Source organism: Delphinapterus leucas, chromosome 1, assembly GCF_059928025.1.
Source record: "Delphinapterus leucas isolate spDelLeu-1000000601 "Yukka" chromosome 1, BTC_Dleu_Yukka2, whole genome shotgun sequence".
Lineage (NCBI taxonomy): Eukaryota > Metazoa > Chordata > Mammalia > Artiodactyla > Monodontidae > Delphinapterus > Delphinapterus leucas.
Window position 1 is genome coordinate 164,331,304 of NC_143129.1, and position 120,589 is coordinate 164,451,892.

Here is a 120,589-nt window from a genome sequence, read left to right on the forward strand (position 1 = left end):
CACAATGCAAGCCGAACTCTTCTCCTCTATGACCAAACCGCACCTCCCCCAGCCGTCGCTGCAGTCCCTCAGGTAGAACACCTGGGAGCCGCCACCCCACCCCTCCTCTGGCCAGCGCATCTCACAGGTTGCCAGGCGCTGACCTTTTCTGCCTCTCTCTCACTGGTCCCTCCTGCCTACAAGTCTTTCCCCACTGCCCTGGGGTGGGTCCTCATTAGCTCTCCCCCTCCTCACTGGTCTCTCCTGCAGTCTGTCTCCACACAGCCAGCCCACGGGGCATCTTCCTTAGACACAGAACGGATCAAACATGGGGCAGGCTTGGGAAGAAGCAAACCCAGCCGTGACAGCAGGAGGCAGTGATTCCCTTTGTTCAGCCAGAGAGTGAATGGGCCCGGCGTGGGGGTGGGGGGAGTGGGGGGAGTGGGCTGGGTGGGCTGGGCTGTAATCTCCCAGCACCTATGCGTGCCAGACTACAACATTCCTCTGTTCACTGTTCCTTCACCACACCCTGGGAAGGTGGGTATCACTGGACCCATTTTACAGATGAGGAAACCGAGGTAGGGAGGTCGCAAAGTCTGCACCCAACCTACAGCTGGGAGGTGACAGAGATGGATTTGGAACTCCAGTCTTTACAGCCTGATTCTCTTCAGTGTTCACAGCTGTCTCCAGAGACTGAGGGGAAATAATCTGTGTTGGGGGGCCCTTAAGAGTCAGTGGACCAAGAAGCTCTCTGGAAGGGTCTTCGTGGTGTGTGAGAGCGTGTGTGTGTGTGTGTGTGTGTGTGTGTCCGGACTGGAAGTGAATCTTGCCCACTGCTGCCCTCCGCTGACCAGAGGCAGAATTGCTCCAGTCTCTTGGGAATCTGACTGCAGGGGACCATGTTGCCCAACTCTAGGGACCCTGAAAAACCAGGTGGTCTGAGGTTAAATCCCTAATATATAAAGAGCTCTTAAAAAACAATAAGAGACAAACCCAACAGAAAAATGGATAAAGGACATAAACAGGCCATTTCACAAAAGAAACCATCCAACTGGTTAATAAGCAGATGACCAACTTCACTAATAACCCAAGGCATGAAAATAAAAACAATGAAGTGACATGTTCACCTATTAGATTAGAAATGGATAATGCCTTCTGTTAAAAAAGGTTTTTGACCAAGGCAAGCCTCGTGTGTAAGTTCCATTGCTTACGAAAACTGTCACCTACCAAAAAAAGATGGGTGTTGAGAAATGGGCACTCATATTGTTGGGAGAAGAGAGAACTGGTACTAATTTTTGGAGGATAGATGAGCAATATACGTAAAAAACTTTAATGTTCACATTTTGGACCCAACAATTCCACATCTGAATATTTCTCCTAAAAATGCAAAAGGACATATGTTTAAAGATGTTCATTGTAGTAGCGTTCATGGTCCATTCGTTGACAGAGAAAAATAGGGAGCCACAAAAACTAAAGAGGTGACTAGGGTTTGCCCATATTCGGGCTGATCCCATTTATGCATTTGCATAAATATAATGGTATATTTGTATGTGAGTATGTAATCAACATTTTTAAAAACTTTAATAACAATATTTTTACATAGATTCCAAGACATATTATTAAATGAAAAAAATTAGATTTTTTAGATTAGATTGCAGCATAGTTAAAATATCAATACTATGATCTCATTTACACATAGTTATGTGTGTGGGTATTTAAAGTGTGTGTGTGTGTGTGTGTATGTGTGTGTGTGAACAGAGGGAATTGTCTGGAAGATTGCTGTCAAAATCTTAATGGTGACTACCTTTGTGTAATAGAATTGCACTTGAATTTTACTTTCTCCTTTATACTTCTCTTATGGCTTAAATTTTTAACAATGAACCCATGTCATTGTTATAATGAAAAGAGTAATGCTATTTTCATTTTAGGAAAGGAAGAAATCAGAGGGTCTTCCTTCTCCAAGAGGTAGAGCCCAGTTGTGGGATTGGGTATGACCCTACTAGGAGGGCATGCTACTGGGTTGGGACATTAAGGAGAGACAGAACCGGGGCCAGATCTGCTGGCCCATTGTGAAGGTCAAAGGATGGCCTGCTGGTCTAACACCCTCACTTTGAGGCAGGAGTTGATCGATTAGGTGGTGTTCAGAGAGGGCAAGGGACTTGGCCAAGGTTAGACAGTGAGCCAGTGCTGACTCAGACACCAGAATGCAGGCCTTCAGACTCAAGGCCAGGACTCTTTGCTGGCTGTGCTCACTTCATAAGGCAGATCTGGAGGTCAGAAGTTAGGTCACTTTTTTTCTGGCCACACCACATGGCTTGTGAGATCTTAGTTCCCTGACAAGGGATTGAACCCAGGCCACAGCAGTGAAAGCACTGAGTCCTAACCACTGGACCGCCAGAGAATTCCCAGAAGTTAGGTCACTTTTAAACAGCATGTTTCCACAGATATGGTGCTGCCACTGATTTGCTGGGAGAACAATCCTCTTCACCTTAGTCTCATCTGTGAGCCTGGAATTCACAGCTCCCTGGAAACATCTTTGTACCGAAAGGCCTGTCACTGATGGTGACCAGGAAGCTGAGTTGTAGGGGAATGAGAAATGACCTCTTCCCTCTGTCCCCATGGCCTCCCCTCAACCGTCCTCACCACCCTCCCTGCCTCCACTACTGCCGCGATAGTTCATTTTCTATACCACCCTCAAGGGATGCATCAAAAACACCCCTCCAACCAGAGTCACCTCTGATTGGAAAATCTTTCTGTGGTCCCTCACTGCCCTTATTCAAGGGCCTCAGTGAGTGGCCCCAAACCATGTTTGCAGCCTCCTGCCCATCCCCTCCAGCCCTCCCCCGGGGTCACAGCCTATGTGCTGACTCTAGAATTTTTTTTTTTTTTTTAGTCCCTGTAGCATGTCTTTTTACCTCCCTGTGCATTTGCTATGCAACCCCCTCTATGTATTATAATATTTCTGCTCATTCTTTAAAACACCATCTTAAATAAATGTCTCCCTTTCCAGGAAGCCTTCCTGGACTCCCACAAGAATTTTTAAGGAAGTGCATTAAACTATTCCTACCTCCTTTCCTGTGACTTCAGTCACTTCCTGCTTTTTCTTTACTTCATTTTTCTTATTTCACATCTTCTTTTGAATTGATTTTTCAAAAATCCCCTTTCTTTGTTCTCTCAGCTAGCATGGAAGTGAAGCATACATAATGCACACTTAAAATTGAGAGTTGAGTAAAAATCCTTTGCCTTACTTCTACCAACCAATACAAAATCAGATGTTTTCAATCCATTTTATAATTATTATCATTATTGCTCATTTAGATTCACTAACACGTTTGCCAGTTTCTTTGTTCATCCTCACCTCTTGCTTCCCACACTTTTCTTCTGGGATTCTTTTTAACAGCTTTATCGAAGTATAAGTGGCATGTAATAAACGCTCATATTTAAAGTGAGCAATTTTGGGCTTCCCTGGTGACGCAGTGGTTAAGAATCCGCCTGCTGATGCAGGGGACATGGGTTCGAGCCCTGGTCCCGGAAGATCCTACGTGCTGCGGAGCAACTAAGCCCGTGCGCCACAACTTCTGAGGCTGTGCTCTAGATCCCACGTGCCACAACTACTGAAGTCCGCACGCCTAGAGCCCAAGCTCCGCAACAAGAGAAGCCACCACAATGAGAAGCCCACGCACCACAACGAAGAGTAGCTCCCGCTTGTCGCAACTAGAGAAAGCCCGCACTCAGCAACGAAGACCCAATACAGCCAAAAATAAATAAATTTATACAAAAAAAATTAAAGTGAGCAACTTTGATAAGTTTTAACATATATATACACCTGTGAAATCATCACCACTGTCCAGATAATGAACATCACCCCAAAAGTTTCCCTGTGCCTCTTTGTAATTTCTCCCTCCTTCCCTCCACTCCCTGCCCCACCCCATCCTCAGGAAAGCACTGACCTGCTTTCTGTCACTATAGATTAGTTTCATTTTCTCGAATTTTATTTGAGTGGAATCATAACAGTAAGTACTCTTTGTCTATCTTCTTTCACTCAGCATAATTATTCTGAGATTCAGCTGTGTTGCTGCATATATAAATAGCTTCTTCTTTTTATTGCTGAGTAGTATTCCATTGTAGAGATCTACTACATTTTGTTTATCCATTTACCTGTTGATTTGGGACCTTTGAGTTATTTCCAATTTGGGATATTATAAATAAAGCAGCAATGAACATGTGTGTACAAATCTTTATGCAACGATGGTTTTATTTCTCTTAAGTACCTTGGAGTGGAATGGCTGAGTTATGTCGCAGGTGTATGTTTAACTTTTTAAGAAACTGCTAAACTGTTTTCCAGAATAGTTGTACATTTGACAATTTCCCCAGCAGCATAAGAAAGGTTTACTTGCTCCACATCCTCACCAGCACTCTGAATGGCCTTAGATGTTACAATAGGTGCACTATAGTATCTTACTGTGGTTTTAATTTGCATTTTAATGACAACTAACGATGTCGAATATCTTCTTACATGCTTGTTGGCCATCCACATGTATTCTTTGGTGAAGAGTCTGTGCAAATCTTTTACCCATTTGGTGGGGAGCTATTTTTTTTATTATTATTGAGTTTTCAGAGTTCTTTATATTCTGGATAAAAGTCTTTTATTAGGGGCTTCCCTGGTGGCGCAGTGGTTGAGAGTCTGCCTGCCAATGCAGGGAACGCGGGTTCGTGTCCCGGTCCGGGAAAATCCCACATGTCGCGGAGCGGCTGGGCGCATGAGCCGTGGCCGCTGAGCCTGCGCGTCCATAGCCTGTGCTCCACAACGGGAAAAGTCCTTTATTAGAGATGTGATTTGCAGAAACTTTCTCCCAGTCTGTGGCTTGTCTTTTCATTATTGTAACAGTGTCTTTCAAAGAATAGATTTTTCTTAATTTTGATGAAATCCAATTATCAATTTTTTCTTGTGTGTTATATCCAATCTTTAAAAATTTCAGTATTGTATACAGGAAATCATTGCCTAATCCAAGACACACAAAATATTTCTTCTATGTTTTCTTCTAGAAGTTTTATAGTTTTATGTCTTACATTTAAGTCTGTGATTCATTTTGAGTCTTATTTTTGTTCTTGTTTTTTGCCTATGGACATCCAGTTGTTCTAGTACTATTTCTTGAAAAGATAATCCTTTCTCAACTGAATTGCCTTCATATCTTTTCAAAAACAAATTGTCTAAGTGTGGCTCTATTTCTGGAATCTCTACTCTGTCCCACTGATCTGTTTGTCTCTCTTGAAACCAATACCACACTGTCTAGTTTACTGTAGCTTTAGAGTAAATCCTCCAACATTCCTCTTCTTTTTCAAAGTTGTTTTTGCTATTTTATGTCCTCTGTATTTTTATATAAACTTCAGAATTAGCTTGTCAATTTCTACACACACACACACACAACCTGCTAGGGTTTTCATTAAGATTGTGTTGAGTCTATAGATGAATTTTGGGTGAATTGACATTTAACAATATTGAGTCCTGTAATCTAAGACCATGACATAGCTTCCCATTTATTTAGGTCTTCTTTAATTCCTCTTAGCAATGCATTGCAGCATTCAGTGTATAGGTCTTACGCATCTTTTGTCAGATTCATCTCCAAGTATTTCATATATTTTATTATATTGTAAATAATGTTTTAAGTTTTAATTTCTGATTATTTGTTGCAAATAAACAGAAATAAAATGGATTCTTTCATATTAACCTTGTGTCAAACCTTACTAAACTCAGTTGTTTTTTCCAGTAGCACTGGCAAGAATCTCTAGTATAATGTTCAATAAAAGTGATGCGTGCTAACATCTCTACTTTGATTCTGATCTTAAGGGAAAGCATTCAATCTTTTACCATGAAGTATGATAGAAATTGTAGGTTTTTCATAAATGCCCTTTATCAAGTTGAGGAACTACTATTTCTAGAGCATTGAGAGTTTTAATCAAGAATGGATGTTGGGGGAAGAGGCGGCGAGGGGGCGGGCTCGTGCCCGGGAGTCCATGTGGGCGCCGGCGCAGCACGGAGCAGCGCCGTGTCGCCAAGGCGGAGCTGCAGCAGCTCCGGGTGCAGGAGGCGGTGGACTCTATGGTGAAGAGTCTGGAGAGAGAGAATATCCGGAAGATGCAGGGTCTCATGTTCCGGTGCAGCGCAGGCTGTTGTGAGGACAGCCAGGCGTCCATGCAGCAAGTGCACCAGTGCATTGAGCGCTGCCATGCACCCCTGGCTCAAGCCCAGGCCCTGGTGACCAGCGAGTTGGAGAAGTTCCAGGACCGCTTGGCCCGGTGCACTATGCATTGCAACGACAAAGCCAAAGATTCAATAGATGCGGGGAGTAAAGAGCTTCAGGTGAAGCGGCAGCTGGAGAGTTGCGTGACCACGTGTGTAGATGACCACATGAACCTCATCCCAACCATGACCAAGAAGATGAAGGAGTCTCTTTCATCCATTGGGAAATAGATGTCTGCTATTGGCCATCGGGTCTGAAGGCAGGAGTCTACTTAAAAAGAGAAATGGGGATTTGGGTTTTCTAAGGAAAGTTTATGAATGAGGAAATTAAGGATGGCAGCAAGTTTAAGGCCTATATCACTTGCCTCTGGGCACTGGTTCCTTTGTGTTTGAATCCTAGAAAGTGAAAAAAACTGATGCTAAACTTTGGGTCAGAGATAGCACAGGAGAGTTTTTATGAGCCTGAACTTCACGTGACAAGTGCTTTTCCTGGCAACAGGGAGCCTCCCTTGTACCAAACCAGAGCCCTCCAAGGTACCAGATTCTCTTAGTACACAGATACCAACAGGCTGGCAGGTTCATCTGACCTGCTTATGAGCTGGTGGAGTGTGAGGAGAGGTGTTTCTGTTTGTTGCCAACCTCCTGTTTACCAGAAGGATCACTACAACGTTTCCCACAAACTGGAAATAAAACAAAATCCATGAGGTCACTAATTTAGAAGGGGAAAGGGGGCCTCTGGGGATTTGTTTTGCGTGGTTTTGTTTTATATACAAGGACATGAAGTCACTTTAAGATGTAGAGTTGGGAGAGGTAGTTTGGATAAAAACTTTGAAAGGGCCCTTGTGGATATCCATTTCTGGCCGTCAGGATGTGGATGAGCATTTCTTAAAATTCTCACACATGACGTCTTTCAGCCTGGAGACCCTGCAAAAATATAAGAAGCGCTATCACACTGGTAGGGGAAGCAAACCTTCCCTCTGACTGGCAGCCATGACGAGCCCTGAGGCTGTCAGCAGCAGAGTCAGCGAGTGACAAGACAATCTTGCAGTGACACTCACCCTTGAAGGGAAAGGGGATTTTGATTGTGCTATATGCCAGTATTCAAGAATGAACAGTGAAAGAGGAATTGTTAGCTGCTTAATTAAGAGAGCTATGAAGTACTGGCTTTGGAAAAATCTGGTTTTCATAAAACAAAATAGAATGAAAGCCTAAACCCAGTATTGCTTACTTTGCCCCCTGTGATAACAGAGCTCTGTTGAAACAATCCCTTGGCAGCACGAAGGTCAAAGGAGAAAAAGTCAGCAACTCAGGGGCAAGCTGTGACTCCTTTAGAGCAAAAAACGGGACAGCCCTCCGTTACCAAATACCACTTTTGGGACATGCGTTGTTCTGCCCCAATTCTGGCACCTTATCGTTTTATTAAGGACCTTGTGTTTTTACCAACTTATTACTTGAAATGATAATATAGCCTGTCTGTTTGCTGTTTCAAGACTGTGATATATTTTCCTAGTGGTCTGGTTTTAAAAATACATAAGACTTAATTTTTCTTCAAAAAAAAAAAAAAAGAATGGATGTTGGCTTTTGTAAAATGTTTTTTTTCCTCCATATTAAGATGATCACACGGCTTTTCTTTCTCAGTCTGTTAACATGATGAATTATGTTGATTACACTGCTGGGGTGTATTATTCTTTTGACCATCATGTAGTATCCTGTTTATATATTGTTGAATTCAATTTGCTGGCCTCATAAAATGAATCGGGAAGTATTCCCTCCTCTTCAATATTATGGAAGATTTTGTGTAGAATTTGTATTATTTCTTCTTTATGTGTTTGGAAGAATCCCTCAGTGAAGCCATTTGGATCTGGAGTTTTCTTTGTGGAAAGGTTTTTAACTACAAATTCCATTTATTTAAAACTTGTAGAGTTGTTCAGGTTATCTATTACTTCTTGAGTGGACTTTGGTAGTTTATATCTTTCAAAGAATTTGTCCATTTTATCTAAGTTATCAAACTTAGATTGGCAAAGTTTCCTTTCAGTACCTTACATGTCTTTGAAGATCCGTTGCCTTTTAGCTTGCATTGTTTCCAAATACAAAACTGGCTGTCATTATTCTTCTTCCTCTGCATGCAGTGCGTCTTCTTACTCTGGCGGCTATTAAGATTTTCTCTTTATCGCTTGTCTTAAGCAGTTTGATATGATGTGTCTTGGTGTATTTTTCTTTACGGTTCTTATGTTTGTGTTTTATTGAATTTCTTGGATCTGTGAGTTTATAGTGTTCATCAGATTTGGAAAATTTTCAGACATTTCTTCAAATTGTTTTCTGTCCCTCCTCCTCTCTTTTCCCTCCTAATGTACATATCTTAGGCTGCTTTAAAGTTATCCCACAGCTTATTTACGCTCATTTCATTTGTTACAGTCCTTTTTTTTTTTTTCTTTCTATGTTTTATTTTGGTTAGTTTCTATAGCTATGTCTTTAAGTTCACAAATCTTTTCTTCTGCAACATCAAAACTGTCATTAATCCCGTTCAGTGTATTTTTCAACCCAAACATAGTAATTTTCATCTCTAGAAACGTTTTTTTCTTCCAGTTTTATCGAGATATAATTGACATGTAGTACTCATCTCTTGAAATTCGATTTGGGTCTTTTTTATAACTTCCATGACTCTACTTAACAGGCTTAATCTTTCTCCTAGCTTCTTGAACATAGGGGATTCAGTTATAGTAGGTGTTTTAATGTCTTTGTCTCTTATTTCTATCATGTGTCGTTTCTGGGTGGTTTTGTTTTTGTTTTTGTTGGCCTCACCGCATGGCTTGTGGGATCTTAGCTCCCCAACCAGAGATCAAACCTGCAACCCCTGCACTGAAAGTGTGGAGTCTTAACCACTGGACCACCAGGGAAGTCCTTCTGGGTGGTTTTGCTTGATTTTTCTCTTCCTTATAAGTAGTATTTCCCTGCTATTTACATGCCTGGTACTTTCTTATTGGATGTCAGACATTGTGAATTTTACCTTGTTGGATGCTGAATAATTTTTGTATTCCTATAAATATTCTTTAGCTTTGTTCTGGATATGGTTAAGTTACTTGGGACTAATTTGACTCTTTCAAAAGTCTTGCTTTTAAACTTTTTTGGCAGGACCAGAGTAGCATTTAGTCTAGAGATAATTTTCCCCACTACTGAGGCAAAACCCTTTTGACTACTCAGTGATATTTTCCACTCTAGCTGGTGGGAATGGCACAATTCCTGGCTATATGTGAACTCTGAGAATTTTTTCCTCTAATCCTTCTGGGAGGTTCTTTCCCCAGCCTTGGGTCATTTCCTCATATGCAGTACTGTGCATCTCTTCCCCACCTGGTAATTTGTCCTGCGAACTCTAACTTCTTTGGCCTCCTTGGACTCCCAGCTCTGTCTCCTTATCTCAGGAAGACCTCCAGGGTCTGTCTGAGTTCCCTCTCCCTGCACTGTGACCTGGAAACTTTCTCTAGGCAGTAAGCTAGAGCAATTGTAAGGCTCACTTTGTTTGTTTCCCATCTCTCAGAGATCACTGCCCTTTGTTGTCTGATGTCCAATGCCTTGAGAACCACTGTTTCGTATATTTTGTCCTTTTTCTTTTCTTTTCTTTTCAAGTTGTTCCAGGTAGGAACGTAAGTCTGGTTCTTGTTATTCCATCTTGACTGGTAGAGGAGTCTTTTCCTCTGAGTTTAATTTTCTTCTTGCTGAAGTTCATCCTTCATACATTTTTGGAGCAAAAGTCTGAGATAAGATTCCCTTATCTCTCAGTCTGTGTATATCTGAATATTTCTTTATTTTACACTCATGCCTACATGCTGGTTAGCTGGATGTAGGATTCGAATTGTTTTTCTGATCACTCTGAGGCTATTATTCCGTTGGCATCTATTGTTGCTGACGAGAAATTGGCTTCAGGCAAATGTCATTCATTCGTGGATAATCTGTTTCCTCTATAGCAGCTTTTCAGATTTATTTCTTTATCTCTATGATTTTTAAATTTCCCTACAACATCTCTAGGGATGACATTTTAAAAACCTACTCAGAACTTAGTGTTTTTCATTTTAGGGGCTCATTTTTCTTCATGTATAGAAAATTCTCCACCATCATTTGTTCAAATGCTGCTTCTTCCCTACTGTCTCCTTCTGGGACTGATTAGATAAGTGTTGGAACTTCTCGTTTTCTCCACCATGACTTTTAATTTATCTTTCATATTTTCCATTCCTCTATAATATTAGATAATGTTTACTGAGTACTTACTATGTGCTATAAGAACTATAACTTGTTGATAGGAACTATAAACTCATTTAATCCTAATGGCAATACCATGAGGTAGGTACTAGTATATCTTCATTTTACCTTTGGAAAAACTGAGACCCAAAGAGGTTTAAAAACACACCTAACGGGCTTCCCTGGTGGTGCAGAGGTTGAGAGTCCGCCTGCCGATGCAGGGGACACGGGTTCGTGCCCCGGTCCGGGAAGATCCCACATGCCGCAGAGCGGCTGGGCCCGTGAGCCATGGCCGCTGAGCCTGTGCGTCTGGAGCCTGTGCTCCGCAATGGGAGAGGCCACAGCAGTGAGGGGCCCGCGTACCACAAAAAAAAAAAAAAAAAAAAAAAAACCACCTAAGGTCTTATAACTAGTAAGTAATAGAGTTGAAGTTTAATCCTAGGTGTGTGGCTTCAGAGCCCATGCACTCCGCTAATATTCTATACTAGCTGTCATAATTTCATCTTTTTGTGTTGCTTTATGTGCTGCAATCTGGGTGATGTCTTCAGACCAATTTGAGTTTATTAATTCTCACTCCAGCCTATGTCTAGTCTACTTTTCAAAACATCAAATGAGATTTTGATAGTTTATTTCTACTATCTAGTCTACTTCTCAAAACATCAAATGAGTTTTTGATAGTTTATTTCTACTATGTCTATTTGCTTCTTTTCTTCATGAGCCATATGCCTTCTATTCCTAATTCTATCTCTTTAAACATACTTATATTAAAGTCTTTAAGATTATTCTGTTACCCTAATTTTTGGCTTGTGCACCATTCAGGTCTCCCTTCATTAAAAAACTTGCCATTCAGCCACAAGGGGTGCAGTTCGCTGACAACCCAGGGATGTTAGTACCTTCAGGATCTGCCTTGGCTTTTGAGTTGAGGCCATGCTCTTCCTTGACAGTCTCCAAGCAATGACTGGTTACGAACGGGGTACTAGAGTCTCGCCATTTTTGCCCAACATGGGACTTCTCTAGTGGGCAATATTTGCTCTGTAATTCCCCTTTGGGTTAGCTAAGACTTTGTCAGATCTGCATCACGTCCAAGACTCTCATTGCCCAAACTTGCTTCCTCCTCTCTTATCCTTCACAAGCATTACCCCTCAATAAACCCCTTGCACTCCTAACTCCATCCCTGCATTTATTTTCTGGAGGACCCAACTAACACAACATGTGAATTATCCAAGTTGTTTCATCCTCTGACTTTATCTCCTAGAAGTCTTTCTCTTCTCATTCTTTGTAATATTTTACTAGTGAGAGTTGTTTCTAAAGAAGCCCCATGGGCCCTAAATTGCAGAGGAGTGCCATGCGTTGTTTCACAAGAAGCTCCATTTGCTTAACCTGTTCCATGACAAATTTTCTTTCAATTTCTTGGCTAAGGTTTCCCCCAAACACCACCACCACCACCACTGCATTTTTATTACAAACTTAACCCTCATACCCACACTATTACAAACTGTGATTGCAATTATGCTCAGGTGACTCTTTTCTACCTACAGCTTTTGATCTCAGCTATATATTTAAAAAGACATTTGTTATATTTTATCCACCATATCTATTTATTTACAGTGGGATACGAAAGGGGCTTCTTCTCCACCGTAGTATCCCATACTTACTGAAAGGAAACCCCAAAACACACATTAAGTATATGATGTAGTCCGTTAATTGAATATAACTGGTTTTCCATATAACTGGTTTCTCTGGTCATCCTATCTATCTTTTTAACTTTTAATTTTGAAATAATTATAGATTCTCAGGAAGTTGCAGAGAAGTCACGTATGCTCTTCATAGTTTCCCCCAATCAGGAATCTGCATTTTAAACAAGTAATCAGATGGCTCAGATGTAGGTGCTGTCAGTTCCACACCTAAACAATGATGCTCAGAGTTGGTATAGAAACACCCCAGCTCCCTCACCCCTCACATGGGTTATTTCTGAAGCATGTGTTTGGTACCATTTCCTAGAGATTCCCTGAAGGATGAAGCTTTGATTACCAACTGTGGTAGCTGGGGGTTTTTTTGTTGTTTTTTTTTTGGTTTTGTTTTTTGGCTGCATTGGGTCTTTGTTGCTGCGCGTGGACTTTCTCTAGTTGTGGCTAGCAGGGGCTACTCTTCGCTGCGGCGGGCAGGCTTCTCACTGCAGTGGCTTCTCTTGTTGCGGAACACAGGCTCTAGGCGCTTGGGCTTCAGTAGTTGCAGCGCATGGGCTCAGTAGTTGTGGTGCACGGGCTTAGTTGCTCCGCGGCATGTGGATCTTCCCGGACCAGGGCTCGAACCCATGTCCCCTGCATTGGCAGGCGGATTCTTAACCACTGCGCCACCAGGGAAGCCCCGGTAGCTGGCTTAATAGTGCACTCTCCTTGGTTGTCTTCCTTTCCTTCATCACCTCCCGCTTCTCTCCCAAAGTAACTGACACTCCTCAAATAAACGAAGTGAACTCAAATCCTTGTCAAATCTGGACAGCTTGTACCAGAAGTGGTGTTAGGAAGCAGGTCCTTACGATGGAATTCTAGAGTTGGGTCACTTGCCAGTCAATGGCAGAAAGACCCCATTGTTGACAGTCCTTGACATGTCATAGAAGCTCTGTTATAAGGACACTTGTGGTGAATGGGGGTTAGGATACAAGTGTAAGGGGATGTGATGGGTTATATAGCCTCTCTAACATCTGAGAGATACGGAGGCAATGGTACTTAAAAGAACTTGTGGAGTTTATTTGTTGTTGTTAAGTACCATTAATGTGGTGAATGAAGAAAATGATACACTGTAACTAACTAGCCAACTACCAATCTAGGTCATGGCATGAAAAGCAGAAGACTTCTATGACAGCATTTAAAAATCTCCTGATCTCCTGCAGCTGGAGGGAAGAAAGGACTGACAACCAGGTCCAGGACCCAACGATTAGAGTGGCAGAAGTGTCCCACTCACCTTTGTTGGAGGGTAAGAGGCTCCCCCTCCTTGCCTGGAGAACAGGCAGAGGCCTCACCTAAGGCAGATACCTTGTGAGAGGACACTTGCTCTCTTCAAGGCCTGCTACTACGTTCTCTTGTGACTTCTAGACTAATCCCTAAGGTCAAGTCCCAGCATGGCACCCCTGAGGAGGTATTATCTCTGCTTAGAGAAATTGGATTTTAGAAAAAAAAAGCAAGACCAGGGTTCAGTCAGGAGACAGAATCCACAATACTAATTTAAATAGAATCTAATGTAAAGTATTAAGTAGGTATAACGATATTAACTAGGTAACTGAAAAGGTAAAAAGAGTGATCGCTAAGTTATCACAAAGGCAGCAACTACAGGAGCAGATGCCATACCCAGGGCTGGTGAAATAAGGTAAGAGGGTGGAATTACCAAAATTGAAAAGCTTAGAGGAGGGATTCCAAGAAACTAAAACTCCGATCTCTGAGGAGGGGCACCAAAGTGTTGGAAACTGGTGCTGCAGAGTACTGGGAAAACTGCAAAACGGATTCAGCTGCCGTGAAGGGAAGTCGCTGCTGTGGCAGGGTGAAGAAGCTTCACTAGGGTGATGCTCGTGGGAACAGGAAGCCGACAGGAAGCCGATAGGAAGAAGCAAGTCCCTCCTTCGTGCTTTAGCCTTATCAACTCCCTTCTGCACTCCTTATTGGCAGGACATAACGGGGAGCAACTGGAGATGCTGAAATATGATTTTCTGAGTCCTGGCTCCAGCACTAAACAGCAGGGTGTAGCGCTTAGGCAACAGCTTAACAACTGACAGAAAGAATAGCTACAAATAATGATGTAGCAACACATGAACTGCCAGGACTGGAGGAAGCAGTCAAAAGGTTCAGAGAAGTCGACTCTCTAGAAGAAAAGTATTACCTAAAACCAGAGGACCCTCCAGCTGAGATGTTCTCAGCAAGCTCCTTTCACTGGAGCAATAAGAAATGAGTGTGTGAAGGCATCATGGACCAGCCCAGTGGTGGCTGTCCTTTCTAAGCTAAGAGGATAGTAGGGGAGGCTGCTATGCGCATGGACCCCCTCGTGTCTGTTAATGGTGTGACAGTGGGATTCCAGAACTGCAGAGGCCAGGCGGCAGCACTTAACCATCAGAGGCAAGGTGGATGGAAAGTCTACCAAAGGACCTTTACCCACGGATCCGAAGCTTCGCTAATAAACCTTGGAGTTCTGATCTTGGTTCAAAAAGAGAAGTGGCCCGAGTAAAGGACACTTCTGGGCAGTGGTGGTGGTTTGGTTGATTAATCAGGAACCTGCAAAGGGCAAGACTGAGAACTTGGAGTTAAGGAAATCTGGAGAAGAAGCTTGTGGATTGACCTCTGAGGGTAGGTACAAAGTGTGTGGATCTCGGTCTCATTTCAATGTCTACCAGACAGTGCTCACTGCAGAGGAGGCACCGAACAGCCAGTTAGATAGCATGATTCATCCCGTGGAAATGAGCCGTCCTCTCATCTCAGAGCATGCACAATGGGCCAGTGGGCCAAGCAGCCATGGCGGCAAGGATGGAAGCCATGCATGGCCCAACCGCATAGGCTCCCCTCACTAAAGGTGATCTAGGTATTACTACTACTCAGAGTCCAGTCTGTAAGAGCAAAGACTGATGCCAAGCTCTTGATATGGTACCACCCATGAAGGAAAGCACCGAACCACAGGGTGACAGGTTGATTACAAAGAACCCAACCATTCCAGAGGGGCCATGATTCTTCTATGACTTCATGGGATTGATACAGGTTTGTCTTGTCAATTCATAATGTCTTGGCTAGCACTACTATCTGAAGGCTTTCAGAGTGTCTAATTTCTCATCATGGGATTCCCCCAATAATACGACCATGGAGGAAGTGGGCATGACCATATTATCCCCCGGTCCTCCTATACGCCATAGCAACCAGAAGCTGCCATCCTGAGGAAATCTTGGAATAATCACTTGAAGGTATAACTAAGGCATCAGCTAGAAGGTAAGGTCGAGGTGCTGTCCTTAAGATATATTTATATACCTTCAGCCAATAGCCATTATATACATACAGGCTGTATTCCTGATCAGTAGACCATACAGCACTGGGAACCGTGGAAGTGGCCCTTCTCACCATTAATCCCAGTGTCCCAGTTGGTAAATTTATGCTTCCTCTCCCCAAATCCTTAGGCTCTGTTAGACTAGAGATACTAGTTCCCAGAGGGTAAGGGGAGAACACTGCTACCAGAGGACACAGTAATGGTTTTACTAAATCTAAAATTATATGTGCCTCCTGGCAACTTCGAGCTTCTCGTGCCAGGAGACCAGCAGGCATAAAAAGGGGTTACAGAACTGGCAAGGGTAAGTGATCCCGGCTGGCCCAGGTGAGGGTCATCTAGAATGGGTGGTAGAGAAGGAAGATGGTGCACATCACTTAGTCTCAGGACCAACTACAGCAGTGGCATTTTGGCTTGTTCCACTAACCCTACTATTGTCTTCCTTTTTAAAATATAGTGACAGGCCACCACCTTGAAGAAGCAGTGGAAGGACATGAAACTCAATGTGGGGTGCAAGTTGATCAGAGCAGGTACAAGGGAGGACTGAAACAGGTACTGTCATTGCCCTGCCCTTGTCCTTCAAACCCATCAGTGTGCCCCCACGACTTCCAGCTGCCAGCATCTGCATCATGGCTGAGGGATCTTCCCCCAGGACTGCAGGAAGCTGACTGCCTACATCACAGGTCACAAGTGCCGGGGAGCAGCCTCAACACTCAGAGGTGATGTATAAATGCCCAGTTCCCTTGTCCTTTGGCTGGGATCCTTCTGAGGCATGTGTTTTATCCCACTTCCTAGGGCTTCCCTATGGGAGAAACCTTCACTTGTCCTCTGTGCTAGCTGGCTTAATAGTGCAGCCTCAGGGGGCTGCCTCCCCCTTCCCTGTATCACTTTCCCACTTCTCTGCAGTGTTGCTTATACCTCCCAAATACGCTATTTTCTCCAGGTCATCTCCTGGAAGGACCTATGCTAAAGACACATGTGGTTCAAAAGGAGCAATGATTTAGAGAGTGAACTCATTTCTATTTTTTTTTTTTTTTTTTTTTTTTTTGCAGTACGTGGGCCTCTCACTGTTGTGGCCTCTCCCGTTGCGGAGCACAGGCTCTGGACGCACAGGCTCAGCGGCCATGGCTCACGGGCCCAGCCGCTCTGCGGCATGTGGGATCTTCCCGGACCGGGGCACGAACCCGTGTCCCCTGCATCGGCAGGCGGACTCTCAACCACTGTGCCACCAGGGAAGCCCTCATTTCTATTTTTAAAAAATCTCTCTCCCTCTCCCTCTGCGTGTTCCTCTCCTCCCCCTCCCTCCTCCCCCTCCCTCCTCCCCCTCCCTTCTCCCCCTCCCCACCCCGTCCCTCCTCCCCCTCCCCACCCCATCCCTCCTCCCCCTCCCTTCTCCCCTCCTCCCCTGTGTGTGTGACACGCGCGCACAAGCATGGATAATACGTGAAAAGGGCCTATAAGGATATAAACCAAGTATAAACACTAGTTCTTTCTGGGTGGTGCAACCATGAATATTTCAAAGTTCCTTTTAATTTGTCTCTGTGTTTCGTTTTTCTGCAGCGACCACTATGTATTAGCCGCTATATTTAATTGGCAATTAGGAGATTACTAATGAGTTCAGTGGAGTGGTGGGGAACAGGGCCAGGCTGCTGTGGCTGATGAATGGCAGGGGAGGGTGTGTAGATGATTCTTTCAAGAGGCTGGGCTAGAGAAAGGCAATGAGGTGGCCGCTGAAGTGGGGGGAAGTGGGGGGAGGGCTGTTTTAGGAGAAACTCGAGCCTGTTTATAGGCTGAGGGCAAGTAGCCAATGCCAAGGAAGGAAACAAAAATACAGATGGAGAGGGGGAGAACTCGAGAAGTCAGGTCCCAGAGGAGGCCTGAGAGGATTAGACCCAGACCCAGGTGGAGGAATTCGTTTTGAACAGAAGTCAAACCAGAGGAAAGGAGGTGAGGAGGAATAAAGTTATAAATGCACTGACTTCATCCATTTGTTTATTTTACACTCAGCGTCATTTCACAAAGGATTGACAGGTTGAAGGGGAGTGGCCATTTAGAAGTCCCCTTGGAGGGACTTTCTTCCTGGTGTGGGACACAAGGTCCCCCACTGAGAAAGAAGCAGGGGTGTGTCTGTGGGGCTTGAGGAGACAGGCAAAGGTTTGGCATGATGGGGAAGGGACAGAGGAAGGGGGGCTATGGATGGTTTATAAAGACCATTGGATGGAGCCAAGGGCCCAGATTTGGCCCAGCTCCAAGGTCCACAACTGTGGAATCTTCTCCAGCAGCTGGGGGTGGAGAAGCCCGTGCCTCTTACTTGCTTTGGCTTTAGGCAAGTCACGTCACTCCTCTGAGCTGCGGTTTCCTCATCTGCAAAGGGGGAGAAAAATGACAAGTCTGGAGGGCTGCTGTGAGGATTAAATAAAGCCACGGACGCCAAGCACCTAGTGCAGTATCTGGCGCACAGGAGTGGCTCAATCCATGTTCGTTCTCTTGCCCCTCCCCCCTGGATGGGACTGAATCAATGTTACCTGGACAGAAGGAGGCATGGGGGTTGGTACCTCATATTGATGGCTGCTGTTAGACACAACTTTAAATACAGGTGACTCTCGACATTCATGTAGTTATGTTTTACTAAGTTGCTGCAGAGACTGAAATAGGGAATATTGAATCATTGCCCCTTGAGGAAATACAGCGTTAGGTCCCTGCGAGCCTCTGGCCACATTTTCGTCAACCGATCAATACATAACCTTGTTTTATGTGTGTTTCTGTTTAAAGACGCCTTATTTAATATATGTTGTTGATTCATTAACGTTGAACTCATGGCCAACAGCACTATAACTCACGCCTGAATGAAGCTTATCAAACACACATATTTTCTCCGCAATGCCCATCACAGCCTTCGTGCACTTGGGAACACTAGACAGCCCTTCAGTGCCACGCTTGGGACTTTTTTTTTTTTTTTTTTGGCGGTACGCGGGCCTCTCACTGTTGTGGCCTCTCCCGTTGCAGAGCACAGGCTCCGGACACGCAGGCTCAGCGGCCATGGCCCCTGGGCCCAGCCGCTCCGCGGCATGTGGGATCCTCCCTGACCGGGGCACGAACCCGTGTCCCCTGCATCGGCAGGCAGACTCTCAACCACTGCGCCACCAGGGAAGCCCTTGGGACTTATTTTAAGACAGCAAAATCACTAACAAAAAGCCCCAAAGTGAGAAAAACGTGGCATGGAATAGACCACAAAAAGTTGACAATGAGAGCTGAAAGAAGAAGGCAGAACGTCCCCTGGTTCCACCTCTCCTGGGAACATGCGTGTTGGGCAATCTAAATTTTTGCCACCCTGGGCCTGTGTATGTCCACAGATGACAGTAAAAACACCTCAAGTATTGATTGGGGGTTCCAAGTAAATGTGAGGGGTAGGCAAACTTGCAAATACAGAGTCCATGAATAATGAGAATCAAGTGTGTCTTTCTTTTTTCTTTTTTTTTAATTGAAGTATAGTTGATTTACAGTGTTGTACCAGTCTCTGCTGTGCAGCAAATATTTTTTCTGATTATAAAATTAAATAATAAACAAACAGAGCTATACAGTGCATAATTAAAGTCCTCCCCCTACCCTAGCCCACAGATAAACACGGTTAGGATTGCTGTAGTGTTCTACAGATTTTTGCTATACACAATAATGCCTGTGAGCATGGGTAGGACTGCGTGTGTCCATGTCTGTGTATCTGGGTGTATTTGGGTCTCCCTTTTTCTTTTCACTCAACAACATCTCTTGGATAGCTGTGAAAAGAACTTTTTTTTAACTCCTGAGGTTTTTTTTAGAGATGAATAGAAGTGGGTGGCATACACTGCAGTCAGGATCAGGAAGTCTTGGTTCAGACCCCTCAACCACATCAGGTTGGGGAAACAGATCCAGAAAGGGCAATGACTTGCCAAACTGAAGTATAACCAGTAGTCTGCGGGAGTGTAGTGTTCAGCATCTTAATGGAGATGGGGTAAGTTTAGAAGAACAACAGCTAGAAGGGTGAAAAGACTAAAAGCTGGAAAGTATTGTGAAGGGCCCAAGAGACTGTGACTTTCAGCCAGAGAAAACCGTGCTGTTGGGCTTCCCTGGTGGCGCAGTGGTTGAGAGTCTGCCTGCCGATGCACAGGACATGGGTTCGTGCCCCGGTCCGGGAAGATCCCACATGCCGCGGAGCGGCTGGGCCCGTGAGCCATGGCCACTGAGCCTGCGCGTCCGGGGCCTGTGCTCCGCAACGAGAGAGGCCACAGCAGTGAGAGGCCCGTGTACTGCAAAAACAAAAAAAACAAACAAAAAAAAAACCATGCTCTTTACACTTCAGAAGATATTGGTGCTGGATATTAAGAGGAACTTAGCTACTGAAAGGATTTAGACAATAGAATAAAATAGTACCAAAGTCTCTTCTAAAAACAGCTGTAGAGTAGCATGGGGTAGACTAAGCTGCTGCAACAGAGCCCGAAAATACAATGGCTTCTAGAAAATGGAAGTTTATTTCTCATTCTCTAGTCCACGTTGGTGGGTGGCTTCACTCCATGCAGTCATTCAGGAACCCAGGTTCCTTCCTTATCTTTGCTCTGTCAGCCTCTTCGAAGCATTACTGAAGCTGGGTTCCTTACACATCTGTGTTTCAGCTCGAGGCAAAAGGAAATGGAGCACGGAAGAGCAAAAGCCTTAAGGACTATTTCTATTTACTTTTTATTGGAAAGGATTTAGTCACAAAGCCACACTGAACTGCAAGAGCAGCTGGAAAACGCAGTGTCTCGTGGACTAGCCAGTTCTCCAGGTACTATATTGCTATAGAAGAGGAGGGTGGATCACATGTTGAATTAAATGAAACCCACTGTTTCATCCATCATCAAGCCTTTTTTCATTTCATTTCAAAGGCTTCAATAATTTAGACCCTGCCTTCTTTACAAAAAAAAAATTGGACGTGCATATCAGTGCATCATTTGGGATTCTTATGTTTGCCAAGAGACAGCACACTGCTATTAAACCTGCTTAAGCAATAAGATGGACCCTCTCATATATCCAAAAGTCTAGGCTCTGCATCAGTGCACTAGCTCCTCTTTCCCAGGACTCTCCCCACCTCTGTCACGTGTTGGCTGGATCCTCAGACTGGGAGCAATTCCAAGTATCACCACCAAACACATCCACATCCAGCCAAGGGGGCAGACTGTTTTTGAAAGGGAAGAGACCCTTTGCAAAAGCCACCTCCCTGCCACAGGCTTCCCCCCTGGTTTTTCAGGCCAGACTTGCATCACAGGTCTAAACGCAAATCATCACTGGTTCTATTTGTAGTTTTTTGAGGAAACTCCATACTGTTCTCCATAGTGGCTGTATCAATTTACATTCCCACCAACAGTGCAGGAGAGTTCCCTTTTCTCCACACCCTCTCCAGCATTTATTGTTTCTAGATTTTTTGATGATGGCCATTCTGACTGGTGTGAGATGATATCTCATTGTAGTTTTGATTTGCATTTCTCTAATGATTGATGATGTTGAGCATTCTTTCATGTGTTTGTTGGCAGTCTGTATATCTTCTTTGGAGAAATGTCTATTTAGGTCTTCTGCCCATTTTTGGATTGGGTTGTTTGTTTTTTTGTTATTGAGCTGCATGAGCTGCTTGTAAATTTACTACCATATGACCCAGCAATCCCACTACTGGGCATATACCCTGAGAAAACCGTAATTCAAAAAGAGTCATGTACCAAAATGTTCATTGCAGCTCTATTTACAATAGCCCGGAGATGGAAACAACCTAAGTGCCCATCATCGGACGAATGGATAAAGAAGATGTGGCACATATATACAATGGAATATTACTCAGCCATAAAAAGAAACGAAATTGAGCTATTTGTAATGAGGTGGATAGACCTAGAGTCTGTCATACAGAGTGAAGTAAGTCAGAAAGAGAAAGACAAATACCGTATGCTAACACATATATATGGAATTTAAGAAAAAAAATGTCATGAAGAACCTAGGGGTAAGACAGGAATAAAGACACAGACCTACTGGAGAACGGACTTGAGGATATGGGGAGGGGGAAGGGTGAGCTGTGACAAAGCGAGAGAGAGGCATGGACATATATACACTACCAAACGTAAGGTAGATAGCTAGTGGGAAGCAGCCGCATAGCACACGGAGATCAGCTCGGTGCTTTGTGACCGCCTGGAGGGGTAGGATAGGGAGGGTGGGAGGGAGGGAGACGCAAGAGGGAAGAGATATGGGAACATATGTATATGTATAACTGATTCACTTTGTTATAAAGCAGAAACTAACACACCATTGTAAAGCAATTATACCCCAATAAAGATGTTAAAAAAAAAGATTTAAAGAAAAATGATTAACTCATGCTAATTAATGGTCTCTTAGGATACAAATCTATTACAATTTACCCAATTTCAAAAAAAAAAACATCATCACTGGTAAGAGGAATGCAACCACCATGACGGACTTGGACCAAACGGGATTTACCGCTAGAGCTGGGCTGAGGTCAGCCATTCCTTCGTCACGTGGGGAAGGGGGCCACCTGAACAAAATCAAGGCTCTGACTGCAAGGAAAAGTCAATGAATGGTTGCTGCATGAGCTACCAACTTGTTTCTGGCAATGATGGAGACATGGAACCAGACAATGATGTGATGGAGGACACATAAACAGCAGAGGCATAAACCTCAAGCTTTTTCTTAAATGTGCCTTGATAAAGTTTAACTCCAGTGAAGATATTGCTGGAGGAGCCAGAAACTTGGAGGAGCCACCCTCATGCCTCCTTCCTTCTCACCCCGTATTCAATCCATTACAAAATTTCGTAGTGTCTATATTTTCAGTGCCCTGGTTTTCTCTCCTTATGCACTCTCATGGCCCCAGTTCAGGTCTCATCTCCCGCAGGCACTATGACAATGGTAATCTACTGGTGCCCAGTCTCTCTTCCTGAAATCCACATCTTTGCTACTGTTATTCAGTGACATACCTTCACTGTTCAAAGAGCGCTGCACATATGCAGACACATCAGAAAGCGTCCCCGCCTTCATCTTGCTGGTGGGATAATGAGCATCTCCTTGCTTCCTGAAACCCACATCAGACCAGTTCATTCCCCTGCTTGAAAGCCCAATGCTTTCAAGAAGTCCATCACCATGACCCTCAATGTCCTCCACCTCACCCTAGCCCCTTTCCCACCCCACCCCCAACAGTAGAGAACCACTTGCACTTCCCCAAATGTGCCTTCCCCTTTCACGCCTCCATGCTCTTGCACATGCTGCCCCCTCTGCCTAGAAATCCCTTATCCCCTCTCCATCTGGCATACAAGTCAAGGTCTCCTATTACTCTTCCTCCCTCTCTCCTTCTCCCTCCTCCCCCTTCCACCTCCACCCCCACGCACACAATATAGCACTCCAGAAATGTCTGCTGAGTGAAGACAACTCCTTGGGTCAGATATTAGTCAGGGCCAGGGCTCTCCAACTTCTCCAGCTAGCACTCCTTAAGAAAGTGAAGAGGAAATGGGACCCCAGGGCTTCGGAGTGTGAGGGACTTGAAATTGCTCTAAGCAAGCAAGGTATTTCTCGAGTTTTATCTTTATATCTTATGCAAAAGTTGTATTCTATGCAGATTAAACAACATATCCGTGTTTGTTTTAATACAAAATATTTTTCCCAAATCTTCACATTGATGATCCAACAAGATATGCCTCCTTTATTCGTTATCCTCTCAAATTAGCTGTTCCCCAGCCCCCATCCGCCGCAGGGACCCCAAGCGAGACCTGGATGTTGTTCCAAGTGCACACCCTGAAGGAACAGCTGGGTTTCGCACCCCCGGGATTTGGAGAATGGTGGGGGCGGGGAGGGGGTCAGCGGGCTGCAGGCCGGGCCACGCCCCTCCTCTCCCCCGCCCGCTGCGGGGGTGGAGTCGCTGAGGCCCCGCCCTCGGGGGCGGGGAGGGAGCCACCTCCGCCGGCTACTCAGGCTCGGCTGGTTCCGGGTTGAGAGGCTGCACTCGGACCGGAGCAGTGGCCGCTGAGCCGGCGGGGGTAAGGGGCCGCGCGGGGCCGGGACTTGGGGCCGGGATCGGGCAGCTGAGCGTGCTCACAGCCCTCCTCTCCTCTGCCAGGCACAGCCGAGGTGAGGCTCTGCCGGGCTTCCCCTCCCCCTAAATTCCCCATCCCCAGCTTCTCCCCCTCCCCCCACCGCACCCATACCGGTATTACAGCCCCCCAAGGCCTCCGCCCCCCTCCTAGAGCCCCTTATCCCAGCACACATCCCTTCTGACTGCCCCTTTCCCTAGAAGCTTCTTGCTAGGTGCACCTTCCCTCAGACACCTACGGCTCCCTCCCTCCAGCACCCATCGCTCCGGGTCACCCTCTGCCTCGAGACCACCTTCCTGGGCTCGCTTCCCGGGTAGTCTCTACCCCACACCTCTTACTCGCGTTACCCCACTCCCAGACAGCACCCATTCCTTCTCCTGTAGCTCCTGCTTCTCCGGGCCTGCTCCCCGCACCCATCCCTAGGTGCTGTCCCCGACAGCGTCGCGCTCTCCAGCCGGCCCCCTGCATCTCGGGGGACCCTCTCCGCCGTCCCCGGCGCCATGGCGTGCAGCCTCAAGGACGAGCTGCTCTGCTCTATCTGTCTGAGCATCTACCAGGACCCGGTGAGCCTGGGCTGCGAGCACTACTTCTGCCGCCGCTGCATCACCGAGCACTGGGTGAGGCAGGAGGCTCAGGGCGCCCGCGACTGCCCCGAGTGCCGGCGCACGTTTGCCGAGCCCGCGCTCGCGCCCAGCCTCAAGCTGGCCAACATCGTGGAGCGCTACAGCGCCTTCCCGCTGGACGCCATCCTCAGTGCACGCCGTGCCGCGCGACCCTGCCAGGCACACGACAAGGTCAAGCTCTTCTGCCTCACGGACCGCGCGCTGCTCTGCTTTTTCTGCGATGAACCCGCGCTGCATGAGCAGCACCAAGTCACGGGCATCGATGACGCCTTCGAGGAGTTGCAGGTGAGCCGCTTGGCGGGCCTGGGGCGGGGGCGGGGCCGGCCCGGGGGCGGGGTCAGGGTTGGACCGCAGGCAGGGCCCAGTCAGAACTGCCATGGGGCGGGGCCGCCGGCAGGGTCAGGGCCCTATCAGAATTAGGACGGGGCGGGGCCGCGGCGAGGAGGCGGTGTTGAGGGTGGGGCCTTGGGCAATGCTCACCAGGCGGGGTCTCAGAGAGACCTGAAGTGGGGGGTGGGTGGGTCCATAGTTGGGGAGAGATCACCAATGGAGTAGAACGGCAGGGACAGATGAAATCAGAGCTGAACCAGGCACTGCCTGGACAAGGTTAGGGACGGAGCCGAATCAGAGCTGGGCAAGGGCAGGGCCACTGTGAGGGGTCATGGGGCTGGACCTGGAGACAGGACCCACGTAAGAAGGGTTCAGGACTGAGTTGGAGACAAAGACACAGATGGGGAATGGGACAAAGTCGGGGCTAGACAGGAGGTGGGGCCGCCATCCGAGGATGAGTCTGGACTATACGGAGTAGCTGAGCTGCAGGCTTTGGGTCATGATGACCCGGGGTTCAATCAGGTATGCATCAGGGCCTGGGGAGCAGTACGTGGGCTAGATCGCTCTGGGCAGGTCAGGGTTAAATCTAAGAGAGGGTCTAAATGAGTGTCAGCAAACTGCTGAGAGAGCAGGTTTTGGTGCCAGGGGCTAGGCCAAGGTGTATGAGGGGCTAAGGCTGGGATCAAGTTCAGATACTGTAAAGACCATTCTGGGTTTAAATCACAGTAGAGGCCAAGTTGAGAGTGAGGACAGGACTTAAAGACTCAAGATTTGGAGAATAAGGCCCCGAGGTGAGGTGATTCAAGAAAAGCGAGGGAGGTGGACCTCTAGAAGTCTCCAGGGACTTTTGGTGACCTCCTTAGCTCTGTCACCAGCATCAGGACCTTGAGGACTAAATGAAACAGTACATGCAGGGTAACCTGAACATAGTCAGCCTAGGACTGTAATTGGTCTCCCTTAAGCCTTCCTGTCCTCACAGACTAACTCCTACTCAACTCTTAAAGCCCTGCTCAAATGCCCTCTCTGTGTAAGCCTTCTCTAAGCTCCACTGGCCAAAACAATAGCATTAGAGCTGCATCTTCCCAATCTTTGTTAATAAGTATAATGTTTTTTAAAAAAAACAGTGTTCCAAGATTAGCTACATTTGGGATATATAGTATATTCTCTATACCCTCCTTGGAGGATTCTCAGTGTACATTTGCATATTAAAGGCCTGGAGAAATCTTGTAGCAAAGAAACCCATTTTGCTGTGTTTAATAAAATGATTCCCAAGGTTATTTGAGCCTGGAATCTTTTTCTCAAGCTAAACCATTTAAATCTAGTAGCCCCGTGTGTTTGGCCTTGGGATACCAGGCTAGCACACAGTCCCCAAGAGAAGTCTCTTAGTCATCATATCTATGGCCCCAAAGCCTGCCACAAGGCCTGGCCCACAGTGAACATCAGTAAAGGCTGAATGAATGACTAGTCCTGACCTGAGCTGGCCCAGGCTGTGGAGCCTTCGGAAGAAGAAGGTTTTTGACTCCTTAAGCAGGAGCGAAATAACTATTTTCCCTGTTGTAGGGGGCCACCCCTCCCCCCCTTATACATGAGTCTCTGCGAGCCAGCCTGCACCAGCAGATGCCCTGGCCCTATTAGGAGAAATGACTCCATGTTCACCTTACCCGCTCCTTGTCCCTTTACTCCCCAACCACCACCGACTCCCTTCCAGTTTGGCTGTTTGAGGATGGAGAGCAAGATTTGGGGGCTCTGGGAGCTTGCACAAGATTGGCATTGACTGTCCACCCCCAGAGCCCCTTGTAAACCAAGGTCAGGCACTGGTATCCCCGTCTCCCCATCTATGAAATCACATAAACAGGGAAGAGGAGAGAAGCTTGGGCAGGACTAGGTGCAGGTTGTGAGTTTGAAGGGACTCTGTCTGAAACCATCTGCCCAGCCTCTTCATGATGTAGATGTGCGGACTGAGGTCCAGAGAGGCGATGTGACTTACCCAAAGCCACACTGCCAGACAGTGAGAGCACCGGCCGGGGAAGCTCAGCCTGACCCCGGCTGGGTCTCGCCCCTCCTTCCCACCCCCTCCTCTCCCTGTCTGACTTGCTAGCTGGGGAGAACTCTGTGTTCCAAGGCTTGGTTCCCCTGTCCTCAAACCAGGAAATCCAAATTATTGTGTTGTGGTTTTTTTCAGTCCATTCCATGACCTGGGGCAGGCAGGAGAAAATGAACATATATTTTCCCCAAACGTGATTGAAACACTGTCATTCTTGGGTGAAAAGAAAAAAAAGGACTGCCACTCACTTACCCTCTAGTGTACTGTCCTGGGGTCAGTCACACTTGGGTTCCAGACCTTCCTTTAGCACTGTCTGTGTGATCAGCACGTGGAAGCCTTGATTCTCTCACCTATAAACCGGGGTCAGGGTGATTCTTTCCTACCAGGATTTTCATGAGGCTGACCTGAGATGAACCTGTGTTGAGATGCCTGGCACTTGGTAGGGGCTGGATCGGCAAGTGCTCCCATTCTTTCTCCTTCTACCTCTGAGAGCTCATGTGCCCAGCTGGGCAAATGCCCAGAGCTGCCTCTCACTTGAGCAGGAGGCCTTGCTTTGGTGCCTCCTTTGGGCTTGGCAAGAAAGTAGCAGAGAAACATGCCTCCCCCTGGAGAATTAAGCTCCTGGGTGAGGTTCAAGCCACTCCCCACCCTCCCCACCCCAACTTCTCTCTTCATGGGGAAGTGGGGCTCATTAGCAGTTATGCACTGGAAATGAGGCTGAGCCTGCCCATCACACCCCTTCCTCTCCCAGCAGCTGGTGGTTTGTCCCCAGGGCTCCTGGAGCCTTGGACCCCTCTCCTGGAGAATAACAGACTCAGAGCTGGCAGGGCCTTGGAGATCGCCTGATGCAAACTTCATTTGACAGATGGGGAAATGCCCCGGGGCAGGGGGGGAACCTTTCCCAAGGCCTTGAGGCCAGAGGAGGCTACTCCTCCTCACACCCGGCTGCTTAGCAGTTGGCCTGGAGCTTTTTTCATTTATTATAAATCCTGGAGGCAGCAGAGCGGAAAGGTTAAAGGCTCTGGCTTTGTATTCAGGCAACTCGAATCTTGCACTCCTATTTTCTGGCTGTGTGACCTTTGGGAAGTTCCTTATCATCTCTGAGCCTCAGGTCCCTCGTTCACAGCATGGGAATAATGGGGTTGAATTAAGTAAGACGGCATTTGCAAGAACTTGGTACAGAACTTGACACATAGTAAGCACTCGATAAATGACAGCTCTAGTATGTTACATCATATTTGGCACTATTGACATTTGGGGCCAGATAAGTCTCTGTTATGCAAGGCAATCCTATGCACCGTAGGATGTTTAGCAGCATCCCTGGCCTCCACCCACTGGATGCCAGTAGCACCACCCACCCCAAGCTCTGGCAACCGAGAATGTCTCCAGGCTTCATCAAATGTCCTCCAGGGTCAAAATCACCCCTGGCTGAGAACCCAGGCCTACAGAAGTCCTACTCAGCTTTCCAGGCTCAGCGCAGATATCACCTCCTTCATGAAGCTTCCCCTGACCTGCCAGGCAGAATCACTTTGTACCCCAGATTCCAATACTGGGGTCAGATCCTGGCATCGTCACTGGTAATCTGTGTGTCCTTGGTCAGATCACTTCACTTCTCTAAGCCTCCACCGGCTCATCTAGAACGTGGGGATAACATGACCTTCCTGGGAAGGATGCTGTAGGGGTTAGGGAGGCTGTATCAAAAGTGCCTGATGCTGTGCCTGGCACACAGTAGCACACGACAATTTTTAAATATCTTTATTTTTTCTGATTATAAAATTAACATAATAAACAGAGCTATATAATGTAAAAGTTAAAATCCCCCATAATTCTACCCCTTGGAAAAACATGGTCTTTTTCTTAAAGATTTGCTTTATAGTTCTACAGAATTTTTGTTGTGTAAATGGCATGTGAGCATGTTTTGTGAGTGTGTGTGTGTGTGTGTGTGTGTGCAGGTGCATGTACCTTCCCTTTTTTTTTCACTGCTGAGCACTGGACCATAGAGCAAAGAGGATGGAAGGAGCCCCATCTCAGAAGGCTTTGGGGGCTTCTCGGCCAATACTTACTGAGCCCTAGCCCACTGCCTGGGACTATACTAAGCGCTTTTCTGATATAGCCTCATTTAATCTTCATAACACCCTGTCGAGTGGGTACTGTAATTTATTCTTTTTACAGATAAGAAAACAGAGGCTCAGAGGAATTCAGTGACTTGTTTGGTCACCCAGATGGTAAATGGCAGGGACAGGATTTGAAGCTTAGCTAACTGGCCACACATGGCCTCGGAGCTGCCTCTGAGGGCTGGGTAGTTGTCTCCCCCGCACCCTGTCTGTCTTTGTATTTTAAGTGTGCTCAGCACAGGGTCAGGCTAAGGACACAGTCTGCCCGTGCCAGCTGATGCACCGAGGGCAGGTGCTGGCTGTCATCTTGCTCAGGCATGGCATCCGGCTCTCTGGCCTTCTCAGCTTCCTAACCTCCAGAGGAGGGATTGGATGCAGTCCCAGCCACCCTCTCCAGGTCTCATGTGACCACTGGAGCCCTTCCCAAGGCCTCCTTCATGCCAAGGGAGACAGCAGTGGATCAGCCTGGGATGGGAGCCCTGAGGAGTTGGGCATAGGGATTCAGAGACACTGAGGCAGCCACACGGGGAAAGAACAGAGCTGGGGGACTGGATTCAAATCCTGGTGCTGGCTTCTTCCAGCTGAGTGGAAAGTGCTGCCTTCTCTGCACCCTTTCCCAACTTGGGAAGTGGAAATAAGAACAAAACTGTCCACTTAATGTATAAAGAGGGAGAGAGAGTTGCTGCCTATCCAGAGACAACTGATGTGAAGGCGCTTTATTTTGTACTGTGGACAGGGAGGCAGCCAGGTTGTCTGTGTCCTGGGGAAGTGGCCTCTGATGTTACTTCTCCCAAGAGAGGGCAGGATTTGTGTGCAAAGAGCAGCCTCCATGGGGGCGAGGCTGGCGATGAGTCAGACCCTGGGCTGCTGTTAGCATCTCTACTTCCCTCTTCACAGGTGTCTGTCAGTCAGCAGCCAGGAAAGCCTGTTCATCCAGGACACCTTGGCTAAGCACAGGCCACGGTGTCAAAACTCAGAATTGAAGTTGGGGCCCCAGGATGATTATTTTCTAGAGAGAAAAGGATCTGGTAGGAAGTGACAACAGAAACAGTAACAACCCTAAAAAAAACTCTAGTCAGAGGGTATTGGACCCTTGTTATGTGCCAGGTGCTGTTACGGGCGTTGAATCCTCACAGCAGCTGTTTTCCCTTTCCCTACTCCCCCAGTGGGGCTAGGATCAGCCCCATTTCACAGAAGAAAACGTTGAGGCTCAGAGGCTCAGTAACTTGCCGAAGGCCACACCACGAGCAGGAGGCAGAGCTGGGATTCAGACTCAGGTCTGTCTGGCTCAGAACTCAACCTCCTTACCAAAACCCTAACTGCCTCAGGGAGCATCCAAATGGGGAGGGACCTCAGAAACCATCCACTTCCATCCTCTCCCCACTTTACAGATGGGGAAACTGACTTGCCCGAGGTTGGTCCAGAGTCCAGCTCCCTGAAATCTCAGTCCATCATTTACCTTGCAGACCTTGCAGACCTTGAATTCTGCTTGAACACTGGGGCAGGTGTGGAGGATTTGGAGATGGTTCTATCTTGGATTCAGGGATTCATTCAATAATTTCTTCAGTCGACACTCCTGCTGTAGCTAACTGAGGGCCAGGTCCTGGGCCCAGAAGAGAGCAGAACAAGCTTGACCCTGCAGTGGTTCTTGGGGGATAGGCCCAGAAGCCGCAAGGTCATGTCCTAGGCTCCTCTGGCCATACGTCAGGGTTGCCCAGGTCCCCCTGGAGCTGACAACTGAGCTCTATCCTGAGAGCAGAGAAAGGAGACGTTACAGACAGAGGGAGTAACAACATCCACAGCCCCACTGCCTGGGTGCAGAGAGTGCCGGGGGCAGGCACCCTTTCTCGTTTAATCCTCACAGCAGCCCTAGGAGGTGGGTCTCATTGCCCCCTTTTTTTTTTTTTTTTTTTTTTACGGTACGCGGGCCTCTCTCTGTTGTGGCCCCTCGCGTTGCAGAGCACAGGCTCCGGATGCGCAGGCTCAGCGGCCATGGCTCACGGGCCCAGCCGCTCCGCGGCGTGTGGGATCTTTCCAGACCGGGGCACGAACCCGCGTCCCCTGCATCGGCAGGCGGACTCTCAACCACTGCGCCACCAGGGAAGCCCCTCATTGCCCCTTTTTATGCATAAGGAAACTGAGGCTCAGAAACTGTGCCTAAGACCACATACCCAATAAGTGTCGCTGAAGCTAGAACTCAGACTCAGATGATCTGAGTCAGCCAGGGGCAGGCATGGAGGGGAGCCAGTGATTCGTTGTAGCTGCAGGGGAAGGGGTGGGAAAGTGAGGCTTGACCAGCTCATAAAGGGCCTCGAAGGTGCCACCCCTACCCAAGGAGCTTGGACTTGATCCTGGAGATTCGGGGGAGCCAGGAACATGTTGGAGCAGGTGAGGCTGGCCTGGTCGGTGTGCACTGAGGGGCAGCGTGCATGTGGGACAGGTGGGGGGCAGCCTGGAGGAAGGGGAGCAGCCATGAGGTGCTGCCTGCCAGAGACCGCGAGGCTCAGAGTGGACAGGGTTGGGGCTCAGAGGCAGAGAAGATGTATGAGAGTTCAGGTCTGTCGGGAGGACCAGGACATCAGAGGGCTGTGAGTAGAAGAGAGATTGTGGGAAAGGAGAAAAGGGGCAAGTTCAGTTTGCCATGTGAAGATTTGGCGTCCCCTTGGGGCAGAGAGGGGAAGAGAAGGCAGTAACTGGGCACGGAGAAGGGGAGGGGGCCTTGAGCACCTACTGTGCGCCACGTCATGCTGGGCCCTTCAAGGGTGTCATCTCATTTAATCCTCATCGCACCCCTGCGAGTGACTCCGGTCCTCATTTTATAGATAAGGCTCTGAGAGGTGGACACTGAGAGGGGAGGAAATGATCTACCCAAGGGCACACAGGCAGGATTCAAACCCAGGTTTTTCTGACACCCAAGTTTATGCTATTTCCACTGGGCAGCACTGCTTAGTGACCAGGGGTCGGGGGGGAGAGGGTGTCGGTCCCTGAAGCCAGGGGAGATGGCTTCCGGCAATAGCTTTTTCCGCTGGGCCGGGAGAGGGATGGCCTTGTAGGAGGGGAGGTCTGGCCTTTGGGGCATGTGAGCCCTGGCTGTCTGTTCTCCCCCTCAGTGGCTGCCCGAGCCCCAGAGCCTCTCAGCTGACATATTTGCATAATTGTGTGCTTAGGTCTGCACCAGCCCTGACTCTGACCTCTCTCCAGAGGGAGGGGTACAGAGCTATGGTTCTGCCCTCAGAAGGGCCCTCCTCCCATCCCTGATTCCTGCCCTGCCCCAGAGTTGATGGGGCCTGCTGCGTCCAGCTTCCCCAGGCTGACTTCCAAGGCATCCTCCACCCCACCCACACTGCCCTCACCCCTGCTAGCCCCACTGGCCTTTCCAGCTTGTGACTCCACCCACATACCTGGCTCCCGCCATCCCCAACTGCCCCCGGCCCCCCCCCCCAGCTTCCTGTTCTCTCCACCTGGAATGCTCTGGCCCTGCCCTGGAGACTTGAAGTGACCCTGCCCATCCATCCATCCATCCATCCATCCATCCATCCATCCATCCATCTTCCCTGATCCTCCCATCAGAAATAAACTCTCACCAAGAAACTCCCACAGTTCTGAGTCCCTATTGCACATACAATTTTTTTTTTAAATTTTTTGTTTTTGTCTGCGTTGTGTCTTCGTTGCTGCCCGCGGGGTTTCTCTAGTTGTGGCGAGCAGGGGCTACTCTTCGTTGAGGTGCAGGGGCTTCTCACTGCGGTGGCTTCCCTTGTTGCGGAGCTTGTTGCGCGCCTAAGGCTCTAGGCGCGCGGGCTTCAGTAGTTGTGGCTCGCAGGCTGTAGAGCTCAGGCTCAGCAGTTGTGGCACACGGGCTTAGTGGCTCCGCGGCATGTGGGATCTTCCCGGACCAGGGCTCGAACCCGCGTCCCCTGCATTGGCAGGCGGATCCTTAACCACTGTGCCGCCAGGGAAGCCCTCACATACAATTATAATTATCGTGATGATAATGACAATAACTACGAGTGACTGAGCGTTTCCTGTGCCTCACTTCAGGTCAGGTCCTCACAGCAACCACAGAGCTGGCACTGTCATTAGCTGCACTTCAGAGGTTTGGAAGCTGAGGTGGGAGGGAGGGTGTCACACACACAGCCGGCTTCCTGGTGTTCCCTCTGCGTTGTCCTGCTCTCCCTTACAGTATACCTATCCGCATTTCTGCCTCCCCTAGAACCTGCAGACTCGGAGCGGCTGGCACTCTGCCTGACCGTGGGTGCCCGGACGTGATGGCTGTATTGAACTGAGCGGGAGGCAGAGAGGCCGAGCGGTTTCCAGCATGGATTTTGGAGTCACTCAAATCCCCACTTCTGACTCTTATGAGCTGTGTGACCTTAGGCAACCTGCCTGACCTCTCTGAGCCTCCATTTCCCTCTCTGTGAGACTGAGGTGATAAAGGCACTAACCTCATGAGGCTGTTGTGAGAATTAAGTGACATGATGCCTGTGAAGTTCAAACCCAAACCATACCACCTCCAGACATGGTTCTGAGCCTCCGGCATGGCCAGTGTCCTTCCTCACAGTTAGCTCTATTGCTTAGGAGTTTATCAACAGCTTCCTGTTTCCTGTCTGATCTTTGCTGGGAGGAAATTTTCCAGTTGGTTCTCTGTAAAGCTGTGTGGCCATGGGCCACTCAGTCACTTTTCTTGGACCTCAGTTTCTTGTTCTAGAAATCCAGATTGTTGGACCAGATGGTCCCTGGGGCTCCTTCCTGCTCTGGCCATCTGAGGAGGAAAGAAGGGGCCAGGACATAGTGAACGGTGGGGACGTGGAGAAGTGACCCAGGAGCCTCATGTGGGACATGGTGACCTCTCTGTCTCCCGAGCAGCCAGTGTGGCCAGGCTCTCCACTGTGGTTAAACACTCCTTACTGTTATCTCATTTCACCCTCCCAACCCTAGGAGGTATTGTTATCCCCATTTCACAGACGAGGGACTGGGGCACAGAGAGGTTAGGGTACCTGCCCAACGTCACACAGCTAGTGGGTGGCAAAGCCAGTCTCCTAACCCAGGGAATCAGGTCTGGTCCCAGGCCTGGAAGGAGGGAAGGCAGAGGGGGTGACAAAGTGCAGGCTGCCTCCTAGTCTTGCTCTGTGGGTTCTAGGTTTTGTTTTTCCTAAGTTAGCTGTTCCCTCAGGCTCAGTAGCCCACCCGAGGAGAGCTGCCTCCCTGGGATCTCCTCCTACCCTTTTGGAAGTGAGCTCTGACCCAGCCCAGACTCTTCTGGGGGCAGATTCATTCCGTAAACTCTGTGCCTGGCCCTGTCCTAGGTGCTGATAGTGTGAAAATCTATCTGACACAGTCCCTGGCCTAAGAGCCCATATCTCATGGAGAAAACTGACAGGTCACCTTGCTGTTAAAATACAGTGTGTGCCAGATAGTATGAGGGAAGGCTCTGTACACAGAGGATTGTCTGGGGACAGAATGGAGTTTGGGGTATGGCTTCTCAGTGGAGGTGATGTCTGATCTAGATCTTACGAGATGAGCATGAGCCTGACAAGTGGAGAAAACCATGTGGGTGAGCATTCCAGACAGAGGGAACAGCATGTGCAAAGGCCTGGCAGAGAGCACTGCAAGTTGTTTAGTGCGTCTAGAGCTGCGCTGTCCAGTAGAACTTTCTGGGATAATGGAAGTGTTCTGCATCTGTGCTGATACCGTAGCCACTGGTCACCTGGAGCTATTGAGCACTTGAAATGTGCAACCTGGTGCAACTGGTATAACCGAGGAACTGAATTTCAATTGTATTTCATTTTAATTCATTTGAATTTCAATAGCCGCGTGTGGCTAGTGGCTACTGTATTGAACAGTACAGGTCTGGATGAAAAGAAAAGGCTGGAGAAGAAATTTGGGGCCAGTAGTGAAGGGCCTTGAATGCCACACTCAGGCTTCGTGCCCTTCTTCCCAGACAATGTAGAAATCCTGCAGTGGCCCGGGGAGGAGCGGCAGGGACACATCTGTCCTGTCAAACGATTACCCCAGCTGCTCTGTGGGGCAGGGAGGAGCCTGGGGCCACAGTCCAGAAAAGAAGTGATGAAAACTGAACCAGGGTGGTGGGTATAGAGAGGAGAGAACAAATTCCAGGGCAAGCTTGATGACTGATTAGATTGGGGGCGTGGGCCATGTCAAGGGTGACCCCCAGATTTCTGGCTTGGATGGCAGCGGGGGTGGGGGGTGCCCTTCACTGTGATGGGGAATGTGGAGGAGGGGCAGTTTTGGGGTCCTGTACCACTGTTCCAGCATCCACTGTGATTGAGTGTCTATGTCCCTGTCTCCCCCCAGCCCATCTGCACACCTCCTGAGGCATCATGGGTTGAGACTCATACCCCATCCTTCTCCCTGTCGCTGACACAGCAGCATGTGGGGCCCAAGGAGGCCTCATTCAGCACATGTTTGTGGAATGGACGAATGAGTGTTCCATTACTCCCGGGATCCCGTTGTTCCCTGGCCTTGAAAGCAGGGAGGAATTTGACCGTGTCCCTGGGGTGCCCTGAGTGATATGAGGAACGTGGCCTCCAGGGCAGTTTTCTCAGAGACTCTGAAGAGCTGCCTGGGTGGCTGGGTCTATAAGGACCACCAAGGGGAAGGGTTGTAGCATTTGGTTCATCTCCTCAAAATCTGTGTCTCTAGCAGACTATGTCCCAAGCTGGACAGACCCCAGGCAGTCAGAGAGGAGTACTCTTAGGTGAACACGATCCGTCTGTTCCCTGTTCCAGTGGCTCTGATGCACACGAATCTATTAGGAATGACTTCCAGCTGTTAGTAATAGAGAGCTGCCCAGAGTAGCTGAAATTAGATAGGGGTGTATTTCTCTCCCACGTAAAACAGGTCTATAGGACAGGACCCCAGGCAGTGGTGTGCCAGAGCCAGCTTGTCCCAGTTCCTGAGAACTAGTTGTGCAAATCTCTTCCCAGCTCTGCATCCGGTGACCTCACAGGGAGAGCTTCAAATTGGCTTTGGGAGGGAGCCTTTACACCAAGGAAATTGGCCAACACTATAAATTGGGGCTGTTTTTCTTTTTTTCCAGAGGGCAAGCTTCCTAGCGTATCACTGAGTGCAGTGATGGTGTGGCTACCCCATCAGGGACCCAGGCTGCATCTTCCTTCTATTTCTCTGGTTTCAGCCTGTCACATCCATCTTTCTGGCTGCCTTACAGCCTGAGATGGCTACCAGAGTTCCAGTCATTATGTCTGTGTAAGCTCTCTACTCCCACAAAGCCAGCTATTCCAATTTTTCTATCTAACTCGTATTTTCAAGGCTGCCTCCTCTTCATCCTTCAGCAGTCATCTCAGGTGTGACCTCCACAGAGAAGCCTTCCCTGACACACTACCTAAATTCACCACCCATCCCATTCGGCTTTATTTTCTCTAGAGCATAGACCATAATGGGTAGCTCTCTGATTCTTTTATTATTTTCCTTGTTATTATCTGTCTTCCCCACTAGACTGGAAGATCCCTGTTAGTAGGGACTGCATCTGTCTGGTTCTCTGCTGTGTCCCGAGTGCCTCAACAGTGCCTGGTACCTCATAATTGCTCAGTAAATACTTGTTGAGTGAATAAGGGATAGTAAGCACAGATCATTTTGTTTTCTACATGCTTCCCTTAGTGTGTCATCATGACCATTTTCTCACGCTGCTATTTAGTCTGTAGAATTAGTTGGACTAGATGTTTTCTGAGGGCCCTCCCTGCTCTGACGGGATGAGTGGGCAGGAGGTGAGTGTGAACAGGGAAGTCAACTCCCTGGCATCACTCACAGCCCAGGCTGACTAGGGAGCCCGGGCCCTGCTCAGAGGCTCTTCCCTTGGAAATTCACTCCCAAAGCAAACTCCCTTGAGCCCCACCTCAGTGCCAGGCCATTGATGGGTACGGGGGATATAGAGAGAAAACGGTAGGGAGGACCTGCCCTGCATGGGGATGGATAATGGACAGCCAGAAGAACAACGAGCTGTGATACAATGGGCTGAAAGTCCAGAAGTACTGGGGGCCACCAGCCTCCATACCCCATTCATTCATTTGGCAAATACTTATTGAGACCCTACTGTGTGCTGGACACTATTCTAAGCATTGGGGATGGAACAGTGGACAAGCCAGACAAGATTCTTGCCCTCGTAAAACTCACATGCCAATGGAGGAGATGAACAGTAAACACAATGTCAAATAAATATGCAAGATCATGGACAGCAGGAGGTGCTATGGAGACCACTAAACAGGAGGGTGGAAGGGATGCTGCTGTGCATGGGCTGGTCAGGCAAGACCTCTCCGAGGAGGCAGCATCTGAGTTGATACGTTAATGATACAAAGGAATCACAGGGAGAAAATCTGAGAGTGAAGTGCACCAGGCAGAGGAAGCAGCAAGTGCAAAGTCATAAGGCTGAAACAAGCCCAGCATGAGGCACAGGAAGAAGACGGCTTTGGCTGGTTGGGAGTGATGGCGGAAGGATGGTGAAGACAGAGGTGGGACTAGGGACAGGGGACTGAGGCACTTGCTTCAGGTGCAAAGTTGAAGCAGGCGCCCCAAAACTCAGTAATCAAGATAATATCTAATGCAATTTTTAAAAATCAAAATTAATGCCAAAACCCCCATGATGAACAAAATATCAAATTTTTAAATAAAGACGACTAGCAGTGTCATGCTGAGCCACATAGGAACCAGATGCAAAGGAAAAATGAGTAATACCGATCCTGTCCTTATTTAAAAATTTGACCTGTTGTCTATCATGGATTTTTGTTGTTGTTCATCATGGGTGTCATCACTATAGAAAACATGTCACCTGGTGTCACGATCATGGTTTCCAGAACCAGACTTCCTGAGTTCCATTTCTGGCACTACCCCTGCATGCTTAGCTGTATGCCTCGGGGCCAGTTTCTCGACCTCTCTGTACCAGTGTCTCCATCGGAAAAGGGGGCTGATAATAGTGCCTACCTCAGGGTTATTGAGAGGATTAAATGACAAGCCAAGGTCTAAGAACAGTGCCTAGCCCACCGGAAGCGCTCAGGGGATGTTGGCAGTCAGTCATAGCCCTGGACAGCAGTACAGCCTTGGTTCCTGCCAGAGGATTCTAAGCAAGGAGTCTTGGCCAGCAAATCAGGGTGGGTCAGAAAGTATGTGGAGGTAGATTGGAAACAGGGAGACCAGAGCCCCTAGGATGGCCAGAGAGGAGGCTGTTGCAAAACTCCAGATGGAAGATGGGAACAGACTCTGGAGATAGTTAGGAGACAGACTCTGCGGAACGTGGTGGTTGTTAAACTGTGAGGGGAGGCGGGTGCTGGGGCAGGAGACAGACGGGGCCAGGATAGCTTCCAGTGCCCGCAGTGGACAGGCCTGGGCTCTGCATCACCACGGAATACCCGGGCCGGATCTGACCCGCGCCCCCATCCCGATCTTGTCTGTGTTCCAGAGGGAGCTGAAGGAGCAGCTTCAGGCCCTTCAGGACAGTGAGCGGGAGCACACGGAGGCGCTGCAGCTGCTCAAGAGACAGCTGGCGGAGACCAAGGTGAGCCCGGCCTGGACGTGGGGGCGGGGCTGGCTGTGGTGGGGGCGGGGCTTCGTGGGGGCAGGGCCAGTTGGGAAGTTGAGGGGCGGGGCTTTGGGCCTGCTGTGGGGGCGGGGCTTCGAGGGTCCAAACTCCAGGTGTTAGGCCGGGGCATGGGGGTGGGGCGGAGGCTGGGGCTTCCCTGAAGGTAAATGGGGCGGCGACCCACTCCAAGATGACTGAGGGCAAGTGGGATCCTTTCTCCCTTCCTGCTTTGGGTGAAAGTCGAGGTGGGACCAGGGACTCTTTGGAAAACCCTGGCGTCCTGCGGGGCTGGAAGAATGTACCTACTCTCTCTTTTTTTTTTTTTCTCCCGTTGCTAAACACACCCATTGCCCAAGGAACCAATCCTGAGAATGTTCCTTCGAAGCCCTACTGATGATTTGTGGCTCAGCCCTGGTATCAGCTCCCCTCTTCAACTCTGACTGGAGATATAGACTCTGAAAAGTAGCGTCAAACCCTGCAGGCTCTGGCCACAGTGGTTTGAAAAGAAAAGCCTTTTTTCTTGACCTGAGAGGAAGGCCCTGGGTTCTGATCCAGCCACTACCGTGCTGTGTGACTTTGGGTAAACTGCATACTTATCTGGGCCCCTAGTCTTCCCATCCGTGCTGTAGGGACTCTGCCAGGCTCCTTCCAGCTGTGATGTTCTGGATCCTAGCACACTTCCAAGGGGCTCCCTCCAAGTCCCCCACAGATACCCCTAACTGGGCAAGGCTTGCTCTGATTTCTGCTGTCCTTCTGGAACCAAGCACTGGGGACCCAGCCCTGACTGCTAAGCTCTTGGGTGATTTCAGTGTGGCTCCACTCCATTTGCAGGGGTGCCACTGCTAGGAGCAGCTGAAGCAAAGCCTTTGGAATGCTCTGGGCCTCCAGAGGTCCCCCTGAGGCCTGGAGAGGCCATTGGAGATCCAGACCTGTGCCCCACCTTGGCCACCAACCCACTGTGGGGTCTTAGGGAGGTCATGACGAACATTTCTTCAGAGAACACTCTGGAGTGCCTCCAGGCAGGACCCTCAGTGGGCATCAGATGGGAAGCAGTCACAGGACTCTGGCCTCTTTGCTTCTCACAGCCTCATTTTCCCCACCTGCCTGGTGATCCCACACCTCTCAGGTGAAGAGAAGCAAATGGAAGCCTCTGTCTGGATGAGAGGGGAATATTATGGTCTGTTTCTTCTCCCCAGCATTCTGTTCTTCTCTCCACTCCCCACCCGCATTGTTTTTCTCCACTGACCTTTTCCTCCCCTGCCTTCCTGTCCATCTGTCTACCTCTGGGGTGTCCTCTGGGGCCACCTTCCCCTCCAGTTCCCCCAGCCCTGCTTCCTGTCTGGACTGGGATGTTTATACAAGAAATGCCTATGGATGCTTTGGAGGTCATATTTCACCTGGTGCCTGACTCGGCTTTCCTGTGGCGCCTGCCCCTCCAATGGCCCGGCCTGAGGGCCCGTCTGATCTCCCTCCCCCAGCCCAATGTTTTCCTTGGTCGGCCCTGACCGAGTGACGCATTCTTGGCAGGGTGTTGTTCTGAAATGGCCCCAGCTCTTCCAGGCCCCAGTGTGTTCCCAGGGATGTGGTGGGTCAGGGTGGGAGCTGCTCTCCCAGTTGTGACTGAAGGGATTGGGAGTGGGGCAGGGCTGGCTCTGCCCTAGAAAAAACTAGAGTAAATGGGACACACCGGTTTAGCTGAACCTTTCTCTGTGCTGGGAACTGTGTTCCCCATTCATTGTCTCGCCGAACCGCACAGAATGTCCCCTCCATGACTGCAGGATTTCCCCAGAACCTACACGGTGTCTAGCACACAGTAAATAGTTGTGGAACAAATGAGTGGGGGGAAAAGATACACCTTTTGAGGTAGGAATAGCTGTTGTCTCCATTTTATTGCCAAGGAAACTGAGGCCCAGAGAGGTTGAGGGACAGGCCTAAGGCCCCACAGCTAATAAGTAGCTAATTGAGACCTTACTGTCCAGTTCTGTCTGAGCCTAGTGCATATTCCAGCCTCATGCTGGAATGTCCTCAGCGAGATCTCTGGCTTTGTGGGCTGCAAGCCGGGTAGGCCTGGAGAACCCATCACGGACATATTTCGGGCTCCTGGGGTGGCTGATGTTCCACTTCTGAGCTGCCCTCTCCCAGCCTCTTTCTCTCCTCTTGTCCTGGGCACACTGGACCCCTACCTGAGAGAGAAGATGGAGTCTGCACCCACCTCTACGGAGCAATCTTGGGCAAGACCCCTCCCTCCTTTACCTCTCAAGCAGGTCCTGACCATCAGCCTTGTGCCAGGCTCTGGGATGCAGGGCTAAGGAAGATGTCATTCCTACCGGGAGGGGTTCATCCACTAACTGGGAAGCCACATAAAATGTGGGGCAGTATATTCAGAATATTTACAAAATGCTCTGGGAACATTTAGCTATTTAACTGCCTGGAAAAGTTAAGGAAGGTATCACAGAGAAGGTGGCTTTTGATCTGAGTCTTGCAGGATGAGTAGGAGTTTGTCAGTTGAATAAAGCATTTGCTGGCGGAGGGGTCCACTCTAGGCAGGTGGAATTATGATGCAGCAGCACTAGAGAGGTAAGCAGGGATCAGATTAAGGACTTTGAATTCCAGGCTAAGAAATTTAGCACTATACTAGTCATCAAGGAGCCAAGAAGGGTTCCTAAAGACGAGGTCGGCTGTGACCCAGTTTGCACGTTAGAAGGATCACTCTGGCAGCAAGTTTGTTGGCAAAGATGTGGAGTTGACACGTGGAATCAGTGAGTTGGTGGGACCCAGGGGCATGCATGGAGGAGGCAGGTGGAGAGATGAATGTGGCGCTCAGGAGACATGTAAGACCTTCGAAATGGACTTGGAAGCCATCCTCGAAGCAGTGTGAGTTGTGGGGTGTGAAAAAGGGAGCCAGCCTGGACGAGTCCTCAGGAACAGGGGTGGCAGGGAGGGAGCAGCCACAGAGGTGGGAGGCAAACCAGAAGTTTCTATTAGTAGAGGGTGGCCCTTGGGCCAAACGCTGCTGCAGATTGGCCGAAGAGCAGCCGGAAGCGGTGGCCATGAGATCTGGGGCTCTTTGGAGGGCAGTGGTGGGCGGTGCAGGGAGGGCAGGCCCCAGCTTCCCCACCGTGACCTGCCGCTGCCGGAGCCTTGGCCCTCCCTGGGTGAGGGGGCTCCGGGAGGCCACAGGCAGCCTGGCCCTTTATCCCCAGCCTCTCCGCCACCCCCTTTGTCTGCCCTGCATACTGGGTGGGCATGCGCAGGGAGGCTGGCCCACTGCCAGCAGCTCTTCCTGCCGCAGGCAGCCTGCAGCCGCGACGACTGGGAGGGAACAGGCCCTAATTGAGCCTTTGTGGAGCCTCCCACAGAGCCCTGGGCACTGAACACAGCAGGGTCTCGGACTCCGTGAACTCCCAGCCAGGATCCCACAAAGTCAAATTGCAGAGGCAGGCCCCACACGCTGCTGCTGCAGCCGAGCTGCACTTGTGTACCCAGTGTCATCCTGCCTCGTGCTGTTCCCTCGGCCCGCTGCCCGCACCGCCCAGCTGACATCCTGCCCGTCGTTCAGGCCCCAGCTCAGAAGTCATCTCTCCACGAAGACTTCTAGGATGTCCTGTTCCAGTGTTTTAATAACCAGCCTCTGGGTCTGCACCTCAAACAATACCATGCACTTTGTGAATGTTCCCTCACTTACCACAGCCCTGCAATGTCGTTGTGTACCCTTTTCCCAGATAAGAAAACTAAGGTTCAGAGATATCAGGCAACTAAGGTTGCCACAGCTGGAGACCCAGAGCCATTGGGCACCAAAGCTGTGCCCTTTACCACTCAACCCCTCCTGGGCCTGGCAGTGCCCTTGGGGGCAGAGAGAAACACAAAAGTCCATGCTTGTCTCCTGTGACGATGGCTTTAACCCCGCCAGCTCTTGTTCCCAGAGGGTCTCGGGGTGGCGGGACAGGGCGAGTGACCACCAAGCTTTGCCCAGCACGTTGCCATTTATAAAGCTCTTTAACATCTGTGATCTTGTCATCTTTGCTTGGGCCCCGTGAGTGATTTTTTTAAAAATAAAAATTTAAGGGAATTGCCTGGCAGTCCAGTGGTTAGGACTCTGTGCTTTCACTGCCGTGGGCCCAAGTTCGATCCCTGGTTGGGGAACTAAGATCCCACAAGCCATGTGGCGCAGCCAAATAAATAAAAATGTCACCGTCTTCCAGACTGAGCTCAGCATCCTCTCCCTGCCCCCCACGTCTCCTGCCAGCTTCCCCATCCCTCCGACCCCAAGCCAGAAATCCGGACATCATCCTTACACCTGTCTCTCCCGTGCCCCTACAGCCAGCCAGTTGGTCACCAGGGTCAAAGAGGCTCTCCTACAAATGTCTTTCAAGCCGTGTCCATCTGCTGCTCCCCTAGTTCAAGCCTCATTGTCTCACCTGGACCATTTCATTAGTTTCCTAACGGAGAACAATTATCTGCTGTCCCTGCTATGCCAGTTCTCTCCTGCCACCATGCTTTTGCATGTGCCATCCCCTCACCGACATGCCTTTCCCACCTTTCCTCTGTGTGTGCCAAGACGCTCGGTTTCCTCCTCTCACCCAGGGATCACCCCATCCACTCTCCCTGACTGACCCCGGATGACTGTCTCCACAGTCTTCCACCAAAAGCCTGCGGACCACCATTGGGGAGGTCTTTGAGCGGCTGCACCGGCTGCTGCGGGAACGGCAGAAGGCCATGCTGGAGGAGCTAGAGGCAGACACGGCCCGCACGCTGACTGACATCGAGCAGAAAGTCCAGCGCTACAGCCAGCAGCTGCGCAAGGTGCAGGAGGGGGCCCAGATCCTGCAGGAGCGGCTGGCTGAAACTGACCGGCACACCTTCCTGGCCGGGGTGGCCTCGCTGTCTGAGCGGTAAGTACCCGCCTGCTGTGGGTCTTCTCCAGGGGGTATCCCCTCCCTGGCCCTTGTGGGATGCTGGGATTGGAGGCAGATGGGGTGTAGCAGAGAATTCATTCATTCAAATCTCCATCAAATACACAGGACATCTGCTATGTGCCAGAGCCTAGGGTAAAAGCTTTATGTATTCATATTATTTTATATATAATACTTATAATCATATAGGATATTACTTGTTTTTTGTGCTTTATATTATATTACAAATATGTGTTTTACATTATCTATTATTTATAATAACATTAATACTATATATAATAAATAATACTATGTAAATTATTATAATCCTAATAGCCCCTTGGAGGTAGTTACCACTGCCATCCCCATTTCACACATGTAGAAACTGAGACACAAAGAAGCTACAGCAATTGGCCAAGACCCTTCGTCTAGTATGTGGGGGAGCCAGGATTCAAGCCCAGGTCTCTCTAGTTCCATAGCTGCCTTTAATAATAATAACACTTAATTATTGGTTCATTAATGACCAATACTGATAGCTAACATCATGTATTCAGTGTTGACCTTGAGCCAAGTACCGTGCTAAGCATTTTACATACATTTTGCCATGTAATCCTCACAAGCCTAGGAAGCAGGTGTTATCATAGTACCCATTTTAAAGATGAGGAAACTGAGGGCAATAGCTAGAGAATTAGGAAGTGGCACAAGCAGGCACTTGAGTCGGTGCTTGGGTCCAGCAGACTTCCCACACATGACCTCGCCCTATGCCAGCTTCCCTGAGGTGCTGGGACAGGAATCCAGCCCCCAATGTGGCCTGCTCTCTTGCTCTCCTTCCAGGCTCAAAGGGAAAATCCATGAGACCAATCTGACCTACGAAGACTTCCCAACCTGCAAGTACACAGGTCCCCTGCAGTACACCATCTGGAAGTCCCTGTTCCAGGACATCCACCCAGGTAAGGCCCTTCCTGCCACTCTCCAGTAGGGCTCAGGAAGAGGCAAGGATTATCATGGGTTGGAGCTAGATGGGGCCCGGCCCAGCCCACCCCTTGCTCTACACATGACATGGGGGCAGGGCAGAGGGATGAGAAGAGTGCCTTGCTGAGCACCTACTATGTTCCAGGGCCTGTGCTGGGCACCAGCACAAGAGTAGGTAGGTTCTACTAGTGTACCCATTCTCTAGATGAAGAGACTGAGGCCCTGGGTGGTTCACTCATTCACTCTATGAGTACAGGATATATCAAGCACCTACCTCACACCAGGCACTATTCTAGGAACTAGAGATATAGCAGTGAGCAAAACAGGCAACAATCCCTACCCTCGTACATCTTACTTACATCCTAGGGTGTGAGAGAGAAAGAAAACAAAATTAAATAAGTAAAATACATAGTTTTTTAGATAATGATAAAAGATAAGGAAAGGGGCTAAGGGATGTTGAGGTAGGATTGAACGTTTAGTAGGGGATCCAGTTAGAAGACCTCCCTGAGTAGGAAGCAGTAGAGTAAAGACCTGAGGGAGGAAAGAGAAGAATGAGCCATGTAGGTATCTGAGGAAAGAGTGTTCCTGGCAGTGGGAATAGGAAGTGCAAAGGCCCTGAGGCAGGAGCAAGCCTGGCATGTTCAAGGGACAGTAAGGAGACTCGCGTGGCTGGAGTGGAATGAGTGAGAGGGAGGGTGGAGGTGAGGAGGTCAGGTCAGTAGCAGTAGCCAGACCATGAGAGCCTGGAGGCCCGTATGAAAACTTTAAATTTTATGCTGAGTGAGATGGGAGCCATTGGAAGGTTTGGGGCAGTGAAGTGACATAAGCCGGCTTAAATTTTTAAAGTATCCCTCTGGGTGCTGGGTTGAGAATAGACTGCAGGGGGTAAAGGGTAGAGGTTAGGAGACCACTGCAACAATGCAAGTGAGAGATGATGGTGGCCTGGAGCAGGGTGGTGGCAGTGGAGGTGGTGAGAAGTGATTGGATTTAGGATCTATTTTGAACAGAAAGCCAACAGGATTTGCTAATGGATTGGATCTCGGGTGTGAGGAAAAAAATGACAAGGAAGACTACAACGATTTTGGCTGAGGTGACTGGGAAGATGAAGTTGTAATCATGTGAGGTTCGCGATGCCAGTTAGAAGTCTCAGTGCAGACATGGAGAAGGTAGTGGGAATGACACGTCTGCAGTACGGGAGGAGGGTCAGGGCTGGCGTTGTCTACATGTGGACCGTATTGAATGAGCCAGGATGAGGTCACCTGGGAAGTGGGGGTAGAGAGAAAAGAGAGAGGGCCACTCTAACACATGGAGCCCTAGGCCGCTCCTAGAAGTCAAGGACAGGAGGGGGACCCAGCCAAGGAGACCGAGAAGGAACAGCCAGAGAATAGGAAGAAGACCTGCGTCTGTCCTGGAAGCCAAGTGGAGAAAGTGTTTCAAGGAGGAGAGAGTGGATAGTGGTGGCAAAGCTGTGACCCCAAGTGTGGGAGGATCAGAACTGACTGTTCTCCGGGTCTTGGTGACCTTGACAAGAGCTGCTTTGGTGGAGCAATAGAGGCAAAAGCCTGACTGGAGACCGTCCAAGAGAAAATGAGAGAGGAAGTGGAGACAGTGCTTTCAATGAGTTTTATTTAAGGGAAGGAGAGAGAATGTGGCCGTGGCTATTTGTTTAAGGTAGAAGAAATGGCAGCATATATGGGAGGGGTGGGGGGCATGGAAAAGATCCAGTAGCAGAAGGCAGAATTGAGGGTGAAGGAGGGAGAGGTGCCGGGGTGACCGCCACGAGTGGGACCTGCCTCTGCCTTTGCTGGGAGCCAGGAGAAGGTAGAATGAATGGGCCCCGAGGCAGAGCGGGCAGTGGTGGGGGCTCCCGGGAATTCTCTTCACCTCTCCCAGTAAGGCAGGAAGCAAGGTCGTCCGCTGAGATGAGGATGGGCTAGAGGAGGTCATGGGAAATCTGCCGAGAGAGGAGAAAGTCTGAAATGGGTTTCTAGTAGAGTTAGTAGACCCTGGGACTGGGAGGTCAACACCTTCCCGAAATCACACAACCCGCAAGGGCATCAGAGTGGAACCTATTGGCAGCAGGGAACCTTCTGTGTTCCTGAGTCAGGCACAATGTCCCTTAGAGGTGAGACAAGGATATAGAGGAGACTTCTCCCTAAGAGGAAGACACTGTTATTATCATTTTTTCGATGAGGAAACTGAGGCACAGGGCTGTTAAGAACTTGTCGTGGTCACAACCTGTAAATGGTATAGCCAGGATTTAAACCCAGACACGTCAGATGCCAGAGCCTGTGCCCTTACCTACTAAACTAACCAGGCATTCTCTGGCCTCATACTACCAACCCAGGAAGACTGCTGGGGAGACTGAGGCTCAGAGAGGCTCACTGATTTCCCAAGGTCACACAGCAATCAGTGCTCTTTCCACCTATCTGGATTCATTCTTTTGATCTACAAACACTGAAAGTCCTTCGAGTCACTTTCAGAATCAGGGGAGACAGATGGGACAACAGACCCTGATAGTCCGGTGGGACCAGGACCATGATGAGGGACTTACATGGGGTCATGGGAGCCCAGAGGGACAACAGGAGGCTCTGGATGGGGCGAGGGAGGAGCCAGGGGAACACTGAGTAGATGATGTTTGAACTGAGCACTGAAAACTGAGAGCTTTCCCACTCAGGAAAGGGTGGGGCCTGGAGGTGCCTCGGACAATCCCCGGCATTGGGAACTGTGTAGGCAAAGGCGGTGGGGAGGGCAGGGGCATGAATGATCCCAGGATGTTCACGATTGGCCTTCAGGTACAGATGGAGAAGGACTGAGGACAATCACTGAGGGTGTGAATGCTGAACAGGGATGGGGCTCCCCTCCTGGTGACTGAAGACCTCATTGGATGGATGCATCATGACCAATTTCACAAAAGTGAAGGGACATCTCCTAGAACCCTTAAATCTGGCTCTGTGCCCTCATTGACAAAGGGGGCAGTAGTTGGGCGAAGGGCCCACTTTCCAGCCGACTGGGTGGGGCTCTTGGCTCTCCTCCTGGGGTTGTGGCTCCCAGCCTTGGAGAGACCTGCACACTGGGACCCAGCAGGGTGAGGGCCACACATGGGTGAAGCAGCATAACTGAAGGAGGCAAGAAGCCCCTCCAAGGGTCCTGTCCCCTCCCCTGACCCAGGGAAGCCCCTCAGGCAGATGGTCTCAGGAGCTCTATTTATCTCAGCTGCCACAGCTCAGAGAGGCAACCCAGGCACCTCAGCCTGACAGTCAAGGCCCTATGAGATCTGGGCCCAGCCATTCTCTCATTCTCCCCTCTGTATCACAATCAGCCACACTGAACCATCTTCAGGTTTTACATGAGCCATATTCCCTCTCCTCCACACTTTTGCACATGCTATTCCCTTTGCCAAGAACACTTGACACAAACCTTAATCTTTGATGACTAACTGCTACTCTCCTTCACATCTTAGTTTATAAACACCTCCTCTGGGAAGCCTTCCTGGATTTCTCCAGGTAGCCCTGGGCTTTCCTGGTCTCACTGTTTTGTTAATGTCTGCATGACTGTCTCTCTTACTAGACCTTGAGCTCTGAGGGGTCAGGGGCTGAGTCTGATTCATCACTGTGCATCCCCAGCAGCCAGCACAGTAAATGTTTGTGGATGAATGAATAAAGAAATGAATGAGTCCTGCTCTCAGTTCTGTTACTATTGCGTTGGCCAAAAAGTTCGTTCAGGTTTGTCCTTTACATATGGAAAAATCCGAATGAACTTTTTGGCCAACCCAATAGAATAGGGCCTGGCATTAAGTATGTGCTCAATAATTATTTGTTGAATGAAGGAACTTGCTGCACATCCTCGGACAAGTCGCTTCCTCCCTCTGAACCTCAGTTTCCTCCTCTGTATTATAAGGGTGCTAGTGTTCCCTCCTTGACTCCCTCACAAGTGAACAAATGGACGTGGGAATTTGCTGATTGCCCCAGGGCAGGGTTTCTCAGCCTCCGCACTATTGACATTTGGGGCTGGATAATTCCTTGTCTTGGGGGCTGTCCCGTGCATGGTAGGACGTTTAACAGCATCCCTGGTCTCTACCCAACTAGATGCCGCACAACCCCTCCAGCTGTGACAACCAAATTCGTCTCCAGACATCGCCCAGTGTCCCCTATGGGGCAAATCAGCCCCAGTTAAGAACCGCTGCCCCAGGGAAAGCTGCCTGTAGGAGAGGGGCTGAGGGAGCAGTAGGGTGTGCCCTGAACATCCTGCCAAGGACAGCGGCCCCTGGGGGTTCAGAGAACAGTGACCTGGTTAGCTGGGCCCCTTCCTTTGTCTGTAGGACCCGTGAAGTCACTCTGGTTCCCCTACCAAAACCAAGGTTCTTTTTGTCCAGTTGGGAGGGGCAGGTGCCCCCAGGGACCTAGCCCTGGATTCTAGCAGCTTCCTGCCTACCCCTCTTCCAGTTCAGCCTTCCTATTGGGTCACCTGAGAACTCCATAGAGCACCTGTCACTCCCGTGATCTGGAACCTCCACTCTCCACCACCACCCACACCCCTGCCCCACCTCTCAGCTGACATTGGAAACTCTCCTCTAACTGCCTGGCCTGATTGCCCCAGCTCCCAGGCACAAACTTCCTCCCCACCCAGGCCAGGTGGCCATTGTCCAGAGGACACCAGACACTACTTCCTTTGCTTCGGCCACCTCCCTCTCCTGGGCTGCTCTCTCCTCCTCCTGCTTATCTGAATCCAATCATTTTGGGTTCCAGCATGTTCACTGCCTAGCTGTGTGACGCAGGGCAGACGTCTGCCTTCTCTGAGCCTGTTTCCTCATCTGTAAAACAGGGATGCGGAAGGTGTGATTTGTCTCCCAGGGTAGGTAGGAGAATTAAATAAGGTTATTTATTTGTGATAATAATCCTGGAACTTAGTAAATGCTTGATACCTGTTTCTTATGATTATCATGAATCATCAGATGGTTCCTCAGTCTTGCTGAACAGGCTTTCTAGGGCCACATAAAGGAAAGGACATGGTGTGAAAGATATTAGCTCAAGTTCCAGCTCTGCTTCCACCCAAAGTGGCAACTTGAGCAAGCCACTTAACTCAGAGAAATCTCCCTGGAGCCTCAGTTTCCTCTTGTGAAAAATGGGTATAGTAATTTGTGCTCCTGGAGCTGCTGTACTGGTCCCATGAGCTAGAAGGTGTGAAAATGTTTTTCGATTGCCCGTACTGTGCAGCTGAGGGCCTGAGAAGGCAGGAGGACTGAGGGGCCAGACTTCTTAAAGGCCTGGCCAGAGGAAAGAGCTGATTGTCCTTGAGAACAAAGAGGCACAAGCCACTCGCTGCCAAGTGATGGTGCTGGACTTTGGGGTTTCTCTGCTGCTTGGGCCACTGTGGTATGTGGCTGATGGTGGCCAGGAGACAGTTCCTGGGCCCCCCGCAGTCCACGCTCCTTGCCTTTTGACCTGGAGGTCTCAGAGAGGCTTAAATGGATGGAGAACACACCTGGAGACCAGACGGACTGCCTCAGTGCCTGCTTTCTGTTTTTATAAAAGTGTCCCAGGACCTAGAATAGAGCTCTGACCTGTAAAATTGTGAACCCCAGGGGACGGGATTTGTTTTGCGTCTGTCTGACGAGTCTGTCACCTCTCCTGAGAATAAAGGATGGGTGGAGGGATTGCCAGTCCCCGCACAGGGACTGACTTCTCGGAGGGGGAAAAGGTATTGCCATGTCCCCAGCTGGGTACCTCTCTGGCCTAAAGGCTGTTACTCCTGTCAGCCCTAGCCCCTGGGAGGACTTGAGAGAGGCCCGAAGACAGGAACTCTGTTTATGAGGAGGGGGACCTCAGCCCACCCTTTGGGGTGTAAAAGCCTCCTAAGCATCAAGCCACACCCTTTGCCTCAGAAGAATGCCAGGCCCTGCCCCTAGCCTCACCCTATGGGCTGTTGGGCCCTGCCCCCTGTGGATCAGGTCCCGCCCCTCCAGCCCTGCCTCTATTGCCAGAACTGACCAATGAACGGCAGACGCCGCCCCTAAGCCCACCCAATGAGTGGCAGGTCCTATCTCCGGTAAGTCCCTTGGGCTTCAAGCCTGTGGGTCCACGCCGAGGAGTTAGCCCTCAGTGCAGTGAGGATTTCCTCCGTCCTACAGGCCCAAACTCAGAACCACTGAAAGCCCACTTGCCTGCCTCCTAGGGTGTCCTCCCCACTCATCAGTGGCACTGGAAGGGCCCACGTTGCCCTAGTTAGGCTTAAGAGTATGGGGCTGAGCCCCCCTGCCTGCGTGCTAGTCTCCCCACTGGTCCTTCTAACCTCGGTTTCTGCCTGTCGCTGGTCTCCTCAAATCATCCTGGGCACCTGAGACATAAGGCCCAGTTTTCCGTGAGGCACTCAACCACAGCTGCCCACACCTTGGCAATGTGCCTGCTCTGTCCCTCTTGCCCCTCTGCCATAGACACCTGAGTATGACCCACATTCCACAGCCAGTAGGAGTGGCCCCATGTGTGTCTGATTAGATGATTCTTCTCTCCCGAGCTCCCCCTCACACATACTTCCTACATCCCTTCCACCTCCTACCTCTGGATCCCACTGTGGGAACACCCACATTCTACATGACAGGAGCCTTCTGGTCCAACAGGCTGCGCTGTGACCAGATGACAGGGCGAAACGTTCATACGCTGACTCAGTGTATGAACTCCTTCTCATGGCTCCCCTCTTCTATGTCCCTGGATAGAAAATTGTGTTTCCATTGGCCCCTCTAGTCACAGGGCTAATTGTTTCCATACAGCCCTCTGACTTCTAAGAACAGGAAAGAAGAGTGTAAAACTCAAGACTAAATTTATTCCTGACAGAGCTCATGGAAGGAAAGAAGAGTGTAAAACTCAAGACTAAATTTATCCCTGACAGAGCTCATGGAAGGAGCTTGCTGCAAGTCAATGGCCAGTTTTGTCAGTGGGCTGTGAACAGGAGCACAGTTCAGGGAGGGGCTGTCACCCCCTGTTAGAGATGATTGCCATCATTGAGGCATTTTACTTCTCTGTGTATATGCAGCCAGCAGAGGTGGCTCCAGTAGGAGATGATGATGCTCCTGCCACGCACAGTCATGCCTCCGCTCCGCCAGATAAGGAAAGCACCAGAGAGCCAGCTGGAGGAGTCCTTTCTTTGCTCCAAGGAACTAGTGACAGGATTCCTTCTCCTTTTCTCCCCTCTGCCTTACTCTGCCCTGGAAATGCTCATCCAGGCTAATGAGAGCCAATTCTAGGTTCCTCCTTCTGGCTGAGCATCAGCTCCCTCAGGGAGGCAAGAGTAAACAGAGTCCTTGACAAGAGTTCATGAGACTTTGAGAGCCAGACCTGCTAAGCCAGTGTGGCCGGCCCAGAACCGGGTGCCCCAGCCTGTGCTGCCTGCCCGGAGACCAACACAAGCGGGGTCAGTTTAATTCGGTGAGCCTTTCTGGAAACATTCCGCACGCCAGGCTGTGTGCTGGGCACTGGGCCCACCAGGGAGGGCCTGGTAGGAGAGTACACAGTCCTTGCTCTCCTGGTGTACATGGGGGTAAGATATGGGCACAGAAGACTACCCCACATATCAGGAGAGGGGCACAAACAAAGTTAAGGAATTTCAGAGTAAGGAGTGAGCATACCTGCTGGGCAACCAGGAAGGCTTCCCTGAGGATGGGCCCTGGCACTGAGCCTCATGGGGTGTGATTACAACAAGCAGAGATGAGGCGGTGGAGGGAACAGTCTGGGCGAAGGCTTTGGGCCTGAGTGGGGTGGCGGGTGTTGAGTGAGAGGTAGGCCGGAAGAGAGGGCTGGGGCTGGATTGCGCATGGTCTTGATTAGACCTGGCTCTGCCAGTGTTTGCCTGGTGACCTGAGACTAGTCACATCTCTCTGGGTCTCAGTTTCCCCATCTGTCAAATGGGAGAGCTGGCCTAGAATCAGTGGTTTTCAACTTTTTCAGACTCATCTACTTTTCATAACAAATAATTTGTAATGTCTCAAAGACAGTATGACCTTTTCACAGTTTCAAGTATATATACACATATACATATATATGTACATGTGTATATATACTCTCTGATATAAAGGAAAAATAGAAGGAAATTATTTATAATAAAATATTGCATATGTCAATATGTAGATGCTCACTCACAACCACCCTAGAAAACATAATGAACGAGTCAGGTGCTCACACCATAGCTAAAATATCATTCTGCCTCAAATGCAGTCTTAAATAGGTAGGTTTTATTGGTCAACGGTGTTCTTCTTCGAGAAGTATTTTCCAAAAAAGTGAACAATTCTCAGTGACATTCCAGACAAAACAAATTCCGTCTTCCCCCATTTTATATGGTAATTGCATTGCAAAACATTAAGTATATATTAAAACTGTACAAAAATTATTTCATGTTTATATGTAAAATGGAGTTAAGCTGTAGCTTCAGGTCATTGTGAAGATTTTTCATCCACATGAATATCTGGTGGAGCGTCTGAAACTCATCGGTGGGGGCATGGGACCGCCCTGTGCATTTCGTACAGGGCATTTAGCATCCCTGGATCCCACCTACTGAGACAACCCAAACACCCCAACAAATTTCCCAAGCACCCCATAGGGTGATTATCCAACCCCCGAATAATCTTTAAGCTCCCTCCCAGCTCTGAAATTACCCAATTCTGGACCGCATTCAGATTTATTCAACAAATTTTGTGGAGTGCCCACTGTGTGCCTTGCCCCAGGACACCATCAGTGAACAAGCAGCCATAGCTCCTGTCCCCTGCAGCCAGGTTAAAATCTGAAAGGACCTTAGCTGTCACCCTTCCATTTTACAGAGGAGGAAGCTGAGGCCCAGGGAGGGCAGGCTTGTGTTCAGCATCACACAGCCTCCTGGGGGCCAACCAGAACCTGTCCTCAGGGAGGAACCATAGAGTGGGTCCGCCGCCTTCTCTCCACTCATCTTCTCCTCCTCCATCCCCGGCAGTGCCAGCCGCCCTGACCCTGGACCCGGGCACCGCCCACCAGCGCCTCATCCTGTCCGACGACTGCACCATCGTGGCCTACGGCAACCTGCACCCACAGCCGCTGCAGGACTCACCGAAGCGCTTCGACGTGGAGGTGTCGGTGCTGGGCTCTGAGGCCTTCAGTGGCGGCGTCCACTACTGGGAGGTGGTGGTGGCGGAGAAGACCCAGTGGGTGATCGGGCTGGCGCACGAAGCCGCGAGCCGTAAGGGCAGCATCCAGATCCAGCCTAGCCGCGGCTTCTACTGCATCGTCATGCACGACGGCAACCAGTACAGCGCCTGCACCGAGCCCTGGACGCGGCTCAATGTCCGCGACAAGCTCGACAAGGTGGGCGTCTTCCTGGACTACGACCAAGGCCTGCTCATCTTCTATAACGCCGATGACATGTCCTGGCTGTACACCTTCCGCGAGAAGTTCCCCGGCAAGCTCTGCTCCTACTTCAGCCCCGGGCAGAGCCACGCCAATGGCAAGAACGTGCAGCCGCTACGGATCAACACGGTCCGCATCTAGTGCTGCGGAGGGAGACCGCAGGCCTGAGCATGGCCACCAGCGAGAGCCCTGCCCCGGAGAGCGGAGGCCGGGACTCCAGCCCAGCCGGGCCAACCTGATATCTCAGGCCTGTTGTTTACCCTCATTTCCCTGTAAAATGGAGGTTGTGCTCCACGATTCCGAAGCTCTTCCAGCATTGATGTCCTGTAGCTCTGACCTTACTGGGGATGCAGCTTTGGTCCAAGGGTGTGACACGGCTTCTCCTCAGGGCAGCCCCTGCCCAACCCTCATGCCCCTCCTCTCAGGGGCAGAGGACTGCGTCCCTATGTCTCCCTCCTGCCCACATGCCCTAAGCTCAGGATGTGTCAGTGGTTGCCAGCAGTTGGCTGCCCGAAAGAGACACAGAACCCTCTTATGCTTCCAGGCCTAAGACTTGCCCCTGATCAAGCTAGTGATGGGCCGTTTTATCCTCAATCCCAGCCCACAGTGGACACAGGCGGTAGCTAGTCCCAGGGTTGCCTGAGAACCACCTTCTCCTTCCATCCCTGTACCAAGAGCTTCATGATTTTCCCACTTATCTGCGGGTAGAAATGATGTTGTGGCCTGTGGAAGCCACAGGCACAGGCCGTGTGAGCCCAAGGCACTCACGTCAGAACTTACCAGCCAAGGAAGACTGTCAGTAGTTAAGCCCACGTTACAGTCACTGTGCCACCACCTTCCTGCCCACAGGTCTTAAGGCCAGATAATGGCACACCCGGACGTAGGACAATCATCACTGGATGGTGGAGGTCCCCAGCAGCTCCAAACAAGGGTCCAGCCAGGCCTCTGTGACCAGGCTAGGGTGTAGCGAGGCTGTGGGGAGCAGTATTTTAGTCAGGCCCTGAGCACTGGGGTGGGTGTCAGCTGGGCCCCCCTCATCAATCTTGGCATCTGTCTCAGTTGGGATCCTGTTGCAGAAAGCAAGAGCTGTTTTATCTTTAGACAAGGATTTATTACCAGGTCCCTAGTGGCTTTGTAAAATCATTGGAAGGGCTGGAGGAGCAGACTCTGCTGAATTTCCAGGAACAGCTCCCAGCCGCCAAATTCATCATGTCTGTTGAGACCAGGAACACGGCTCCCATCTGCAGGAAGCCCCTGCATCAAGAAGCCGCTGGCTGCAGAACTGCGCTGACTCTGCTACTGTCCGCGCCAGTCAGTGGATGTCCTGAGGGCTGCCTCCCCCCATTCAATTCAATTTCCAGATCCAAATGTCTACGAGGGGGGGCTTCCCTGGTGGCGCAGTGGTTGGGAGTCCGCCTGCCGATGCAGGGGATGCGGGTTCGTGCCCCGGTTCGGGAAGATCCCACGTGCCGCGGAGCGGCTGGGCCTGTGAGCCATGGCCGCTGAGCCTGCGCGTCTGGAGCCTGTGCTCCACAACGGGAGAGGCCACAACAGTGAGAGGCCCGCGTAACGCAAAAAAACAAAAAACAAATGTCTACGAGGGATTCTGTGTGGGGAAACAAGTCAGATCCAGAACCTGGGCTGCAAGGGAGTCTGGGAAATGTACTTTTCTTCTTTCCAGCCTCATCCGTTCAAAAAGGCACAATAGAAGAAAGTTAGAATGGATGTTGAACAAGCCCACCTTCAGTTTTTGCCATTGGAATCCACCTCTAGGCCTTGGCTTTGAAGCAGCAGAGCCTCTAGTTGTCCTGCTCCGTGGCTTTGTCCTTGTCCAGGACAGGAGCCCCAGGAGCGGGCCTGCAGGACCAAGCTGAAATGTCTCCCAGGCCTTAGCTTTTCTTTCTAGTCCTGGGGCCTAGATTCTGAACTTGGCGTCTCTGACCATCCCCATCTCAAAGGAGCCAGACTAGCTGAACTTGGGGGGGCTCCCACCTCACAACTGCTGCCCACTGGGGCCTCCCTTGGGCGGGAGGAATCCTCAGTCTCACCCCAACCATTCAGCTACCAGAATCTGGGCCACCCCCAGCAGTATTTTTATTTTAAATGTTGCCCATTTTGTGAGTTATGATGAATTTATATTAAATTAAAGTTACAGGCTGTGAGCGGTCAGTTCCATTCATTTTGACACACACAGAGGCCCATCTATCCTGGCGCAGGCAGCATACATACATCAGCATGGCTAAACCACAAAGCAACCCTACCAGGTAGATAGTATTATGCCCATTTTACAGAGGGGGAAAAATGAGGTTCATAGAGAGGACATGACTTGCCTACAGTCCCATGTCCCACACCTGGTAAGTGAGCTTAGAACTGAGTGAGCCCAAGGCACTCACGTCAGAACTTACCAGCCAGGGAAGACTGTCAGTCTTTGCCTGGAGGAGGGCGTGGTGGTAGCCTTGGGAGCAGACAGAGGGGAGATTATGAGACAGTGGCAAGAGCCTAGTCACTGGAACCCCACAGACCTAGGCTTAACTCCAGGCTCCGTCACTGGATGCCTTTAGAGAAATGACTTAACCTCTCTGGACCTCAGTTTTCTCACATGGAAAATGGGGATAATCACACCAATCTCACATAATTTTTGCTCAGTGGCTCTGTCCTCTGGAGGAGAAGCTGCAAAGTGCAGTGCATTTAGGGAGGACCTGCCTCTCACACCAGCTGCCACCCAGAATCAGTGCCTGGAACTGTGTGGGTTTTCTGAACCTCTGGGCTGGCTCTGCCCCTAAGCAGTCTGTCTTCTTCCTTGTGCCTTGTGAGGGGTGTGGGACCACCTAGGCCAGGAAGGTCCCCAGGTCTGCTGTGTTGAAGGAGGTCCATCCCACCTCTGACTCATGGGGAAGCAGCCTGGCCAGGAGACAGGGCCCCGCGTGTGGACACAAAGGCTGTTCACTCTGTAAGTAGAAGGGCCACTGGGACCCCCTGCCGCTGTGCCCTGCAGCAGCCTTGGAAACAGGACTCCTGGGCCTAGTCTTTGTTCTGTGCTGACTCATTGTGTACCATGAGGGTCCTTTCCACAGTCTCCTCACCTGCAGAACGAGGGAGGTTATACTGGATGCTCTCTGAGGTGGACCTTCACCTATACAAGGAGGCGGGGAAGGGAAGAGAGGGAACAACCCCAGTCATGATTTGTTTGCAGTTCTAAGAAGAGGGACATGAACAAGGAGGAGGAGGGGCCATTGGCAAGGGCAGAGGGAGAGGTCTCTGATTGGCTGATGGAGAACACCCCAGTTTACAGAGAAGTTGTAGGAGTTGATACTGGAACTAGAGTATCTCCACCCCCCAGCTCCATGCTCTCAGATCCCTGTGACTCCCCCAAAGCCACACCCCTCTATTTTTGCTCAGTGGATCTGTCCTCTGGAGGAGAAGCACCCCATCCATGCTCCTTCCTTCGCCTTCCCTCACTCAGTCTTAGCACCAGGTCCAAGAAAGGCTGGTCGCTGCCCAGTCTTCACTCCCAGTTTCCAAGTGTCTGGGAGTAACTGTAGGGACCTAATCTGAACACACAACTGGGAACTCTGGGAAATCAGGGTACCTCTAAGAGGTATGAAGTGTCCAGAGAAATCCTGGATGAAAGAATCTGGGATTAAAAAAAAAAAAAAAAAAAAAAGAATCTGGGATTATCAGGCTAATACCAGGAACCCCACATTGAACAGGTAAGCAAAGAGGGGAGGTAAAAGCAGCACAGCCTTGGAGAGGAAGGAGGGATCAGGAAAGATCTTCCCCAGGGCAGGAAAGAATTGATAGAATGACAGAAACCCCCATTTGCATCCCTGTTTGTGGTCAGCAAGCAAAGTGCTGGTACTTTTTGCACCTTCTCTAACATCAAGACAAGCCCATGAGGTTGGTATCATTATCTCAGTGTTTGAGCTGGGAAACACTACTTGCCGGGGAACCCTCAGCCAGTACTCAACAGAGCTGGAAATCAGACCCAGGCCTGTCCAAAGCTGAAGCCCAGTTCTTCACTTAGCTCCCTGGAAATGCCTTTCAACTTCGAGGACCGCTTCAGTGACAGGCAGCAGCCACCAGAACTGTGAACCCTGTGGGATTCAAGATGGGAGCTTAACCCAGGCTGCACTCCATTGAACTGTGCAATTGTACCAGGCTCTGCTACCTTAACAAGCCCATATGGGAGCAGAGCTAGTGTTTGTTATTTCGATTAAGATTACTTCAACTATTTAATGTAAAGAACTTTTGAAAGATTGGCCTTACTTCCGTTGTCCTTTTTTCATAATAGAAGCCTGTCAAGAATGGTATGCCTGTTGGTGCTAGACTTCCAATATTCAGCAAAGATTTAGTAAAAGGCAGAGCTTTAAATAGGCCTCCTATTTTTTGAAGATCTTGCTCATCATTTTAATTATTAATAATGGAGGCAGCGCCTAAGACTAATATAGCTTTAAAGATTGCTCATGGGGGCTTCCCTGGTGGCACAGTGGTTGAGAGTCCGCCTACCGATGCAGGGGACGTGGGTTCGTGCCCCGGTCCGGGAAGATCCCACATGCCGCGGAGCGGCTGGGCCCGTGAGCCATGGCTGCTGGGCCTGCGCGTCCGGAGCCTGTGCTCCGCAATGGGAGAGGCCACAACAGTGAGAGGTCTGTGTACCGCAAAAAAAAAAAAAAAGATTGCTCATGTACAGACATTTTAAAATGTTAGGTATAGTCGATTCATGCCAATAGTTAAGATTATTAAACCAAGTTGTCATGAGGTTGAGAAACCAACTATTTTTTCATTGATGTATAATTGACATAAAACATTATATTACTTTCAGGTGTACAACATAATGATTCAAAGTTTGTATATATTGCAAAATGATCACCATAATAAATGTAGTTAACATTCGTTGCCATAAAAAAAAAAAAAAATTACACAATTGTGAGTCAAGTCTCATCTGCAGGCTCCGCCTCATGTACTTCCCAGGTCAGAGGTGAACTCATGAAGGCACTATGTGACCCTGAGCGGGTCCCTCTCCCTTCCTCGACCTCTGTTTCTCCATCTCTATAGAGAGGGGCTAGGGATCTAGTTAACTGACTGCCAAGTTAACGACAGGATTAGAGAATCCAGGATTCTCTAAGTCTAATGTTGGCCCCAGGGCTTGGCCTGCTCAGCACCTAACAAGGCCATTAGCTCTGGGTCTTTCTCTCTGGGGTGGCAGCAGGCAGCAGGAACAAAAAACAGAGATAAGGTCTCTTTTTTGTGTGTTTTTTTCTTTTTTTTTAAAGTGCAAAGAAAGGATGAATAGTTGGACCTCGAGTCTCTCCTTTGTTCATCTCAGCTACTGGTGTGCAGGAGTTAAACTACAACAGGCTCCTATAGAAACAGTGAAGTTAAACAGCCTCCCGTTAGCTCAGCTTTGAAAGGGAGAGGGGGAGAGGGCCCAACGTGGGGTGGGGGAAAAGAGAGAGAGAGAGAGAAGGAGAAGAAAATGGAGAGAGGAAATAAGGTCTCTTGACAGCACAGTCTCAGCTCAGGGGCTCTAGGGATGGGCCTTCCCTCCTGCCAGAGAGGACATCCTGGGAGGCTGACTGCTCACACCTGGGCAGAATTCCTGGCTTCTTCCCCTCCTGCCTGAGTCTTGCCCTGTTCACTAGCCTCAAATGCTCCACCAGAATGTCCATCGCAAAGGACCATGTCACAGACTTAAATGCAGGTAGCCAGGAGTGGTGAGGTCGGGGGAGGGGTGGTGTGCTGGCCAAGGTGCTGAATTGTCATTGGCCACCAGGGCATGATGATTTCTCCTTACTCTGGGACACCTACAATTCTAGCCAGTGTCTCTGGGGAACAAGGGGTGATGGGAAGCAGAGCAGAAATCAGAAGTAGAGGGAGTGAGAGGGGGGAGGGGGAGGGGAGGGGGATGGAGAGGGAGGGGGGAGGGAGAGGGAAGGAGAGAGAAGTAGAGATGCATTCAGGAAGCACAGCCTCCAAAAAATAGCGGGGGGGGGGATACTTTTATTCTGAAATGTGCTCATTTTCCTTTTTTTTCTTTTCTGTCTGGATTAAATTATGTGGATTTTTGTTTACCCTAGATAGAGAAAAGAAGTCTTCCAACTTCTTTCAAAATTTTGACAGTTCTATCATATTTCTATTACAAAATGCCCCCCATTCACCCTAGGAATTCAGTGAACTAGGGGAAGAGTGGACACTTTGGACCAGAGGACCAGAGGCTTCCTACTCTGATGTCATGACAAGGGAGGGCCTTTCAAGAGGCTGGAGCCAGGGGAACAAAACCCAGGCCCTGGTGAGCTCCCCAAAACTGTGGGCCATGATGTGATCAAGTCTGAATGCTGGAGGATTTGGGGCTCCTCCAGCCCAATCCAGAGGCCCAGAGAGAGTTGGTTTCTAGCTCAAGGTCATATAGCACATGGCAGAGCCAAGGCCAGAAGCCAGGTGTCCTGGCTCCCAGGCACTGAGGAGGGAGAATGGCCAGCTGAGAGGGCCTCCCACCCAGGAAAGAGAAAGGAGCACAGAGGGCCAGCTGGGAGTGGGCAGGGGCAGGGCTGAGGTGGGTGGTGCTCGGAGGAGAAAGGTCCCCATAACTAAAAGGTCAGCGGGGTGTACGGGTGCCCTCAGAGTGGTGGCTCTAGCTCCTCGGCGAGGAAGAGGAGCAAAGCAGAGTCAGGAAGCCCTCTCTGGGGTGGAGTTAGCCCAGCTGAGCGTGCTAGCCAGCATCACAGATTCCACGATGGCCGTCATTTCACAGGTAAGAAAACTGAGGCCCAAAAGGAAAGTCACCAGCCCGTGAGGCAGAGCCAGGCCCAGACCCAGGTCTGCAGACTCACAGCCAGCGGCTCTTTCCACACAACCTTTAATCTCCCCGTTGTGGATGCTGATGCCTCCTCCCACCCCCTGGGAACCTGGCATTAGAGCAGAAGGAGAAGGGGAGTGGCTTGTGTCCCTGCAGCTCCAGGCACCAACAGTGGGTACCTTTCTCCATCTTCCTCCCCGAAGAGAATGGAGAATTGGCCTGGGCCTCCATAGCCCCTCCTCCAGGGCAGAGTCAGTCGGTGCCTACCCACACCTGGTACCTCCCTTTCTGGCAGCAGAGCCAGAGCCAGAACTAGCCACAGCAGGGACAAAGCCACCTGGGCAGCTACTGGAGCCACGGGGAGTCGCAGGTAAGTGAGGACACTGACCCGAGGGCATCCCCTGATTCCATGGCACTACTGTCAGCCCTGCTACCCCAGGGGGTCGGGGATTTGGAATTTTTTTTCCCCGGAGAAGGGGCTTTCCCTCACTCCCTGTAGGCTGAGCCCCTGGGCCTGCTTCCTCTGCCCACTGCACACCCCAGGCAAAGCCCCTCCATGACTAAGCTACCGGATCGACAAGCAAGGAATGGGGCCCTGGGGCCCAGAAGCGCTCCTCTGCCGCTGGGAAAAGCAGATAAGGGCCCCAGGGGGTCCCAGAAAAAGCAGAGGCCAGCTGGAGGTGTGTGCGTCCCACAGATGCAGACTGAGGGTTGAGATCTGGGCAAACCTGCTAAATTGGGAGGGGGCCCTGACTTGGTGCCTGACTCACCAGTGACCCTGGACAGCTCCTGGCACTGCCACCTTATGGGTGCCCACTCCTCGTTGGTTCAACAAGAGAGATGGGTGGCCATGGGCTACGGGGCAGCCCCCGGTTCTAAGGTTCTAACTTGAGGCAGCCTCGTGGAGTTTGTCCAGCAGTGCCCACCCCCTTCACCACCACCCCTTCTTCTTTAAGGGCCTCCCTCTGTCACACTTCCGGAATGCATTCCTCCATCCCTTTCGTTCCTCCAACAAAACTTACCCTCCTGTGTTCCTCGGGGTAACTGACTTATGGTTTGCAATGCCTCCCTCCCTGACCCATGCACATTTATAAGAGAAACCTCTTTTTTAAATATAAATAAATAAATTGATTTATTTATTTATGGCTGCATTGGGTCTGTTGCTGTGTGCGGGCTTTCTCTAGTTGCAGTGAGTGGGGGCTGCTCTTCGTTGCGGCACACGGGCTTTTCATTGTGGTCTTCTCTTGTTGTGGAGCATGGGCTGTAGGCGCGGGCTTCAGTAGTTGTGACACACAGGCTCAGTAGTTGTGGCTCGCGGGCTTATTTGCTCCGCGGCATGTGGGATCTTCCTGGACCAGGGCTCCAACCCGTGTCCCCTGCATTGGCAGGTGGATTCTTAACCACTGCGCCTCCAGGGAAGTCCCAGAAACCTCTCTTAAAGAGTAGCTAGTGGTGGGATTTCAGGCACCACACCAAGCAGGTGGGAGAAAGATAATAGTAGGGATAGGAAGGCAGAGGAGAACTCTTACGACTCCACATGGGCAGCACCACAGCAGCTGTTAATGTGTGGGCACAGACCCAGCAAGAAATGACCGTGGCTCCCATGCACCGAACTGATCCAAGTCCTACTCTTGGCCAAGCTTTCAGCCCTCATTCCCCCTCACCAATACCCAGCAGGCTAATGGTGACATAACAACTGCCTTTCTGTTTTGGGGGTCTCACGGTGGAGGAGAAAAAAATGGTGCATATAATGTTAGAATCAGAGCACTCAGAATGTTAGGATCCCAAATGGAAAATGTTAAGCAGATTCTGGTCCTTAACACCTCCGCTTTAGTAATACCCATCCGCCTCCTAGAATGCCCTTGCCCTCCTTTCCCTTCCTGTTGAAATCTTACTCATCCTTCACGTCCCATTCAAGGTGAAGCTGCCCTGGTTGTTCAGATCCGGCAGAACTCAATGCTCTGGACCCTTGTAGCACTTTGGGTCTTCCACTACCACTAGACCATGAGCATCCCGAAGCAGGGATCATGTTCCCTGGGGACATGGGTGCAGAGAGTGTCTCAGAAAATATTTGCTGGCTGGAACTTGTTAGGGCCCAAGCTGGAATCATCACTCCATCTCCAAGTTGGGAGAGAGCTTAGAGACTAGGGATGGCTCCTCCCTAAAGATGCCCAGGGTGAGCACACTGACCACCCCCAGCCAGACTGTGAACAGAAAGAACCAGGAAGAGCCGGCAAAGACTAGGGACACTGTTTGATTGTTTGTCTTTTTCTTTTTTCACTTATAAAATAACTTCTGCTTATTGCAAAAAATTCAAATAGATGTAAGACCATAAAACAGAAAATCCCCTCATCCCACTCCCAGGAGTCAACAGCTGTTTACGGTTTGGTGCAGGTCCTTCCAGGCATTCTTCCTCATGCATAAACAAAAATAGAATTTTCTTTTACAAAAATATGTTCACTCTTTATTTCCTATGAGTTCTGTAAATTCCTACAAATAGAATTTGTTGGTCAGATGGCTTGCTCATTTGAAACGTGTTGCTTTCCTAAGTAACTTTTTTTCTTATAACGTTCATTGTAGAAAATTTGGAAAATACAGTCAAGACACACAGAGTAAATATTACCCATCAACCACTGTTCAGAGATAACCACTCTGAACAGCTAGCGTTTGGGTGATAAGGTCTGCAGTTTTTATTTTCCATGTGAGTATTATTTACCAAAATCAAGCACACTCTCCTATTGTTCCATAGCCTATTTTTTTCTCCACTTATTTTTTTTCCATGCTGTTAAATAGTCTTCTACAGCATCAGTTTAATACAGTCAGGTTGTTTGACCTTGAGGGCCCGCCTAGAAGCCTGCTCTTTCTAAGCCCCATTCTGAGTAGGGAGCCTGCTACAACAGTGGGCCAGAACCTGTTGCTCCAGGGTGTAACCTTGGCCTGCCCCTACTTTCAGGAAGGGAAGGCCCAGGAAGGCCTTGAGCACCTGCTGCTTCCACCCCTCCTGAGCGAAGGCCCCAACACCTCACTGATGGGCTCAGAGCCCCCCTGTAACTTCTCCACTGCTGCCCACCGGTGCAGTAAGTAGATACCTGCCTTGCCCTTTCCTCGGCTGCTTTCCTGGACCCTTGGATCCTCCAATCCTGGGGGGTAGGGGACTTGGGTGATCCTGACCTTGAGGTGGAGAAGGGCCTCTGGAATCAAGTGGGGGGTGAGGGGAGGAGTGCCACTTGCCGTTGCACTTCAGCCAGCTCTTCAGCCAGCTTTCCCGCATACTGACCAGATTGGGGGAGGAACAGGGGCAGATGGAGGTGGGGGGAGGATGGGGGAAGGAGCTGAGCCACTTGAAAGTTTTCCAAAGCAAATACCCAATTTCCCAACCCAAGCCCATGCTCTGCCCCAGGAATTTACCAGCCAAATAGTGTGGAATTAAGTGTGATCTTGGACAAGACTCCTCCACCCTGGGCTAAGTTTAGGGGTGGGTCTCAGTCTCCTCACCAACATACCACAAGGTTCCTAAGGCACATTCCCAGCTCTAAAATTCTGTAACCCAATTCGAACCCACGTTTCCAAATGCTCTCTTTTCTCTTCAAGCCCCTGAACACCCTTATGATTTGTTAAATCTAATTGTACGCCAGGCCTTGAAGGATCATTAACAGAATGCATATTATTAGCTGTCATCTCATTTAATCCTTACAACAAGCCTGAGAGGAGGTACCATTTTATTCCCATTTTACAGATGAGAACACTAAGTCCAGAGAGTTAAGATGATTTTCCAATTAAGTGGTAAAGCTCAGATTTGAACCCAGGGCTGTGTGACTCCCAAACCCATATTCGTTATTATCCTCCCATACCCATACCACTGTGATGTGTGCAGGGATCATTCTTCCCTAGCTACAGTTGAGGAAACTGAGGCCAGAGAGGGGAGGTGAATTCCTCAAGGTCACACAGCATGTTCATGGCAGGTGAATCCAGGCTTTGTGCGTCCCAGCCCACCCTCACCTCCTACATAGCACTGACCAGTTTTCACAGAGGAAAGCTGGTGAACCAGAAACAGTCCTTGGACTGGAGCCAAATGCCCAGAACTGATTGGGGGTGGGGCAGTCAGGTGGGGAAGGCCGTGTTTGTTCAGCCCAGCCTGGGTCCACCCTCCCCCAGCTCCTTCCAGGGAAGTGTTGACTTTGGGCATGTCCCCAAGGAGAAAAGGTAGCATTACCTGTGGGTGGGGGAGGGCTGGGCCAGAGGAGCCGCATCCCCGCTCTCCTCCTAGAGAGTCCCACTGTCCTCTCCACTCCCTCACTCTCCCATTCAATTACTTACCTAACAAATCCCTACTGAGTGCCTACGGTGTGCTAGCACTGAGATGAGCAAGGACAGGTGCATCTCAGGTCTCCAGCAAAGAGCCAACAGTGACCAGACAGTCACAGCACACGTGCGGAGGGCTGGGCTAGAACAATAGGGGAGGTGCAGGAACTCAGAGAAGAGGGACCTGCTGCAGGAGGTTCCACAGAAGCTGAAACCTGCAGCATGAGTAACAGCTGGGGAAAGTGTTCCAGGAAGAGGGAACAGCATGTGCTAGGGATAGGAGTCCGGAAATGAGGTCATGTGGTTAAGGGTTGACTATGAGGCAAAGGGGTAGCCCCTGCATCTCACCTTCTCCATCTGGTAAATGGGAATAGCATCTTGCCAACCTGTATAAGTCAAGGTATATGAAGCACCTGGTGTTATTAGCATCACTTCTCTCCCTTTTAGTCCACAAACACGTACCAAGCAACAAGTGCCAAACACTGGGGAAAAGTATTTTTGGTTACTTGTCTAAGGTCACTCAATCTTTGCCTCCAAGCCTGTTCTTGCTCTGTACCATGCCTCCTCCAGACCTGGGAGCCCAGTATTGTGTGGGTCACAGCTACTGAGGGCAGGGGCACAGCCTGCCCCTGGGGAGCAGTCTACTACCGCTGCCCTGATGCCTCCATCCCTTCGGCCAGACGTGGGTGGCTTGCAGGCTGCAGTGATCATCATCCCAACCCTGCTCTCCTCGTCCACTCTGCTGGTCATAAGCTGCATCTTATGGAAGACCTGCCGTCGGTGGTCTCGACAGCACCACCCCAGCCTGCCATCCACATGAGGGACCCAGGTAAGTCACTCAAGGACCATAAGGACAGAGAGGTTCTATTTCAGCTTTATTCTTTGTCTTCCTTAAGAAGAGAAACTCTCCTTACTCTCTTGAGGCAACAAGGGATGATGTGCTGAGCTTGATGAAGCCTCACAGAGGCCACAACCACGTGTGGGGCCTCATAGTCTCCTGTACCCTTGTCCAGGTTCTGCTGGAAATTACTCATCAACCTCTCAGGTCAAGGAACTGTGGCCTTCATTAACTATGAGACCAAGGCTACCCTTGGCCACACACTGCCCCCCTAGTTCCCTGCGATGCCCCCTGCCTCGTGGGGCCTCCACAGGGAACCTGACCAAGGAGCAGGAAGTCCTCCTCCAGGGACTGGATGAGAGCACTCCCGGTTTCACCCAGTTGGGGTGTGGCTTATCATATCATCCGAGGCTTGCAGTCCTTAGAACTTTCCACTTCTCATATTTTTAAACACTCCCATCACCAGTGCTTTCCTGAGGTCATGGTGTTTCAGCTTATTACATGGTTCTTAGGGGGAACACAGCCCTAAGGCCCCTGACAGGCAAGGCTTGGATGGCATGGAAATTGCCTGATCCCTGGACCCCTGCCCGGCCTGGAGCCTCCTCTCTCCCTGTCTACCGCCTGAGCCCTGGGATTCAGAGGAGCAACAAAGTGAGGAAATGGGTTTCATGCAGCTAATACAAAAGCCCAGAATTCTCACCACTGCCCTAAGATCTCAGGATATCTGCTCTGTCTGCCAGCCACAGGTTCACGGCTTCTTCCATTCATCCAGTGACACTCAGGTGTGTACCATGTGCCGGGCATGCCAGGTGCTGGGTTTATAACAACAAATGAGACCCAGACTAATAATCTAGTGGCCGTAACAGAACAATGACAACAGAGTATGAGAAGCGCTTGGATGGGGTACAGGAGTCTGGGGGAGCATAAAGAAGAGACCACTAACTAGCCAGGGGAGGAGGGTTAAGGAAAGTTTCCAAGAAGTGGCATCTAAACTGACAACTGAAGGATGACTAGGTGCTTGCTGGAAGGAAGGTGGGAAAGGACAGTACCGGCAGAGGGAACAGGAAGTACAAGGTAAGGTGCTGGCAAACTATGGACCACTTTCTAGCTTTATAAATAAAGTTTTATTGAGATATAGTCATATCTATTCACTTACGTATTGTCTCTGACTGCTTTCGCTCTACACAGCAGAGTGGAATAGTTGTCAAAGAGACGCTATGGCTCACAAAGCATAAAGCATTTACTATCTGGCCCTTGACAGAAAAAGCTTGCTGACTCCTAGAGGCTAGAGTGCTTATACCGCCTTTTAGGAACATAGTATCTGGAGGGTTGAGGGTGGGAACTGTGCAGTAGTCAGCTCACAATGAGTCCTTCTTTCCTCAGCCACAGTGTATTGATCCAGGAGTAGACACACCGATTTAAACTGATCTAATCAGATTCTCTCTTCCTAGGAATTTGAAATGTGGAATGTGAGACCCAGAAATGGAGCTGAGTTACATCAAGGTCTGTGAACCTCTGCTGCTGAGGCCCTTAGAGCTGCCCTGCTCCTTTCCAGACCCATTCATCAACAATCCCTTTGATTCTGAAGCCCCTTGCAATCAATTCCCCAAACTTTTAATTTTCATTCCTTTCAAAGTCAGTTTCTGTTCAGTTTAATGAAAAAACTTTAACTAAAATTAACATAGTGCAGAGAGATGAAACTGGTGGGGTATACAGTCAGCATGGTCCACTATATGTATAATATGAGCCACGTATGTACTTTTACATTTTGTAGTAGCTACATTTTGAAAAGTAAAAAGAAATTAGTGAAATTAATTTTAATAATATTTTATTTCACCCAATATAGGCAAATATTATCATTTCAGTATATAGTCAATATTTTTAAATTGCTAATGAGATGTTTTACATTCTTCTCTTTGAACTATGTCTTTGAAATCTGGGGTGTATTTTACATTTATGGCACATCTCAAATCAGACTAGCCACATTCTGAGTACTCCATAGCCACATGAGGCTGGTGGCTAACATAATGGACAGCACAGATTAGAACCTTCAAGGCAGCAAAGGACCTGCTAAGAAGTCCTGGCTTCATTCTGAAAGCAGTGGGCATCCCCTGAAGAGATTCAAGCCAGGAAGTAACATGATAAGATATAGATAGATAGATAGATAGATAGATAGATAGATAGATAGATAGATATAGATAGATATAGATAGATATAGATAGATAGATAGATAGATAGATAGATAGATAGATAATTTTAGGAAGATCACTCTAGCTTCCACTTAAAGAATGGACTGGACAGGAATTGAGGCTAGAGTTAGGGAGATCGGCTAGGAGGAGTAGAAGAGAGAGGAGAGGTAAAGATTATGATGGTAGACTTTGGCAGCAGCAGCAGGAATATTAAGATACAGTGGAACTCAAGAGAGGCTTAGGAGGCAGGAGCAACATGTCTCATCATCATTGCTGCCCCTGCACACTAAATCTACTTCCCACCTGCACATCTTTGGGTATCTCCTCCCCATCACTCCATCCGACATATCTTCCTCCTTTCCTCTCTGGTGACCAAAGAGGCAAATCCTCCCCAATCTTTAAGGCATAGTCCAGGGTAGTTATGCATACACAGTGGTCCACAGTAGGAGATCAATTCACAAATGTTTCTTTCCTCCCTCAATGAAGTCTTCTCTGAATGCTCCTGCCCACACCTCACCTCCAATCCTGAAGTATGAAAGGCAGGAATATTGGCCCAATCTAGGGTAAGCTGGAGGTCCTGTCCTGAGAAGTTTCTGGCAACTCTAAGAGGAGTTTTCAGCTTCATGGGTGAAGGTGGAAAGTTATATTTAACCAGAGTTGTGGTTTTGCTAAGAGAGTACACATACAACAAATGAAAAAGAGGCAAGGAAGTAGAGGGTGAATGCAAGGGAGTGATGATAAAGATTAACCATGGAATTTCAGCTGGCATGGGAAACTCTAAGTGCTATTCACAAATATTCCAGTTCTCCAACCCCACCGCTTGCTTCTGGACTTTGGGTAGAAATGCACTTTCCGGTCCACTTGAGGCTAGGTATGGCCATGTGACTGGTTCTGGCCAATCAGATTACAGATTCTAGATGGAGCAGTTAATTGCCAACATGACCCTCCTGAGTTCTCTTTTCCTTCTCCCATAGTGACCAACATTATTTGAGATGGTGGCTTTTCCATCACCCTGGGTTTCTGACTATGAAAAGCAGAGCCTTCTATTGACCCACGATGTTCAAGTTGTGTGAGAAAGAAATAAATCTTTCTTCGTTGTATTAAAGCTAAAAATGTAAGCCTTAAATATAAGCCTGAAATATTGGGAGTATTTGTTACTGCAGCAGTACCTAGCCTATCCTGACTGATATAACTGGAGGAGAGGACATTAACAGGGAGAGAGCTAATGCAAAATGTAGGATTAATAGATTTCACTTCCTGGCATGGAAGGATTGATGGGGTCAGAACAGGAGGGAGAATAATTGGAAAGACATGGGGTATTGTTTAGAGCATTAGATTCATGATAAGGTCTAGGGTATGACCATGGAGTGAGTGCCTGAGGTACAGAGAGGACAAGATCTCTGAAGTAAGAAACTGAGAGAACAATGTTGGAAGGATCATCTCTGTGTATATTGAAATCGTCAAAGATTAAGACAGAAGCAATGTTGGAGAGAGCAAGAACCAGAAGCCAAAAATCTTGTTTCTCTTCCTGCAATGAAGATAGGAATGCCATGAAGGCAGAGACTTTTGTGCTCACTTTTACATCCCCAGTGCCTGGGATAGTGCCTGGTACAGAGAAGGCACTTAATACATATTTGCTGAATGAATGACCGGATGAAGGGGAGAGTAGTATACCATACACTTTGACAAGAAAACCTAATTCAGGGAAGAGAGTTCCCTCCAGTTCTTACTCCCTTGATTCTATTTTTCTGCAGTACTTTTTCCCCAGACCACAGTGACTGTTCTCTTTGTCCAACCTAGAGTCTGCTTGTTGATCTATCTTGTTGTTGCCAGAAATCTCAAGGAGCTACTTTTTAAACTCATCCCCAGTGGCCTGCATGCTGGCAACTCTAGCTAACACCACCCCCCGTGTTACCAAACACTGGTGTTGCTCTCTCCTCCACCTCCTCCATCATTCCCACATCCAGCTCCATTGCCAAATGTCTTTCCTTTGTTTCCAGACCTATCTCAAATCCGTTCCCTGCTCTTTACCCCCACAGCTGCTGCCCCAATCCAGATTCTCATCATCTCTTCCCTGACCTAGAACAAGTGTCCCCTCCTAATCCCCCCCGATTTCTCTTTGCTTCTAATCCCTCTCTATTAGCTAGTTAACTATTGCTGCATTAAAATTACCTTAAATTTTTGTTAAAAATTAAAACCACAAATATTTATTACCTCAAAGTTTCTGTGGGTCAGGAATCTGGGCATGGCTTAGGGGTGCCTCTGGCTCAGGGTCTCTCACACGGCTGCCACCAAGTGCTGGCCAGGGCTACAGTCATGCCAACGCTCACCTGGAGGAGGATCTACCTCCAAGCTCACTTATGTGGCTATTAGAAGTCCTCAAGTCCTTACTAGTGGACAGAAACATCAGTTCCTGGACACCTAAACCTCTCCATAGGGAAGCTTGCAACATGGCAGATGTCTTCCCTAAGAGCACGTGAGCAAGAAAGAGAAGGTGCCAAAGACAGAAGTTACAGTCTTTTTGTAATCTAATCTCAGAAATGGTAACCCATCACTTCTAACATATTCTATTCATTAGAATGGAATCAATAAGCCCAGTCCATACTCAAGGAGAGAGAATCATATCAGTATGTGAACACTATGGTTTGGGATCACTGGGGACATCTTAGAGCCTGCCTACCACAACCTCATCACTGCCTCCTAGTGAGCCACCTAAAGTGCAAAGCTGATCTCTTCTCTCCCTTTCTCAGAAACTTCTGTTAACTTGCTGATACTAGGACATAACCCTTCATAATATTCCTCAATCACTATTTCATTCTCATCTTCCATCCTGTACTCCAGTTCCTAAGAAAGAGCTCTGAATTATCGCACTTCTATCCCTTTACACCCCACTTCCCTGGTTTGGAATGCTTCCCTCCACCTCCCCAGACTTTTCTACCTGGCCAACTCCTACTCACCCATCAAGGTTTCTGCTTCCATCCATTGCTTCTGCCAAGTCCATCCTAACTTCTAGCAGGCAGTTACGTCTATCCCTAATCAGACTTCCCTTGGCACCCTGTGCTTTCCACTAACACACCACTTAGCACACCAAATTATAATTATCTCCACTTGGATCTCAAAGTCGACATGTTCAGAAGTTCGTTTCTGCTGATTTTTATATCAATGAAATTTAGCAGGAGATGGATCTTGCAGCCTCACCATCTTCAATGGAGATGTATAGAACTAGTTATAGAATCTCACCATCTTAACTGGCATTACTAAATGCCCAGAGAGCAGTCATTTTGTAATAGTGTCCTACTAAATAAATACATGTGCTGCTCTAAAGGCAATTCTGGTCCACACAGGCTTCCATAGGAAGAGGGCTGGGTGAGTATGACTGGGAGGTTCTTCCAGAGTAGGCAGAGATGCTTCCCAACCTGCCTCCACTAGTTACTATCTATTCTAGACAAGTTACATCATATCTAAGCCTCAGTTTCCTAATTTATAAATGGAAATAACCTAAGTGGTTCCTATGGTGACCACAGATCAGCAGCTATTCTGAGCACTTTAAATATGTTAATTTATTTAATCCTTAGAATTAGGATATGCGGTAGGTGTATTACTCCATTTTACAGATGGCAGAAACTGTGGCACAGAAAACACAGGTAATAACTGGCAGAGCCAGGATTCCAACACAGGCACTGAGGAGTCGGAGTCTGTGTCATAATATCCACTTCACAGGTTAGTGCGGATTAAACGAAAAAGTGCGAATCAAGGTCGAGGGCAGGGCATGGCACACAGTGAGTACTCTTTATTATTTTAAAACGTGAAACACCTTGGCCTGCAAGAATTCTTGCAAAGCCCATGATTTTCTGCGTGAATTCATCGGGTGTCTCCTGTAGGGAATGAAATGGATGAGTGGGGAGGACACCGGGGACGAGCCTCCCAAGATCAATACAGCTCCCTTGCCCCGTTACTCAGGGATGCTCCTACTTTGTAAGGCGAAGCGGAAGTAGCTGGTGGGCAAAAGCCCAGTTCCGGTGTTACTGCGGGCCTTTCTAGCCGGGCAGGGGCCTGGTAGCCCCCTTGCCTGCCTCCTGCGTGCCAACAGGACCCCTTGCTCGTGGGGGCCCGCCCTCGGCGAAGGTTTGATTTTCCACTGGTGGAGGCTGCGGAGGGCGTCTGTCCGTCCTTCAGCCAACGGACTCGGCTGTCTCTTCTCGCTGTTCGGTAGAGTCCTCCTCCGCTCAAGCAGAGGGCGCCAGAAGACGGGCCTCTAAGCCTGGGAGGCTCTCTGACACGGAAGTGACGTCACGCCGCCGGAAATCCGCGTCCGCCGGGACTCCGGGGTGTGACGGGTAGTTGAAGCGGCTGAAAGCTGAGCGTGTAAGGTTACGTTAGGAGGTGTTGAAGGGTATCGTTTCCACGCTGGTTAGGCTCGGAGGCTCAGATGAGAAAAGTGAGCTCCTGGAGACAGAGGCTTGTTCATATTCACCCAGCGAGAACCTCTCCCGAGACCAGCGCGCTTCGCACACGACTCCTTTTAGCGGAGGAACGGCCTTGGGGTGGTTTGCTCCGCCTGAGGAGTCCCTGAGGCAAGTGTCACAGGAATACCCGCATTGCACAGATGGGGTAAACGAACCCAGAGAGAGACAGGGACTTACAGGGTAGGGTTGCCGGATTTAGCAGCTAAAATTCAGGACGCCCAGTTAAAGTTGAAGTTCAGGGGAACAACAGTGCTTTAGTATAAGGATACGCCTAATAGTCATGGGTCATACGTTTACTGAAAAAGTAGCCGTCGTTTTCTGAATTCAGATTTAACTGGGCGTCCCATATTTTGTGTGGCAATCCTACCTCACGGTCACCCAGCTGAGTGGAAGAGCAGAAAGAGCTTTTGAGACATCCTGTATGCCTCCCCACTTAAGGCTCACTAGTGTGTGGACCCGCGCCCCTCCTGGGTGCAACCCTGGAAGTCTGCAGCGACCCCAGCTCGTTCCAGTTAGTGGCCTGCCCTTCGCAGGATCTAGGCTGCTGTTCAGCAGCTGAGGAGTAGGGGTCAGATACCCCTGCCTTGAGGTTCAGGGGTAACCCCCCCCCCCGCCACCATCCTCCAAGACTAGTTTATTCGAAGACACTAAGCACTTACTCTGTGCTAAGCACAAACCCAGGCTCCAGATGACACTGGCAAGTAGGAGAAATATTCCCTGTCTTTGTGGAATTAACAGATTTGCGGGGAGACGAGTAGAAAGATTACTATACATTGCGATCAACAGTTCTTTAATATGGGTAAATGCAGCACGCTGTGAAAGCACAGAGGTGCAATATCCAGGCAGAGCGTAAGAGAAAAGGGAGATACGCAAGCTGAGACTTGAAAGGTTCATTCAACTTATTTGTTGCATATTTGTTTGTGGGCAGTGCTTTAGGCACTAGGAGCACGGCAGTAAACAAACATATCTCTGCCCTTAAGAGCCTAAGTCTAAGTAAAATGCATGTCAGATGATGAGCTGTGGGGTGCAGGAGTAAAAGGTGAGGCTACGGAGGGGATCATGGGATACTGGGTTGGGAGTATCACAGTTGTAAAGAGCGTGGTCAGGAGGGCCTCACTGAGAAGGTAACGTGAGCAAAGATCTGAAGGTGTGAGGGAGAAAGATCATGGAGCTATTTGGGGTTATAAGGAAATGTGCCTGGTGTGTTAGAGGAACACAAAGAGAGGAATGATGTACTGCCTCCAGTATGATAGCTTTCTCAGGGATTTTCAGTGACAACTTTGACAGTGTATTTCTTGCCTTAAATACTGCCTTTAGAATCTAATTTCTGTAAAATGTGACTCCACATAATTAGCTGGGGGGCCACTTTAAATAGGGTGTACAGAAAAGGCCTTTCTGAGAAGGTGACATTTAACGTGAGCCCTTTAAGATAGGGATGAGTCAGCCCTGGAGAAGCTGGAAGAAGAGCTATTTAGGCAGAGGGAACAGCAAGGGCAAAGGTCTGGAAGCAGGAAAGAACTCAGTAGACGTGAGGAACTGAAAAGAGGCCAGTAGGCTGGTGCATGGTGAGAAGAGTGGCAGGAGATGAGGTTGGAAAGTGGGCGGAGATCTCAGGCAATTTAACTTTCATTGGCCTCACAGTGGGAATCCACCGGAGGATTTTCAGCAGAGGATTGACAAGATCGGATTCATGTTTCAAAAAGATCCCTCTGTTAGGAGCTTACATCAGATAATTTTGTAGGTTAAGTTTACACGGGCTTAGCTACTCATGCCCTAGGTGCCAGGAAGAGGGTTTAAAATGGAGCAAAGGGTCGACTGGGAACTCACATCCTGTTGCCTTCTGTATGGTCCCTTTACAGCTGGAATGAGTGGGGGGGGGGAGCCGGGGGACACCCGGGGACACCCAGAGAGCCACCATCTCCCTCCTGAGCAGGGGTGGACAGAGATGACAACTTGTGTCCCTTGGACCCCCATCAGGCTCCCTGGCTGGACCCGCCTTAAAAAGGCTGGGGGGTGAAGGAGGGTGAAGTGCATGCTACCACCAGCCCACTAGGTCTTCCTCGGCCCCTTTTGAATACGCTTTCAATTATCCTCTCAAAGGCCCTGTCATGCTTCTGTTCCAGAAGCATATAGGGCTGCCTGCTGCCTGCAGAATTAAGTTCAGACTCCTTGCTCTGTTGTTCGATTTGTAGGACTGAGCCCTTAACCTGTGGGATCTGATTCTCTTAGGTAGGTAGTGTCAGAATTGAGTGGAGTTGTAGGACGCCCGGCTGGTGTCTGAGAATTGCTTGGTGGTGTGGGAAAAAAAAACACACACATTGTACTAGGCTTACCCAGTGAGAAGCTCAAGTGAAGATATAAAAACAATCGCAATGAAATGTCTAGACCAGGCAAGTCCACAGAGATGGAAAATAGATTCGTGGGTGCCAGGGCTGGGGGAGGGGAGAATGGGGAGTGACTGCTAGTGGATATGGGGTTTCTTATTGAGGTAATTAACATGTTCTAGAATTAGGTAGTGGTGATGGTTGCACAAACTCTGTGAATATACTAAAAACCACCGAATTCTACACTTTGAAAGGGTGAATTTTAAGGCATGTGAATTATATCTCAATTTTTTTTTAATTGCAGAAGAAAAATCTTTAGGGTCACCAGTAGCAGCTGGGGGAACTCTAAAATCTGAACTCGTTTGCTAAGCGGCTCACACACCCCAGTTGCATAGCTTGAGACCCTAGCAATGTGAAGTCCTGAAGAGAACTGCCAGTGTCTGAGGAGACATGAGCATCAGAGCCGTTGGCACTGGATGTGGCAGTAGTCTGTGGCCAACCATGTTCTAACAATTACTGCCTGAATAAGCAAAACCAACCAGCACATATTTGCATTACTCTGATTGCTTTGCTGACCTGCAAGGAGAGGAAGGGTACGGGGTCTCCTCAGAACCTCCCAGGGACCCACCTCTTTGCTCTTTATCTTTGGTATGAATTTCCAAAAGTGGTGTCAAATATTCAGTTTTCCCCACTTTGGGCCGGGACTTAAGCGGGCTGTTGGGTTCACACAGAAGTCCCTCACCAGCCATGAGCTGCAGCCCCGGTGCCGCACAGAGACAACCGTGACCCCGACCCCAGACCCTGACAGCTCCCCCTTCCTCACGAAGCCAGGCATGGAAGCTTGTGAAGACGAGAGAGATGAGTTAGAGAAGCTGGGTGCCAGTGGGAGGTGCCCACACTGCAGCGGGTCAGGACTGAAGCAGAGGGCATGGGGTTATCATAGTAGGGTGGGGAAGTCTCGGCCCTGGCCTCACCCAGGCTGCTTCGTGGACTGAACCGCCGGGTTCCACTGGCGTATTAAACAACCTAAATATTTATTCGCTTCATATTTACAAAGGTGGGAAGCACACCAAGGGAGACCCCAAGAACACCCCCATACCTGGCTGACCAGGCCCCTGGCGCTGCAGAGGAGGCAGACACAACTGGGAGGGACAGGATTTATGTTGCATACTTGAACTACAGGGAGCGTAAGACTGGTCCTATTTACAGGGCAGAAACACTGCAGGGGGAGCGTGGGGCCGGCAGAGCGAGCGCCGGAGTCCTGGCCAGAGGGTGCTCCTAATCGCCACCTTCCCCTCCGCTCCCAGAGGCGTCTCTGCGGCCCCGCTGGGGTTCTCCGGGGGCGGGGGGACAGGCCCCGCTCACATGATGCTCGCCGGGGTGAAGACAGGGCCCATGCACAAGGTGTCTGTGATCTCCCAGCCACAGGACAGAGGCCTGCACGTGCCCTCGGCGTCCTCGTCCTGTTCTGCAGGCAGCAGCTGCCCTCGCAGGACTTCCCTGCAAGTGAGAGGGGGTCCCTGGAGGCAGCCAGCACGGGGCCCGCAGGCCAGGCACTGGTGGCTGCTGCACTGGAAGACCTGGCGCCACTGGGGCCGCAGAACCCAGGGGCAGGGGAAGGCCTGCTGCCCCTTCTTCCTCCGCTGCTCCCTTCTCCCCCATAGTCTACCCCCACAAGGGAGAGGAACCCACGTTCATTGATATGCCCACTATTGGGCCAGGCACTTTGCTTACAGTATCTAGTATCCTCCCAAAACCCTGTAAGGGTGACATTATCGACCCCATTTTACTCTGAGGAAATTGAGACTCAGAAGTTACCTGCCCAAGGTCACATCTTCTACCCTAGAAGGTGGTAGAACTAGGACTCAACCCAATGCTCACTTCAGTGCCCACATTCTTCATATCCCAAGCTTAGTACTTTAAAAGAACCATCCGCCTCCCCTCAAAAACTCTACAGGCTGCTTCTCTTACATCCCCACGTTAGTAAACGGCTACTGCGCTGGCCACACGTTGTCTTCTTCCCACACCCAGTAGATCCCTGCTGAGCCTAGTCCCTGAGCATCCTCAAAGGTACCTGCTTCTCTCCATTCCCGCTGAGACCGCCATCTCTAGCCGGGAAAGTGCAGTCTCCCTGATCTGTCTTGCCCCCTCTGGACAATTCTGACCCAGGTTCATCTTCCCAAAACGCAAACCCCTGCTCTTGAGTCGCCAGCAGTTTCCCTCCACTCTCAGGCCCCACAAGATCTGGCCCCTGCCAGCCTCTTCCATCACACACAACAGTGCTGCCTGGTTGCCAGCCACAGCAGCCATCTTTTGGGCTCACGTCTCATCCTAGGCCTGTGCACATCCGGCCTCTGCCTGCATCATCAACTGTTCGCTGAGTCCCACAGCCCAGTGTACTTCATAGCAACAAGGGTTCAATGCCCGCTTCCCTGACATTCTTCCAACTATAGCAGGGCAGGGGATATGGCTGAGTTACTCACTGCCTAGTGGCCCTAACAGCAGGCTGGTACATGGTAAACACTTGGTGAGCAGGGGTGGACGCTGGGTAGGAGGACAGGGAAAGAGCACTGGGTTCAGTGTCAAGAGGCCTGGGGGTAGGGGCAGCAGGACAGCCTGTCCTTTACTTCTGCCAAGTTCTGCTTCCCCACAAAACCCTTCCTCTTCCACCTACATCTTCCCTTCCCTCCCTTCATACTTCCAGCCTATTCTAGTCCCCCACCTGCAGGAAGGCCTCCCTCTTTGCCGATATGTGCAATTCAGCAGCAAATCAGTAGTCAGTATCTTTGCAGAGTCCAGTCAGGCCATTCCCTTCCAGGTGGGAGGTCCTCTGGGCCAAGCACTCTCTGTCTGAGCCTCTGTCCTTATCTTTCAAAATGGGTTTTGAAAGATAAGTTTCTTAGAACCCCTCACTGGCTCCCTCCTGCCTTCAAGATCAAGTCCAACCTGGGCCTCCAAGGTCCTTCTTGATCTATTCTTCCCCACAGTCCACTCCAGCCAGCCAGAGCTACTAAAAATTCTTTGGATGGACTAGACTCTGAAGCCCCTACCCCTCCTGGCCCAGACCACCCTCCTGTCAGCTTGCCTGGCCCTCCTTACCCATCAGGCCTCCTGAGAAGCAGCCCTGACCACCCTCCCCAGCCCGCTGGCCCTCCCTCCCTAGTGACCTTGGCACTCTCTATGCCAGGGTCTGTGTGTGCAGGTCCACGCCTTGGCTCACCACGTTCTCAGATGCTCTTTTACCCACCAGGACCCAGCACAGAGCCAGACTCTAAAGTAGGACATTTTGATGAGGCCCCTTTAATACAGGGAATTTTTTGACATGGCCATTTCAATACATCAGAATTTTGTGTTCCTAAGTAATGAGTGCATCTGACTCCCTGCAGCCTCATCCAACTGTGTTTGCTGGTGACGGTGCCAGGATGGGATAAGGAAGTCTGTGTGATTATTGTTTTTTTACTTTTGTTTTTTAGGCCTTGTCAAAACAGACCCCTGATGTCAAAATGGTGGCATCAGCCTATCCTGTGCCCCTGCAGGGAGTAGAAACAACAGGTTTGTTGACTGGATAAATGACGTGCAACTTTGATACTGAGCCCCGTCAGGCCTGGCATTTGGTAGCACTGTTCCGGTGGGGGTGGGTGGGGGTGGGGGGTGCAGGGAAGAGGCTCAAGAACCCAGCATGTCCCTGGGGACGCAGGCTGCACTCATTCCTGAGGGCCCATTATAAAAGCCCCTCCCAACTGCCCCAGCCCCCAAAGAGGGGGCCTCTTCATCACTGACCAGCTGTGTGACCTCAAGCAAGTGACCTCTGTTTGTGTGGGTAAAAGGAAATCGTCAAAAGGTGCCTAATGTAGGACCTGACAGAAAGTTTCAACGGGTTAGGGTTAGGGTTAGAGTTAGTTTTCTTTCCATCTGGCCTCACTGGATCCCACTGCTGGCCTGCCGTGGGCGAGCTCAGTGAGCAGGCGAGTCTTTGTCTTTCCCGGGTCACAAAGCAGCCACCCAAGTGATCAGCTCTATCTACATCTGCCCTTGTCTTCTCTTAATCCACCCAGTAGTTAGAGCGGTCTTTCAGGCTTCGAACCAGTCCCTGCTTGCTGCTGCTCAAAGCTCTCAACTTCCTTCAAGTCCCTTCCCAGATCCAACCCTGCTCCTTCTCCAGCCCCGACCAACCTCGTGTAGTTTCCTGAAGTTATGCTCGCTCCCTGTTCCTTCTGCCTGGAACCCACTTCCCGCCCCTCCTGCCACCTAACTCCCACTCGTCCACCAGGCTTTGGCTTCATCCTTCCTTCCTCAGGGAGGGAGATCTGGGCCTTGGGTTGGGGGCGGGGCTCTAAGCCTCCAGAGCCTGCCCCCCTCCCTCCAGCACTGCATTATCAGGAGTGTCTGTCTGCTTCTGTGTCTCTCACGGGACTCTGAGCTCCTCAAGGGAAGCTCAGTCTATTCATGGCCACAGCCAAGCACAGGCCTCACTTGGAATCAGCAGCCAAGAGCTACTTGTCACATTGGGTTACACAGGAGCAGGGACCAAGACCTGGGGTTCCCCTTATTGCTTCTGCCCAGGCTGCTCCCTTCTCCCCCCACTCCATTTCCCAGCAGAGCCCCCTTACCAGGCCACCCGGGACATGGCATAGGTGATGCGGCAGGTCTGGGCACCCCCGAGGAGGGAACCCATGCCCACGGTGTAGGCGCCCATGTTCTCAAAGACCAGCCAGTCCCCTACATGTAGTTGCGGCAGCCACAGGCCCTCAGCTATGCAGTCACAGCCATCGATCACTGGGCCCCATAGGCTGCTGCTGTACAGGGGCTGCTCCGTGGATGGTTTCTGCAGGAGAGAAGGATGACAACGGTCAGCTTTCCTGGGCATACGTGCACAGCCGGAGCACCCCCTCCCTCCGAAGCCTGCATGGCTCCCAGAGCCAATAGAATAAAGACTTGATGGGCCTCTAAGCCTGCAGTTAAGGCCCTCCCACTTCTCTGCATTCATTGCTTCCTACACTCTAAAGCCATAGTGCCTGGTCTTACATCCAGACTCCAATACTTGCTAGTTGTGTGACCTTGGGCAAGATACTTTATCCCTCTGTGCCTCAGTTTGCTCATTTGTAAAATGGGAATAATAACAGTACCTACCTCACAGGGCTACTGAAAGGATAAATGAGTATAGGTAGAGCATGTAGAACAGTGTCTGGCACGTGGCAAGGGCCCAGTAAGTTAGCACTATCTTTATTATTGTTGGTGTTGCTGTCAGCTCCCGGCTTGGGCCTTCACTGGTGTGTCTGCCACTTTCCAGACCCTGGGTGGGTCCCCCCCTCTGCAGCCCTACCCCCTCCCTCAAATCAGAGATTGTCCTCTGGACCCAGCCCTGGGGCTCCTTCTTCTATGCAGGCCTCCACGATCCCCTCCTTCCATGCTAGGCCTGGTAACAGGAGCTAGAAGCACACCAGTGAGTTAGACCCTCCCTCCCTCCCTCCCTCGGGCTCTCAGTCTGGTGAGGAAGACAGGCCTCCCACAGACAGTCACAGGGTGACCTGCCAGAGGTCACAGAGGACCTCACAGGGTAGATAGAATTACTCCCATTTCAGGGAAACTAAGGTTCTGAGAGGTTAAGTGACTTACCCAAAGACACAACTAACAATGACATAAAATTTTTATTTTTTTTTAAGTGACTTCCAAATCCAGGAAAGAAATCTGTAACATAGGCCATTTGCGGACAACCAAGATATCATTGCAGTTTGTCACAGTGTAGGGATCCTGCCAGGCAGGTCCTAGAGGAGGAGTCATGACTGAAAGAGGGACAGGAGCGAATCCTGGCTGAATCGTGCCCTTGAAAGCCCCTCGTTCCAGTTAGTCCAGCTGCTCTGGGCTCCCCAGGTAAACCCTGCTTCCCTTCCCCTAGCCCCAGCCATCCCCATGCTATTCCCTGAGGCTCCAAACCTACCAATTCCTAATCTTCCTTTAGATCTCAGCTTCCTCATGGAAGCTTTCCTAAGGCTCCCCAAGCTTTGTCATCATAGCACGTACTATGATTTATGATTAGATATTTATGAAATGTATCACCTAGGCCTGTCTTCCCTGTCAGACTATAAATTCTATGAGTCCAGAGATCACGACAGTCTTGTTTACCCCCATCTCCTCCAAGCCTAGCAGTCTGGCATACAGTAGGTGCTTTTCTCAATAATATTTCTTAAGTGAATGAATGAATAAATGAATAGGGAATACATGAGTGATGAGAAAGAGGAAGAGCCAAAAAGAAAGAAAAAGAAGGTACGAATGGAAGCCATCAAAGAGCCTAGAAGGAGGCAGCGGAGGAAACCAATGCAGGATGAAGGAAAGGTGTTTCAGTACCTCAGCCAGGAGCAGGAATGAGTCAGACTGAGAAGAGTCATGGGTGCCATAAGCAGAAATAATAGTCATAGTTGACAAAAGGGTAATGCATAAGCCACTGTCTCATTAATAAAGAAAAACATGCACGTTATTAAAATCAAACATGAGAACTATCCTATACTCATTAATTCATTCAATAGGTACTTATTAAGCACCTACTATATGCCAGGCTCTGATCTAGGAGCTGCAGACGCATCAGTGAACACACACACAAAAAAACAAAGTTCCTGTGCTCATGAAGCTCACATTCTAGGAAAGCGAGATAAACCAATACATCCTTGTTCATATAACTTAACAAGCTTGTTCACAAGCTTCTTGTTAATGAGTAAAATTCATCTTAGTTGCTCTGAATTATTTCCCTTAGCTCCAGTTCTTAAAAAACAATAAGCTAGGGACTTCCCTGGTGGTGCAGTGGTTAAGAATCCACCTGCCAATGCAGGGGACACGGGTTCGAGCCCTGGTCCGGGAAGATCCCACATGCCGCAGAGCAACTAAGCCCGCAAGCCCAACTACTGAGCCCGCATGCCACAACTACTGAAGCCCGCGCACCTAGAGCCTGTGCTCCGCAACAAGAGAAGCCACCGCAATGAGAAGCCCACGCACCACAACAAAGAGTAGCCCCTGCTCAACCACGCACAGCAACGAAGACCAAACGCAGCCAAATAAATAAATAATTTTAAAAAAACTTAAAACAAAAAAACAAAAAAAACAATAAGCTTTAAAGAACTGTGAGAGGAAATGCTATATAATTGTATCCATGAGGATCCTTAAGAAAATAGGTTCCAAAGATTCTTCCACAATAAGATAAAAAGGAACCCTTGAGTTATAATCAGAGTTCTCTCACTTCTTAGTAGTGGTATAAATTAAAAATGGGTGGAAAAGAAAGATTTTAAAACTTCACAGGAAATAATGCAATTATCATTTAAAACCTTTTTAAAAAAAGGAATATGCAAAATAAATGTTCCAAAAGCATGCGGGGACAGGCTTGTAAGTCTCAGCTCTGTTTATGAGTCGGAAAACTGAATGGAAATGGACAGGCACCTGTAAAAATATAAGATGCCCAGTCTGCTACTAGGGCCCCCTCTGAGAGAGAGGGCAGGGGGTTCCTACTTTACAAAGCATGCCCACCACTACTTCACACCTCATCTGGGAGGCAGTTGCAATTACCATGTTACAGATGAGAAAACTCAGAAGAAATGACCTGCTTCAGGTTCTGGAGTGGGTTAGCAGCAGAACTTCAGGTGGTCCCAGACAAGGTGCCTCCTAGCTGCACCTGAATGGCTGCTTTCCTCAAAGAGACCCAGTAGGTGAGCAGATCCACAGATGAAACAAGGTGAAACATTTAGAATGGCACATGGCTTTGATGGAATCCCTAAATAGTTCCCCAACTTTTAAACAATAAATCAATTAACTCCTATACTGCATAAAGTATACAGAAATATTTTCAAAGGGAAAAAATGGCATGAGCAAGGGCTGCACACAAAAAGGAAAAAGAGGAAACAGAATAAAAGCCTATGATCAAAATCTCACTCGTGAACATATAGGCAAAATCCAAAATGAATCCCTAGCTAATCAAATCCACACTCATATTCAAAGAATCACTTTCAATGATCAGATAATTTGTCTCTAAATGGAAGGCAGGGATGATATGAGCAAGGCAATCACTGGCTTCATCATAATATGGAAAATATAGACCTACAATTCAAATTAAATTTTCCCAATACATGTCAACATGGCATTCAATAGCCTATAGCACCTCTTCTTGATTAAAACTACAGACAAAACTAAACCCCACAACAAAGAGAAACTATTTAAAATAAGGAGCCAACTCTAACTTAATGGAGATACACTAGAATGGCTTCATTTCAGAACTAGAAGCAACCTTAGTAATTAAAGTTAAGCCCCCTCATTTTCCAGATGAAGAAACGAGAGAAACAGGGCCCAGAGAGGTTAAGTAATTTGCCTAATGTTACTCAGCTACTATATGGCAGAGCCAGGACTCAGACCCACATCTTCTGACTCCAAGTCTGAAGCTTTCTGTCATGAGAAATGCTGGCAATAGCTAGCAGGGAAAAAATAAACAATATAGAGAAAGTGAAGAAATAAAATATCACATTGCAGATAACACTTGCCCACCTGGCAAACAAAGGGGAGTGAGGTAGTTACTAGAAGAGCTCAGTGAGTTTCAGCATGCAAGCCAGTGTCTCGGCTCAAACACACAGGGGACCATCTTCACTCACGACAGTAAAGAAAGCATTACTAAACTCAGGGATGTACTTGGGCCACAATAATACTTATTCAAAGAAAATAATAAAACCTTAAAAGGAGAAATAAAATACAAGAGCTCTACCCTCTCCTAGCTAGAAAAGCTGAGTAAAGCAAAAAAGAATTCTCTCCAGTTTAATAGATTAAATATGCTATGACTAATTAAAACTCCCAGGATATCTTTCTAAACATTAGAAACAATATGACAAAAAATAAACATGAGCCTATCACAGAATATTAATAAGTAGCAGTGACAGACTCAATTTTTTGTTAAATGTTTAATTCATACAAAAGGACATTTGTATCATGTGTAAAATAAAAAGAATAATGATAAAATGAATATCTGTGTACCCACTGCCCAGCTAAAGAAATAGAACATTTCCTCTATCTTTGAAATCCCCATCCCAATGACATGTCCCTTCCCAAACTCCTCCAGAGGTAACCATTATCCAGAATTTTGTTTTCATTATTCTTTTGCTTTACTTTTTTCCATGAGTATACCTAACCCTAAACAATTTAGAATTTGATTTTGCACTTTTTAAAATGTATATGATTGGAAATATAGGGTATGTAATCTCTGCAACTTGCTTTTTTGTTTATTTGAAACTTACATTCCCAAGATTCATCCAACTGATGCATGTAGATATAATTCACAATAAGCTGCATAGAATTCATTGTATGGAATACACTGTAATTTATTTGATTACTACCCAGCATCAAGACAACATTAAGGTTGTTTCCAATGTTTTGTATTATAGAAATTGCTCCTGTGAACATTCTGACATCTCTTCAAATACACATGCCCAGAGTTTCTATGCAATATATACCTAGGAACTTGCTGGGAGAGTGTACACATGTCTAACTTTACCTAAATATGCCAACTTGTTTCCCAAAGTAGAAATACCAACTCCACCCAGCAGTATCTAAGAGATCCAACTCTCTATATGCCACCAACACTTGATATTGTCATGCTTTAAATTTTTTTCTAATCTAGTTGGTAGAAGATGTATCTTGTTTTCCTTTTACTTTGCATTTTCTTGATTACCAATGAGGTTGAGCACCTTTGCATTTTCTATTTGGCTTTCCTCTTCTGTGAACTGCCTGTTAAAGTCTTTTGCCCCTATTTCTATTGCTTTCTGCTTCACTTTTTTCCCCTTATTTTCGTAAGATTCTTATTTGTCTGTTTCCTTTTTAAGAATCCTTCATATATTCTCTCTACTAATCCCTTATCAATTATATATGTGTTTCAGTATTTTTCTCCCACTTTATGATTGCCTCCTTCCTTTCACTAACAGATGAGCAGAAGCTCTTCATTTTAATGTAGACAAACATCAGTCTTCCTTTTTGGTTTTAAAGATATTCTTCACTATTTTTTCCTATTTCAAGGCCAAACAGATACTCTCCTATATTGGTCTCTGGAATTTATATATATGTATGGTGTAAGATAGGGATCCAGTTTCATTTTTTGCATATGGACAATCAGGTGGTCTAGCATCATATGTTAAACAATTCCCAACGATATGCTTTGCAAGTGCTGTCAAATCAAGTTTCCAGATATATGTGGATATTTTTTGTGCTCTCAACTATGTTTTGCTGGTCTATGTTTTTATGCCACTCTCCAAACCAAACTATTTTAATAAACTTCTATTATTTTAGTGGTTACTCTAGACATTTACATTTTAACATGCATACCTAACATAAAGTCTAAAATTAATCGATATCTTTACCTTCTGCTCAAACAATTCAAAATCTTAGAAGACCAGCTTGGTCACTCTACCTCCCAACTTACATTCTATTGCTATCCAGTGTTTTAGTCTATCTTGTTTGTGACAGAGACTGCTAGTTGCCTACCCCCAGCAATTCCAATCTTCAATGTTTGCTGGGCACATGTCCACCTATAATAAAGACTATATTTCTCAACTTCCCTTGCAGGTAGTTATGGCCATAAGATAAAAGCATAAGTACTTTCAGGAAATTTCCTTGAAAGACAACTGGCAGAGGGACTTCTCTTATTTCCTATAATGGCTGGAGCTTCAAATTGCACCTACCAAGATGGGGGCAACACCTAGAAACAGGTACAACTGAAAGCCATATGGTTCCATGTGAATATGAAACCACTATACCAGCTCTGAATTGCCTGCATCCAGACAGTTGCATAAGAGTAAAATAAACTTCAGTGTCTTGTTCTAGTCACATAATTGTTGGTGGTGGTGATGCTGGTGCCAGTCAGTGATCCTTTAAATATACCCACATATTTACCTACCTTTGCTCATCATTCCTTCCTGCAACTCAGACCATCCATCTGGATAATTTTCCTTATGTCTGAAATATATCCTTTAGAATCTCCTTTAGTGAAGATCTATCTCTCAGTATTTGCTTGTCAGAAAATGCCTTTGTTTCATACGCATTCTTGAAAAACAATTTTGCTGGATATAAAATTCTAGGTTGATAGATTGAAGCTGCTATTCCACTACCTTCTGCCTTCCATTGTCACAGGAGAAAAATAAGCTGTAAGTCTAATTAACATTCTTCTACAGGTATTCTTCTATCTGTCTCATTCCTCTCACTAGTTTTATGATCTTCTCCTTGTCTTTGGTATTCAGTTTCACTAATATGTTGTCTAGGTATGGATTTATTTTTAGGTAACATACTTGGAATTTGTTGGATTTCCCAAATCTAAGAATAAGTGTTCCTCTCTTACATTTTATTAACTCTCTGCCAGCTATTAATTTTTTTAATTTTAATTTATTTATTTTGCCTCTCAGCTCCAAATCCACCGTTCTTTGCCCTGGTTTGTGATGCTGGAGTAAGACATTTCTTCTTACTATCCATCTCTATGTTAGGCTTTGTCAATAGAAGTTGCTGGAAAGACACTGCAAGAACAGATCAGGAAGAAGGGACTTTCCTCCTTTTAGCCTGATGTTTTCTGTGTGGCCACCTCTGGTTCAGGGTATGAGGGTCTGGTTGCATTCACTTCAGTGGCCCCCACAGTTCAACTTTGGCCTGCACAGTCCAACAAGCTTCCCTCCACTCCGCAGCAGGCTGCTTCTGTGATGCAGTTGTGTTGGGAACCCTCTGAAAATTTCTTTGCCACTGGTAGGCTGCACATCCTTGTAATAGCCACAGTCTCTCTTTAAAGGTTTCAATCTCAGCCTTGGAGGGAGAAGCCCTCCTCTAAGTTTCTTCCTTTTTCACTCTACCTTACCAGGGGTAGTAACTGCTTTTATCCTTTTTAGTAATTAACCATCTTTAAAGTTAGCAATTCTTTATATTAAAATTCCCCTGTTCAAATTACTTGTCTCGTTTCTGTATCCTGATACAACCTCTTCCTGAAACTATGCTTAGACATTATGCCTTCTCATTCTATCTACCACTTCCTTTGCCTTTCTTATTTTCTTTCCTATCTCTGTCTCTTTGTGCTACATTTGCATAGTTTCTTCAGCTCTATCTTCCCATTCCCTAATTCTCTCTTCAACTGTCTCTAATATCTTTCTTACCCTGTGCATAAGTTCAATTTTCATATATTTCATTTCTAGAAGTTCTATTTAGTCCTTTTAAAAATCTGCTAGTTCATGTTTTTATATTTGCTTACTTTTGGGTCATATTTTCAATTTTTATTTCTTTAAACATTGTAAATATTTTTATTTCTAGCATCTGATAATTCCAGTACGTGTAGTAATTGCAGGTTTGAATCTGCTGTCTATTGCTTCTGCTGGTTCCCCCTCATGGTGACTTGTTTCTTTGTGTTTTGTGATTTTTTATTGTGATCTCATGTACCTTGGAACTTTATCTGTGAGAATTTTTAAAAGCCTAGGTTGAGAAGTCCTCTTCCAGAGAGAATTTGTGTTTGCTTCTGCAAGATAAAATGAATTCTAGGCTTGAGGTTTTTCAGACCACACAGTTAATATGAATTTGGGCAACAAACCCAAGAAAAGGCCGGCTTGTGGTTTCAAATTCTCATTTTTTTGCTCTCTTCCAACTACTAATAAGATCAAAACAGACAAGTTTTCTTGCTGTCCTCCTCTGTGGGAGTTTTTCCTAATATTCTCTTACACTAATGATTATGTACTTTTTCAGGGTTCCCAGCTTTATGTGAGGGATCCTATCATATTCTCTATCTTGACTAGTCCCTAGGAACACACACAACTATGAAAACTGAAGATCAGTGCTAAAAGGATTCGGTATACACCTCCCAGAGAGAAAGCCAGTTTCAGAGTTAGGTTTTCTCTCTGGATTAATTAATTCACTTAACACATATTTGAATAGTCACTGTTGTATGTGCTTGGGACACACTAGTGAATAAAATAGACAAAGATCCTTGTCCTCATGGAGTTTATAGTCTAGCAGGAGGGAGGAAAACAAAATAAAGAAGTTATATACTGTGTTACAAAGTAATTAAAAAACAACAGACCAGGTGGGGGGTACAGGTGTAATATTAAATAAGGTGTAAGGTGTCAGGGTAGGCCTCCTTTAGGGCAAGGACCTAAAGGAGGTGAGGAGTGAACCAGTGTGGTACCTAGAAAAGTGATCCAGGCAGAGGGGAAAGCTGGTGCAAAGATGCTGAGGCAGGAACATGCTGGGTGAGTTCAAGGAACTGCAAGGAGGCTGATATGATTAGAGTGGGGTGAGCAAGGCGAAGAGGGTGGGGGAGGTGGTCAGAGAGGAAACAGGGTCAGATCACAAAGGGCTGCGGGAGCTACTGTAAGGGCTCTGGCTTTAATATGGAGTGAGACAGGAGCCAAAGAAGGGTTTTAGGTAGAAAAGAGACATGATTTGACTTACATTTAAAAAGGATCCCTCAGGCTGGTGAGCTGACTGGCATTTACTCTAAGTGAAATGGAGATTCCTACTTTCACTTATTTTTTGACCTCTGAAGATTCCCTGCTATCTCTTAAGTCAGGACACAGTTCTCTTTGTTGTCAGTGGGGAGGCTGTTTGGGGTATCTAGTCTACCACATTGCTGGAAATAGAAGGCACCCTACCAGTTTTCTAAACATAGCACAAAGCTGTTGTCAAAAGAATGGGATAAAAACTAGAGATCATTGAAAAAATATGAAATTAATGTACAGTATGGCAAAGCAGAAATAAAAAAAGGGTTAGAAATCATTACTTAAGAATTGTTAAGGCAAGAACTAACCAGATCCAGACCTGACAAGTACTACTGCAATATATTCCATACGGATTCACACTTTTTAAACCATAAATAATTAGAATAAAATACAATGACAAGTAAGAAAGCCCAATCTTTTCAAGGGGGGGTGTCTCTGTACGGAGTGGGGCAACTAGAGCTTGTACCCTGAATTTTGCTTCCCAAGATTCTCGTAAAACTCCCACGGTACTTGCCCCCTCTGGGTACCTCCCCACGCCTAACTATACCTTGCATTTATGAAGTGCTAATACCCATTTATTGAATTGCATCTTTATACCCTAAATATATGTCACTTTAGACAACTCAGTGAACATTTAAAATGTTTATAAATAAAGAGTCCACCTAACATATCAGTAAAGAAAACCATGTCTCATAGTATATAATTTTTTTTAAGTTAAAAACAATGTGCACTATGACACTTAAAAAAAAAAACAGGAATGAAAGTAAATTTTAACAATAGTTGTCTCTGAATGGTGGGATTAGTGGGTTATTTTATTTTACTGTTTGTGCTAAATTTTTCTCCAATAAATGTTCTATTTGTTATATATATACACCATATATATGGTAATCTATAAACTGCAGAGCAGTTAGAGACAAATTTCCTTACTATTAATTGCAGCACACTTAGTTAAGATATATGATAGTGTGTTGAAACTTCTATGAAAGAATAACAAAGAATCACAAGACTAAAATAATAAACCATCAGATTAAGAAAAAATATATGTATCAAATATTATATTAAATACATACACACATGCATATGCAGGCTCATCTTCATTTGCAAGAAAAAAAAAACTTTAAGACCTCCCAAATTAGGCGAACAGAGGATATAAAAATATATTGACGGGACTTCCCTGGTGGTGCAGTGGTTAAGAATCCGCCTGCCAATGCAGGGGACACGGGTTCAATCCCTGGTCTGGGAAGCTCCCACATGCCGCGGAGCAACTAAGTCCGTGTGCCACAACTACTGAGCCTGCGCTCTAGAGCCTGCAAGCCACAACTACTGAGCCCGTGTGCCACAACTACTGAAGCCTGTGCGCCTAGAGCCCACGCTCTGCAACAAGAGACAACACAATGAGAAGCTTACACGCTGCAACCAAGAGTACTCCCCGCTCGCTGCAACTAGAGAAAGCCCACGCAGCAAGGAAGACCCAACACAGCCAAAAGTAAATAGATATATAAACTTATTTATTTTTTAAAAAAATGATCACTTAAAAAAAAAAAGACATTGACATCAAAGGAAATAAAATAAACCAAAAAAAAAAAAAAAAAGCTTTATCCTTGTCAAAGAAACAAGAATAAAAGAAATATTGAGGTATACCAGTTCAGATAAATTAGCCAACAAGAAAAAGGTCATGGACTTCCCTGGTGGCACAGTGCTTAAGAATCCGCCTGCCAATGCAGGGGACTCGGGTTCGATCCCTGGTCTGGGAAGATCTCACATGCCATGAAGCAACCAAGTCCGTGCACAACAACTACTGAGCCTGTGCTCTAGAGCCCACAAGCCACAGCTACTGAGCCCACGCGCCACAACTACTGAAGCCCGCGTGCCCTAGAGCCCACACGCTGCAACTACTGAGCCCAAGTGCTGCAACTACTGAAGCCTGCGCGCCTAGAGCCCGTGCTCCGCAACAAGAGAAGCTGCTACAATGAGAAGCCCGGGCACCGCAACGAAGAGCAGCCTCCGCTCGCCGCAACTAGAGAAAGCCCGCACAGCAACAAAGACCCAACACAGCCAAAAAATTTTTTAATTTTTTAAATAAAAAGAAAAAATAGAAAAAAGAAAATGGTCACAGCACATAATGCTGGTGAGCTTATTGTGAAATGGTACAAATGGTAACAATAAATATTGGTCCAAGCTTTGAGGAAAACAATCTGACAATATGTATCAAGAGGCATAAAAATGCTCAAATCATTTTACCTGGTAGTCCTATTCCAGAGACGGGGGTGGGGGAGGGGGAAGCTGGGGCAAAGTGAGAGAAGCATGGACATATATACACTACCAAATGTTAAATGGATGGCTAGGGGGAAGCAGCCGCATAGCACAGGAAGATCAGCTCAGTGCTTTGCAACAATCTAGAGGGGTGGGATAGGGAGGGTGGGAGGGAAGCTCAAGGGTGAGGGGATATGGGGGATGTATGTATGCATATGGCTGATTCACTTTATTGTACAACAGAAACTAACACAGCATTGTGAAGCAATTATACTCCAATAAAGATGTATGAGAAAAGAAAAGAGTTTTTAAAAGGGAATATACTTTAAGCATGTGCATTGAGCCAGCATACAAAGAGACTAACAAAGAGCATTCTAGGCAGAGGGAGTACTCATAGAAACATGAATAAGAATAAACAAAAATTAGCAATGCCCAAATGCCCAACAATGGTGAGATTTTACAAGGAGGCGGTGATTTTATAGAGAGGCCATCATTTTATAGGAAAGTATCAATAGTTAAGAGCTTGTTCTTTGACAGCACACAGGTAATCAAAGACGAATAAGACATGAACTCTGCCCCCAAGGGTCTACAGTTTATTCCTTTATCAACTGTGTGTGTTTTGAGTCAGTTGCTTCACCACCCTATGCCTCAGTTTTCTCACCTGTAAAATCAACTATATAAACCATTTATGAGAGGAGATCTGAATGCTAACTAGACGACAGGGGATACTATGGAACTGCTCATTTTTTAGTTTGGTGATGTTACTGTGTTCTTTTTTTAAGTCCTTATCTTTTAGTGACAACGACTAAAATATTTTTGAAAAAAGTTCAATAACATTTGTTCTGTAGTTTTTGTACTTTTCTCATGACACTGTTGTAGTTTGCGTACTACTTTCTCTCTCTCTCTCTCTCTCACACACACACACACACACACACACACACACACGCACACACACGTGTTTCTACCCAGCAGGATTGTATTTCAAAGACACAGACAATTATTCCTCACCTACTGTCTTCTGCAGGCCTCGGCACAATGCCTTGCATGTGGAGGGTACTCAAATATTTGTTGAATTTTTAAAAAAGAAAAGAAAAGGAGCCATGCATATTCCAATGATGAGAAGAAAACCCTGAACCAAGGATTATGTTTAATATGAGTTTTTCTCCCTGAGGTCCAAAAACAAAGTGCTGGGCATGAAGAGCAGGGTACAAAGCTGCCATCCTGGCTAGTGAGGGGCACCTTCCTTGGGGAAGAAGTGCAGATACCCCTGGCCAGGCTGGGTCCCTCTGACACACTCCCAGCACAACTGTAGCTAACTGACTGTGTGTGCTGTCACCTACACGGTGCCTGTCTCCACGGCCACACCGCGGGCCCCACCCTGGGTATGGTCACGTGGCAGGACTCCTAAGCGGTTGGCAGCCTGAAGAAGAAGCCTCAGCACCCACCAGAGGAGGAGCAGCACAGACTGCCGAGAGGGTCAGTGCCATCCTGGTGCCCAAGTCAGGAACACCAACTAGAGACTGGTCAGCCAGAGCTCCTGGAGCAGGCATGGGGCTGGGCTGGGACTACAGCCCTGCTCGCTCGTCTGAAGAGCTGATGAAGGGAATGGGGGAGTGGGCCAGGGACCGCCTGCAACAGAAAGAAGGGAGCGGAACCGGGACTGGGAGGGCGACTGGAAGGGAGAGTAACTGGGAAGCAGGTGCTGCCTGCTGTGTAGCCTGGGGCTTGGCTGGCCTAGGCCTGGTGCTTCCTCTGTGTGGTAGGATGTGGGAGACCACAGGAATGCAGGGAATGCTCGTGCATCACCGTAGAAAACTGAATTCCTGAGCACGTCGTCGGGAAGGCTTACTCAGACAAGGCAGCTATGGAATGAATATCCATCAAGTCTCGGGTCGGGTAGGGGCGCCTGGAGGAGAGAGGGGCTCCCTCTGCCAGCAGTAGAGGAGGGGCAGGAAGAGCTACAAAGAGGAGCTAACATCTGATTGCCTCTGGAAAAACTAGTCAGCATGGAAACGGAAAGAAAAACAAAAACACACATTGAAAGCTCACGATGGTCTAGGTACTAGTTAGGCACTTAAGTTTCCTTCCCAAAGCAAGACCACACAAAGGCCTGGAGATATGAAAATCTTACAAGTGTGTCTGATTTCCTTTCCCCTCTTAACAACGCCCGCTAAAGCTGCCAGAGGCCCTGGGCTGGATTCTGCAGAGGCTAGAAGGAATGTTCTGTCTATTCCTACTCCCTTGTTAACATGGAAAACTCATTAAAGATGAATTTTTACTTCTAGGAATTTATCCCAGAGCAGTGATCAGAGATGGATGTCAAGATAGACCCACAAAGCTCAAAATCAGGAAGCCAAATGGACAATCACTAGAGTTAGATTGGCTAAAATATTATGTAGTCATCAAGAGGCGTGTTGTCAAAGATTGGTTAATGGCATGCAAAGAGCTACACCCCATATTAAGTGGGAAAAAAATCAGGTTACAAATTGATATGATCCCAACTTTATGGGAAAAAAGTATAATACATTTTTTAAAAGATTGAAAAGAAATCTAATGTTCAAAGAGTCTCTGTGGTGGAATTATGGGTGATAACGTTCTTTCTTCTTATTGCTGTTTTCCACAATGAATGTTTTAGTTTTTTAAAATTAAATAACAATACACACACACAAATGTTATTTAAATGCACCCACCCAATTGAAAACAGGCCCAGTGGGGTAGGCTCACCTTCTGCAGGATGGGGGTAGGGCAGGTGTTGTCAAACAGGACTGAGTTGAAGATTCCATACTCGCCCTCACCGAGTCGGTACAGGATGGTCTTGGGGGCAGAACCGTTTTCCTCTGCAGGGAGGGGAGGGGGCGGGGCAGCACAAGCAGCACATGAGGGGTTGGAACTGTGGCGGGCTCAGCAAGGGGACAAGCTACTGAAGCAAGAGGGCTGCCCCTTCCTCAGCTATGAGGTGGCCAGCCTCCTCCTGTGAAAGGACGTTCACTACTGTGTTGGAAACACCCTGCAGCTGAGCAACCCTGCCCAGGACACACTCCCTGACTGCATCTGAGCCCCTCAATGCCCCAGCAAAGGCAGAAGAGCAGCCCACCCAAACTCAAGACCCCAAGAGGTTAAGCCACCTGCTCAGAGGCACACGATGGGGCAGCGCATGAGCTGGAATGAGAAGCCAGGTCTCCCGGCTGGACTAGAAAGTATAATCCCCCAGATGTGTAAAGGAGGCCAGAATTCCATCCCTACACACACACACACAGAAGACCTTCCACCTGGAGCCCACCACCCCTCTCCGAGGAAGAGCACACTGACCTCAGGCTCTCGTGCCTGGGGGTCCCAAAGCAGAGAAGAAAGCCCCAAGATCAGAGTCAGACCTCTCACTCAAGAGGCTGCTGGGACGACTGATCTATCTGGAAGGTCAGGGAAGAGCGCTGATGTTGGCAGTGTGGACAGAGGAGCCTTGAGTCAGCCCAGCCTGGACTTGAATCCTGGCACTGCCCCTTATCAGCTGTGTGACCTTGGGTTAGTGACTCAACCTCTCCATGCCTACATTCTGTCGTCTATAAAGTGGGCTTAGACAAATATAAGTTGTCATTAATTACTTTCAATATGTTGTGAGAAGCAGTAGGGTGAGTAAGAGCCTGTACTTTGGAGGGAAGACAAACAAGGGGTGAAATGCAGGCTTTACCACTTACTAGCAATTAAGCAATTCACTTGTATTCTCTCTGGCTCTCAATTTCTTCATTTGTACAATAGGGTTAATAAAGCATCTATTCTCCCTAAGGTTGCTTTGATCTCAATCTTCATAAAATATAAACATGCACAGGAAAAAAAAAGATGCTAAAGAGTGTCTTGGGGTGAGAATACTTGATTGTAAACGTCCCTAAAGCAAGGACCCATTTTCCAGATTCCCCCACCCCTTAAAATCAGACCCAGCTCAGCCAGCCACTGTCCCTGGCTTTAGGGAAGAATGGGGCTCCGCTGCCCACCTGGCACCTACCCTCCCTGCCAGGCTGTTCCAGAAGAACCTCCTTCTTGGCGATGATGCTGACTGCCAAGGTGAAGGCCGAGGTCACATAGTAGCGCCCCAGCTTGGCAAGGATGTCCACACCACAGCCCTCCGGGAAGTACAGGTCCAAGGCTGAGCTGATCACAGAAGAAATCTGAGAGGGTGGAGGACAATTACATGTTTGAAATGTGGGGTTTATGCTGAAGACTTGCTGCAGCTCCAAGTCTATTTCTTGAAAGCTTCTTTGATTTCAGGTTACCCCAGCTGGTAACCACGGACAGCTGGACAAGAAGGTAGGCAGAGACAGAGCTGGGTCAAGACCCTCACACTTGTGTAAATCACCCTTCAATGACCCTACAATGGGAAAAGACACTCTTAATCTAAGACTTGGTACTCAGATTCCAGAAGCCCTGACGTGGATTTTTCTTTCCTAAATAACCAGTATGCTAAATAACACATTTTTTTAATAGAAACTACAGAGAAGGAAAAAGAAGGTCAAAGTCACCTCTAATTCTATTACCCAGATTAACCTAATCAGTGTTAACTTTTTGGAGTAGCTCCTTTAATTCCTTTTTATACAAACCTAAAAACCCGATTTTTTAATTATAAACATGACAGGGCTATAAGTATATATGTTTTTATAAACTGTTTCACTCAATAAACTGAATGACCTCCCCATGTGTGTAAATGTTTTCACCATAAGAATATACCATAATTTAACCAATCCCTGAGTGCTATAGGCACCAAGGAAATCCACTGGACTTCTGTTATGAAGAATGCTGCAATGCTCATCTTTGAAGCTAATTCTTAGTGTCCATCACGTATTATTTTCTTAAATTCAGTTCCAAGATGTGAATATTCCAGGACCAAGCACTTACTAAGAAAAAGCGACCCCTAGTGGTTCAAGTTGGGATTGCAGGGACACGTTTTTCCTGATTTCACCCTCCAGATGGGAAGGAGACAGACGGACTAGGAGTGGACAGAAGGTTGGCTTTTCCTTCCCCTGCCCACTTGACTTCTCATCAGTCCGCCGGAGGGTGCATAGGGCACACCCAGACCCTCAGAAAGCCTTATGACTTATGCAAATATGGCCTGGTTAGGCCTCAAATAGGTGCATGGTCGGAGTCAGGAAGAGCTGGGTGCGCAGCCAGCTCTTCCATGGACTCAGGAAGTGAAGTTAACGTCTGCGAGCCTCAGTTTGCTCAGCTGTAACACAGGGTTAATAATAAAATAATCCAGGTAAAGCACTAAGCACAGCACGTAGCACATGGGACCCACTCACAGTGAGCTTCCTGGGATCATTATAACCCTCCCTGCCCCCATCCCCACCCCCACCAAGCCCAGTGTGACACTTGCAATCCCAGGGTTACCTCTTCGAATCTCACTTTGGCCCCCTCCACTCCAGGGAAGCCGCCGCCAAGGTCCAGGATGTGCATCCTGTGGCCCAGCTCAGCACCCATTTCAAACACAAGCCGGGCGTCTGCGATGGACTGAGCGTAGGCCTGAGGGTCAGGACAGCCACTGCCAATGTGAAAACTGGGAAGGGAGGAAGAGCCTCGGCTTACACCCAGCCAGGAGCAACCTTGGCCGAGCACACTGGATGCTGTGCCCATTTTCCAGATGTAGTGACTGTGGGCATAAAAGGTTAAATGGGCTGCCAAGGGCCATGTGGCAAGTGAGGAGTGGACAGGAGACTAGATCCAAGGTCCCTTGGCACTTGGCGCCCCCCCACCATCCCTCCATGCTGCCCCTGGGGCTGAGCCTTCTGGGGTGAGGGCTAGGGCCCCAGATTCAGCCAGATCTGATGTACATCTCACTCAGCAGTCTGACATGCCGTGCTTCAGTTTCCCCACCTATAAAGAGGGGATAAGATCCCACAGTTATGGGATAGTGTCCATGAAGCATTTAGCAGAGTGCCTGGCCATCCTAAGTCAAAAAAAAAGGAAAGCTATATTGTTAGGTCATAGTTCTTGCTTCTTCCATATCCCCTACCAGAAAAGAGGCACAGCCAAGGTGTGCCAGGATGACCTTTGGCCTCAGGCTGGGAAAACTCCTGCAAAGCCAGGTCCCTCCTGGAACCTCCTGGGACAGGACCTTCTGCAGACTGTGGGGTTGGGGCAGTGGGACACTCCAAAACTTCTTTCCAAAGGGAGGAAGCTCTCAAATGGCAGAATTCTAGGCCAGGGACAGGCCTTCCTTGGAGACCCTGAGGGAGGTCTCACACAGAGTTGATTAAGTCCTGGGAAAAGAGGCAGTGGGCAGTGGGCGTGGGTGGTGATGGCGGGGCTTCTGGGCACTCACCTCACACCCACCACCTCTACGTGGTTCCTCTTGGCATCTTCAAGCAGTTGTCTGCAGGATTTCAGCGACACTCCGAACTTGAGGCTCAGGCGGCTCCGGGAGTGGGAGTCATCGGTGGCAATGCACAGAATCATCCTGAGGAGACACGCAGCACCTCTGCAGGGGGCGCCATGCCTCACCCCCCCACCCCGCCCCCGACCAAGCCTTCTCTAAGTCAAGAAGCATGAACCCTCATGGCTCAGAGCTACCCAACCCCACAAGCCCCTGGACCCCTTCCTCTCCCTGCACAGCCAGTCAGCCTCTGAGTCCTGTCCAATCCATTCCCTAAATGTCCCTGGGCCCTCCCCTGGGGCCCCCGCCCTGGTCCCAACCTCACCAGTTCTCCTCTGGGCAGCCCCACTTCTCCGAATCAGCCTTAACACCAGCCAGGCTTTTCCAACTTCTCTTGTATCGGGGGGACCATTTTTTAAACACAGTCTTATTGAGAACCCCGATATCCCCAATATGTAAAACAGACAAAATGGAAGCTGCTTTGGGTGAACTAGAGTGGCCCGCCACCTGGCTCCCCAGGGTGTCCAGTGACCAGGTGAGAGGCACAGCCTGAGCAAGATGTCCAGCCCTGACCCCTCCCAAAGCCCACGTGCATTGGGTTCCCTGCCCTGTGACAAGCATCATTCACTTCTCCTTCCCCCCTTGCACATGGTATGTTCCAGCCACACCAAATTTCTGCTTATCCCTCAAATGCCCCATGCTGCTTCTGGCCTCCATGCATTTGCTCACGCAGTTCACTCTGACACACTGTTTATGCCCTCCCCAGATGCTGGTCACCCCTCAAGGCCCTCCTTAAATGCCACCTCCTCTGTGAAACTTTAAATGCCACCTCCTCTGTGAAACCACCACCCCCCCTTGCTTCCTCTGCCGTGACTTTGACCTCCGTAGTACCGTGGGCTTTGCTCTGCCTGGCCTGTAATCCATCATTTCTACCTCTGTCCTACTCAGGCTCTGCATCCTGGGTTCCAGTCCAGGAGTACCTGCCCCAACCTCCTGTGACTCTGGCCGGGTCCAAGGCAGGGTCATCAGCCCCGGCCCCATTCCTCCCACTCCCTCTGCCCTCACACGCAGCCCAGCCTCCCGCATGAGTGCTTCTCAGCTTACTTGGCACTGGGGTGGCTTTTTACCACCTTTGCCAGCTCCATCTCGTTGTCAAAGCTCAGCAGCCGGACCCCATGCTTGGCAGCATACTTGATGTGTGCAATTTGCTTACAGGGGTTGCCGTAGATGATCTTACTGGCAGGGACACCAATATGCTGGACCAACTCCATCTCTGCCTGTGGGATCCCAAAGGTGGTGGTGAGGAAGCACCAGAGCCTGCTGGGCCCACGGAGGCCAAGGAAGCACAGATGAGGGGCAAAGTCATAGCTGTGCCTGGGGAGGTCCATAAAAAGTGGGCCTCACTTTTAGACAACAGGTATACAAAAATCAGTACGCACGCTGGTTCACCACTGACAGGGAGGGCTGCCATGTACAGGTGTGTGGGTGGTTTACTGCACAATCCTAGGGAGGGAGGGGTCCCGTTCAGAGGATACATGGTAGATTTCTATGTTTATTATGACTTCCTAACAGTAAAGCATCTTGCTCTAACAAAATCAGTATATTTATTTACAACAATTAAGTGTCTTAAGGAAGGGATACATTTTCTAATTCACACAAAGGCACTCTACAGATTCATGGTAGCCCTGAAGACAGGTTTCTGACACATTTTCCTGGCAGATTTAAATGTTTAGAGGCTATCACTTGATGTATTAGAAAGTTCACCAGACCAATAATCTTTGTGACACAGGACATCCAACATCCAGACACCTGCTCTGTGCATGGCATGGTGCTGGGTGGCTCCAGCAAGGCCCTCTCCCCACAGGGCCTCCTCTTCCTCACCTCTTCAGAACGGTGCTCCACCTGATTGCTGCATTAATGATCCAGACAATGATGATGACGATGGTGAAAGCAACCGTGCTCACAGAGCACCTACCACAAGCAGGCACTGAATGAGCGGCTTTACATCAGGTGTTGGCAAGCTTTTTCCATGAAGGGCCAGAGAGTAAATATTTTAGGCTTTGTGGGCCGTATAGTTTCTGTACAACTACTCAAATGTCTTTGTAGCAGCAAAGCAGCCACAGGTAATGCATAAGTGAATGAGCATGGCTGTGGTCCAATAAAACTCTACAAGTCCCACCATCCATTGTTTGCCAACCCTTGCTTTACTTATTTATGTATGTATGTATGTATTTTTATTTATTTGGCCTCGCCGCGCACCTTGCGGGATCTTAGCCCCCCGACCAGGGATCAAACCTGTACCCCCTGCAGTGGAAGCACAGGGTCCTAGCCACTGGACCGCCAGGGAAGTCTCCAACCCTTGCTTTAGACTCGCTCTTTTATTTACTCCTTACAATACGCCACCAGATGGTATTAGCTCCATTCTATAGAGAAGGAAACATGCTCAGAGAGGCTATGGAGCAAGTAGGAGGCAGAACCAACTTTCAAATTCAAGCCTGACCCTCCATGATTAAGAAGGTGGCAGTTTGGAAGCACGGTAGGAGACACAGGGCCATCTTCAGCCATCCCAAGTTTGTAATAAGACTGTAATTTTAATGTAGCAACTTTTCAGCACGAGGTATTTATGTGCATTACCTCATGCCATGCCTATAACTATCCTATGAAATATTTATCGGCCACATTTTACAGAGGACAAATTGAGTTCAAAGAAACCCACTTGCCTTGGTGACACAGCCAGTGAGTAGCAGAGGGAGACACAAAGGTCCACCTCCAGAGCTGGAACTGCTGTCATCACAGCTTGCTTCCAAAGACCCCACGTCTGAGCAGTTATGAAAATGTGGTTTCGCTCCCTGCTTCACCCAAGAGGTGAGAGGAAGCAGCAATGGTAACACTTTGGGGACCTGTGGTTTAGCTTTGATTAAAATTATTTAAATAATAACCATTGTCATTCATTAAAGGATTACTGTATGCCAGCCATTGCATTAAATATTTTATAGACATTCTCATTTCATCGCCATATTAATCTTATGAGGCAGGAAAACAGAGGCTCAGAGAGGCCTTAAGTGACTTGTCCAAAGTCACACGGCTTACGAGTGGCACTGCTATAATTCTAAACCCAGGACCGTCCGACTTTAGCACACCAGCTCTTAACCACAGCACTTCAGTGGAGAAGACACCTTGATGTTGAATTGGCAAGTGTATCTCGAGCATCTACTGAGTTGCCAGGCTTTGAGACAGGTGCTAATGAAAACAAGTGGTGAGTAAAGCAGACAGGGTCTCTGACCCTGTGGAGGTTTCAGGCAGATGGGAAAGAAGGGGAGGAATGAATGAACACTGAATAATAATAGGATTACAGATGGATAAGAGCCATGGAGAAAAAGTACGGGATACTAGAGAATGTGGGATGGGGAAACCTGGATGTGAGGGGGTGACGGACAGTTTTCTGAAGGTCAGAAATTTAAGCTGAGGAGGAGGTGTGGAGAAAACGGAACCCTCCTACACTGTTGGTGGGAATGTAAATTGGTGCAGCCACTACGGAAAACAGTATGGAGGTTCCTTAACAAACTGGAAATAGAGTCACCATATGATCTAGCAATCTCACTCCTGGGCATATATCTGGAAAGGACAAAAGATCTAATTTGAAAAGATACATGTACCCCAACGTTCATAGCAGCACCATTACAATAGCCAAGACATGGAAGCAACCTAAGTGTCTATCAACAGATGAATGGATAAAGAAGATGTGGTGTATATATATATATATATATATATATATATACAAACACACATACACACACACAATGGAATATTACTCAGCCATAAAAAATGAAATTCTTTCATTTGCAGCAATATGGATGGACGTAGAGATTATCATACTAAGTGAAATAAGTCAGAGAAAGACAAATACCATATGATATCACTTATATGTAGAATCTAAAATATGATACAAATGAGTTTATTTACAAAACGGAAACAGACTCACAGAAATAGAAAACAAACTTATGGCTTCCAACGGGGAAGGAAGGGAGGGAGGAATAAACTGGGAGTATGGGATTGACAGATGCATACTTCTGCATATAAAACAGGTAAACAACAAGGATTTACTGTATAGCACAGGGAACTATATTCAGTATCTTTTAATAAACTATAATAGAAAAGAATTGAAAAAAGAATATAATATATACATATATATGTATAACTGAACCACTTTGCTGTACACCTGAAACTAACACAGTACTGTAAATCAACTATACTTCAATTTAAAAAAAAAAAAAAAAAAAAAGAAATTTAAGCTGAGCCCCATAGGAGACCTGGGCCAGGCTGAAAGGGAAGGAAAGAATGTTTCTGGTGGGAGAAGTGGCCTGTGCAGAGGTTCTGAGGCAAGAATGTACTCAGCCTGAGGGAGGAACAGAGAACGCTGGGGTGGCCTGGGCAGGGTGACCACGGTGGGGGACGATGAGCTTGCAGGGATGCAGGCAGAGCCAACAGGGAGACCAAGAAGGCTGATGTGATTTATATCTGACCCTGCCAGTGGTGGGAAACAGTTTGAGGGGTCTCAAGAGGGAAAAGGACATGATTAGATGGGCATTTTGAATGCAAGGTCTAAATGCATGTCACTCTGGCTACCGTGTGAAAATGGACCAAGGAAGGGCCTAGGAGAATTCTGGGAGACAGTCACAACCTCCCTGGGAAACAGGACAGGCTGCAGAGAAAGGGGGGTGGTGACATCTGTAGGCATGGCTGGCAAGCTTGGTGAGGGACTGCACGTGGGGATGTGGGGTTAGATGTCTGGGGGGTACTCCTCGCCCAGCAGACCCAGGGGCCCCTCTCGAGGGGAAGATCATGAGTGCATTTGAACACACTGGGTTCCAGGCATCCTGTGGCAACAAGTCAGCAACTGGATACATAGGGTCTGGGCTGGAGATCAAAACAGGGGAGGTGGTGGCATATTAGGGGTATTTGAAGCCATGGGAGGAGATGAAATCCCCTACGAAGACAGAGAGTTTATAAGAGAAGGGAGCCTGAGCCAGAATCCAGAGGAACTCTCCCAGCTAGAGAGCAGGAAGAGCCGGTACAGGACCGAGGGGAGGAGAGAGCGTCCCCAGAAGAGGCAGAACAACGCAGAGGTTCTTATGCCATTCCTGTCAAAGCAAACCCTGTCTTGCAATTCACATCTGTGCAGAAGGAGACCTCTCCACTGTCAGAGGCACCCCAGGAGGGTGGAGCAGGCTCCCAGCAGCGTCCACTTTCACTGGATATGTTTCTCAAGGCTTTAAAACAAAGAGCACGTGTCGTTGAGCACAAGCGTAGCTCATTTTATTTCGCCTCACTCTCTTGTGCTTTGCAGATACTGCGATGTTTACAAATTGAAGGTTTGTGGCAACCCTGCATCAAGCAAGTCTATTGGCACCATTTTTCCAGCAGTGTTTGCTCACTTCATGTCTCTGTGTCACATTTTGGTAATTCTTGTGATATTTCAGATGTTTTCAGTGTTACTGTATTTGTTTTGGTGATCTGTGATCAGTGATCTTTGATGTTACTATTGTCGTTGTTTTGGGGTGCCACGAACCACGCCCATATGCCCATACCGTGAACTTAATGGATAAATGTGTGTTCTGACTGCTCCACCCCTCAGCCATTCCCCATCTCCCTCCCGCTCTTTGGGCCTCCCTATTCCCTGACATACAACAACCCAACCATATCGAAATTAGGCCACTTAATAACCCTACAATGACCTCTAGGTATTCAAGTGAAAGGAAGAGTCTTCTCCTAAGAAACTGCCACCCCACACTTTAGCAACCACCGCCCTGAGCAGTCGGCAGCCATCAACATGGAGGCAAGACCCTCCACCAGCAAAATGATCACGACTCGCCGATGGCTCAGATGATGGTCAGCATTTTTTAGCAAGAAAATATTTTTTACTTAAGGTATGTACATTTTACTTCAAGTATTTTTTTAGACATAATGCTATTGCACACTTAATAGACTACAGTATAGTGTAAGCATAACTTTTATATGCGCCGGGAAACCAAAAAAATTGTGTGACTCACTTTATTGTGATCTTCACTTTACTGTAGTGGTCTGGAACCCAACCCACAATATCCTAGGCTAGGCCTGTGTTTTTAAAAAGAATGTGTTTCAGGGCTTCCCTGGTGGTGCAGTGGTTGAGAGTCCGCCTGCCGATGCACGGGACATGGGTTCGTGCCCCGGTCCGGGAAGATCCCACATGCCACGGAGCGGCTGGGCCCGTGAGCCATGGCCACTGAGCCTGCACGTCCAGAGCCTGTGCTCCACCACGGGAGAGGCCACAACAGTGAGAGGCCCGCGTACCAAAAAAAAAAAAAAAAAAAAGAATGTGTTTCAATGGATGCAACTAGAGATTATCATACCAAGTGAAGTAAGTCAGAAAGAGAAAGACAAATGCCATATGATAATCACTTACATGTGGAATCTAAAATATGACACAAATGAACCTATCTATGAAACAGAAATAGAATCAGGGACATAGAGAATAGACTGGTGGTTGCCAAGGGGGAGGGGGGTGGGAGAGGGATGGATTGGGAGTTTGGGATTAGCAGATGGAAACTGGTATATATAGAATGGATAAACAAGGTCCTGCTGTATAGCACAGGAACTCTATTCAGTACCCTGTGATAAACCATAATGGAAAAGACTATGAGAAAGAATATATATATGTATAACTGAGCCACTTTGCTGTTCAACAGTAATTAACACAAAATTGTAATTCAACTATACTTCAATAAAAAATAAATTTAAAAAATAAATTTAGGGCTTCCCTGGTGGCGCAGTGGTTAAGAATCCGCCTGCCAGTGCAGGGGACACGGGTTCAATCCCTGGTCTGGGAAGATCCCACATGCTGCAGAGCAACTAAGCCTGTGCACCACAACTACTGAGCCTGAGTGCCTAGAGCCCGTGCTCCACAACAAGAGAAGCCACCGCAATGAGAAGCCCGCACACCGCAAAGAAGAGTAGCCCGCGCTCTCCACAACTGGAGAAAGCCCGTACACAGCAACAAAGATCCAGCGCAGCCAAAAATAAAATAAAGAAAAATTAAGAAAAAAAATTTTTTTAAATACTAAAAAATAAAGAATGTTTCAAATGGGGAGTCGCTACTCAATGGGTATAAAGTGTCAGTTCTGCAAGAGGAATCAGTTCTAGAGATCTGCTGTACAACATGTTGCCTACACTTAATAATTCCTTATTAAATACTTAAAAATTTGTGAGGGTAGATCTCACTTTAAGTGTTCCCACCACACACACACACACACACACACACACACACACACACACTTTTTCATGGTGAGATCAAAAGCTAGGAGGACCAAGGAGTGTCCCCTACAAGGTCTAAAAGCATCAACATGGACAGATCTCCAAAATCTGCTGAGCTTAAAGCTACTGTAAGGGACTTCCCTGGTGGCGCAGTGGTTAAGAATCCACCTGCCAATACAAGGCACACGGGTTCGAGCCGTGGTCTGGGAAGATCCCACATGCCGTGGAGCAACTAAGCCCATGCAGTGCACCACAACTACTGAGTGTGCGCTCTAAAGCCCACGCGCCACAACTACTGAAGCCTGTGCTCCTAGAGCTCGTGCTCCGCAACAAGAGAAGCCACCCCAAGGAGAAGCCTGCGCACTGCAACAAAGAGTAGCCCCACTCGCCACAACTAGAGAAAGCCCACGTGCAGCAATGAATACCAAACGCAGCCAATAAATAAATAAATAAATTTATTTATTTAAAAAAATAAAAATAAAGCTATGTGGCACAATACCTACCACATGAACATCTTATATTTTGTTACAAAATCACAAGATATTTTGTATGTTTCCTATGGATCATATTTGTAAGTATTTTTCAAATACCATGTAGCCACCAAACTCAAACTCAGAATGTTGATTATCTCTGGAGACATAAAGCTGACGTTCTACTTTTTTTTTGCAGATAAATCAACGTATTATTTCAATAATTCAAAATGAATGTTTAGAATAAAGTGCTCACTGGATCCTGGAGATTGCTGGGGACATTGGCAAGAGGAGATTCCTTGGAATGATGAGTGGAGGTGGGAAGCAATGGCTTAAGGACTGGGTGCTAAGGGAAAGAGACAAGTGACTGCAGACAGGCAAGTGTAGACAACTCAGTTTGGCCACGAAGAGGGAGCGAGGGATTGGGCTGGGGGACGATGTGGTGTCCAGAGAAGGCATTTTAAGATGGGAGGATGCTGAGGGAGACAGCCAGAGAGGGCAAGGGATGGGGTAGGAGAGATGACATAAGGTCGTTGGGAAGGTGGGTGGGTGGACCAGAGCCCCGTGTAAGGCGTGGCTGGTGCTCTTGACCCTGGAGCCTGTCTGATGCATATCTGTAAACTGAGCCCCAGCTCATGCCTGACCCTAGGTCAGTGGCCGCCAAAGCATGGTGCTGTACAGCGTGGCCACCAGCTCCAACCAACCAGAAGAGGGCAGCCTTGGCCTTCCAAGAAAAGCTGTACCAGCTCTCAGGAAATGCACCCAAGGGCCACATGATCCCACCTACCGGGTGGGGTCTCAGCTCTGCCATCCCCTCCCCAGGGATCTTGGCAAAGACAGAAGTGATAAAGTCAGAGACCCCTTGCCATACTCAAGCGGCCCCTTCCCAGGGCATCCCTCAAACCTCTGTGCCTCCTTTCCTTATACACTAACTGCTTCCTCATGGGGCTGTTGTCAAAATCACAGTGATAATAATTACCTCACAGGGTTGTTTCAAGAGTCAAATGAGTTCATGTACAGAAAACGCTTGGCAAAGCACATGACACAACAGGAGCCCTCAGCAAACGTCCGCCCCCCCCCCCAACTTCAAGCCCTACACCCCACAACTCTGCCCTTTGGAGGCCAGTCCTGAGGCTTGAGGGCCAGCACAGGGCCCCACCTCTGGGTTTCCGTAAGCAGAGGACTCTAGTCAGTGAGGTTGGGTCCTATTCTTCACCCCTAGACCAAGAGTTATGGAAAAGGGTCCCCTTCCTCCTCGGTCAGAGCAGAGACCCGGCATGCTGCAGGGGGCAAGTCTTGGCTCTGTTACCAGCAAGCTGTGTGAAGCTGACCCCCAGTTCCTCAACTGCAAAATGGCAATCTCTTCTCCTAGGCACTCCATGGGGCTTTATGTGGGGCATGCATGAAACCAGGCGTGCAAAACAAGAGCTGATGCAAAGGGGTTTCACGGGTGACATGAGGGAGACTCACCTACCAATAAGGACACTAACATGCATCTCTGATAAAGGTGAACCTGCTCGTTCCAACCATCCACCATGGTGTGCACCTCTCTCCCACCTGGAATCCCTCCAGCCTCCTACCCAGATAAGCTCTCCTCCTGTCTCCTCCAGATCCCTTTCTAGAATCCTCCGCACAACACCCAGCTATATTGCTGACCAGGGCTTAAAAGGGATTCCCCCTCAAAACAATCATTACTAAACATTTTAAAATAACTGTAATAACAATATCACAAACCAATGCCCACAGGCTTGCTCCCACCTTTGCACTTGCTGGTCCCTCTGCCTGGAATGCTCTTCCCCTGGTTATCCACCTGGCTTGGATCCTTTGCTTCCTTCAGATCTGTGTTCAAATTTCAGTGACGCTTTCCCTGGCCAAACCATCTAAAAGTACAATCCTCTTTCTCGACATCCATGTCTCTTCCCTACTTCCCTTTCCCTCTTTAATTTTCTCCACAGCATTTACCATCTAAAATACCATAGACTTTCATTGTTTCACTTGTTTGTTCTTTAGAAAGCAAGCTCCACGAAGGGACTTTTTTTGTTTTGTTCACTTGCTAAATCCCCACCTAGAAAAGTACTTGACCCCCCAGTAGGTGCTCAATAAATGTTGCTGAATGAATAACTATGTCCAAAGCTGTACTCTGAGGAAACTTTATAGCTAAAAGACTTATCAAGTAAGAACAGAATGGAAATAGATAAGCCGTGCATTCAACTCAAGGACAACAGAGTCTGTTTTACTCAACACTGTATTGCCAGCCCTACCTAGAACAGTGTCTAGCACACTGCAAGAGTTCAATGAATAGAGAATGACAGTAATAAACAAATCTAAAGAGAGCAGGAGGGAATTAAGACAACAGCATTAATCAAATCAGAAAGGCAGCAGAACTGGCAACAACAAAATTCTATAAGGATTAGTTAAGAAAATGTACAGTCACACGTTATTAAAATTATAAAAGAAAAAAATAAAACCAATGATAAAACGGTGTTTTTGTTTTGTTTTAATTAGAAGAATATCACATATAGCTCTATGCCAAGAAGTTTGAAAATCTCCATTAAAAAGGTGACTCACCTACCCAGGGTCACACGTGGTTCCAATGTGGAACTTCAAGGCTGGCAAATTCCACCCTCATCCCTTACACCCCTTGCATGTGGTGGCCCTTCCCAGAGGGCAGGGGCCAATTACAGGTCACTCCTGCTTCCCCAGGCCCACCCACAGCAGCTGCAGCTGGGCCATGTGGGTGTTCAGTGGGCAGTGAGGGTCAGTGTGCAGGAGGGGGGCAGGGGCTCACCTTGTTGGCACAGCTGAAGCCCAGTCCTAGCTCAGCCAGGACCTTCAGCACACCCGGGCTGTTGTTGCACTTGACAGCGTAAAAGGGTCGGACTCGCGGCAGGCACTTCAGAAAGCAGAAGTGCTTTCTCACTACAGCACCCAGGTCGGCCACAAAGAAGGCAGCGACCTCTTCCTGCACAACAAGAAGGGTGAATATGAGACCACACCCAGCTTCCTCCTAGTGCGTGCCATCCACGGTCCTCCCAAGTACCCTGCTCTAAAATTCTCTGGGGATCCCCAAGCCTACAGGACACTCGAGGCTCTGGGATCCAGCTCCAGTCCCTTCCCTCACTTCAGCTCAAACTCCAGCTCTATCCTAGATCATTTTCCACCTCCCAGCCTTTATTCCCACCATGTCCTCCATACAGAATATCCTTCCCCCACATGTATCTGGCAAGTTCCTAATCCACCTTCAAGTTCCAGCTGAAATGCCACCTTCCCCCAAACCAATAAGGCAACTCCGCCTTTAATGCTCCCACTGCATTTTGCACATGCTTCCAAAGTATCAAAACTCTGTGTATACAGACAACTGTTTTCTCCAGAAAAAAAGATAAATTCCTTGAAGACCCACAGCCTACAGCCACTGCCTTTCACATTTAGGTGTTCAATGAAGACTTGAAGTAGTCCCACTGCTACTGCAACCCATGCCTGAGGACGGCTGTTTACTGAAGGTTGAACACATACGAGGCCATTAATTAAACCTTTTCTGGGACTCAGTTTCCCTTTTATGCAACACTTTTTTACTGACGCCCACCTGGTGTCTGGCCAAGCATACCTATGCAAGTATGCTAAGTATGCTTGGGCCTGCAAAAGAACCCCTTAAGCAATTACAAGCCCATTCAATCAATGCTAAGCAGGAGTTTCTACAAAATGCAGAGGGGGCCATGGAGAAGGAAAGTACAAAATCTGCCTGGGGCAATCAGGAAAAGGTGACACGGATGAGTAATAAGTAATGAGCAGAAATAGGTAAGAGGCAAGAGAGGCTGGGAGAAGGGAAGAGGGAACAGCCTGGGCAAAGGAGTGATAATGGAGCACATGGAATCCTCGGGAAATATGAGCAGAGTAGTTCAGCTCTGATGGAGCATAATACATACCGTGGGAAAAGCCAGGAATGGGGCTATGAAGGCAGAGGGGTTCTGACCTGGACCCTGTAGGGAGTGGGAAACTGCCAAAGAATTCTGATTTTGAGCAGGGCTGTGATAGAGTTGGAAGGGGTGGGATGAGGCAGGGAAAAGGTTAGGCGAGTTTTAGAGAGATGAGGCCTAAACTACACAGTGAGGTCCCAGAAGAACGTACTGAAGGGTAATTCAAGGAGGCCGCATTCACAGAGTTTGGGGGTGCCCAGGTGTGGAAGGGGCAGTGAGGACCCCCAGGTTTCTGACCTAGAGGCCTGCGTAGATGATGGTAGTGTTGTTCATGAAGGCAGGGAGCACAGGAGGGGCAGGTTTGGGGGCAAGGACCAGGAATTTGGAGAAAAAATGAGACGTCTCTCACAAACAGAAAGGAATGAATACCAAATAAGTGAAAGAATCAGATGTGGGCCCTAGGAGGCAGCTGAGCCTGCTGGGAGAACAGAAGACCCATCCCCACTCCCAGGCCCTCACCGTGGTGGCCTGTGAGGCCCCCAGAGTGAGCTGCTCCAGCAGGTCTCGGGTGCTGAAGCCCTCCTCCACCATCACGAAGTCCGCTTCACTGAGGCAGCCAGCCATGCCGAGGAGGAGCCGATGGGCTGGATGGAGCTGCCGCTGCCTCCGGCGCCTTAGAAAGTATGCAACACACTTCTGGAGGAGAGTGAGGGGGCCCCTGAGGGGCTGGCGTCAGCTGCACCCCTCACCTCCCCAGGCCAGGGCGCCCACTCCTGTCACACCCTGCCCCCAGCACAAGCCTGGGGAGCTTAGGTTCACTGGGAGGAGTGAAGGAGGAGGACGATCAGGAATCCTGGACTGAGACAAGGCATTATCTGCCTAGATGTCACTGCCTCTCCGAGCCTCAGTTACCCCATCTGTAAAATGGATGCATTGTTTTGGAGATCCTTTCCAGTTCTGAAATTAGGGTTTGGGTTTAAAGGGAAAGAATGAGAGAGAAAGAGCAGGAAAGCCGAGTGGGGAAGTTTCCAGGTGACCCCCCCATCCTGACCACGCCCACCTAAAGTGGCTGCAGGTGGTCCCACCAAGGAGTCTCAGCCTGAGAGCTGAGGTTCGAGTCCGCTCTCTGCTGCGTGACCCTGGGCAGGCCCCGTCCCCTCTCGGAGCCTCAGTTTAACCGTTTGTAAAGAGGGGCCGGGATGGTCCTGACGTGCTAGGACGGTAAGCGTGCGTGGGGGCTCCACGTGGTGGGTGATGGCCGAGGGCTCCCGGGCAAGAACTGAAGGCTGAGGTTCTGTCCGGGTGAGCCCTCCTGAGTGCAGGGCCGAGGTCCCGCCCCCCCCCAAACCCCCTTACCAAGCCCCGTGCTCCTTCGCGGGGCCAGAGTCAGGCACGCTGCTAGGGGGGGTCGCCGGTGACCTCGAAACTTGTGCAGCACCCCGAGGAGGAGTGGCAGCTGCGGACCCGAAGCCCCTGCTGAGAGGAGACAAGAGGGTCCAGGGAGCAGGTCAGCACTGGAGCCAAGAACGCCCGCTCCCGAGGCTCCCCAAGCCTCTCCCCCGCACTCGCCTTAAAACGCATTTACACGGCTTCGACCCATAGGTCCCCCCAGCGAGTGAAACGGCACCTCCGCGCCTCTGCTCGCCAGCTTCCCCCGGCTTCGGCCCGGCAGCCTACGGCCCTCCCGCCCGGCAGTCACCGACGCCACGCCACGCCTTTTTCCCGGCGCTCACTTATATAAGCCCCTCCAGACCCCGCCCCTGGCGCTCAGGCCCCTCCTCCGCTCGGCCCCCCCTCCGTAGCCCTGGCAACTGGGTGCCACCATCCCATTGGTCGATTCCGACACAAAGCATTCAACCCTGCTAGCCGGCTCCGCAAACGTGATCCTCAGTCCTACCGAGACCCCTCCGCCGCTACCCTACGCTGGGAAATCTCAACTGCAGGCCTGCTAGCTCAGAACCCCGAGCGTCTACGCGGTGGGACGCTTAGCTCCTGGCTATTAGATCTTGGAGAGTGGGCAGGAAGCCAGGAGGTTTTTTATTTGCTCTGGGAAGGCTTTTCTGTGACTACCTCAGCTCGACGGTGCCTCTCCTCTCTGATCTGGTGAATTGCCCACTCATCCCGGGAAGCCCAGGTCAAATGTCACCTCCTTGTTTTACTTTTCTAATAAAATCATTTTTATTTAATTGCCTCTTCCAGCATCCTCCAACTCAAAACCCAGATGAAATGTCTTCAAAGATCCTTCTTGTGGCTTTCCCAGCTCAGGGCAATCCCTCCCTTCATCCCATCTTCTGGATCAGGCAAACTCTTACCTCTCAAATAAAATGTCTCCCTCTCCAAGAAGCGTTCTCTGACTTCCTCAACTCAAAGCGTTTCTTCTCTTTTATACCTATTGAACTCCTGCTCCTGCACATTCATCAAAGTCCAGTATGTCATCTCCCCTGTTGAGCTTCCCATGACTTCCCTAGCCAGAGGAACAATGGAACTCACAGCACTTACATCTGTGTGGACTCCTCACTCTTTTGGCTTTTGTTACCCGTAGCGTGAGATTCCTGTTGTTGCTTTACACTTCTTGTTTGGTTACACTTCCCAGCTAGTCTGTGAGCTCCCAAGGGCAGCAACTGAGTGCCTGGCTCCTCAGAACACCCAGGGCCTGGCAAAAACAAGAGTGCTGGGACTTCTCTGGTGGCGCAGTGGTTAAGAATCCGCCTGCCAATGCAGGGGACACGGGTTTGAGCCCTGGTCCCGGAAGATCCCATACCGCTGAGCAACTAAGCCCGCATGCCACAACTACTCAGTCTGCATGCCACAACTACTGAAGGCCACGTTTCTAGAGCCCATGCTCTGCAACAAGAGAAGCCACCCAATGAGAAGCCCGTGCACCACAACGAAGAGTAGCCCCTGCTCGCCGCAACTAGAGAAAGACCTCACGCAGCAACGAAGACCCAACGCAGCCAAAAATAAATAAATAAATAAATTTATTTTTTTTAAAAAAGAGTGCTGAGGAAGATTCAATATCTATGCTACTCAAAAGCTAATACAAAAGTTCATCTGAAACAGTAATTGTACAAGAACAGCCAAGACATTCTTGAAAAAGAAGAGGACGTCTTCTACAATTCATCAAGATATTTTATAAAGCTATGGTCTTTAAAACATCATGGTGCTGGTGCAGGAAAAGACAGTGCTAGAACAGAACAGAGTTTAGAACAGTCTTGTGCATATTGGAGAATTTGGTCACAATGAAGGCAGCATTTCAAATCAGTGGGGCCAAAGAGCTTTTGGCCTTACATATGTGCTCATGTCCCCTGTCAGGCTGTAGGCTTCTTGAAAGCCAGAGGCACTTCTTGTTCTGCATCAGTATCTCCCTAGGGCACCCTGCACAACCTAATCAAAGCATCTTCGGCACACAGATGGTATAGAGCAGTGACCATGGAGTCTGCAAGAGCCATTTTCTGCTCCCCACCCAGCCTGGCCACATAACTGCTGGAAGTCCTTGGTTGGATCATCCTGCTGAGAACAGGGTCACATCTGCCTGGCCTGATTTCCACCTGTGAACTGAGAGGGCTCAGACTGAATGATTTCTCTGGGCTCTTCTGCCTTGAACACTCTTGCTTTCTATGCTAGGAACAGACTTTCAGTAGGCAGTCGCCTTCACAGGAGGGGTCATTTGAGATCCATTCTTTGAGAGATCTGTAGTCATTTGCACCATAGTGTGAATTAATGACTGAAGTCCTCCTAAGAATAAGCATCTACTGAATGGGAGGGGGTAGATAAGGATGGCCATGGCAGAAACCTCAAAGGGAGCCCTCAAGAAAAGATGACAGTAAGAGGATGGGAGAGGCACCCAAACAAACTGGCTATACTTTTCTTTAAGTCATTCTTTGAGCTGCCTTTATTTGGATGCCATGGTCTAAGTCTGCCTCACTAGCTCTTTTCATTACCTGGTACATAGTAGGCACATAATAGGCACATTCAGTATGCTAACTGAATGAATCGATAAAGGTAAAAAGAAACAAACCATAATCCAATCTGTCCATTTGTAATTTGTCAAGGGTTGGTAGTCAGAGCAGAAAAACCTGTCTCCTGGACTGGATACAAATAAGCTGTGGATTTATCTTTTTCCCTACTGGGTATGTGATGTCACTGAAACTCCATGACAACCCTATGTCATAGGGCTATAATTATCCCCATTTTACAGATAAGGAATCTGAGATTCAGAGAAGTTCAGTACCTTACCCAGGGTCACACAGCAAGTAAGGGTGGAGCTCAGATTTAAACCCATCTGGCCTGACCCTTAACCTTCATGCTTAACTGCCAACCAGTAGCTGAGCATTCAGGCCCCAGCTCAAAAAAAGTCATCCTGTTGGCATCCAGCCCAAAGTCTGGTGGCCCCTCTCCTGCTGGTCTCTCATGCCACTGTTATCAATGGATGCCATGCAGAGCCCTCAAAAACATGTTGCTGAAGCAGGACAAAGAGCCTTTTATCTTTGACCAGGATCATATCTGTCAATTTCAACCTATTCTTTTTTTTTTTTTTTTTTTTTTTTTGCGTTACGCGGGCCTCTCACTGTTGTGGCCTCTCCCGTTGCGGAGCACAGGCTCCGGACACACAGACTCAGTGGCCATGGCTCATGGGCCCAGCCGCTCCACGGCATGTGGGATCTTCCCAGACCGGGGCACGAACCGTGTCCCCTGCATGGGCAGGCAGACTCTCAACCACTGTGCCACCAGGGAAGCCCCAACCTATTCTTAAATTAATCATAAGTGTAGTCACAAACACTGCAATAACAAAAATGCCTTACGTGTGCATAGAACTGGAGAGTTTGTAAAATACTTTCCTGTTCATCATTTATTTGGGCTTCACAGTACTTTGTAAGATTGGATATCTGTTAAATTTAGGTTTGGCTGAGGAAAACAGAAAAGTCAAAAGTAATAGAGCCATAAACAAACAGGTTTACTCTGCTATGTATGTAGTATAACACTGGAGGGAGGCTGTCCAAATCTGGTATGGCAGCTCCACAAGGTCATCAGGAACCAGGGTGCCTCCTCTCTTTCAACTCTGCCATCCTCACTGACTGGCTTCTAGCCTCATAGTCCAAAATGGCTGCAAGAGCTCCAGCCACATTCCTAGGGCTAATATTTAACCAGTACACACAAGTGTGACCAGAAAAATTGTTCACGGCCAGTGTCCTTTCTGATTGATCAGTGCCCATCTTCATACTGATTGCTAAATATTTTAAACACCAACCCTGCACATTCCAGGGAAGAGAAAGCAGCCACCCCCAAATTCCACACGTGTTAATTTCCCAGGGCTGCCATAACAAAGTACCAAACACTGGGTGGCTTAAAATAATATATTGTCTCACAGTGCTGGAGGCTAGAATTCCAAAATCAAGGTGTTGGCAGTGCCATGCTCTCTCTGATAATTCTAGGGGAGAATCCTTCCTTGCCCCTTCTAGCTTCTGGTGTCCACTGGCAATCCTTGACATTCCTTGGCTTGTAGATGTATCATTCCGGTCACATGGCCATCTTCTTCTCCCTGTGTCTTCACATCACCTTCTATGTATACATGTCGGTCTCTGTGACCAAATTACCCCTTTTAATAAGGACTTCAGTCGTATTGGATTAGGGCCCACCCGAATGACCTCATTCTAACTAGATTACTTGCATAAAGACCTTATTTCCAAATAGAGTCATATTCTGTGATACTGGGGGTTAGAACTTCAACTCATCTTTTGGGGGGACACAAGTCACACCATACCAGCACCCAATACTTCCTTTCATATCATTGGCCAAAACATAGATACATGGCGCCACCTAGCTGCAAAGGAGACAGGAAGATGTCTTTAGTCAGGTACATTGTTGCTTCCTCCCACCCCCAATAAAGTCAAAATGGTAAAGAAGAAAGTAAAGAAACCAGTTCAGAAGGATTATGGGATTTACTCCATAGGGAGAGGTGACAGAGAAGTAAACAAACATTTTTTGACCACCCACTGTATGACAGGCATCATGCTGAATGCATGATTGCAATTAATCTTTAGACAACCCTGCAAGATAGGCATTATTAGTCCCATTTTACAGATGAGAAAATTGTGAATAAATCCTTTGTCTGGTGAGTAACAGAGCTGGGACTTAACTTAACTAACGTCTGACTGACATTATGCTTGTGAGATGGGTCCCAGGAAGAGGGCATGACTCCAGAACAAAGAATGCTGAGATTGATCTCAGAGAGGCAGCAGTGAGTGGTGGCGTGAAGCAAGATCTTAATTCCCTGCCCAGGAATTGAACCTGGGTAGCCTGGATGAAAACCAGGAATCCTAGCCACCACACCTCATGGCTCTTGCACCCAGTGAAAAATGCATTTCTCACGGAGGCAAAAACTGTAAAAACAGGTACAAAGTTTATCATTAGACACATAGCGCAACAACAAGTGGGAGAGCACAGTTTGTTTAGTTAGGACAGAAGCAAGGCAGAGATGCACACCCAGAGAGCAAGGGTGTGGGCGTCCTCCCTAATGAGGAGGAGTGCAGTAAAGAGGCGGTGAAGTCTTTTATATAGGGCAGATCTTCCGGGTCTTTGTTTACCTTTGGCCAATTATCTGGTTTCGTTTTCCACACCTGACCTGCCTTAGGACCCTCTCCAACATGTGTGCGCAGCTTTTTTCCAAGATGGATTACAGCCCAGAGGCCTATGGGATGGCCTTAGCGTCACATGTTATGGGGTGGTGCCCCCTCCTTTTTGACCCCCAAGGAGCCTTTCTGCGTATGTGCAATGTTTCCCTTGGCCCAAGGGTGGGAAATGTATGACCTGTTGATCTTTTAACAGGGTTTAGTCCCACTCTGTCCCTGCCATAAAAATGTCCAACGTCTGGTTATTTACCCTATTTCTGTGGCTGGTTTTTATATCGAGGTGCAGATCTTGAAGTATAGACACGAGTCCGGTCATAAATATGTAGTCCTGGAGCCCGTTTGTCTCTTGCTTCAGGAAATGTAAACAGGGGGCTGGTAATGAATGTCTAGCCTGGAGCCCATCTACCTCCTTCCTCAAGATCAAGCCAAGTGCAAACAGCAGGAAGACCTGAGAGAGGCTGGAATTCAGAGTCAGACACAAGATGGATTGGCAGAAAAGGCACCAACCCCAAGTCAGCACTGCAAACTCCCTGAAGGCATCAGTGAGATGGAGACCCTGAAGTAACCAGAAACCAGAAGCTGAAAGCAGCATTAGGCACTGTTAGGTCAGACCTGTCTTCACATTAAGATGGAAACTAAGCACTAACAGCAGCCACCATTTACTGAGCATCTACTGTGCTCCAGGCACTGTATTGTGTGCTTAATAATAACAATAGCAGCTAACATTGCCAGAGTATTTACTATTCTGCAGCCTTGATTTATATAACCTTTAACCTCACAACAACCCTATGAGGTTCGTGCTATTGGTATTACAGAGCAGGAAGCAAGGTAGAGAGAATAACAAACCTGCTCAAGGTTACACAGCTAGTGAGTGGCACCATTACGCTACATACATTTCCTCCATCCTCACAGCAAGCCTGCAAGGTGGGAATTATTACTCTCGTCTCACAGTGGAAGAACCTGAGGCCCAGGGAGGCTGAGTGATTTGCCCAAGGTCACACAGCTGGTAGGTGGTAGAGTCTAGACCCAAACTCAGGGCTTTGCGTGGGTGAGGAACTTGAAATGCTGCAATCCAGAGTCGTGTTGGAGCAGACCCTGAACCACAGCCCTTGGAACCCCCCAATTCTAGTTATTAGTGAGGTGTCTGTGTCCCCTGACACAAAAGCAGGCAGGACAGAGGCCCTGTCTGTGCCTCAGAGCCCAGCCTGGGACCGGGCACCAAGGAGGCAAAGCTTGAGTGTGTCGACTGAGTGTGGAATTATAGTTGCAACCCTTCCCTAGACAGACAGGATGCTAAGATACTGAATTTGGTACTTTGGATTTCTTTATGTTTATTTTCACTCTCTTTTAGGCTGAACACATATATGAAAAAATAATAATAAGGTGTGACAATTAAGGAATTCACACACTATCTCTCGCCAACCCTGAGTCATCTCTGACAAATGTGTTGAGAAAACAACAACAACAACAACTGAATAAAAAAATAAAAAATACTCGAATGAAAATTCTCACTTTGGCCAGCTGCTGTCGCCAGAGCCACCTGGGAGTAGAATGGAAAAGCGTGTTGATCTTCTGCATTCTCCAATGATTCTCAAATGAGTGTGCATCAGAAGCTTTTTTTTCCTCTTTAAATAATATAAATCTTTTAAAAAAATATTTTATTTTGGAATTTCATACAGAAAATTTCTAAAAATTGTATATCCTCTTCACCCAGATTCCCCAAATGTTAACATTTTAACACTGCTTTATCATTCTTTTTCTCTAAATACAACTATATTTACATATGTAAATACACACATACATATTATATATCTATTTCTATCTATCCATATAATTTATTTTCTTGGAACTGTCTTAAATTGCAGACATGATTCCCCTTCACCCCAAATACATCAGGGTGTATTTCGCCTGGAATGTGTTTCCTCCCGATATCCAGATGGTTCACTCTGGGTATGGCACACCCTCACCCCCTTCAAGTTTTTCTCAAGGAGGCCTCCCTGATCACCCTTTTAAAGATTTCACCCCACCCCCTCCACACACACCGTGGTCTCTCTTGGTCCTCTTACCCCTCCTTACTTTTTCTTCTTTTACACACCTTTCACTTTCTAGAATATACTTTAGAGTTTATATGTTAAACCTGTGTACTTTAAGCTTCATAAGGGCAAGGACCTTGTGTTCACTGAAATATCCCAAAAGCTCCTAAAGCAGAACCTAGCCCAAGGCAGGTAGTCGGTAAGTATTTATTGAATGAATGAATGAGGCGACTCAGGGTCACAGCAAACGACGGCGCAGTGCTTTGCATCGGGTGCTGCCACGGGCCAGGCCCTGTTCTTGGAGCTTTTCTGTGATGTCCTCACGGGCTGCCTAGGCTTTCAATGAGTCCATCTGTGATGCTGGTTAATGTAGACCCTAGCCACGGTGGGGATGACCCAAGACAAAATTATGACATCTCCATTTTGTTGTTGTTACCTTGGCTTCCCTTTTTCTCTCCTTCCCCCACCCCAAAGCTACCCTTTACCCCAATGTGCTTCCCCCATGTGGCAACCATTCCCCTCCTGTGTGGCAGGGACAGGGCAGTTTGGTGCAAAGAGCACCGGGCAGCAGGTTTCCCTGGTGGTGCAGTGGTTAAGAATCTGCCTGCCAATGCAGGGGACACAGGTTCAAGCCCTGGTCTGGGAAGATCCCACATGCCGCAGAGCGACTAAGCCTGTGCACCACAACTACTGAGCCTGTGCTCTAGGGCCTGTGTGCCACAACTACTGAGCCCACGTGCCACAACTACTGAAGCCCACGCGCCTAGAGCCCGTGCTCCACAACAAGAGAAGCCACCTCAGTGAGAAGCCCAGGCACCGCAACGAAGACTAGCTCCCGCTCGCCACAACTAGAGAAAGCCTGAGGGCAGCAACAAAGACCCATCGCAGCCAAAATAAATAAATAAAATAAATTTATTTTTTTAAAAAAAAGAGCACTGGGCAGGAGCCCTTGGAAAAGTCACTTTCCTCTCTGGGTCTCCATTCCCTCCTCTGTGACTCCCACGACCTCTGAGACTCTTGGTGACTCAGATATCCTCCGCAGTCTCTTGACATCATTGCCCTGGGGAATCTGGGTTGAGATTGTGCCCTTTTGTCTGATGGAAGAATGTGTGGCTTGTTCTTACAGGCAATAGATGAGAAAAGTATTTTCAGGTCGGGGGCTGCTGCTTTCCCGCCTCCCAGTTTGGGAACTAGACAAATCTGGACTTAAATCTAGAGCTGCCACACCCTAGTAGCTCTATGACCCTGGCAATTTGCTTGAGTGCTCTGAACCTCCATTTTCTCCACTGTAAAATAGGTTTAGTAATATCTTCTTCAGATGGTTGTTGGGAAGAGTAAGTTAAAAGATGCACACAAAATGCTTTGCATATCACCTGACACATAGGAAGTGTTCTAAAAATTGTAGTTGTTATTAGCTTCTGAGCCCCGAGTGGATTCCTGCAGGTAGGTGCACATCGGTGGGGTGGGGGGAGCATTTCTGGAGTCCTCTCTGCTCTGCATGTGTGGGCCTGGGCGCTGTGTGCAGCTGGCTCCTGCTGTGGGCATGGGTGGAGGCTGTGGCTATTTTGGAGACGCCAGTTCCTGACGTCTAGACAGAGCTCAGCCCTCTCATTTCCCCATCGTGGAGATGGAGCCCAGAAGTCTGAGTCACAGAAACACTTGAAGGTCTCTGGGAAAGCCATCTGGGTCAGGCGCCCTTAGAAGATGTTTTCCCCACGCTTAGTTTATCAAAATATTGTATTTGTCATTTACAGCTGCAAAACAAAAAACTCCCAAAACATAATGGTTTCAAACAATAAGCATTTATTATTTCACACAGTTTCTGAGGGTCAGGAATCAGGAGGCAGCCTAACTAGGTGGCCTGGCTCAGGGTCTTTCATGAGTTTGTGGTCAGCCAAGGCTGGAGATATCTGAAGGCTTTAACCAAGGCTGAAAGATCCACTCACAGAGCCAGGAAGCTTTGGTTCCTTGCCTTGTGCATTTCTCCACAGGGATGCTCAACACTTGGCAGATTAAGTGATTTGAGGGACAGAGCCCCAAACAGAATCTTAGCATCTTTTGTAATCTAATCTCAAAAGTGGCACGCCATCATTTCTGCCATATTCTATTCGCCACACAGACCAACCTGCTACAATGTGGCAGGTTGTGTGCATACCCAAGGTGGGGGTCACTGGGAGCTATTTTGAAGGCTGCTCATCACAGGTATAATTTCCATATAATGAAACTCACAGGCCTTAGGTTTGATCCGTTTTAATAATCGAATATTCTCATGAAACTCACACTCCTATCAAGGTGTAAAACATTTCCATCACCGCACATTGCCCCTCATCCTCATTCCTCGTCCTCAGAACATTCCTCAGAACAGCCATCACCCCGTGCCTCGTCCCAGTCGATCCCCCCTCCTCGCAAGCAACTACTGATCTTATTTCTATCAACACATAACCCACAGTTGTGCCTGGTCTAGAACTTCATGACATGGAATCGGACAGTCTGTACTCTGTGTCTGGCTTCTTGTGTTCCACACGATGACTGTGCGATGCATCCCCGTTGTGTGTATCAATATTTCGTTCCTTTTTATTGCTGAGTGAAGCACTCTCACCTCGGTATGAGTCTTACCCTTCTTCAGTGTGCCCTGTAAACTGTGTGGACAAAGAATGTCACCTGCCATTTCAATAAACAAAGGATGTTGTGGCCGTCAAGCCACCGGCCACTACAACTGCCCCAACCACGTACCCTGAGGGGATTCAGGATGGAGAAAAACAGGATCCTGGCCCTGGATAGCTAAGATGCATATCCAGAGAATGATGCCAATAAGCCCAGACTCTTGCCTCTTCCCATGCAGAGAAAAGTGTTAAATTCATTAACTTGAGATGTCTGGTTTTTCTTTAATTAACAGTAATCTTGGGACTTCCCTGGTGGTCCAGGGGCTAAGACTCCATGCTCCCAATGCAGCGTGCCGGGATTCGATCCCCGGTCAGGTAACTAGATCCCGCATGCTGCAACTAAGACCCGGCACAGCCAAATAAATGAATAAATATTAAAAAAAAAAAAAAAGAACAGTAATCTTTTGACGTTCTGACTACCTGGGTTTTTTTTTTTTCAAAACTCCTATATATCTTGTCTCCTCCCTTACCTCTTCAAAACAGTCCCTCAGGGCTGCCTGAGAGGCTGTCTCCTGGGCTTTAGTCCTCAGTAAGTCCACTGAATAAAACATAATTCTCAATTTTTAGGTTGTGCTTTGTTTTTCAGCTGACACCTGACATCTGCCAGCTAACTCTGCATGTTTCTCCTTCTACTGGACTCTGACCTGCCCAAGGACAGAAGCTGTATCTCATTTATCTTTGGGTCCCCAACGTGAGCTCAGTGCCTGGCAGGCAGTAAGTGCGGGGAACTGTCACATCCGGGGACTTGGAAGTGGGGCATAATGGGAAGTAGGGGTCGGCAGGGAGCAAAGTGGCGGGGTAGGGCAGGTTGGACACTCGCGGGAGACCTGTTCACCGAGGCCAGAAATCACTCCAAGACCCAGAATCCACAGGCCCCATGAGCTCAGAAGGATCCCCACCCAGAGGTTCCAGGACAGAGAGGGGCTTCTTGTCCAACAAACACAGAGGGGTCTTAGGCCAGGGCTGTCACCTCTGGCCACTAAAAAGCTCACTGGCTGAGGACAGGCCCAAGAAGAAAGTAAAAGCCGATTCTCCTTCTCTCTTTTCCTCCCTTTTCATCCAAACAGTGCACCTGACAACTAGCCCCCACCCTCAGGCAGGGGTTTGAAGCCAAGTCTCTCTGAACACCTCCCGGCAACCCTT

At 48.4% G+C, this 120,589-nt stretch overlaps 2 protein-coding genes, 1 long non-coding RNA gene and 1 pseudogene across 13 annotated transcripts; 3 read left to right on the forward strand and 1 right to left on the reverse strand.

Annotated features, from left to right (window-relative positions):
• The first annotated feature begins 5,932 nt into the window (after positions 1-5,932).
• LOC111175387 (TIM double twin CX3C motif protein pseudogene) lies at positions 5,933-6,947 on the forward strand (annotated as a pseudogene).
• A 16,464-nt stretch (positions 6,948-23,411) lies between these two features.
• Positions 23,412-55,600, forward strand: TRIM62 (tripartite motif containing 62). Of its 3 annotated transcripts, none has more exons than XM_022575150.3 (6): positions 23,412-23,502; positions 23,940-24,464; positions 38,095-38,190; positions 42,850-43,106; positions 43,941-44,056; positions 53,034-55,600. In XM_022575150.3, the coding sequence occupies exons 2-6, from the start codon at positions 24,057-24,059 to the stop codon at positions 53,582-53,584; spliced, it is 1,428 nt and encodes a 475-aa protein (XP_022430858.2). In that variant the 5' UTR covers positions 23,412-23,502; positions 23,940-24,056; the 3' UTR covers positions 53,585-55,600. The 3 variants fall into 3 exon arrangements, with proteins under 3 accessions (XP_022430858.2, XP_022430859.2, XP_022430860.2); XM_022575151.2 differs by lacking the exon at positions 23,412-23,502 and adding an exon at positions 23,509-23,593; XM_022575152.3 differs by lacking the exons at positions 23,412-23,502; positions 23,940-24,464 and adding an exon at positions 24,713-29,158.
• A 3,787-nt stretch (positions 55,601-59,387) lies between these two features.
• Positions 59,388-72,142, forward strand: LOC149750797 (uncharacterized). The gene is made up of 2 exons (XR_016387889.1): positions 59,388-65,370; positions 66,831-72,142. It is a non-coding gene; the product is annotated as an uncharacterized LOC149750797 (long non-coding RNA).
• Positions 72,143-75,373: 3,231 nt separating this feature from the next.
• Positions 75,374-109,824, reverse strand: AZIN2 (antizyme inhibitor 2). Of its 9 annotated transcripts, none has more exons than XM_022575148.2 (11): positions 109,691-109,824; positions 109,478-109,597; positions 108,641-108,794; positions 106,996-107,169; positions 97,552-97,724; positions 96,397-96,552; positions 95,466-95,631; positions 94,087-94,249; positions 92,814-92,926; positions 78,969-79,183; positions 75,374-75,858 (listed from the first exon to the last, which is right to left on the reverse strand). In XM_022575148.2, exons 3-11 carry the CDS (start codon positions 108,743-108,745, stop codon positions 75,720-75,722), a joined length of 1,404 nt encoding a protein of 467 aa, XP_022430856.1. In that variant the 5' UTR covers positions 108,746-108,794; positions 109,478-109,597; positions 109,691-109,824; the 3' UTR covers positions 75,374-75,719. The 9 variants fall into 9 exon arrangements, with proteins under 9 accessions (XP_022430856.1, XP_022430849.1, XP_022430848.1 ...); XM_022575141.2 differs by having other exon boundaries at positions 108,641-108,817; XM_022575140.2 differs by having other exon boundaries at positions 108,641-109,038.
• Between the last annotated feature and the right edge of the window lie 10,765 nt (positions 109,825-120,589).

Coding starts and splice junctions, on each gene's coding strand:
- TRIM62 (XM_022575150.3), top strand. CDS start 24,057: ATGGCGTGCAGCCTCAAGGACGAGCTGCTCTGCTCTATCTGTCTGAGC. Junction 43,107..43,940: donor GTGGCCTCGCTGTCTGAGCG/GTAAGTACCCGC, acceptor CTCTCCTTCCAG/GCTCAAAGGGAAAATCCATG. Junction 44,057..53,033: donor GTTCCAGGACATCCACCCAG/GTAAGGCCCTTC, acceptor CATCCCCGGCAG/TGCCAGCCGCCCTGACCCTG.
- AZIN2 (XM_022575148.2), bottom strand. CDS start 108,745: ATGGCTGGCTGCCTCAGTGAAGCGGACTTCGTGATGGTGGAGGAGGGC. Junction 96,553..97,551: donor AAAAGCCACCCCAGTGCCAA/GTAAGCTGAGAA, acceptor CGCCCCCTGCAG/AGGTGCTGCGTGTCTCCTCA. Junction 92,927..94,086: donor GGAACAGCCTGGCAGGGAGG/GTAGGTGCCAGG, acceptor CCCTCCCTGCAG/AGGAAAACGGTTCTGCCCCC.